Source organism: Meles meles, chromosome 10 (assembly GCF_922984935.1).
Source record: "Meles meles chromosome 10, mMelMel3.1 paternal haplotype, whole genome shotgun sequence".
NCBI lineage: Eukaryota > Metazoa > Chordata > Mammalia > Carnivora > Mustelidae > Meles > Meles meles.
The window spans coordinates 58,365,304-58,509,482 of record NC_060075.1 but is presented as its reverse complement, the minus strand read 5'-3'; the positions used below and the strand labels follow the sequence as shown (position 1 = coordinate 58,509,482).

General features: G+C 37.0%; 1 protein-coding gene across 1 annotated transcript; it reads left to right on the top strand.

The window, feature by feature from the left end:
- The first annotated feature begins 48,083 nt into the window (after positions 1–48,083).
- Positions 48,084–98,421, top strand: AHR (aryl hydrocarbon receptor). Its single transcript, XM_046021042.1, has 11 exons — positions 48,084–48,216; positions 58,994–59,181; positions 75,939–76,042; positions 78,935–79,024; positions 81,309–81,432; positions 82,147–82,277; positions 84,129–84,331; positions 85,075–85,184; positions 85,820–85,961; positions 92,422–93,661; positions 95,944–98,421. The coding sequence occupies exons 1-11, from the start codon at positions 48,152–48,154 to the stop codon at positions 96,085–96,087; spliced, it is 2,541 nt and encodes an 846-aa protein (XP_045876998.1). The 5' UTR covers positions 48,084–48,151; the 3' UTR covers positions 96,088–98,421.
- Positions 98,422–144,179: the final 45,758 nt, after the last annotated feature.

Genomic DNA, 144,179 nt, shown 5'->3' with positions numbered 1-144,179 from the left:
CAGGCTCCCTGCAAAGCAGAGGGCCCAATGCGGGGCTCAATCCCAGGCCCCTGGGATCATGACCAGAGCCGAAGGCAGAGGCTTCAACCCACTGAGCCACCCAGGCGCCCCAAAAAGGATTTCATTTTTAAAAGTGGATTCTAGATAAGAAGTAATAGCCATCATCTGGCAAATAATAAAGCCCTGATATTGAAATACTAAGAGTTCTAAGGAAAGAGATGTGTAAGAATTTTTACTGAAAGTTCTATGTTTGGATCTACTGTTATTCTTTTATGAGAAAAACAGAAACTTCTTTGATTCTTAATTAGTAAATATTATAGAATATTAACTTAAACAGGTTTTTTTATTTCCACTTATATAAAACATTTTGCTCACTTAAATTATAGTCAAGGGTTGACCGAAGATCAAAATTCAAATAAATAAAGTTTTTGTCGTCATTTCGTCCAAATCAGAGTAGTTGATCTTCTTTTTCTTCAGGGGGAATTTTCAGAGTGAGAGCAAATTATCTTAAGCACAATCACATCCTCTTATCATAGTAAAATTTGCCTTACTTTGAGGAGAGAGGTTGCTGTGGTATCTCAGGAAATTTCTAAGTGTGAATTAAAAAGTCTTAACTTCCAGGGCACCTGGGTGGCTCAGTGGGTTAAGCCTCTGCCTTCGGCTCAGGTCGTGATCTCAGGGTCCTGGGATTGAGCCCCACATCGGGCTCTCTGCTCAGTGGGGAGCCTGCTTCCTCCTCTCTCTATGCCTGCCTCTCTGCTTACTCATGATCTCTCTCTGTCAAATAAATAAATCTTAAAAAAAAAAAAAAGTCTTAACTTCCTTAATTTAAATAATCCTCATATTTTTCCATTGTCAACTTATTAATAGAGGTTTTATTTTTCAAAAATGGCTTTCTAATTAAAATGTTAGCCCATCTGATCTTCCCTTCATTTGCTCATTTTATAATAGATATTAAAAAAAAAAACCCACCATGGAAGATAAAGTGTGGAAAAGCCTAAATTTCCTTTCCTGGAGTAACGAAATTGGGTTTACGTATGGAAAGCAGTTCAATTACTTTGGTTAAAAAATGGTAAAAAATGGTAAAAAAAAGTCTCCCCAGGAAGAGAGTGCTGTGTCAGTTCAAAAGGTGGTACAGTTGATGAATGTCATCTATGCAAGCAGGTATCACAGGAAAGATGGATGTGGTCATAACAGCTCATTCCGTGCTCTTTGTGCATGCAGATTGTCCTTTGACTGTTGTTGTGTTGTTATTGGTGGTGCCTGTAGCTCCTTGTAACCTGCTCCTGGAAATGCTCACTGACCCCAGTCTTGGCTCTTTTCCTACGGCTGCCTGCCAGCTGGTATGTAGGCTGCGGTGGGTACTCGCTTCGGCAGCACATATACTAAAATATGTAGGCTGCGGTGGTTTCTCGGTTATCTACATTTCTCTCACAAGGTCACCCCGGAGCATCAGAAACGTGTATTTTTTTTCCTATCTCCGTACTTAACGACTATTCAGTGAACAACTGTCTGGACAGCCTGTTCACATGCAATTATTACTTGTAGGCACTTCATCAAAAGTGGTGAAGTAGTTAACTTTCTTTCATTGATAAATCTATCTTCTCAGCAAGTAAATCATGGAATAGACCAATTAATAATGACAAGCCATTCGCTCTCATAACTTTAAAATCATTCAGTTAACTCTTTTGTTCTATGTTCTTTTTGGATTTAAGTTATTATCCGTGGGAAATTCCCTGAGTGACCAAACTCACTCAGAGTTGCTAGAATCCAGGCAAATTTAGGTTGTATCTTTCTTCCCCCTCCTTTTTTTTTCTTATTTTATTTTGGAATAGATCATAAATAATTTAATTTTGTTCCATTTATATGGTTCCATCTACATTTTTGGAGATACATCACCATCAATCCTAAAAGAAGAGCTAGTTTTAATTGCGTGTGCTAACTGCTTCATACGTACTCTTTCATGGCAACTCCGTGAGGAATGAACGCTATATTACTAGTCTTATGTTTGCTAATAGGCATGAAGAGGCTAATAAACTACCCAATGTCATGTAAATATTAAGTAGTAAAACCAGGCCTTGAATCTACTTGTCTAACCCCAAGCCTCCTTTCTCTCTCTCTGATTCTCTCTCTCTATATATAAAATGAACTTGATATCTGCTAGCAACTCTTCTAATGCTCTATATATATTAACTGATTTAATCTTCATAATAACTTTTAAAATACATAGATAAGAAAACTGAAGGCCTAGGGTGGTTAACTTGCTCATGTCAACACAACTGGAAGGTAGACAAACTAGAAGCCTAAGCATTTAGTTGCAGAATCTGTGTTCTTAACCTCTATGCTATATTCTCTTTCATCTGCAAAAAAATGCTCACAGCAAAAAAAAAAAAAAAAGCAATTTCTAATAATAAAAACATATCTCTATGAGGATAGACTTGCAGAAATAGAATATGTTATTTTTCATAATGTATCTTTATTTTCTACCTCTATTGCCAATATTGTTTTAATCATCAATTTATCAAGTGGTAAAACCCATAAATATTTGTATTCGACATATGTTTCAGATTCATTCCAGTTAATCATGATTCATGTTTTTCTAGTCCTTCCATTTATATTGGCTTATTAATTTTAAAAAGGAACCAAGTAAAAAGAGGGGAGATATTTAGGTATGAGAATGGAATTAAGGTAGATGGTAACTTCAGTTTGGGGAAGGATAAAGAAATTTGTTAGGAACATAAGGAGGAGTTAAAATACCCTGGCCCTATCCAGGGTCACTTCTATAGTATGAGATGCTAATTGATTAAAACAAGTCCCTGATGGCCAAAGAGTTACTCTGAACACAGTCCTCATAAAGCCACAATTAATAGTGTCTCATAATAGTAGGATCAATAATGAACTTGTCATTGTTATTGTGCAGTAGAAAGAAACATCCTAGTTTCACTCAACTGTGCCTCTTTGATTCATGCTTGTCATCTCCTCCATTCTATAAACTCTGTCATTTCAGACACTGGGCCTGCTTTAAATCACTAGTGTATACCCATCATCAGTGAGTGCTCAATGTTGAGCACAGAGAAGGCTCTCAGTAAGTACTGAAGGAGTGAAAGAATGAATGCAGATATAATAATGACTGAAGTTCAAGTGTCCATAAGCCTGAATTCAACCCCTGTATACCAGACACAAAGCTGATGGCACCAAGCATAAGTCCATCTCACCAGATAATGGGTCAATGATGCCAGGAGGCTCTTCCCTTGATGGAATGGCTGAATCATGACTGAAACAAAAACTGACCAGAGCTGGTCGGGGCTGGGGACATTCGTCCCTGTTTACTCCTTCATTCAAACTAAAATAGTTACTGTCCCTTAGCAGATTTGACCCAGTAAATGGCTCCTTCCTTCTTAATTCCATCTCTTTGCTTTGTATCCAGGACCCTGTTCTCAGTTTTCCTATCGCGTTAGCCATTTGTTTGTAGATTGCTTGGCTGATTCCTTCACTTCTTAGCCTCTCATATTTTCATTTTTAAAAATAGTGTTTGTCTTTAGAAGAGCAGACTTGTAAATTTTTTATCAGATCCAGTTTGTCAGTGTTCTTTTAGGGAATACGCTTGTAGTGTCTCACCTAAGAAATCTTTGCCTAATGTGAGATCACACACATTTTCTTCATTATTGTCCTCAGGATATTTGTAGTTTCAATTTAGCAGTTAGGTCTGTGGTGTCTTTTGAGTTAACTTTTGTTTACGGGAATCTAAGCTCATTTTTATATATGGATGTCCATTTATTCCAGGACTGTCTGTTGAGAAGTTGGTCTTTTCTTTACTATATTACGTTTGAATCTTTGTCACAAATCAGTTATCGAAGAGAATGAAAGAACAAGCTCCCAACAGAGAGAAAATATTTGAAAAATCACATATTTGAAAAGGACTCACCCCAGAATAAAAAAAGGAACTCTCAAAATACCACAGTAAGAAAACAACCCTATTAAAAACATGGTTTTAAAAAAAAAGCCCTAAACTACCAGATGCTTCAGCAGAGAGAGTACTTGGAAGGCAAAGAAATACATGAAAAAAAAAAAGTTCAACATCATTAACCATTGGAGAAATGCAAATTAAAACCATAGTGAGTTACTACTGGACACAGGTTAAAATGGCTAAAATAAAAATTACTAATAATATTAAATGCTGTGAGGATGTGGAATAACCCATACATTGCTGGTAGGAATGCAAAAATGAAAATAAGAATTTTGCAACCCTGTTAAATGTTCTTATCTTAATTTCTTATGACAACAGATGTATCATTTTTCAAAACAACTTTAACTTCGTAGCATGTACTGCCTTATTTGCAGTATTAGGCTACAAAGATAATCTATTTTAAATAGGAAGATATAGCACATAGCAAGATCTATTTAAAAAACAATGTCATATTTTAGATGTGATATAAGATAGAATAAGCAGAGATATTAAGGAAAAGAATGAGATTGATTAATTTTTCTTCGTGCCTTACTGGAATTATTTGAGAATGAGTAGTTCTTTAGAACTAGCAGGACAAACGAGATCCTCCTCACTGCCAAACTCTGAGCTTCTCAAGTTCAAAAGGACTATTCGGCTATTGCCTAGAGCCATTTTCCTCTTACAGCACATGAGTGGTTCATTTTCTCTTTCACAGTGTTATGCCCTTTAGCGAATTCTGAATAAAACTGCTACACTTGTTTGGTGAGAATTTTTTCAACATTCCTTGTTGAACATATTCACTGTTCACACCCAGATCATAGTAAGTTCAGAGTCTAAAGGCAGCTTCCAAAACGCAAATGCAAAAGAAAATGAAAATGTAATAATGAAAGAGACCTTAACATTAATGTGCCAGTTGGCCTTGAACTGTTTATTAATCTGACCTTCCCTTTCCAGTGCCAGCTCAGGATCTGTAAAAAGACATTTAAGAGGAAGATTCTGAAAAATTCACTTGTTTCATGGGCCAAGGGTCAACTCATAGTTTAAAACTTATACTTGAGAACTTACAGAATTAAGTAATGTTTTTCACACATCAAAATATCTGTTTTGGATGTTTTGGTGTGCTGTTCACATTCTGGTAAACATTTGCCTAATATGTAAAGAAAAGGGTTGACGAAACATAAAATAGTCATGACCCAAGCAGCACCATGAGGATAAATAATCAATATTCACCACTTTGCCCGATTCTATTTGGTGCTGTTTCTATGAAACAAAATAACTTCCAGACATAAGGTTCTGCTACTTAAAATTCAGGCATAAAAACATTTTCCTGAGACTGATTCATATCTAAACTTTCCACCAATGTCCACATGTCAGTGCCCGACCATGACTTCAGTTTATTGTCAACACACAGATAGGAAAACTCTTGCATAGACCATATTTATTGAATTATTTCCTATCATAGTCTCATTGAAATGCAAAATGCTTACTGCTTAGAAAAACATATAAATCAATTACCCTAATCTGGAACTTGCAGGCAGGATATCAAATAAAAATTTAAAGGTCTTATTTTATCTGGATATGAAGTCGAGTGCTGAGAAATATGAGTTTATCAAGGACATGTTTAATTTATTATAGAAACAATACATGCTCGTGACAAAAAAATTCATTTTTTTTTTTTATGTATAAGTAACTTCTGTTGACTTTCTCATCTTTAGCTCATTTATAGTAACTTCTAACTCCTGACTTGGGGTGTAAGGTAGGAAAGAAGATGTGAGAAAAGAGAAGGGGAGTTCAGATTTGAAAAGTTTGAGTGTGAGGGGCTTGGGGACTTTAATTGGAGTGCCTCAGGGAGGACTCGAGCCTGTGGATATGGTGATATTGGGGATATGGTGGTATTGGGGAGAAACCCAGGCTAAAAATGCAGATCTGTATCAAAAGCATATTGGTGCTACAAGAAGCTACAGAAATGGGGAGAGAAAACCCATTATGTGTAAGTATAAAGAGGTGAGGAAAGCAACCTTGGGTGCACCAAATTTTATGGGATGGAGAGGAAGGGAAGGAAGGAAGGAAGGCAGGCAGGCAGGCAGGCAGGCAGGCAGGACTGCCAAAGGAGGGAAGAGTTCAAAGAGGAATGATTTGCCCATAGTTTCATCAGGTGATGCTGAGACATAGGATAAGATAAGCATCTTAAAGTCTTCATTTATTTTACAAATTAAGAGATCAGGGCTGAGGTGGGCTGGTAGATTTCAGCAGCATGGTGTGACTGGGCAATGAGTAATAGGAGCCAGTCTTTCACTTGGCCTTACGATGTAGAGAAGGAAATACCATAATCACAAGGGGTAAAGTGCAAGTGGAAGATATTTTTTTTCCTTTGAAAGAACAGAGAGCTCTAAGCTTATTCCCTTAGAGTCAAAGGTAAGGGAGAAATGATATTGCAGATTCTACTTTATGTGTCCTGGGAAACAAGTTAGGCTTCCTTTAAGAAAGTTTCTCTAGATAGTGTAGGAGGAGTCAGACCAAAGGAAGGCATAAAAGACCAATCTACAGTCCCTTCCAAAGAAAGTGGTGTGAACTTACTGGAAAAAGGAAAATTCTAACAGAGTCCTACTTTGGAAAGGCAAAGCTTGGAAATATTCCCCTCAGAGCTTCTTTGCCAGTATAGAGAAGCATCCTGGTGTGGCAGCCCTAGAAAACCTAAGAACAGGCAGAAACTCCACAAAGTAAAATTTACGAACAGCTGAGCTTCTCCTGACTCAAGGTATTATTTCTTCCCCAACTTTTACCACCACCATCACCAAAGAACAAAAAACAAACAAACAAACAAACCTTTCATCTGATCTTATATTTTTATGAGACAGTTTTCAACTGGACTTAGGCTCAACACATCATCTTTCCCAAAAAATCCTAAAAAAAACAAATTTAAAGCTACTTTAAAGTAGACACCCATTTAAAAAAATAGTCCTGACTCAGGTAATTTGTATACCTGTATATGGCACACTATTTGATAGTATCCATGTTACAAATAAAAATTTGTCTCAAAAATAATTTTTCCTTTGAGCAACTGTAATGTAAACATAATGTTTAAAAGACTATTTTATTTGGGGGTGCCTGGGTGCTCAGTGGGATAAGGCCTCTGCCTTTGGCTCAGGTCATGATCCCGGAGTCCTGGGATTGAGTGCTACATCAGGCTCTCTGCTCCACGGGGAGCCTGCTTCCTCCTCTCTCTCTGCCTGCCTCTCTGTCTACTTGTGGTCTCTCTCTGTCAAATAATAAAATCTTAAAAAAAAAATAAAAGACTTTTATTTTATCTTATAGTACATCTTCAGTTTCTTGCATTACCGATGGATGTCTTCTAAATTAGTTAATTTTCCGATGCTTAGCTACATTGTAAATGCCCAAATTTATAATATGGTTCTTGAGACTGCTTGTATTCCAATAACTAAAATCTAACAGGAATAGAAGTCATTAAGATAACAGATAGAATGTGTCAGATACATAAATGTTTGTTGTGGCTTTCGTTTTTAAAAGCAGAAAGAGTTGAGCTCTCTTCTTCAGGAGTGGTGCACATTCAGAATAACCTTCTGACTTATAAGATGCTGTAAGAAATGTTCTTTTGTTTTCAAATGTTTTTGTTACAATCATTCATTTTTTTTCACACTGGCAGAGAATGGTAAAACAGGATAGGATGTGCTGATCTCTTGCTCATCAGGCCAGTTTTAAAAGTGAAGGTCCCAGGAAATGGAAGGCTTAACCCTCATAAGAGATGCTGGCTTTCTCCATGTGAGCCAATCCTCATCACAAAGATAACGTGTTCCTGATGATTAAAGAAATTGCATGGATTTTTCTGTGCTTGGAATGACCTGGAACTGTAAATAGAACCATGAGGATGGTATGTCCGTAGCACAACAAAAACATCTACCCTAGTCTTTTCTCATGGCAATAGGAATGTTTATTCAGTGCTTCTTAGTGGGGTAACTTCTCTCTGATCATCTAGATAAGCTTTTTTTTTTTTAACTTTCATTTTCTAAATTGTGGTAAAATACATATAACACAGAATTGGCCATTTCAACCATTTTTATATGTACAATTCAGTCTCATTAAGTACATTTATATTCTTGTACAACCATCACCATCATGCATCTCTAGAACTTTTTTATCTTCCCAAACTGAAACTGTGTACCCATTAAACAAAAACTCCCATTCTCCAAGACCATGACAACCACCCTTTTACTTTCTATCTCTATGAATTTGACTCCAAGTACCTTATATATGTAGAGTCAGACAATATCCATCCTTTTGTGACTGGTTTATTTCACTTAGTATAATATCTTCAAAGTTCAACAGTGTTACATGATGTGTCAGAAGTCCTCCCATTTTAAGTTTGAATGATATTCCGTTATATGTATATGCCACAAATAATGTGCTCCTTATAACTATAGATAAATGGACTTAATACCTAAAGACAGTATTAAAAACTGAGACTTGGGGTGCCTAGGTGCCTCAGTTGGTTAAGTGTCTACCTTCAGCTCAGATCAGGAGCATATGGTCTGGCAATCTAGCACTGCCTGTGGTTCAGAGCTCAGTGGGGAGTTTGCTTAAAGGTTCTCGCCCTCTGCCCCTCCCCAGGCTCATGCGTGTGCCCAGGTGCATATGCTCGCTCTCAAATAAATAAATAAATTAAATCTTTTAAAAAACAAACTGAGGGGTGCCTGGGTGGCTCATTGTGTTAAGCCTCTGCCTTCAGCTCAGGTCATGGTCTCAGGGTCCTGGGATGGAGCCCCGCATGGGGTTATCTGCTCAGCAGGGAGCCTGCTTCCCCCTTTCTCTCTGCCTGCCTCTCTGCCTACTTGTGATTTCTCTGTGTCAAATAAATAAATAAAATCTTTAAAAAAAAATAAAAAACAAACTGAAAATTGAATTGTTGAGTTGTGTGAAACAATTTGAAGGTACCAAGTCCTAAAACTTAGTCCTAAATAATATATAAATATATACAAATATATTTATATATAAATATATAAATAAGTCCTAAAACTTATTTAACTTAGATAAAAATGCTAACTTAATTTCTAACAAAATTGGAACTTTCTTTAGCTTGGATTAATTATTAGGAGAGACAGAATGATAATGAGTTTAAACTTTATAACGTACACGATCATTCAGATCATTTTAGTCTTTTCTATAAATGCTTTAAAATGAGAAACGGCGCTGATGGCTACAAGCGTCGTGAACAGCACTGTGTGCTGCTAAATGGTACACTTCATAGTGAACAATTACATATTAATTTTAACGCATTAAAGAAAAATGCTATAATGATGGAAACTTTCTTTAACTTTGTACTGGGATTGTATTTTTCCTATAAATATACATGTGTTGGTAGACTGTGTTGATATATGTGTACTACAATTAAAAGGATTATTTTAATATTAATTATTATTCATAAAAGCAAAGAGGCAGGACACGAGCTTTGTAGGAATGCCATTGTACATGTGATTCTCTCTGCTTAGAGCACTTCTCAAGGTCTGCCCATCGGCAGAATCCAACTCATTAACTGACCGTTTTCTTATAGAAGCATTCCCTGTTGTGTAAGAATAATAGGTTCCCCTTTTTGGTACCTCTATATAGCATTAAGTTCTGCCTCATTCACCTTGCTAAACTTGAAGTTCTTTGAGGCCAGGATCATCCTTTCTTCCTCTTTGTATTTATCAGTCATATACTACATGCCCAGTCAATGCTGGTTCTGTTGAAACTCTTTGAGTTGAATTAACTAAAACTGATGTTCTTGTTCATTGGATTTTGCAAGCCATTGTTTCACTGTAGTTTTTTCCCAAAGGCTTCTTCCATTTGAAAGAAAGAAAGTGGACATAGAAACTTAAAATTGGCCCTGGCTACTTTCCTGAGGTCCTATGAGACTTGAGCAGAAACACGTATTTGTCGGCACATTGTCTTTAAGGAGCACACATTTATTGCTTTACTTTGAAATCAGTTGCTAGCCACTTGTTTTGTTTCTTTCTGTTTTAAAACAAAAATGTTTCTTGACTTCTCTGCTATGCCTCCTTGGTCTACTCATTATAACCAGAGCAGTTTAGTTTTCTAATAACTACCTGTGGTGTATAAAGCATTGCCCGATATCCTGTTGATGACAGTCACTATTGTTGGAAGACTGAGATATAGTCAGTATAGATCAATCATACACACATGAACTCATTTAAAGACAATGGTGAAACAATGATCCAATACAAAATTATAGATGATAGAAGAAATTGGTCATAGCACAATTATTTTTAAAATACTTTCTTCCATGCTATATATGAAACTATTTCCTATCGAACAAAACATCAAACAGAATGAATAAATATGTGGTCCTCAAATATGAGCCTTGAGAAGTGGTTGAGTTCAAAGACCTGCAGGTAAAGACAGGTGAAACAAGACATCCTGGGTGGCATAGGAAAGACATAGAAGGTCAATGTCATGGGAGCCAAGAAAGAAGATTCTTATTTGAATACTGGACAAGAATAATCTAGGCCTCCAGGAAAAGATTAGAAAGCTCTGAGAAGTAAGTAATCACAAGGTGGTTGTTATGGAGTTGTAAATTTACTCACATCCTCAGATTTGAAAAGAAATCATAGCCGCCTTCTCATCTGAAGACCATATCGGATGGTCTCCATCATATGCACCCATGAGGTAGGAAGAACTACAAGATAAAGAAACAGTTTAGTCTCATCCCCAAACTAAATCCACTGTAATAGGAATCTCTGGTAAGATGAACGGTATCTTAGATCAGGCTCTCTTCTGAGCTTTTCCTCACAGGGTTTCTGCACTTTGGGAGTGGGTGGGTTTTTTTGACCATTGTAGAGGCTGTGGGAAGGGGTCGCCTCTGGAACCTCTCAGGCGTCTGATGTGTGATGGCTGGTTTGGTTTGCTGCCTCAGCCAAGTGACAATGAAGGGCTCCTCGAGCATCTGTGGAGTGTTCAGGCATCTGCTGTGGAAGTGTGAGCTAGTGGAACTTGGGCCTGAACACCCTGGATTGGGTTAGGCCGCAGTCATCTTCCTGTCTACTCAGCCCCACTGTAATCTTCATAGGCACTTGATTACTCAGCTGAGCCTTGACTCTGGAGCTCCCTGGCTCGGTCCCCAGCCTAACTCTCACCTTACTTGCACATGTCCTCCTCGTGGAACACAGGCACTGGAGATCCTATCTGTGACACAGAAGAAGCTGATGTAAGAGGAACTCACCTCACCTCTCTGCCACCAAGTTCACCTGCTACATCTGGCCCAGATTAATGAGAGACTTTGGGAGCATCTCCTCTCATGTCACACAATTTTCCTAGTGAGACTTGAACCTGGAAAGGGGACAGGTAGCCATGTGTGTCTCTACCTACCTCTACCTGCCCCTCCTCTTCTCTTCCCATCAACCCTTGGGACCACAGGGGTAAGATTCTCTTTCTTCCTCTTTCTTTCTGGCTAGAAACTTTTTATTTCAAAACTATATGATCCATCTGGCTAGGCCAGGTTCTAGAAATTTTAAAGGAAGAAATGAAATTCTAGAAACTTTAAAGGGAGAAATGAAGGAATTTAGAAAATCCTCCCTGAGGCAGCTCTCATAATCTCCCTCAAGTTCCTAAGTCTGTCTAAGAAAACAACAATTTCGCAGGGAAATGCAAAGATATAAGCATATTACATTTCTTAAAATATTATATTTGTTATCTTTACTCTCCTATGACACTATTCTTTCTCTAACAGGAGAATACTTAGATGATACTTCTGTGTTCTATGAAATTTTCCTGAAGAAAAAACTGAAGTTTTTTCATTTCTAAACTTCTAATGCCTTCACTCTCTCTCTTTTTTTTTTTTTTTGAAGAATTTATTTTTAAAGCAGTTTTAGCTGTACATAAAAACTGAAAGGGAGATCCAGAAATTTTCCAAATATTCCCTGCTCCCACACAGGCATGGTCTCCCCCATTATCAGCATCACTCACCAGAATGGTAGTTTTCTACCAAGAATGAACCTCACCTGACACATCACAGTTCCAAAAGTCCATAACTTACTTTAGGATTCAGTCTTGGTGTTGTACATTCTAAGGGTTTGACAAATGTATTATGACCTGTATTACCATTATAATATTAAGGAGAATTTCCAATGCTCTAAAATGATTTCTTAAAAAGTATTTTTACCATGTTTATGTATATTTTTTATTTCTTGGTAACTATTGTTACATTTCCCAGTTTCCTAATGTTCTAAAACCACAATGTTTACATTTACTTATTAATTCATATTAATTTTTGCATCTCAAAGATAAAACCTAATTGAGTTTGTGTAAGTTCTGAACCAAATGCACCAGCACTATCATCTACCCTACCTCTTCTAAGAACACTACTGGGTGTTCAAAGTGTTCAAAGAACACTGCCAACTTCAAAAAGATTCTTTTTATTTTCCTGATGGTGTTTGATTATGCTGACATGTTGACTTTTCCAGTGTGAGACAGACTCCATGAATGTGTAGAGAAATGTATGTTTCATTTTTCTGAGCTTTTAGTAGAGTTGGTAGCTCTATTCTAGTTGTTTTTAAACACTGAACTATAGATGTATTTTTGACAAAAAAATTTAAATTTGAGGTTATACACTGCAAGCTTCAAAGGAAGTGAACCAAAAATTCAAGGGTGTGATTTAATCATTGAAAAAGTGGTAGACACTATTTTGACCACAAGTACCAGTCATATCAGTGGGAAAGGACTAGAAGGGTACAGACATAAACTCATTTTCATTTCTGTGCATCTTTCTTGAGTATTTTATCAGATTGCCATGTATAGCAACTTGCCATTCTGTGGTTACTCACTTCTAAGACTGTAAATGTCGAGAAATGCCAGACTATCACCTTGGACTTTAAAAAAGTGTGATTGTTTTGTGTGTATGTGGTTTCATACCCAAGTGAGTCATTCTACCAAGAACTTTGAGAATATCAGTCTAGTCTAGACATTTCACCCTTAATGACTGATACACCAGTGTTGTCATAAGATTATGTATCCTTACAAAGAGGATGTAGGTGTAAAATGATTCTGTGTAAATCCAAATATTATATTCTTAAGCCCACAAAATCTTGACTAGTCATTTCTTCTGCTAAATCTTTCCATCCCCACCATTTCCATTTATTATCACTTGTATCAACAACTGTTCATCAGGAAACCTCATATCTGTAGAATAATCTCTTCCTGTCCTATTTGTATTTCCAGTCTGCCTAAGTAGCTTCAGTAAAAATCTATTAAATGAATGAATCCTGACTTACAGGAAAGCCCATTGCAAAATATGCACCTCTAATGCTCTTATCCAACTCTTTGTCTTCTCAGTCTCTTCCCTAAGGATTTCTTAACAGCATCTAGAAATTCTTCACTGATTTTCAGTGTTCTCCTATTCTACCAACTAGCAGGTATGACTATAGCTATGAATGATCATATAAATATTAGTGTTAACAGATTTTTTTGTTTTATAGGAAAATCAAGTTTAATTGCAAGATATTACTTGGGAAAGTATCTTTGGGAATATCAATCACTTTAGCATGAATAAATCTGTTTGGGGGGATCATAACAATTAAAATGGAAGTTTGGAAAATTGGATGTGAATTTTATCACATACATTCCTTTGGGTCCCAATCTTTAAAAGGTTTTAAAATCAACTGGTAAATATACTGTGAATCCTGTAAGCTTCTTATGAGATATTTTGATAAGCATAATATAAAAGGTATAGTGAAAATAGAACCTACCAAAAATTACTTGTATGTATTTTTTCTTTATTGAGAAAAGGGATAATTCTTCCTGGTATAAAAATATAAAAAAGAATATTCTTTTAGTATTACCAAGGGTGGCATCCTTAAGAAGGATAAATATGAGAAGTTCCTATTTGCCTAGGGAGGAGCATGAGAGTATCTTCTGGGTTTTGAGAATTGAAAAGAAAACTACCCAGTGCTTTGGCTGGACCCCAATCAGAGCTACTATTCTGACGATAGGTCCCTTATCAGTTGTTAAATTATAAATATTTCTGTACTTGTTGGTATATAGCTTCCTCCCTGATTTATTTGCCCTCTTCCCTTCCAGAAACAGCAGTCCTCCTTATAACCAAACCAATACCTCATAAATGATCTCCAGGATCCTTCTTGGCTATTAGGGTCTGCTTCAGTCCTGATTCACCTGAGTTCATACAGCATCACCTGCCAGGTTCTTTTGAGTTTAGGCCTGTGAGACATGATGCCCTGGAGTCCCCTTTATGGAAAGCCTGAGTGAGGGGCCGGCAGGACCCACGATAACAGGCAGAGCAGAGGACCAAGTACCAGTCACTCTGCCCAGACCCATTCTTTTTTTTTTTTTTTAAAGATTTTATTTATTTATTTGACAGAGAGAGATCACAAGTAGGCAGAGAGGCAGGCAGAGAGAGTGAGAGGGAAGCAGGTTCCCTGCTGAGCAGAGAGCCCGATGCGGGGCTCGATCCCAGTACCCTGAGATCATGACCTGAGCCGAAGGCAGCGGCTTAAACCACTGAGCCACCCAGGCGCCCCTGCCCAGACCCATTCTTAAGGTACAGCTTCACCTCTCACAACTCAGGTGCTCCACTAGAGGGATTCCATTACCTTATTATTTAGCCATAACTTCCATCATGCTCCAGCTCCCTGCCCCCAGAAAGCAGCCCCTTGTGCCCATGGCATTAATCTACCACATACAAATCCCATGGTTTATGCTCTATTTTTCACATTCATGAAGCAACAGGGAATAGAAAAGTCTTCAACCTGAATGTTTGTGCTGACTTTAGGAAATGTTTCACTGTGCATAATGCTAGGGAGAGATCTGCCCCACAGAAGAGTAAGCAGTGCTGATAACTTGGCCCACAATTTGCTAATGCCAACGTTTACTGTCCCACCAGAGTATCTCTTGAGCAGACAAGGTATTGAGACAGGAACAAGCTCATCTGGACTGCCCCAGGAGACACACAAAAGTACCAGAAACTGTGGACAATTAAGGCACATTATTTTTTTTTTTCCTAAACTATACTTAAGTAAAATACTGAAAAATAAATAAACATGCTCTCATTTGGGAGAGCATTTTACCCTCTCCTCTTTAACATTCTCTCAACTTGTCTTCTGATTAATTGTCTCAAGAACATATTGCCTTTTCTTTGTGGGGTTTTTTTTGGGGGGGGGGGGGTCCAGTTTTCACTAACATTATATATGTCTTCCTAATTCTTTTTAAGCTAGCTCCTTGTCTTTAACCAACCATAGTAGATGGAACAGTGACCTCTCAAAATGTCCTAGTCCTAATTTCTAGAAGTTATGAATATATGTTACAAAGCAGAAGGGAATTAAGTTTGCAGTTGGGATTAAGGTCACTTCTCAGCAATTTTGAAATGGGGAGACTATTTTGGATTATTTGGGTGGGCACAGTCTCCTAGTCCTTAGCAGAGAACCTTTCTAGCTGTAAGTCAGAAAGGGAAAAATGATGAAAGAAGTGCCAGAAAGATCATACCTCTGAAGAGTTCAATCTGCCATTGCTAGCTTTAATGATGGAGGAGAAGGCCGCGAACCAACGAATGGGAGCAGCCTCTAGAAGCTCCACCAGTGAATGCAGCCCTGTTGATGCCTTGATTTTTAGCCAGTGAAACCTGTGCTGCACTTTTAACCTATAGTACTATAAGACAATACTTTTATATTGTTTACATTATTGAAGTTGTGGAAATTTGATATAGAAGCAGTAGAAAATTAGTACACCAACACTCCCCACACACCCCCCCCAACACACCAAAAAAACAAAACTAAACAAAAGAAGTTCATGATAATGACACAACTCTCTTGGGCCACATTCTCTGGAGCCAAGAAAGTAGAAAACTCCCCCGCAATTTCCTTCCAGTTTGACAGACTTTTGCTTAGTTATTGGACTCTGTCTGGGCTTTCACTGACAAATTTTCTGAAGTGACTGAAAAAACGCAGGGTGAGGCATGCTTTGGCACACACCAGAAACATAGGAGACCCTTGGATGCTCTACAAGTCATAGGGTGAAAGCCAAACTTCTTGAAAGATAAATTCACACTCTCTGTCCCAGTTTCTATTTTCAACATCTGTCAGTTGGGATTTGTCCCAGTCATTAGTGAAATTCATCTGAGGCCTTCTTAGAAGTGAGGTGAGCTCAGTCTACAGAGGAGTCTAGGCCTGATGCATATCTGAGTGAGGCTATGTTTAGAAGCCACAGTTTGTTTGTTTCTTTAAGATTTTATTTATTTATTTAATAGAGATCACAAGTAGGCAGAGAAGCAGGCAGAGAGAGAGATGAGGAAGAAGGCTCCCTGCTGAGCAGAGAACCTGATGTGGGGCTCGATCCCAGGACCCTGGGATCATGACCCAAACCGAAGGCAGGGGCCTTAACCCACTGAGCCACCCAGGGGCCCCTAGAAGTTACAATTATAAAGTATACATATTTCTCTCCTATCATCTCTGATCCCTTTTGTTCAATATTACAGTGTAGTCTCAGGTGTAGAGAATCAGAAGACCAGTCTGGACACCTTCACAGAAAGCCAAAAGGAGAGTACCATATAAGATCCGAGTGATGGTAGCTATGACCAGTGAAGTCCAATTTCACTAGGAGAAAGGTCAGAGTGGGAGAGATGAAAGATCCATTTTTTAGCACATATAAATATATCCGTAAGGGTCGGAGGAATACTTGGGACTAAGGTATCAGGGTTGGAGGGCTAATTTCCCACATTTAACCAGTGGAGATTTAAGTAACTCTAATTCAGATATTTAAAGAAAATCTAGTGGAAAACCCAAAAGACTCCACTCCAAATCTGCTAGAACTTGTACAGGAATTCAGTAAAGTGTCAGGATATAAAATCAATGCACAGAAATCAGTTGCATTTCTATACACCAACAGCAAGACAGAAGAAAGAGAAATTAAGGAGTCAATCCCATTTACAATTGCTCCCAAAACCATAAGATACCTAGAAATAAATCTAACCAAAGAGGCAAAGAATCTGTATTCAGAAAACTATAAAGTACTCATGAAAGAAATTGAGGAAGACACAAAGAAATGGAAAAATGTTCCATGCTCATGCATTGGAGGAACAAATATTGTGAAAATGTCTATGCTACCTAAAGCAATCTACACATTTAATGCAATCCCTATCAAAATACCACCCATTTTTTTCAAAGAAATGGAACAAATAATCCTAAAATTTATATGGAACCAGAAAAGACCTTGTATAGTCAAACGGATGTTGAAAAAGAAAGCCAAAGTTGGTGGCATCACAATTCCAGACTTCAAGCTCTACTACAAAGCTTTCATCATCAAGACAGTATGGTACTGGCACAAAAACAGACACATAGATCAATGGAACAGAATAGAGAGCCCAGAAATAGACCCTCAACTCTATGGTCAACTAATCTTCGACAAAGCAGGAAAGAATGTCCAATGGAAAAAAGACAGTCTCTTCAACAAATGGTGTTGGGAAAATTGGACAGCTACATGCACAGGAATGAAACTGGGCCATTTCCTTACATCACACACAAAAATATACTCAAAATGGATGAAGAACCTCAATGTTAGAAAGGAATCCATCAAAATCCTTGAGAAGAACAGAGGCAACAACCTGTTCGACCTCAGCCACAGCAACTTCTTCCTAGAAACATCGCCAAAGACAAGGGAAGCAAGGGCAAAAATGATCTATTGGGACTTCATCAAGATCAAAAGCTTTTGCACAGCAAAGGAAACAGTCAACAAAACCAAAAGACAACTGACAGAATGGGAGAAGATATTTGCAAATGACATATCCGACAAAGTGTCAGTATCCAAAAATCTATAAAGGATGTATCAAACTCAACAACCAAAGAACAAATAATCCAATCAAGAAATGGGCAGAGGACATGAACAGACATTTCTGCAAAGAAGACATCCAGGTGGCCAATAGAGACATGAAAAAGTACTCCACATCACTCGGCATCAGGGAAATACAAATCAAAACCACAACGAGATACCACCTCACACCAGTCAGAACGGCTAAAATTAATGAGACAGGAAATGACAGATGCTGGCAAGGATGTGGAGAAAAGGGAACCCTCCTACCCTGTTGGTGGGAATGCAAGCTGGTGCAGAGACTCTGGAAAATAGCATGGAGGTTCCTCAAAAAATTGAAAATAGAACTACCCTATGACCCAGCAATTGCACTACTGGGTATTTACCCTAAAGATACAAATGTAGTGACCTGAAGGGGCACATGCATCCGAATGGTTATAGCAGCAATGTCCACAATAGCCAAACTATGGAAAGAACCTAGATGTCCATCAACAGATGAATGGATAAAGAAGAGGTGGTATATATACACAATGGAATACTATGCAGTCATCAGAAGAAATGAAATCTTGCCATTTGTAACGATGTGGATGGAACTAGAGGGTATTATGCTGAGCGAAATAAGTCAATCAGAGAAAGACATTGGTCATATGGTCTATCTGATATGAAGAATTTGAGAGGCAACATGGGGGGTATGGGGGTAGGGGAGGAAAAAATGAAACAAGATGGGATCAGGAGGGAGACATAAGAGACTCTTAATCTCACAAAACAACCTGAGGGTTGCTGGGGGGAGAGGGATAGGGAAAGGGTGGTGGGGTTATGGACATTGGGAGGGTATGTGCTATGGTGAGTGCTGTGAAGTGTGTAAACCTGGCGATTCACAGACCTGTACCCCTGGGGCTAATAATACATTATATGTTAATAAAAATTAAAAATTAAAAAAAAGAAAATCTAAATTTATATTGTGGTCCACAATGTAGTAAGGTGTAGACATTGGTTATATTGTTGGAGACACAGAGGGTTACTGTGCCTAGTACAGCATACATCCTTATTACAAACACTGGAATGGAATCTGTGTGTGTTTGTTTAGAGACACAGCATGCACATGAGCAGGGGTGGAGTGGGGGTGTGGGGAGGGGCAGAGGGAGAGAGAGAATCTTAAGCAGGCTCTACTCCCAGCACAGAGCCCGATGCAGGGCTCAAGCTCATGACTTTGAGATCATGACTTGAGCCGAAATCAAGAGTTGGACACTTTACCAACTGAGCCACCCAGGTACCCTGGCATGTATTGTTTGGAATGTTGTCCTGATAGGGATAGAGGACATCAAATGGATGTGGATTCTCAAACATCAATTGTGCTTTGAAGGAACCCATACTGGGATGAGTCTGAAATGAAAGAAATCAAACCTAAGGGCGAGTTTCATCCCTGACCCGGTATACAGAGAGCTCAGGAGATTGTTAGGAAGAAGAACATGAAGAATGCATTCTTACTAAAGCTTGCTGACCTAGTGAATTACTTGAAATCATTAGGTAGATGCTAACAATATAAAGTGGTCTATAAATCCCCTACCTGTACAGTAAATATTTTGAAAGATTAATTTTTTTTTAGATACTGGAAAGTGTGTACTATGACATGCAGCCTGAACCTAGGCCTGATAACATCCCTAAATCCAAAGTTAGGTATGTGTCCTCTTACAGAAATCATGTGTAAAATCCTTACTCTCCTTTTCAGTACCCCTGTCTCCGAGCTGGTCACGGCCTCCTTGATCTCTTTTCCTGGACCTCCTCTTTTCCTAAACACAGATCTGACCTTGTCTTTCCTTTGCTCAAAAGCCTTCAATTAACTCCCAGTACATAAAAAATAACACTTAACTTCTTAGGATTGAGATGTAAACTCCTCTAATGGGGGTTCCTACCTAGCTTTCAGGCATTATCTCCTGCAATAATGCTTCCCTGCTGCTTCACCCCCAATACATCTAGTCCAACTGTAAGTGTCCACACATTTCTTATATCTAACTGCTTCCATAGATGTAGAAAGAGCCTGATATTGGAAAGATTCAGGTCTCAACCCATCACTCACTAATGTCTTTGATTTGGGACAGGTCCCTTTGCCTTTCTTTTCCTTGACAGCATCATCTGTAAGATAGGAAACTATGACGGATGCTCACTTTCCAGGGCGACTGTCAGGGTCAAATGAGAATGATGGTGAAAGCACATTTTAAGCTGTACATTGGCATCTGGATGAAAGTTATAAATAGGTCCATTCTTTCCTGTTAGATACGCAGCTCCTATAGATAGTAACCCCAACTTCATTTTGATATCTCCAAAATATCTCAGTGATAGACTTTCAGCAAATGTGTTTTGAGCTAAAACACTGCACATTTGAGTTTCAAACATTTATAATATGTATCCTTAAAAGTTTATGCAATATAGGGATGGGGGGCTGTAGAATTCTCCCACTCTTCCAAGTAAATCTGAAAGTCAGAAGCCTACAGAGGAGAAAATCTATTTTAATAATATATATACTATATATTATAGTATACTATATATATTATATAGTATATATCAGATACATAATATATACTTGGTTTTCAAAATTTAATTATGTCAAAGAAATTAACATCACGGGGCGCCTGGGTGGCTCAGTGGGTTAAAGCCTCTGCCTTCAGCTCAGGTCATGATCCCAGTGTCCTGGGAACGAGCCCCACATTGGGCTCTCTGCTCCGTGGGGAGCCTGCTTCTTCCTCTCTCTCTGCCTGCCTCTCTACCTAGTTGTGATTTCTCTCTGTCAAATAAAATATTAAAAAAAAAAAAGAAATTAACATCACAATGGCAAGTTTTATTACTCCAATTTTTCTGATATTATGGCTGATAGTAATACTATTTACAAGAATCCTAGCGACATCTGGGTGGCTGAGTCGGTTAAGTGTCTACCTTTAGGTCCTAGGATTGAGCCCAAATTGGCTCAGCAGGAAGTCTGCTTCTCCCTCTCCCTTTGTCCCTCCCCCCTGTTTGTGGTCTCTCTCTCTCTCTCTCTCTCAAATAAAATCTTAAAAAAAAAAAAAAAAGAGTCCTGGGAGCCACATGATAGGCAAAAGATATAAAAAGTTGAGGACCACTTTGTAGAAACGTTCATACCTTTCAGCAGTCATCAGCTCTAAAAGGCAATGAAGTTTTCAAGAGACATTTTTTAAGTCAAACGGGTAATATTGAATAAGATTGAAGAGATAAGGAAGAAAAAGAAAAAAGGAAGAAAGAAAGAGAGAAGCTCCCTGTGTTCATTCTTCATTATGTCTTGTCATCTTGTGTTATGGATACCCTTTTTCTCTTTAAGTGTAACAGTGTCCAAGAAGGAAAAGAATCAAAAAACACGAATTTGAAAGCTAAATGGTTTTTTGTTTTGTTTTTATAGAATATCAACTCCAAACTCCTTCTTTTACAGGTGAAGAAACTGAGATATGAAGATACAGGAGGAGTTTAGTGGTTTAAAATCTGATTGTAGTACATTAACTGTTTGCTGAAGGATTTGACAGTTATCCACAAATTTATCTTCCCTTTAGAAAAGCTGACCCTGCTGCTGCCGGGTTCTTATAATGGTATCTTTATTTCCTGCGGAGTCTCTCCATTGTGACAGGAAGTGCTTTTCCTAAAGCTATGAATAATAGCCTCTCCCCTTTGTCAGGCCCTGCAGTACAAAGCAGGAACAATACCCTGGTGCCGTCCCAGAGTTAATGAGCCTCCCAAGGCTACTAATTTACTTTGAGGGAGTAGCTTAGAATTCAGGAAGATTAGATTCGTCTTTATTATATCAGTGCCCTTTCATTTTGTTAACCTAATGCCCCTAACATTTCCCACCATTATACTTCTTTCCTTCCTTTTATATCCAGAGCCCTGACAGGAGGAGTGTGTGCGTACCATCTCTGTTTACCTCTCAACCCTTCATTTGTTTTTTGTTTTTTTGTTTTTTGTTTTTTTTTTTGGTTGCTTTCCATAAACCCATAAATATTCTGTGCTTCTGGAACTTTGCTTCTGGACAAATTCAGATGTCCTTTCTTAATCTTCTCCCTTTTGATTCCTTTGTCATTTTAAACAAGTTGGACTATTGTCTGTCTTAAAACTCTTTCAACACTTGAATTCCATAATCCTAAAACAACAAACTTCCTGATCACCCCTGACCACCCCTCTAATTACATTTCACCCTTAGGTCCCTTTTCTCTGGGTAATCCTGAGGCTCACTGGTTTTCCCACTCTCCTAAGAGTCCTAAGGACTCTTGGACTGCTAAGACCAATTTACCCAGTGGATGGCCTCATGATCATGTCCATGCGATGACCCTCAAATCTCGGTACTAACGAGCATTCTAATCTCATGATTCCAGCTGTTCTTCTCTTAGATGGTGCCATATCCTAATTTAATATATCTAAAACCAAACTCATCATTCACCTAGCCAAATTGTAGCTCTTTCCAATATACCATTAAAAAAAAAAACAACTAAAAGAGTCTCAGCTTTTGCACTTCAAAAATAGTTATTTTTGCTCCTACTTTAAAAACATATTTGAAGAATTATGAAGTTGCTGTGATTTTTTTTTTTTATTGTTTCTTCTTTGTGACTGTTTTCAGTTCTTTCCTGCTGTCATCATCTGAATCCATCCGTCCATCTCCTCACCATCACCCCCTGGTGAATCTTCTTCCAGACAAACTGACTTTTAAATTGTCTGTACAAAAGAACTCTCAGCATCAGTTTTCACTGAATTATATGTATTAAGTGTTCCTCAGTACATTAAATAGTTCTGCTTGATAGAACCACTAATCTTCACCTGCCTTTAACCTGGTTTCTCTCTAGTTTAAACACCATGCACTTAACTTCTATCTTACAAAAAGGGTGGGATCCGTACAGCAGAAATCAATCTATGGTTTGTTCTTATTTGGTTTGGGAGCAACTACGTGGGGAATAGAGAAAGTGGAGAAATACACACCCCCATAATGATAATTTATTTAATAATGTTCTGATGTTGAGGTCATCCTCCATTTTAAGAACTTTTTCTTTCTTTTTTTTTAAATTGTGCAATTTTTAAAATTTCTTTTCTTTTTTTTAAGATTTTATTTATTTATTTAACAGACAGAGATCACAAGTAAGCAGAGAGGCGGCAGGGAGGGGGGTGGGGAAGCAGGCTCCCCGCTGAGCAGAGAGCCCGAAGTGGGGCTTGATCCCAGGACCCTGAGATCATGACCCGAGCTGAAGGCAGAGGCTTAATCCACTGAGCCACCCAGGCGCCCCTTCTTATTTCTTTTCAGCATAACAGAATTCATTGTTTTTGCATCACACCCAATGCTCCAGGCAATACGTGCCCTCTTTAATACCCACCACCTGGCTCCCCCAACCTCCCACCCCCTGCCCCTTCAAAACCCTCAGATTGTTTTTCAGAGTCCATAGTCTCTCATGGTTCACCTCCCCTTCCAATTTCCCTCAACTCCCATCTCCTCTCCATCTCCCTATGTCCTCCATGTTATTTGTTATGTTCCACAAATAAGTGAAACCATAGGATACTTGACTCTCTCTGCTTGACTTATTTCGCTTAGCATAATCTCTTCCAGTCCCATCCATGGTGCTACAAAAGTTGGGTATTCATCCTTTCTGATGGAGGCATAATACTCCATTGTGTATATGGACCACATCTTCCTTATCCATTCATCCGTTGAAGGACATCTTGGTTCTTTCCACAGTTTGGTGACCGTGGCCATTGCTGCTATAACCATTGGGGTACAGATGGCCCTTCTTTTCACTACATCTGTGTCTTTGGGGTAAATACCCAGTAGTGCAATTGCAGGGTCATAGGGAAGCTCTATTTTTAATTTCTTAAGGAATCTCCACACTGTTCTCCAAAGTGGCTGCACCAACTTGCATTCCCACCAACAGTGTAAGAGGGTTCCCCTTTCTCCACATCCTTTCCAACACACGTTGTTTACTGTCTTGTTAATTTTGGCCATTCTAACTGGTGTAAGGTGGTATCTCAATGTGGTTTTAATTTGAATCTCCCTGATGGCTAGTGATGATGAACATTTTTTCATGTGTCTGATAACCATTTGTATGTCTTCGTTGGAGAAGTGTCTGTTCATATCTTCTGCCCATTTTTTGATATGATTATCTGTTTTGTGTGTGTTGAGTTTGAGAAGTTTTAAGAACTTTTTCATCCATAATCTCTTGTTCTATCATTTTGAGATTATACCAGTTACTTCCCTTCATGCTATACAGCGTCCAAGAGCATAAACTTGGAGACTTTGCTTAGCAAGACCAGTTTCTGTGTCTTATATATGTATCATTCTGTGGATTTTCCAGCGGCAGTCTTTTTTTAAAAGCCAGTGTGAGGGGCGCCTGTGACTCAGTCACTTAAATGTCTGCCTTCAGCTCAGATCATGATCCCAGGGTCCTGGGATTGAGCCCCACATTGGGCTCCCCCTTCAGCAGAGAGCCTGCTTCTCCCTCTCCCTCTGCCTGCTGCTCGCCCCACTTGTGCTCTCTGTCAAACAAATAAATAAATTTTGAAGAAAACAAAAAATAAAAGTCAAGTGTAGGAAACCGTCACAGGGAATAGGCATCTACATGGTAACCCTTGAAGAATGTTAGTAATCTATGATTTGTCTCTATAATTTTTAAGTCCTGAAGTTTCATAAGTTTGTTGGTTGATCAACTGCGGTGACATTCATTTGACAAAAATTGAGCCACTACTACTGGGCTTCTGATACTTTGGTTCTGAGAATAAAATGATGAGTTTGATAGACCAGACTCTGCCTTCATGGAGGGGGAAAGACAGATCTATACAGGCAGTTATGAAGAAATTTGAGGAGTATCATGATGAGGGAAGTACAGAGCTCTGTGAAAGCAGGTGGTATTAATTTTACCACCTCAGCTCTGCTACCTGTTGGCAGTGAGATCAAAATAAAGTTAAGCTCTCAAAGGCTTATTTCCTCATAGGTAAAATTGTGGCCAAAAATAACAGCTGCTTCACAGATTTGTTATGAGGATTAATTTTTTTTAAAGTACTTAGTACAGTGTTTGGCACCTACTAAGCACCCAATAAATGTTAACTGCCATAATAAAATAACATTAATTTTATGTTACAACACTGTTTTACTGTGTTCACTTTTATTTCAACAACTTAAAATTCTTTATTTTCCCCCCTCAATTTTCGGCAGCCATATTTTTCATTTCTGACTCAAAGTTTCTAAAGCTTCTGTTTGACCATTTAGTCAATTTCTCAGGCCATTCTTTTATTCAAAAGTATTTATTGGGTGCCCAGTCTGAACCAGACTGTGTGCCAGACACTGGTAACAACATACTGAGCACAACAAGCAAGATCCTTTCCTTGAGGGAGCTTACAGTCTGCTCCTCAGCCAGATTGATGACAAACACATCATCCCTTGAAGAAGTAAGGATGGCAACCTGTCTCAGTCTCAGTAGGTACATAAGTACATTTAAGGATAAAAGTTAATGGTCTTTGAGCAGAAAAAACAAAACTAAACAAATTTAAGCTATGAAATTAGAACAAACTAGTCCCAGTATCATGGAAATGGTGCTTCCTTCCAGAGTTCTAGAAGGAAGAACTTATTTTATTCTAAAATAAGCCAAGATTAATGTTGAAACCAAGAATATTATGTTTCCAATAATGTTCTGTTTCCTTGCACTATGAGATAGCTGGCAAAAACACCATTTATTACAGTTTAGAAACGGACTACAGTATACAAATAATGAAAATTTAAATATGGTCATTTTCTTTAGAATGTGACCTATGCTAACTGCTCTGTTAACCTTAGAAATGCACATTCTATTTCAATCTAAGGTGTAGTGTACAGCGTACATGTTTGGCCAGTGAGCAAACGAGGCAACACAAGGGATATACTGCTTTGTTATTTAATTTGTTTCGAGGCCCTAGAAGTACTAAAAGATGTGAGTACAGGAATCCGTCTTATTTGGGAGACCTGGATCAGTACCTTAAGTCCTCAACGCCTTGTTTCTTCCTTAGTGAAGTGGAGCTAATAATAACCTCAAATGGTTAGAACGTGGCACGTACTGAGAACCCAACAACACTGTGATGACACGTCAGCTATAGGATTTGGCTCAGTTCAAAGAAAAATGAATTATTTGAGGCCATTTAGGGTAGGATTTCGGGTGCCCAGCTTTCCTGGTTTGCCAGGGATGTAGTTTCCTCTGACACAGGACTTTCAGCGCTAATGGGACAGTCGCAGGCTAAAAGGGACAGTTGGGTATACTAGTCTGAATTCACATATGCAAATAGTAGTGTGTGGCGGACCATCGCGTTTCCACGACACCGTTACCCCCGCAGGAGGAGTGACTAATCCTGGTTTCTATAAGCTAAACTGCATAGACCGGTGATGGAGCCGTAAGGAATCAAGGCTGGTGATAAATCTGAGTTGGGGCCTCAGAGGTTCTTGAATTTTAGTTCTTGAATTTTGATTGGTTAACTGTGCTTCGGGGTTTTCTGGGTCCCACATGTGGCAGAAAGCCAGGGAGTAAGGAATGATTCTCAAGTGCACCTGACCTGGTTACCAGGGAGAACTGCTTTTAAGTCTGGTTAAGTATGTGACCTTCTGATTCTACTTCCTAAAAGGGGTTTGAAAGGTCAGAATTTAGCATCTGTGCTTTAACAGTTGCTTAAGTAACAGTTCCTGCAGCTGAGGAGCGTCGAAATGGAGACGGAGACCACAGGCCTGATCCCTAGGCATGCGCTCAGAGCCCCAGCCCCATAGTAGGGAAATGAAGAAAAATGCTAAAAATAGTGCCTGAATTCTGGCATTCTCCTTTTTTTTTCCTTTTTTTTTTCTTTTTCTTCCAATGGAAGGTCTCCATATTATCTAAACACCCTGCTCATCGTGTAAACCTGGAGGGTCTTAATACGATATCTGGCATTTGTTAGGTTCTCAACAACAACCAAAAATTGTCGAATTGAATTTTCATTAAGGCTGGGGAGATTTTTTTTTTTAGTATTCTATTTTTTTTCTCCCTTCAAGTCAGTACTTATTGTCAATTTATAAAGAATTGGAAAGTTCCAGAGTTGGTTGTCATACTGATGAGTTTTCAGGTTGGCATTATTTGCTCTAATATCACTTAGGAGCCCTTAACAAAAAATTTGGGACATGACGTTGCCGATTTCCTGAGCTCATGCTTCACTGTAAACCCAGTTACTGCCAATTGTTATAATGTTGATATGGAAAAGGCAGCTACTGTGTTTAGCAACTATTGCGCAGTCATTCTCCAGCTGTCTAGGAGTACAATCCATAGTCTTAAATAGGTATATCTGTTGTCAGTTTTATGAGCTTCAGGTTGTATGAGTCATCTGTTGGTTTTGAGTATAGTAAGTGGTGTGGGCAAATGTTTTCCTCAAAACATATATTTTTTTAAACACACAATTACTGATTCATTTTTGTTCCACACATACAGAATTCATAGACAATTTTGTACTTTAACTATATGATCCACCACATTATTATATTTTCATTTTGTGTCTCAGAGTCTGAGACTACTGGAGATGTAGAGGGACCTGTTTGCCCTAAATTCTGACCTGGTTACCTCCTTGCATGTGTTTTATGGAAACCTCCAATGGAGGATGAGAAAGCCTCTCACTGTTGGAGAAATGAATTCAGTCTATTTCCCTCAAGTCGAGACAATGAATAACCAGATTAATATATGTACAATCAACCTAATGGATGTGAGGTAGTTTCACTCTAAGCACAGATAAACTAACTTGAAATAATTACAGAAAACAAAGGAGAGAGGAGAAATGGTGTATTAAGAGATCTCGCACTAGGAAATGTATATGAAAAGACATACACCTTGGTTCTGAGCTTCCCACTTTACAACTGGGGAAACAAAGAAACACGATGATTACTTCACTTTAATCATTTGCAACAATGACTCTCAAATTAGTGCTCCCTGAGGAAGGTTAAACACAAGTAGTCAGGGCCTTGGCCTTTCAACTGTGAGTCAATCAGAGCAGCACTGCGTTCATCTGTTTTCCATATTGGGCTAAGGCACAGGTTTTAGATTGACTACAGTCTGTAACTTTTTCTCTTTTTTAAATTAGATGTGATAAATAACTCATATAACTGGAGGAGTCATATTGTTCAAAAGGAGATTTCTTTTTTCTGGTTCAGAATTCTGGGAGTAATTTTCAAGCTATAGACTATGAAAAAAATATTAGTTCTTTAGAAAAATACAGAGGCGTATAAAACATGTTTATTTCTAAAATTGTTTCCCAGTAGAAGTCCAAAGCATAACAATTAAAGTGTGGTCCCATAAGATGATTCCAAATGGGACTGGAATGATGGGTTATAGGTATGTGGTTTCAGTGATCAACAGTATCTTATAGACTTAGAGGAATAATTGTAATACAGTTTTATTTTATATTATTTTTTATTAGTTTGAAGGTTTGTTCTCTTAATGTATTTATTTTTGAAAAGGTAGTGTATGATACAAACTCCACCATCTTCAAAAGGCATATGGAAACTAAGACTCTCTGCCCACACTGTCCTTTAGCCTCTCTTGACACAGCCATCTTACCTGTTACTCATGTTCCTTTTTAGAAGCATGAGAGGAAACATTGGATGCATTTCTACTTAGGGGATAGGATGCATGCATGAATAAAGTAACATATGATGAGTGCTAGGTGAGTGATTCAAAATAAGTGCTTTAATAGTTGAACAGGAAGAGAGAAACAATTTGACTGGTTTGCCTAGGGAAGTCTACACTGGGGAAGTGATATTTAAGAGGACTCATAGTGTGAAAAAGTTGTTGGACTTTTAGGGAATTGTTTAAAATTTTAAATTCTTTCCTCCTTGTGTTCAGAACTAATTGAGAATGAAGACATAGGAGACAGACAAAGAAATATCAGAATGTCAGTTATGTGCTTGTTAAATCCTTAGAGAACATGGTTGTACATCTCTGGCAAAACAGCTTGCCAACTCAGTTTCCTCCAATTCTCTTCCCTAGTTTGGTTTTGGGACACCCCAAGATGCTCAACTTTGAGTATATAAAATAGACTGTCCCAGACATGCTTCCTCTCATTGGTCCAGGGCAGAGAGTAAGGAAAAAAGGGTGGGGTTTCCTAGTACTTTGCCTCTGGAGGAACATGGGTCAATAGACATGATGCCATCATGTAACTTATTTTCCATCTTTCACTAAGAGAAAGAAGCAGAGTATATCATGTGATTTTACTCATATGTGGAATTTAAGAAACAAAACAGAGGAGCATAGGGGAAGGGAGAGAAAAATAAGACAATATCAGAGAGGGAGATAAACCATAAGAGACTCTTAATCATAGGAAACAAACTGAGGGCTGCTGGAGGGGAGTGGGTGGGAAGGATGGGGTAATTGGCTGATGGACATTAAAGAGGGCACAGGAATGTAATGAGAACTGTGTGTTAGATAGACTGATGACCACTGAACTCTACCTCTGAAACTATTAATACATTATATGTTAATTAATCAAATTTAAATAAAAAATTTTAAAAGCAAGAAGCCAGGAGTATTGCTCAGATAGACAGTGCTCGTTCTTCATGGGAACAGTAGATGGGGAAAAAAGTTGCTGTATACAAACACACACACACACACACACACACACACACAATGAAGGAAATGTGCAGAACTCACTCAAAAAGACAGAATTTCTCCCAAGTGAAAAGCAGAAAGAGTAAGACATTACTATAATCTAACTGGTATTTATCCAAGGGGAAAAAAATGAATCTAGAGGAAGTATTTGGTCAAAGAGGGACACAGAGATAAAAATTTGCTACTTTGTGCTATGTTTCCAGAATCAAGAAGTGGTGGGGTGGGGAAAGAGAGAAAGAGAGAGAGAGAAGGAGGGGAAGAAATGTGTTGGTAATTGGTTAACAGCTCTGGGGACAGGAGAGCTCTAATATGTAATGCTTGCTGATTTCTACGATATAAATACACCTGCTGTGGCTGATTTCAACCTATAGATGTGACATAACTAAATATGAAATTGGGAAGTGGTATATAACCAGCTCACACAGGTTGGTCCAAGGCAGTCCTAGTGCACCCCTGGAGGAGGAAATACTGAAGTGTGAAGTCCTGAGCACTTCAGTAATGAGAAAGATGTTCTTGGCAATAGGGTGGGCATGGTGCACCTCCATATAGGTCATCATTTCCAAAATATGTTCTAGTAAAACCCAAATGTTTATAGAAGACCACTTGTTAGTCACCCTGGACAGTCAGCCTTAAATCAGCCAGAGCGGCTCCATTTTTCTCTCTCTTATGTTTTGTCTAAAAACGTTCTAAGAACCACAGGTTCTTATTTTTGTTGTTGTTTTACATTTTAAGAACCTTCCTAGAATGTAGTGCTCATTGTGCAATTTTTTTAAAAGATTGTATTTATTTTTTTGACAGGCAGAGATCACAAGTAGGCATAGTGGTAGGCAGACAGAGAGGGGGAAGCAGACCCCCTGCTGAGCAGGGAGCCCGATGCTGGGGTCGATCCCAAGACCCTGGGATCATGACATGAGCCGAAGTCAGAGGCTTTGATGCACTGAGCCACCCAGGCACTCCTCATTGTGCAATTTAAAAAAAACAAAAAACTGTTTGTTCATCATCCCGAGTTCAGGTTTGGTAGAGCTGGCATCTCTACCCCACAAAGCTGAGTTTGCAACTGGCAGACTGTCCAAGTGTATATGAATGAATAAAGCATGGAAGTATTGCCCAAAAAAGGAGGAAAAATTGTAATACTTGGGGCAAGCCCAGAAGCTGCCCCGCTTCCCCAGACTGTGTTTACAGCATTCCTGCATGGTAGAAGGTAGCCCTTCCTGGAAAGGATATTTACTTCTAAATACCTCAGAGCTGCTGGAGTTGCTATATGGGTTAAGTATGAACCCAGGTGAGCCAAAGCCTGACATGGGCCCTTGAGAAAGACAGAGAGAACCAGGGGCCCAGTCTCAGGCCACCCTGAGGGTCTCCGGTAGGAAGAGGAACCTGTATGTTTACCCAATCCTGTCTCTCCAGTGCACTATCCATCTACTTTGCCATGGAAGACCCCAGGACTTGAAAGCAGCCCCTGCCCAGGCTCCCTCAGACTGTGTTGGTTGCTCACACACAACCCCGTGGTCTATACTAAGGCACAGCATGCAGTCTTCAATCTTCTGAATTCCCTTCCCGCCATCCTCCTGTTCATTTTGCAGAGTAAAATGACATGCATGGTGTTTTGGTAGGAGTGGGAGCGTGAAGGGGTTGATTCGGAGGACTCTGAGGGACTGTCACTGAATTTTCCTATTCAATGTGACCAAGCCCCACCCAGAAAGGGAATTGAGGACTAGTATCAGAAGACATCATTCTTGAACATATTGTAGGGTGAATTGATGCCTCCTTCCACCGCACACACACACACACAAAAACCCCATACATTTCCCATGCTGAATTTGTGCAACCTTGCCAAAACCATGTGCACCACTAGGAGCCTGACACTATGACCATGGCCTCAACCAGGGCAGAGCCAAAACCTTACCTGGCCCCTCTGCATCCCAGAACATCAAATGCTTTGCTGGAGTCCAAAGACAAAGCCAACTCCAAACAGCTCTAGGACTCCCCTAAGGACCAGGGCTCTACTGTGGTGCTCATTCACTCCTAGGAGCTAGGATTTCACTAGCCATTCCCAACTGTGTACAGTCTGTATAGAAGGCATTCTCTCTGAAAATACTGTTGGTGGATCATCCAGCCAAATTTATATCTCTAAAATATTTAGCTTTTTCTATGTGCTATGAACTGAAATAACATGCTCAACTGATAAATAAGTTCTTTTGAACATTAAAAAATTAATTTTTGATAAAGAATTTTTTGCTTATAATGGAGAATTTAACAGGGAAAAATAATCATTGAAGACAGGATGCAATTATTTTATTTATATAAATTATTTATTCTTGGGGATCTAAAAAACTGTGAAGCAATGACAGATTTGCTGGTTCTTCATAGTTAAAAATCAAATGGTGACCTGTGATGGTGAATGCAAAGTAAAGTCAGTCTTTAAATCTTTGTCTAGGTTGACTAGTTAGCTTCTTAGTATATCTCTTCTGCAAAACATGGTAGCTATAGTCTAATGACCCCAAGTATGTGTCTCTGGCATATTCCTCTTTCCTTAGCCTTCAGAAACATTTTCCAATGGCTTATCAGATATCTGTGCTTTTATGTCCAGCCTGCAGTTTTTACTCGGGATGTCCAACACCAAATCCAGCTGCCTCCCAACATACACTCTTTAATTCCCTCTCTCATTGATGGTATCACTATCTACCCAATGACTAAAAGGGAAATATGAAAATTATCCTATAAAACTTATCCCTCCACATCTGTCAAGTATCAAGTACTATTTACCTATGAAATATTTGTCAAATCCATCCTGTTCTTTCCTTTCTCATGCCTTTAGGTAAGGCATTTACCTTACCTAAAAAAAAAAAAAAAAAAAAAAAAAGACTAATTGGACTTCATTAAAATTAAAAGCTTTGTGCACCAAAAGTCACTATCAGGAAAAAAAGATAACCCACAGAGTACAAGAGAATATTTGCAACTCATATACCTGATAAAAGTCTAGAAGTCACAATATATAACTCTTACAACACAACAAAATAACCTAATTAAAAATTGGGAAAGGATTTGAATAGATATTTCTCCAAAGAAGAAAGACAATGCCCAATAAACACATGAAAAGATACACAAGATCATTAGTAGAGAAATTAAAATCAAAAACCGTAATCAAGTGGCTACTAAAATAGCTATCATAAAAAGAAGAGGGAGAACAAATGTGACATGGATACAGTGGAAGCCTCAGACCTTGCTGATGACAATGTAACATGGTGCAGCCACTTGGGAAACACTTTGGCAGTTCCTCAAAAAGTTGACTGTAAAGTTGCCATATGTCCCAGCAATTGTACTTCTAAATGTATACCCATGAGACATGAAAACATATGTCCACACAAAAACTTGGACATGAATGCTCATCGTAGCATTATTCAAAATAGCCAAAAAGTGGAAACAATCCAATTGTCCATCAACTATGAACGGGTAGACAAAATGTAATCTATCAACACGGCAATATGTCTTTCAGCCATAAAAAAGAAAGAAATACAGATACATTCTCCGCATGGCTAAAACTTGAAAACATTATGGGAAGTAAAAATAGCTAATCCAAAAGACCATATATTGTATGATTTCATTGATACGAAATGTCCAGAACAGACAAAGCACTAGCGATGGAAAATAAATTAGTGGTTTTCTAAGAGCTGGTAGGAGGGGACTAGAAAGTGACAATGAATGACTACAGGTTTTTGGCTGGGGGGGAAGTGATGAAAATGTCCTAGAATTAGATAATATTGATGGTTTCATAACCTCATGGATACACTGAAAAACACGCAGTTGTACACTTTTAAAATGGTGAACTTTATGGTGTGTGAATTTTATTTCTTTTTTTAGAAAGAACCTGTTTCATAGGGTTGTTGTAAGGTTAAGTGAAAGAAAGTATATAAAATGCACAGGGCCTATATTTGATAAACATTAATTTTCATTTTTTAAAAGGACTGAATGGAAAAGATAGACATTATGCATTTTTGAGAATTGAAAATTTACATAAATAATATGCAATTTATGTAAGCTGTATGGGAAGTAAATGCAAATGTATTAAAACTTTGTCAAAATACTTGTTACAGCTTACATATCAAAAGACAATGCATCATTTTATCTACATTATACTGACTAGTGCACTTTGTGCTAATGTGAATTCACCGAGGTGTTTGTGCTTCTTATAAATATTACCACAATAACTAGGATAAGTCATTAGCCTCGGGATAGACACAGCACCGCATCCAACAACTGAGTGAACCAATTACTGAACTGCCATTGTAATTAGTATTTTCATTGCTACCTGAATATCTACACAACAGATACTTAAAAAAATACAATGTCATCACGATTATGTCAGAGTTTCATATAATCATTAACAGAACCACTATCTGGGAACAAAAAACATTTGAAATTATTAGAACTAAAGTAAGTCAGCCTATAATCTTTACCTGGGTGTAATATGTAGTGGTGAGCATTTAATTTTACACAGTAGCATTTCACATTGTGAAAGTGACCTTATGTCATGAGAAGCATATGCAACTAATTGCTTATGGTTCTATCTTCCTGAAAGTTGTGCATGCTGCATTAAATGTTTAATGTGTCTTTGACCAAAAAATAATGCAATATTAATTTTGTTTTGATGATAAGCTGACTTCATACAAAAAATAGATAAATAACCTAGCCAAGTACAATGGTTTTAGGAAATCCTTGCTCCCTGGGTTGTTAGGTCTCTAAAGAACTTCTTTCATAAGAATGTCATTTCAAAGAACCTTCTCTAAATTCACCGAAATTTAATGACAAAGAAACAGAATAAATGTTATTTAATTTATTGAGCCAGATTCTGAAAGTGAATGCCAAACATTAAAATTCAGAGAAGACCACAGTCAGGAAGTGATTCACAGTTTTAAGTGAATTAAGAATGAAAAACAAACAAACAAACAACCAAAAACAAGCACATCTAATTTCCTGAAAGAATGTGTTTCTTCTGAGCTCTGAGTTGATCTTTAGTTATCCTGTTACAGGCAGTTCACAACACTGGCAAAAGAAAGGGAAAAAAGGAGGAAAGATAGGAGAAAGGGAGAGAGAAAAAGAAGGCAGGAGAGGGAGGGAAAGAGAGAGAGAGAAATGAAAGTAAAAGGGAAAAATAGAAGAACTAAGAAAAAGAAAGAAAAGTCATAGGAAGAAAAACTACAGGAAAGAAACAGAGGTTTTGCCTAAAACAAAACGAAACAATAAAACAGCATTACAGTGTGACTGTTATTTTCCAAATTAATGGCTAATGTCTGTTGGTACAGTTTTCTAGTATATAATAAAACTTAGAAGAAATGACTATAATCTCACTAAGACCAAATTCATCATGTCATACAGATGTGTCATAGGCTAAATGCGTAGTACCTAACTTCATTATTCTCTAAATGATTTACATATCTAAAAATCAACAAAGCCAATTAAGTTTCATGATCCATGAAACTACAGTAGACATCTGAATAAGTCTTTTTTGTTTGGAATTCAAAATCCCTAAAATGGAATAACTATGGTTTAGAGTGTCCTGTTGGTTCCCCACCCAATTCCCCAACCACTGCCCCCAGCTGCACCCATCCCCCAAATGCTCTGAGTGTTGGCTGACCAGGCTCACTGATTTCCCTTTTTCCTTAACATTTCCTTCTGTTCTATGGAAGTCACTGAATTCTGCATCTAGGGGGTTATCCCTCCTTCCCTTTTCCTTAACCCAAGCCAGACCTCTTGCCTCAAGGTGGGACCAACTCTGGATGCAGTTCATGCCCCAGAGTTGCCCAGAGGAGCAAAGCTAAAGCTGGGCTCCCGGTGTTCAGTGTGCCTACTTAGCTCCTTCTCCTACCATATCCTACCTCCCACATTCCCTTTTCCTGAGAACACTCCCTCTGCAAAAGCTCTTTGGAAATGTGAGCTGAAACAGAAGGGAAAGAATTTTCCCTTGCAAACATTTTGGAAATAATAATAATTTATGAAACATTATTTTAAAAATGTATTATTCCCAGAATGTTCTTTTGGTTTGAGGTAATTTCGTTAAGTTTTAAGAAATGACCTGGAATCATATGAAATCTGAATCAGAAATAAATATACCAGCAGAAAAATTTCCTTAAGTACTTTTTCCTGTATCTTAAACCTTCACATGCCAAGCAAGAATTTCTTTCTTTCCCAGCCTTTAGACCTTGGCCCAGGTTTCCCCTGCCTTCCTCAAGCCCTCTTTGCTGGAATAATGCCTACTCTTCAGGGCTTAGCTTGTCATTTCAGAGTGCCTGAAGTTAGATGTCCTTTTCATGTGCTTTCAGAGTACGTTGTACTTACCTTAATCTTCAAGCTCATCACACTCCGTGGTGATAGTCTGTTCACTCTGTTCGCCCTGCCTGCCCAGGACATTTTCTGAAAGTAAGGCAAGGACCATGTCTTATTCTTTATGCTAACCCCATTGCTCAGCACGTTGCAGATACTTCAATATTTGTTGAATGAATGCATACTTTATAACTATTGAATGAATATTATACTGTCCTATTAATGAAATGATCTAGTTTCAGCCTATAAACTATCTCATAGATTATCTTGAATTACAAGTAATATACCAAACTTGTCACTGACATCGGAGATAAGAGGCACTCTAGGGGAGAAAACTTGCAACTGATTACGCCCAGATAAAAAATCATGAATGCAATTTTTAGAATGTTTAATGTCAATAAAATGTCCAGGGTAGAGGCACCTGGGTGGCTCAGTCGGTTAACCATTGGACTCTTGGTTTCAGCTCGTCACAATCTCATGGTCATGGGATCGAGCCCCATGTTGGACTCCCCACACGAAGTGTGGAGTCTGCTTCAGATTCTCTCTCCCTCTGCTCCTCCCCTGCTCTCTCTCTTTCTCTCAAATAAATTAATAAAATCTTTAAAAATAACATCCAGGCTATGTTATAGTAAGTGTATAAATTCAACTCGATTAAGTACATACTGATTAAGCACTTAATATTTCACCACCACACCCTTCAGTCATGTGGAAAATACAGAGTATTAACAACAAAAATCATAAATAATACAAGATAAAGTTAATGTGAAGAACACATGGCACAAGCCAGTACTTTGTGAAATTAATGGGTTCAGATTGAGTAAATGGAGAGTAGGTTTTCCAACTAAATGCAATGCTGAGGAGAGAAGTCTTAATTTGTCATATTTAGGGAATCATAAGAAAATTGGTCTGATTGAAGTGGAGGGCATGTGTTAGGGAATGCGGGAGATACAATTAGATAAGAAAGTAAAGTTAGATTAGTTGATGAGGTTTCTTAGGATGGCTATTTAAAATTGATTTGACAGAAAGGAAAAACTATAGGTTCTTGAGAAGGGATGTGGAATATGTATTCAGACCAAACTATTTTCAGAAGAAAGTTCATGGTAGTATTTAAGATGAAATGGGGGTTTCTTAGATAAATATAAAAAGGGGAACTAATTAAGGTTAGAACTGGCTATTAAAGAAATGATAGATTTAATCTCGAATATAGAGTTAGTTGGTGGAAATAAATAAGCTTAAAAGGGGTTATATGTGAAAATAAATAAGCTTTTGCTCACAGAGCACTAGAAAATTCAATCTAGTTTATTCTGTCCAATATTTAAAATTATGTAAGAAAGTAATGAGTACTCAGTGTCATTCTCTTGTTCTTCGAATTCACCTATTGAGAACTAGAAGGTCTTTATCACAATGAGGTCCAAATGAATTTAGGTCCTGAGGGACCAAGGTCAGTAGAATAAGACCAATGTAATAAGACTCTGTCTGTATATATCATGAGATATATATGATGTACATACTCTAAGAAAGTCTCAAGGGGGGAAAAAAAGTGAATGGAATAAGTCCTTTATGAAGAGGTAAAATTTAAAAACCAAAAACAAAAACAAACCCTCATTGCAAGTCTAAAGGGTACAGAAAAAGACACCAATAGAAACGGAGACAAGAATTAGGGACCAGGCTGAAACTGGAGAGGAGTGAAGCCAAGTCAGGAAATTGATTTGGAGAGAACTGATGCCTTAATGGTGGTTAGGCATACGAATGGGTTTAAAGGTAAAATATGTCTTGGCGCCACATTCACAACAGCGAATGCTTCCCCAAAAAAATGCTGAAAAAGATTTTATTTGTATTTTATTTTATTCCTTTAGAAAGTATGAGAACACAGTGCAAAATTCTTTCTTATCTGTACAAAATCTTGACAGACTTGGGATGAGATCTATCAATAATTTCCAATTATGGAATTAGCCATAGTGCTTCTAATTATTACCATCAGAAAAATGTAACATTAACAGGAAAATATAAAATTGAAGTGAAAACTATTCATTTCAGTTATAAGAAAGGCATCATTCAAACTCAGAGACATTCTTAGGAATTAGAGATTTCTCCTATCTAGTTATCTAAGTACACAATTGATTTTTTCTGTGTTATTTGCCAAACAAGACCGATATGTCACAAAATATGTTTAGACCAGTATTATCTGAGTAAAATTAATGACAGGAAAATACGATGAGACAATGTTAAGAGCTGTTGGTCATATCATGTCTACCCATCTTTTAAAAAAGAGGAAATAGTATAGAATATACTTAGGTGGTACAGTTTGGTCTTTTCAACCACCCACACAATATGAATGAAATTTGTTGACATGTGTATTAACTAGGGTTCAGTTCAGGAAACAGAATAAGGTCGAGGTTCTTTAAGTAGACAGAAATTTACTCGAGGGAATGAAAAGCTTACAAAGTAATTGGAAAGGCTAGAGTTAGAGGCTCTAGGCTGGGCATTGAGGAACATTTCCAGAATTTAGTAGCAGAACGACTACTCCTTCTTCAGTCAAAAAGGTGAAGAATCCAGATGTCACCACAGAATTTATTGAGTTCAGAGACACAGTACTGTAGCTACCAGTAAGGAATCAAGAAACCACCAGTGCGTGGCCACCGCAATAACCTCTCAAATCCCACAAAACAAGAACTAGGATGCTGGAAACTATCATGCAAAAATCATGTCTTCACAATCTCGCTTATTGGCAGAAAACAACACAGCAGCAGGAAGATGACCTCCACTTGACTTCTGCCTTTCAAATCTCAACAAGTGCATCTAATTGGCTGAACCTAATTTGCATCTGCAGCTTCAATTGCACGGGAATCTGGGGACTCCGAAGTGCAGAAATGCACACTATAAAGTGGAGCAGAGTTGCCAGTTGGCCCCATCCACAATACTGTGATTCAAAGACTTTAGAAATTTCTCATCCAAGGTCACAGAACTAGCGAGTGTTAGAGCAACAAACTTGAATTCAAAGATTCTGGCGACTTGCCCAGTGCTCTTTCCACTACATCAGTCTACAGCACTGATTACTCTCTGAAGACATTTGCCAAAGGAGACATATTTTCAAATCTTGTGCTAATTATATTTTTCACTGAAGCATTAATTCAGGCATCTGTGAATACTGTTACCTTTTAGTCTTATGTCAAATCTCTTTCTTCTTCCAGACTCAGACTTAATCTTATTTTACAGTACTTACAGTTAAACCAACACTGCAAGGGTTTAATACCTTTGAGTATTTTTCTCAGCAGGCTTGCTGCTTAATCCATTTAATGTCAGACCAACACAGACCTTCTTATTAAAATGGGAGAAAGGACATTATTAGAAACTACATCAGTGGTTTTCTTTCTGCGGGGTAAAACCCACCAGTATGGCAATATTTGTACCTTATCTTTATTTTAATTTGTGTTTTCTGCTGACCATATAAGAAAAACGTTTAAAAGGAAAAGATCTGAGATATCAAATCCTCTTGAATTTTAATCATACATAAAAGAAAAATGAAAATCCTCTTAAAGAAATCTTCCTAAGCTTGTACTTCAATATTAAAATTAAAAATAGAGAACATGTAAATAAAACATTTAGAATAAGTGGAAAATTTATAATGCATCAGTAATATCTCAGTTGTATCAATTAAATTGTAACTTTCATGCCAAAAGTTTTTTAAAGGAACTTTGGGAACATATTTTTATTTACACATTTAATGATCTAAGTACAGAAATTTCTTACCTATACATTAAAAGAATATAAATTGCTAGATATAGGTCTGTTTAGAACTAACAACACAACGTTAAAATGAAAAGAAGGGGTTAAATTCATGTTACTATGTACAAAATTCAGTTCTTGCAAAGTTAACGTGTAACTCAGAAATATTCAAGGAAAACTAAAAAGTCAAAGTTTTCATTTTATATCTTTTGTCTACTTTCTGTCTACAGTGAAAGTTCTTTATCAGGATTCAGATTACCGTTTTTACTAATATAGGCGTATGTTGACTTTATTTTTTTGGTGATGGCAGTGGTGGTGATTTGTTTCAAAGAATTGTGTGAAATCTGCGCGCTCATGAAATCTTAGTTTAAGCAATATGGAAAAACACAACATCTAATAAATATTTGAAAATCCTGGTTTCTGAAGATAAGGATTGTTTGCATTACAAAATAATCTAGTTGGCATTTCTTTAAATACTGACCAATTCCAAAATAATTGTTTGAGATCCACGCTCTTTTTTAGAAACACATTTGCTTTCTGTGATTCTTTTTTTGTTGATTTAGATAATCAGAAAGGATTCAACCCAAAGCAGGGACTAAAGGAATTGAAGAGATCTGTTCAAAACTGGGAATGAACTGAAACCTTCCAATCCGTTTCCATCAGGACTCCTTACCTCTTGTAAAGGCATATGCGAAATCCATCTATGTTCAGACAGGAAAGAAACTCAACTAAAGTTTTACAAGGGAAATTCTTTCCCCCTGCCTTAAAAGGGAAGGGTGGAGAGCCTGCTATTATAGGAGACTCTCCACCCTTAGCCATAGCCCCTTGATTCATTATGTAACCAGATCTCCTTTATCATTGTCAACTTACCAGTCAGGTGATGGCAGATTTTTACTGTGCTTGGTGTAAGGTTTGACTGAGAAGGGTAGTCCTAAGACCTTACTTATCATTCTTGTTCTGCTAGCATTAATGTGAAAAGATTTAGCTTGGTGTTCAAGCTAACGTTTTTCCCCAAAGATTTTTTTAAAACCTATTACTTTAGCATATAAGACTTATAGATATAAATCATGACTATCGATGCTTTATAAAGTCATATTCAGGGAGTATATGCAAGACAATTGATTAAAAAATTTCCAATTTATAGCATAAGAACAAGTAAAACAATATTTGTGAGGTATTAGAAATTTAGAATAGACTAGGATTAGGATAGAAATGAAATTATTAGCATTTTAGTATGTATAATTAACAAATACAGTAAAATGATTTGTAGTTAGCATAAACCAGCTAAATTCTTGGAATGCACAACTAATAACATATATTCCTCAGGCCACAGATGCTAAAATGGGGATCTTAGTCTTCAAGGTTTGTTCTCACACTGAAGTGTGGAAATTTCATGTGAGTCTTTTTTCACTTATCTTCCATCTGTTTCCTGGACTATCAAGGGTTAGAACAAGATCTAAAGCTTTATCTTAGAAAGAGCTGAGTGATTCATATATCAGTCTTGGCTTCATCTCTCGCTGAAACTATTATTAGGCTTCAAATAATTATTTTGTTTCTGAATTCTAAACTTGAAGGTAAAAGGTTGTTTTTGTCCTTTGTCTTTTTATTGTGAAAATTTTCAACATATGGGAAAATTGAAAGAATAATACCACAAATAACTATATACCCTTCACAGCTGTATATGTGTATGTATAAATGTGTGTATCTGTGTATATGTGTGTGTGTGTGTGTAGTTTTCTTTCTTTCTTCTTCTTCTTCTTCTTTTTTTTTTGATAGACCATTCTTGAATAAGTTACAGACATAGGATATTTTACACTTAAATGTTACAGCATGCATTTCCTGAGAATAAGGATTTTCTCTTACATACAATACAACTATTATCCCCCCAAATCTTGATACCCACACCACAACCTACACCATGAAACCAAAATCTGTGTAAAGAAACTCTAAACATTAGTATTTTTTAAAGTTTCCAGGTAATTACGAGAACCACTGCCTACAGATGAGTAAATCCAAGTTAAATATTTTCCAGAAAGAAAACACTGTTTTTTTCTTTTTAATTATGCATAAGAATGAGCTAGTCTTTCAAGTTCAGCAGGTCTAAATTATAGATTTATTGTACCATCAGAATGGTACAATAATTTATATTTCCTTAAGTTTTTCTTAGCATGTTTAATATAAGTTTTAAAATATCTCTTAAAAATAATAAATAAAAATATCTCTTTAATATAATGTATTTGATCTTCATTTTAATTTCTTTTATATGATCACGTAAAATGCATAAAATACATATCATTATAGGAATCCAAAATATATTTATCTGTAAAGTTAAATGGCTTTAAACAAAAATGTTTATACATTTGTATGTTATTTAACAAATATTTAATAAATCAGATACAAATCTTAGCATATGAAATATAAAACTTCTTCTTAACCTATCCTGTAGTCAAATTTCACATTTATAAAGTTCCAACAAGCAAAAGTCAAAATCTAAATGGAATGTTTGTTAAAAATAAAAATATAGAATACATGTCAATGTTTTAAGAATGTTCTTTTATATGCCAAAACTCTTAATGTTTCTTGCAATAAAACATTGTCCCTAAGTAAATAAAAATAATTTTTACTCATAACAAATTATTCCTACATTTTACCGTAGTTTTCTTGTTGGTGTTAAGATTAGTAGTGGCCCAAAATGTATTTCAAAAATTCTTTAATACCTGTTAATTACTTTTTGTTTTTGGCTTCTACCTATGACATTGTTGTGGAATAACCAAGCAAGGAAAGAAGGCATAAAACATTTAGAAATAGCCATTACATATTTATATCTGCTCTCTGGTGTTAGAATCAAAACACTTGATATATATACTGATTATTTTTAGAAATGAATCAACTGGCTCACAGTGACTTAAATATTTTTTATTGAAATAGAAGTCATAAGACTTGCATACTAGGCTATGATAAGGAGGACATAACTTTATCTCTCTGGGCCTGAGATTTCTCCTCTCTTAAATGAAGGGTTTAGTTCTGTTACAGATTCCCAGACTTTCCCAGTTCATGGTATTCTTAGTGTGTCAGTAATTTTTTCACAGCATCACAGGGTAAAAGAAATACCTTACAATTCCATTTATTAAGCAGTTATGTCCAAACTTATTATGTATGTCTATCCTAACCTCTTAGTAGCTATTTAAAAAAATAATGCACATACTTTTTAAAATTTTTATTTCATTCTTTTTAAAAAATTTATTTTATCTTTTTTTCAGTGTTCCAAAATTCATTGTTTATGCACCTCACCCAGTGCTCCATGCAATATGTGCCCTCCTTAATTTTATTTCATTCTTAATGAGATGTGCACATCTATCAGACATGTTACATATTCTTAAACCTTGGAATTGGGCTGGTAACCACTACCCTCATTTCTTATTTCACAGTCATTTTCTTGAGGTCCTTGTGTTTTATAACTATAACTTACAAAAACCCAGCATCACAAAGATATGATGTCATTGAATGAAAGAAGTACTGAACTACATGGGTACTAGGAGCTTGCATGGTGTCCAACCGATGTCATTGTGTTGGCAAAATGAAATGGATGAATACATGTACTGTGACAGAATAGGGTTAGCATTCAATTTAGTTATTTTCCTTTATTCTAAAACAGCTATTTATAATACCATTCCTAAAACTTTGTTTTCTTATAATATTTAGCAGGAAAAAGGAACTCATAGACCTATAGCTGCACCTGAAACCTCAGAAAGTAATCTCACATAAACTAAGTAAAAGGCTAATGTCACTTTGGATGAAGCAGTAAAATATTCATAAACTCTTCCAGGCAAATTATTTATTATAAGAAAGAAATCATGTTATTTCATAAAAATTGCTCACAGGAAATTTTAAAATCTGACTGATGGCCACAAACCACACTTTGAGAAATATGTTCAACAGTGATCATGTTAGAGGTAGAAAGTGATAGTTACTAGAAAATGGCAACTCTTTTTTTTTAATTGATTTATACTACAAAGACTGATTTCATTGACGTACTAAGCATAAATTGTCAAAGAAGTGAATGGTGTTACTATTAAAGTGAAATAAATTCTGATAATCTTATTCTTATGATATATTTTACAAAGAGCAGTTACTAAACTAAGACTGTAATATGTATAGCATCACAGAATTTCTGCATAATGAAAATAGCCCTGAAGTCAAGCAGAAAATTACGGTATGGAAGTAGGACAAAATAAGAGAGAGAATGATTATGCCAAGCAACTAACAACTTTTAAAAGGGTAGACATTTTGTAAAAACACTAAGTTAATATCAGTTCATGGGAGTTAGTATATTTCATTTATCTCTTTTCTAAAAGAAGTTTTAAGCTACACAATAAATAAATTAAGTTTCAATATACATTTTTACCCCTGAAGTTCTTATGCTAGGAGGAAATTATTTATTTACACTTTATACATTTTAGATAGAATGGTGATGGACAGGAATACAGGGATGAAGGAAAAAAAGAGAAGGTAAATAGAGACATCAAAGTTCCCTTTATGCACTGTCATCTTTAGTTCCCTCCTTTGCCTTAAACTGAAAGTTAGCTATCACTGAGGCTATCATCTTCAGAATGGTGCCTAATTGTTTTCTTTCATCACACATCCAGGATATAGGGTTGATGTCCACCTCGTTCCCTGTTGCCATTTTCCAAATTACTTTTACTTCCCAGACTTGTAAAATTAAAACAAAAACCATCAATCACAAAACACACCTGGTTTGTTTGTAGATCTTGCTAGAATACCAGCCTCATCCATCTCCTTTATCTTTCTGATCAAAAATTACCAGTCTACTACATTTCACCCACTGTCTTCCTTTCCCCCAGCTTCTGTGGAGTAGTGCTCCTCAAACTTTACGTACACTTAAATTACCTGAAAGATCTTGTTCAATTCAGATTCTGACTCAGTAAGGACAGCTAGAGAGTCTGCCTTTCTTATAACTCCCTAACAAGCTGTGGACCACTATGAAGAGTAAAGCACTAGAGGAGCTATTTCCACTATTGCCTAATCTTCTATATACTCCTAATTCCCCTATTCTGCTGTGGCACTCATTTCTTCCTGTCTTTACTATTTTTAAAATCCTTCACTGCTCCTCATTTTTCTTACACAGTCAATCTCAATCTCTCGTCTCTCAATTGCTTGAGTATCTCCCATTAATACACACACACACACACTTAACCCTTTACTCCCATCTTAGGTCTCTCCCTTTCAGAGCCAAACTAAAAAAAAAAAAAAAAAGTCTGTGTTTTCTTTTGCCCTTTTTCATCACAAATCCAATTCTGTGTCCACCAACATAATGCTCACTACTAACATAATGTTCACTAAAGTCATCAATGACTCCATACTGAGAAGCCAACAGACATTTCGGTTCTCATCTCATCTCATGTGAACCTATCAACATCATTCAATACTGTGAACCATTCATGACATTTTTCCACTTTGTTCTCCATGACATGGTGATCTGCTTATTTTCCTGTTACCATTCTAATGACTCTTTCATTTGGTTTTTTAGGTCCATCATCTTCTATTTAGCTATAAGATATTAAATAGAAATTCTTTAGAGACTAGTCCTTCTTTCCTAGCATATATTTGTATCCTAAAACCTTCATAAATGCAAATAACTTCTAAATTTATGTCTCCAGCTTAAATGACTGTTTTGAGTTACAAACTTGTGTATTCTATGGCCTACCTGACATCTTCCCTTAGATGTCTCAAAGGTAACTCAAACATGAGAGATCCATGCTAAATTAATAATTTCCCCAAAATACATGCCACCTAACATAGCCACATACATAGTCCAGAAAACTATTAAGTTTTTGATACATCCTCTTCCCTCACTGTCGTATGTCCACTCTATCCTCCAAGACCTCCCAAATATCTATGGAATCTATTCAATTTTCTTCATCTCCACCATCTTCTACCCTAGTAATAATAACTGTCATCTCTGGGGTAGTCTACAGCAAATGGTTTCTTAAGGAGTATTACTTCCATCCATGCCACTCTGCTCCTCCCTCTTTAATCTATTCTATGCCCTGTAGATATGATGATACTTTTTAAACACAAATTTCAGCATTGATGCCCTGATCTTTTCTTAGTCCCTCGCACCTGCCAAGCTCCTTCCGACTAAAGGGATGTTGCTTGTACTGTTTCATTAGCTTGGAATGCTCTTGCCCTATTTTCTCCTAGGTAACCCTTAACCCTGTTTCTCCTTTAGGCCTCAACTCAATTACCATTTTTTTGGGAAAGCCTATCTTTGCCTTAATGAATAGGTCAAATTCCCTAAAAGATTACAATATTACAATATTCCTGGAGAGCATGGTACATTTCTGTGTTTTTGTTTTTTGGGGTTTTTTTTTTTAAGATTTTATTTATTTATTTGACAGAGAGAGAGATCACAAGTAGGCAGAGAGGCAAGCAGAGAGAGTGGGGGAAGCAGACTCCCTGCTGGGCAGAGAGCCCAATGCAGGGCTCAATCCCAGGCCCCCGAGATCATTACCTGAGCTGAAGGCAGAGGCTTTACCCACTGAGCCACCCAGGTGCCCCAACATTTCTGTTTTTGTTCACCATTATCTCCCCAGTACTAGCACAATAACTGACACAAATTTGTTACCCTCAAAATAGCTCTTGATGAATTAAAGTGTGGAGAGCTTAATATCAGTTTAAGCATCCCAAATAGTATGCCATTTGAGTTGGGCACTGTATTTCTGTAATTATTGAAGAATAAAGTGGAGGGAGATGAATTAGGGATATTGCAAAGAATAAAATGTAATAGCATTTGCTGTAATAATCAGAACTGGAAGGGAAGTTGGAGATATTTTGTAGGTGACCTACAAAATGGCAGAGCCAATGATAAAGCAGTTTCAGCTAAACCAAATGATAAATCCAGTTTATTGATGCACCGAATTTGAGGTTACAAACTCACCAGGTGGAAAAGCCTTGAGGACATATCAAACTGTAGGAATGGATATGGTGGGAGGCATCATCTAGACATCTTAGTCTGGATATCCTTCTGTTCCTGACATGTAAACATATTTCTCTCTTTGTGTTCACTATCCTGGTTATCAGCACAGAAAGAGTTAGAAATCTTGGAGATACTTGAAATGGATGGCTCCTCCTATTTCCTTATCCCTTTCTATCGTCATCTATTTGTTCTTTCTTCTTTCTGTCCTACTGCCACTTCCCATCATCATCTATTTGTTCTTTCTTCTTTCTGGCCTACTGCCACTTCCCTGGACTTTGACCTGGACTGTTTCAACAACTCTCTTACTACTCCCCCTGCATCCAGGCTTGCTCTCCTGTAATTGAGTTTGCACGTTCCTCCCAGAGTGACTTTCCGAGACACCACACGGTCACTTCCTGCTGAGTATCTTTAAAAGGCTTCCATTGATTACAGGACAAAATCTAGAGTCTTCATTAAGGCTTTGTGATTTGGTCCTAGAATTCCTGAACTTCACTTCCAGCTCCTCTCTCCAATCTACCAGATTACTTATTATCTCCAAATGCGGCGTGATTCCCTTCTTCCTTGCCTCCTTCCCATCCCACTGAAATCTGACTGTAACAAAGTTATTCTAGCTGGGGAAAAGATATTATATTGTCTAGCATGGGGACAAAACAAAACAAAAGGTCAGGGAAACTCTTAGCCTTCAAGTTCAACTCGTATGTGGCCTCCTGAATGAAGTCTTCCCCTCTAGGAAAATATTTAGAGTCCCACTGGTTATCTGCCAACTCACGCTAATTCTTAGCCAAAAGTTTGCTGAGTCACTCTCACGTAGGTGAAGTTAAGCTCACTATTTGGTATGTCCGTACTCTAGCTACAAAGAGTTTGGCCACTACATAATCTGTTGTCACACCTCTTTTCTGGACTGCAAGTGTTTCCACAGAATCCACCCCTTGACCTCAAGAAGATGGCAACTGGGAGGGAGGGCGGGGGCGCGTCGTTACGTCTTCCGTCATCACACGCAGGGAGGGTGGGGCCCTCAAGGGAATGGAATAGAGGGGCGGGGCCAATGGGATGGGGCGGGGCTACGATATGCTGGGCGGAGCCCGAGAGGGGTCGGGGGCGCGTCTGCTATTCAGCCGGCGTGTGCCGCGGCGAGAGGCGCCGCAGGGAGAGTCCACTCGACGCTCGGTCCCGCGAACGTGACCAGGACCAGAGACAGCCGAGTAGCCGAGCGGAAGCTGGTGGTACCGGAGTGCGGCCGGAGTCCGAGTTCTGCAGGCGGGAAGCACCCGGGATAGGGGAAGCCCCAGGAGCAGCGCGGCGGCGCCTCCCTTACCCAAGGGGCCGCGGCGACGGTCACGGGGCGCGGCGCCACAGCGCGCGACCCAGGCCAGGATTCCAAACAGGCGGGCCAGGCTCCTCCTCCACCCGGGCCGCCTCACCTGCAGACAGCGCAGCGCCGCCTCCTCCCTTGCCGACGGCACCTGCGCCGCTTCGCTCACGGGTCTCCGCCCCTCGCCCCTCCGCTCCAGACCCGGTAACGCACCTGGCCGCGCGGGGCTGCTGGAGCCCCGGTTCGGGGCGCGCGGCGTCTGAGCCACCAGCTGGGGAGGACGCAGGTGGAGCGGGCGTGACTTCGTGGAAGCCGGCGCCGGCTGCTGCAGTCGTCCGGGTTGCTGCCGGATCCCGGGCACCGGGCAGTCTCGCCCGCTCCCGGGGAGGAGCCGCCGCCGGCTGGGCACCATGAACAGTAGCAGCGCCCACATCACCTACGCCAGTCGCAAGCGGCGGAAGCCGGTGCAGAAAACGTGAGTGTCCGGAGCGCGTCCCCTGTGCGGGTGCGGGGTGGGGGGGCGGGAGCTACCCCGCCCCCAAGTCCTCGCCGTCTAGAGATTAGGTTCATTCCCGATACAGTCTGTGGAATCGAGATTTGGAGGCCAGTGGAGAGACCCAGGCCTTGGGTTTTTCCATTTTTAATTACTGCATTTAAAAAATTGCGCCCCCCCACCCCGTCCCCGACGCTCACGCACCCTCTCCCACCCTCATCCTTCTGCACCCCTGTTCTCTTTTCTGTGTTCCTAATTTGTTGACGGGTCTAGACTGCCCTATGGGGCTGGTGGATTAGTTAACATAAAACCGCCTTGAAATCCCCTTCTACTTTTAATATCCTCATGGGTTAGGTTAAAGTACGGTTATTATTCCCATTCCTTGGTAGGGCCAGATGTTTTAAAGAGCTAAACACGTGCCGTCTGTAAGAAAGGCTCTGAGTTCCTGTGAAGATATTTTTCGGTCCCTGCAACTGGCTTTCTGCTGCGCTTCTATTTACTTATTTGGCAGTAATTTTGTAGCGCTCAACGTGATCTATCGGTAAAATGTATAGCGGTGATAGCAGGGATGAGTGAGTGTGGTGGACAGGATATAGTGGGGGATTTGTATGTTCAGCCACCCTTTGGGGGGAACTTCCTTACATTTTGAGGTGATTTTAGGGTGTGTGAATTGAAAGATTTTGGAGCTGGAATTATTGAAACAGACGTTTGCATTCCTAGCATCTTTCTTTAATGACCTTTTCCTCCTGCTTCAAAGTTTTGTCAATTCTTATAGAGCTAGTAGAAACAGATATTTTGTTTGTTTTGGTGAGATATTTGGGTAAGATGGTAAACACTTTAAGATAACGTTTCAGAAACAAAATCTGTGCTTGACACAGATTGACTTCTGGGAGTTGGCTGTATTCATGTGTTTATTATTAATGATGATCTTTGAGTTATTTAACATTTTTCAAATTTTCATAAACCATTTTAAGAACACAAACGTTTACTCAGCACAAATCAGAAGTGTGCATTTTGCTTAAAACTTAATTTAGGTCATTAATCCAGCTCAGAAAAATAACAGTTTAAAATTTTGATTTGGAACCAGTAACTGGATTTTTCATTATTTTCATTATGTGTCATTATTCTGGAGTTTTCATTTCCTTTTAGAATTTCAGTTATCATCATTCTTCAGATTTAGGGTTGGCATTAACAGAGGATACTAACCTATAAATATACTGATTAAAATTTGGAAGTCTTATCCTGCAGTGGGGCTGACATTAGGAATACTGCCTAGTCAGCAGTTTTGTGTCTTGGCAGTTCTTTGACATGCATTTTGTGGAGTGGTTTCTTATATAAAAATGTATTCGCCTAACTTAACCTGGTCCTTGATGGTTATTTAAAATTGAGAGGTATCCCAAATGCCTGTTCTATGTATTTATTAATACAGTAGTACACTTAGCATAATATAGAATAGAGACATTATGGGTTTTACGCGTATGGTTAGAAAACTTGAACGTCTCCGTGGTGAATTTTTAGGTTTCAGTCATTGTTGTAACAAAGTATCTAGATGACTTAGTATTGTATTCATTATAAAGTTTAACAACTTTGGCTTTAATTAACATTTTATTAAAGATCTTCCCTTTAAATATATTACATTTTTCATTTGTGTAAGATGTACCTTTCATTATTTTATCTTAACATTTAATAGACTTCCTAAAACCTTTTAATATATTGGTATTTAATAATCTCTCATAATACAGTGTAATTAAAGCATTTTCCACATTCACCTTCATTTTATTTTAGTTAGTATGATGTTTATCAGATCTTTGTTGAGACCATGCATTGCTTCTAGTCATATAAATACCTCAAAATGTCACTACATTGCTTCCTAAGAAAAGTCTACTACTGGCATTTACAGAATCAGGTGAAATTGATTATAACTTTTTACCTGAATGAAAAGAAGGCAGTTAATCAAAGTTCATTTTAGGAATGTAGCCATTAAACCCAATATTAAATTTAATATGAATTTTTAGTTACTAGTTTTTAGCTAACGAGGTCTAAAATAGGCCAGCATTGTCAGAAAAATAGATCCAGTCTGAGCTGAAAATGCTATTGAGATCTATATAACTTTAATCCCTTAAGTGAGAGTCATTTTATTTTAATGAAAAAGTGTGCTATTATAATTATAGGACTGTTACTTAGACAGTCATTTTAATATACAGTTCCATAAAACTGTGGAATCAAGTAGGTGGTAACTTTAACCTGAAGCTCTTCCAGTCCATCTTCAGTTGAATTTATCAAACAAGATAAACTCCCTCTAGTGGCAAATCTCCCATTGAAAATTATCTAATTGGTAGAAAATACAACTTCTATGTGTTCAGTTTAATCCCACTAAAGTATCTTGTATATACTAAATGCTCAGTAAATGTTTCCTTTCTTTTTGGAGTAATTAAATTAGGAAATTAAAGCATATGAACCAACCTTGCACCAGACTCATGTTCCTAAAAAAATTTTCAAAAGATACCCTTAGCAATGGATTCTTTTGTAACTTTCCTTAAAGTGTTGCTCTATATGTAATAATCCTGCTAGGAAGGCAGTTTTTTTTTTTTTTTAACTTAAATTTTTTCCTGTTTTATTTTCTTTGGAGATGAAAGTATTTTCATTTGCTTACTTTGCTTAGTTAACTTTCTTAATTTGTCTCATCAAAATAGGTTAAAAGTGCACTATTGAGATAAACAATCTTTTTTCTTAATAATAACTTTATATATTTTTATAGTTTTAAAAATTTTATTACTACAGAGAAAGTTTTAGTGAAACTTCAATTTACCATATTTCTAGAAAGGTATTATTGATCGTTGGTAAATAATAGGTGTTAAGTAAATACTATCTATGCTTAAAAATGATAATCACAGTCAAGGTGGTCAAAATAGCCATCATGAAATGTCAGAACTGGTAATAACTTCTTAGTCTTAGATGATCCTTTTTCCTTTATTAACATAATAATGTTATATAATACAAAAGAATGGTCTGTCCTGCAGTATTTGCTAAATTGCTCTTCTATTTAAGTCCAATGAGCCTCATTTATATAATACTTAGTAGAATAAAATTATGTATTGTTTTAGTAAAAATGTTTTATATAAATGTACTATGATACCATTCTAAATAGCTTTTAAAATAAAAAGATAAGTCTTTTGAATTACATAATTATTGTTTCACCATCATTTTTCTCTCAGATGGTTTAACTTAGTTTGTACATAGTGACTGTAGAGACTCTTACATACTGGAACTGTGAAATGAGTAAGTGAAAGTGTTAGTTATCAGCATTTGTGGAAAATAAATGGCAAATAGAGGGAAAAATGAGAAATAAATTGAAGGAGCTTTAGGTCTAAGTTAGAGAATGAGGTCTAGTTTCCTTGCTTTTGTAGATCTGAGCAAGTGACTGACCAATAGAGCAGGACAGTCAGCACCTACACTGCCACTTTCACAACTAAACTTAACAGAACAAAAGCTTGTTATAAACTGTAAAGGTTGTTAATGATATAAATGAAACGGAAATGTAAAGTCTATTCTTTAAACAGTTTCAGCCTACGTTATCACAGAACAATCAGTTCTCCTGTAAGAGGCAGTATATGATTATGTTCTCAGTTATGGTTAGGCTGAAAGGTGCTACTCCACTGACAAATAAACTTACATAGCACGTGCTTTAGCATTGTATGTAATTAGGACAAGTACTTAGAAATCAATACCATGCAAATCTCTAACAATAGTACATTTCTACTTCCACACTTTCTTTGAAAATGGGTTTTTTTGCACAGTGGTTTAATTATCAAAAAGCTACTGTTTGTTAGGATTTACTGTGATATTTGTGTGCATGGTGCTTTATATACATTTTATTTTAAAATGGTAGTATGAAAGGTATTATTATTTGTTTTATAGATGGAAATCTGAGGTTCAGATTCGGCATTGTCAGGTAGTAAATGAAAAAACCTGAGTTCGAATATCAGATTTTAGGTTTTATGGCTCCAAAGCTTATGTTATTACCAACTTCACAGTATTGCTCATGTGAATAAGTTTAGTGATACATAGGGCACACCTGTATGTTAGGGATTTCCTGAATGTCCACTGTTTCTCCCTATGTACTTAGTGTTCTGAAATAAAGACTTACCATTTCCCAGACTTTTGTTTAACTCCACACTTGTACTCATGCTCTTTCCTTTTAGTCTTTTCCTACAATCTTCTTAATTTACTACCTCCCTCCCTCCCTTTAAAATACTGTTTTCAGTGGCTGCAGAGTATTCCATCATGTGAATATTCCATAACTTAACTGTTTTTCTTTTGGGATTAAATTCTGTTATTTCCAGCCTTTTAATACTTTAGTATTTCAGAGAATACTCCTGAGATACATGAGTTTCAGGCAAATCTTAGTTGTTTCCTTAGGAAAAATTCCTGTAAGTGGAATTTGGAAGTTCAAAGTTTTATATGTATACTTTCAAGGTGGAGCCAAATGTGCTTTGAAACATAGTGTCAAATTACTCTACAGAAAATTTATTCTTATTGTTTATATGTGAGAGTGTCTGTGCCCTTGCATTTTTTCTTTAAAATGTGGTTTGCAAATTTCATAGGCAAAAAGACAGGCGGGATAGGTAATTGAACTTAAATGTTGGGAATGTAAATGTGTATGTGTGTGGTATGTTGTAGTCATAGTAGTTAGTATAAGTGGAGATTTTTCTTCTTGAAGTATCCTTTACATATTGCTTCGCTTTGTCTTAAATTTTGCAGTTGTTTGTTGGCTTTCCCCCCTTTTTTTGATTGAATTTTTTTTGGCAGTGTATTCCTATTAACACATGCACGGTTAAGAAAGTCAGTAAATTAAAAAAAAAGAGTAAATTGTGTATAATGCTTTTTTCTTTTTAGCATATCAGGTATTATCTGTTGATCTTTTATTGTGATAGTAATTAATTAGTGTTCTTTCATTTCTCCTTTGCCCTCATCTTTCTTCACCCTCCCAATATAACTTTATCACTATTTTAGATTAAATAACTTTGATGCTTCATTATTTTTAACTGTAAATATTGTTTACTGCTGAGCTAAGTAATATGCCATGATTACAGTTTCCTTCCTCCTGTTCTATGTTATCATTGATTTTGTTTCTACCTATTTTTCATCTTCTTATTAATATCTGGGTTTAGTTCTCTGTTAGGTTTATTGTTTCTGTCTCATGTTTTCCTTGTCTGGCATGACTTGTTTGAAGAGAAGGGTCTTTGTAGAGGGCTATATGCTCTGCAGTCATGAAGCCAGAAGTGAGTTACCTGTCTTTTAACATCTGATTTACATGTCACATCTTCATGAAACTTGCCCTCATTACTCTACCTGCTCTTACTTTTCTCAACTCTTAGGCATCACTTTTGTGGCAACTGGATTTTTGTATGATACATTGTGTTTGATTTTGCCTTATTACAATGCATATCCTCCTAGTATAAAAGATAAATTCTTTAAGGTTAGGTCAGTCTTTTATTTGTCCTTGTGGCAACAAGAGCTTCCTAGTATCATGCACATGGGTATTTGAGCATTGTTTACTAATTTGACGACTGACCTTAGGTATGGTAGATATATTTTATGTGTGTGCCAATGGAAATTTTTTTTAAGTATATTAACATAAGAAGAGGTAAAAGGGCAATATTTTCAGTTACTTTTCCAAAGTTACTGAAATTTTGGGAGTAACTGTGATTTCTAGGGCATATTTCATCGTCTGGTTTTCACCTATAAAGTCCTAGAGACTATAAAGTATTTGTACCTTATTGCCTCTTGCCTCAGAAGAAAGGACTTATCACAGCTATAGAGTGACAGCAAGAGAGTGACTGAAGAAATCTGACTCATTAAAAGTGGCTCTCAGCTAGAATTCTCTGAAGTTTTTATAGATGTTTTTCTCCCCATCTAGGGAAGTAAAATATTCATCTGTATTCAGCCTGCCAATGAAATTTTACTTCACTTGTGTTAAAGATGACTTCTCCAACATTACATTAATCATATAATTTAAGACTTCACACATTCAACATTTACATTCAGAGATAAATAAGTGCACACTGAAGCCATGGGGTGGAAATGATCAATGAATGACTTCAGTATAGTCACTAAAGTACAGAGATTTACTGAAGAATATTTCAGTTGGCTGTTGACTTGAGTGAAGAGCAGTACCATATTACATGGAGAGAAGCGGGTGCCCAAGTTCTGGAAAATATGAATGAGAGACACTGAAAGTGAAGACAAACAATTTATTAGTATGTGGAATAAAACATTTGGGAGTAGATTAAATCACTGAGAGGAAAATGCTGATAGAGCAGACTCAGTACTGCAGTAGGTAATCTCTATTAGAAAATGTTGCTTTAATCTCAAAGGATTACTGAAACTATATCTTTGCATGTCATTTGAGATTTTATGATAAATGTATAAAAACAAACATTTACAGTTAAGGTAATTTTTATGACTAAACTGGGTTAGAATTTTAACTTTGCTTTCAGCACTGGGCACTAGAGATGCCCTTAAGACATTCCACACTGGGATATGAAAAAGGCTTTAAAGATGGCGCTCAAACTGGCATTGGATGTGCTGTTGGGCTTGTTAACAGCAGTACTAACAACACGCAGGGCTTTAAAACAGAAGCAAGGCAGGCAGTCAGCTAGAGTCTTGATTTCACAACAGTTCTGATTTGCAGGTTGGGACAAGGTTTCTGAGGTAAAGTTTAAAAAAACAATAAATAGCTCCTTTGCTATATCAGCATCAGTGGTCTCTATTTCAAGAGATATCTACTTCAGATCTTTCAAATCTAATCTTACAGGGATGTTTGTTTATATTTCAAATGTGGCTTTTTATTTAAATAGATGCTTGGCAGTATATTTTGGCATAGATTTAAAGGCAGTAACAAAAGTAAAAATACTAGTGTAACCAAAGTCAAGTGTAATGGATGTAAGTTTACTCCATATTTATTATATGCATCTTTAAAATGTATAGTTAAGGATGAAATAGTTTCACAAAATTGTTCTGAATATTTCTTACAAAATCAGTGAAAAAGCTTGTCGTGTCTGTTACATTAGCTTTTACAACAGTGGATTTGAAATGCCATGCCCACTGGATACTTCTCAGCTCTGACCTTACTTCATTTTTCTGTACATTTGATTTTGTTGTGTAACTTTTAAAATATTCTGCCCTGGATCTTTTCCCATCTTCTTATAATTCATCCTCTGTTGTCTTTGCCTGTGCCTCATCCTCAACCTTATACCTAAATTTGGTATCATTGAGGTCTGTCCTCAAGTCTCTTTCTCTTTGGTGTACCATCCCTTAGGAATATATAGTTATTACCTCAAGCTACAAATTTCAGTAATTAGCAACCTCTCCCTCATTCAGTGTTTTCCTCTTCCATACTTTCTGTGCCCCATCAGCAAATGTTTGTGTCTTGTTGTATAGCAAACTTCGTGGTGAGCACAAAGTGCTATGTTTAAACATCTCATGCCAGGCCTTACTATGTGTACTGTCACTGCCTTTGGTGAGGCTCTGATTACTTTTTTCTGGATGCTTCTGATCAGCAGACATTAATTGAAAGTTCACTCTATGTCAAGTACTGTGCTGAGCAACAGAGATACAAAAATGATAAAAGCTACATAGTAATAAGAACAACAAACAAGTATATGTAACACCGGTTATGTAACTTGGGAAATTTGATCGCATATGCTAAACCTTCCATAATGTGCATAATAGCACACCGGAGCTGTGGGCAGTTTGACATCTTGCAAAGAAGTGTTTTGCCCTAGCTCAGGGTTGAAGTCTGCTGGGAGCCAGCACGAGATAGGCAGCAGTACCACGTGGAGGAATATCTTGAGTGCTCTTTTTCTTCTCTGTGTCCTATCAGTTTGTCTTGCCTCGAGGTTTGTGTTACTGTCTTCTCCCTGATGTTTTATAATCATTGCTGGAAGGCTACCAGGAGTGGAGTGCAAGATTTCGGTTTCAGCTTATTGGAAATGCTATCTGTACAGGATATTCCTTAATGGAATGGCTGTATAAGACATTTGCATCTGATGCTTAAGGTACAGAAGTAGTACAGGAGGGATACGTTGTGAGTAGGGCAGGGAGAACTTCACAAAAGTGATGGAATTGAGCAGGGCTTTGAAGCTGATGGAAGAGAACAGGATTCTGGAGAGTAGCATGTATGAAGCACCAAAGTATATATTGGTAACAAAGTAATTTCTTCCCTCTGGCATATAATGGACAGGAAAGGATTTGGTTGGGGGAATGAGGCCAGACAACAGTTAAGGACCATAAAAGATCCAGAAGCCTTTTTTTTTTTTTTTTTTTTTTTTGCTGGGCTAAGGAACATGAACTGTGCAGAGCCACTGATAGGTTTGAATCGAGGAGTGACATGGATTTGTATTTCAGAAAGCGGTGCTAGCTTCGGTGAGAGCTGCCCTGCATTTTGTCCTCTCCATAGCCAGAGTCAGGTTAGTAAAATACAAGACTGGTCATGTAAATCCCAGCTGAAAGACGAGTCCTAGATACAAGTCTAACTTTATACCATTTCTGGGAGGAAATTTGCTGTTTGCTCTGTCTTCAACATTTTTTCATCAGACACCCACAGGGCTCACTCTTTGGCCATAGCTATGTCAGTGCTGCAGCAGAACACCAGAAACCCTTCCCGGCTCTCAAAACCAGCACCCTTGTCACTCCTTAATTCCTTCTCTTGCTTATTATTTTTCTTCTTAACACTTACCAGCCCCCAAAGTCTTATGTTTCTTCATTCATTTATTTATTTGTGTCTTCCACTGAAACGTAAGCTTCATGAGAACAGGAACTTTATTATGCATTGTTCACGGCTGAGTCCTCTGTGATTGGCCCATGGTAGGCCGTCACTGTTGCAAGAATGTGGCCTAACTAGCTTCCCCCTCTCCTCTCTCTTGCTCCTGGGCTTCACACTCCACACAGGGGACTTAACACAGTTCATCGTTTCTCAGTCCTGCCTCCTCCTGAAAACTCCTTCATTTTTAAAGGCCCATCTCAGATATCACCTTGTTTATAAAAATCTTTTTTCAAACCTTTGCTCACATACTTTGCTCCTATCATAATTTTTGAATATGTAGGAGAATGTCTTCCTAGACTACCCAGGACATGATAAGTACAAGGAAATATTTGTATTAACAAGTGATTAATCAGTACAGAATTACTCAGTGAGGTCGGCATGCGTTATAGGTGACATTTGGAATTCAGTTGAAATTAATCAAAGAAGTGTAAGATAACTTGAATTTGAGTATAAATGTTGTATGATTAGGGGAAAACATCTAGAGAAATAGTCACCAATTTCTGTTAAGTATGCAGTTATACAAACAGTCTGGAGAAAGTACCTCATTTATTTTGTATTTATGCCATATACTTTATCAATTTATTAACTCTTATTTTTGTAGAAATAACATAAACTGTAATAAAAATAGAAACAGACAAGTTCTAGAAATTTTTCGTTAGGGACAATATTAAAACATTTAAATTTTATATTGACTTGTTTATTTTTATATAAAGTATTCACCACATATGACATTGAAAACAAAGTATCTAGAAATATTTGTGATTAAATCAAATTAATAGCACTATATTCAAGCCAGTTTCTATTTTTAAGATACTATAACTTGAATTGTTGAAAATGTTTTTGCTTTCTCAATAAAAACTGGGGTGGGGGAGTCTTTGTTGTAAGAATACCCTACATAAGTTTTTATTTTCCTGGCAAACGGAAAGGTACAGAAGCATGATCTACTTTGCTTTATAATATCTTCTCTCTATTTCAGTATGGATGTCTGATGATCTGTAAATTCATTTTAAATAGTGGATATCTGCTGTGAAAACCTGGCTAAGGCCTTTGTGTGAAGTTACCCAGTTTCTCATTTCTAAGCTCAAGTTCTACTGCTAACCATAAATATCTTTTCTCTCTTATGAAAATCATGCTAACTGTTGGAGTTTCATCGAATTTTCTAATTGAGATATTAACTATGAAAGCTAATATCTATTTGGAATTATTGAGCGGTCCTAAAAGCAAAATTTGCCAGTAATCACAATTAACATCTGATATCTGTTGATCAATGAGTATAATTAACCAAAGTCAATTTTTTTTTTTTAATGTTGGAGAACCCCATTAGATGCTGGACGACCATCTGGAGGTACCAGAGGGCTTTGAATACTTGTTACTGACAGGATGAAAGTGTTAAATAGAGGAAGTTGAGGGTGATAAAGATAAGCTTTTTATTTAGGGTAGCTCTTATCTATCTACATCGTAAATTGTTCCAAGATGCTTCTTGTAGAAGATAGCAAAAGAAGCATAATTTTCACATAATTTATTACAGATTTCTTTTTTTCTTTCCATAACAATGGCAATTTTTAATTTTTTTGGTTTTTTTAATTTTTAATGGCATAAAATGGATTTGAAGAAAAATCCACTAGGATTTATTATTGGGAATCATGATACCACAAACGTATGAAGTAGAGGAAGTATGAGGTACATAAGTTGTACTCAGCCTTTTCTTAAGATGGGTACATAAGCTTTTAATAAAACATTATGAAGAATTTTACCTACTCCCTTGTTTTTCTTAATTAAGATACGAAAGGAATATTTTGAAAGGATTTATGTTAACTTGAAGTAGATTTTAGGTGTTTGTTTTATTAGAGAAATATTTAGGAGCTATAATACAACAGAAATTTTTGCTCTATCTAGTTTAAAGTATTTTGTGGTATTTTGTTTGTTTTTCAGTGTCAAGCCAATCCCAGCTGAAGGAATCAAGTCAAATCCTTCCAAGCGACATAGAGACCGACTTAACACAGAGTTGGACCGTTTGGCCAGTCTGCTGCCTTTTCCCCAAGATGTTATTAATAAGCTGGACAAACTTTCAGTTCTTAGGCTTAGTGTCAGTTACCTAAGAGCCAAGAGCTTCTTTGATGGTAAGAAGTTTTGTTTATTAATGTATGGTAAAATTTAAGTAACAAAGCCAAACTTTTAGTATTTCTAAAAATAAGTGTTCCAGATTCATTCATCAAAAAGATGCTGCCACTTAAATGACATGTGGTGTCATCCTTTGAAAATCATATGTTTGAATGTTATGCCCCTATTAATTCATCAGACTCCAATTCTCTTTCTTCCAATTCAAATTTTGAAAGTTTCTCTCTCTCCTTTTTTTTAATGGACCAAAACACATATACTATGACATATTTTTGCTGATTTCCTTCAATGTTTTGTGTAAATATTTCATTCTTTAAAGAATTTTTAAAATTTAAAATTTTAAAATTATGTACACTTCTACTTTATGTTAACTGTGTAATTTACTCCAGAAAATGCCCTTAAATTTTTTTTTCCACCAGAAAGAATATGTTATTATAGGAGTCAGTAGAATTGGATTTCACTCTCCATTGTGCCAATGACAAACTATTCAATTTTAATCAACCCACTTAGTTTCCCTATACCTCATTTTACTCAGCCCTGAAGTTAGTGATTTGAGCTAGGTGGTAACCTTTTAACTATATATTATTTCATAGTATTTTAAATGGAAGTTTTTGTTTGAAGATAATGTTTCAGTGTATCTTCTCGTGTAAAATAATTCCTCAGTTTCTCCTTTTATCTGTTTATAAGTAAGACATAGGTTTTTTTTTTTTTTCTTTTTTTTCAGGAAGTGTTCAGTCTTTTAAATATATCATGTTATTTTACAAACAGCAGTAAAGAATTAATGGTGGAAATCTCAGTGGCCTGTCAGGGCTTCTCAAACTTTAACGTGCTTAAAAATCACATAGGGATCTTGTTAAAATGAAAGTTCTAATTCTGTAGGTAATTTCTGGTGGTAGCCAGAAATTTTGCATTTCTAACAAGCTCTCAGATGCTGCGGCTACTGCTGCCCTAGACACATTTACAGATGCTTGAATTTATAATTTGTGTTTAGAATATTGCAAAACAGTTATTTCCCTTTAGGTTTATATTTAAATGGTTTGAGTGCTTTAGTCTGGACATTTTTTTTTCTTTGCTTGCGGTGTATGTTCTTTATCTTGGATGAAAGCCATGTTGTTTAACAGTTGTGGTTTGGGCAATATACATTTATACGAGGATGACCCTTTCAGGGAAGATTATGCGGTTCAGGGCTTATAGTGACACTTAAATTTTTTCTGACCTATCAAGTCTTTGTGTTTTCCGTTTTCATCTACACCAGATCCTTCATCTTGGAGATGGATGTGGTATTCAGTGATGTGCGTGTGTATGTTTATCAACTAAATAGTCATTTTGTGATAGCACTAGGACTAGAACCCTGGTTTCTAGATGCCCTGTGTTGTTTTTCCGAACCATATGACAGTTACTTCTCTTTTCTAGGAATCATTTATATAGTGCAGTCCTGAAGACTTTCCCCGATCTGTGGCTCTCAAAGTGCCGTCCCCAAAAAGCAGCAGTAGTGTCACCTGGGAACTGTTAGAAATGCCAGGTCTTGGGTACTACCCTAGACCAGCAGAGTCAAACTCCGGTCGAGTGGTGGGGTTAGATGCATGTGGCAGTTTGGGAGCCCCTATTGAGACTGTAACCTCAAAGCCACTCCTGGCTTTGTGGAATGCTATCCTAACCCTCAGCGTTTGTTCACGTGCGGTGCTCATGGCTTGATCTTTGGGTGGAGGGGTTCCGTGACATGTAGGATGTGGTCCCTTACTTAGAGATTTTACGGCCTAGAAGCCAGAGAGATGTTATTCCTTGACTCTGGTAAAGATGAATTGATGTTAGTCATTTGCCTTTTTCTTTTTCTGCTCCTCTGTAATGGGAAATCAAACAATAATATGTTAAAAAGTGAAAAAAAAAAGTATTTTTTGTGCTCTGTTTAAAAGTGATGGATCAGGATTGAAGCAGCTTAGCGAGTAGCCAGCTGCCATTTAAGTATTAAAATCATTACTGTTTTCTAGGCAGTGTGTATGTGTATATGTGTGCGCGCGCATGTGCTAATTAAGATAATATATGCATATTTAATGTATAAATTTATATATACATATGCATATATATGTGTGTATATTTTTTTCATGGTTAGACATGTCTGTCCTGTTCAGTACCTCAAGTAAAGGACATTTTAAGCCTACCTTATAAAGACTGCAATAACTTAGCAGGGCTCGTTATGGAGTTCTTAGGTGTTAAAAATTATTTTCTTAACTTTTCATTAATAAGTTTATTTTTTATTCTGGTTCAGTGTATTTAACAGAAGGATCTTATTACCCTATTTGTGTCATTCCTTCATCAATTATATTACCTTTAATTTTAGGTCCTTTGCATTACTGATATTTTAACTTCATTATATATGAGAATAACGCGGAAAGCCTATTAAAACTTAGCAGATTCTAGGGCATGTTCCTCTTATGCTGATTCTTTGTGCTTCCTATGTAGAACCAGGGAATCTGTATTTTTCGTATGCATCCTAGGTGAATCTGAGACACTGATTTAACTTGGCTTTGATTATGTCTGAATTACTTAAATTTTTTTTTCTTTGCCTTCAGAAAGACAAACTGAAATGTATAAAATTTTGGGAAGACTGTAAATGTGTTTGCTTAGGTTTCAGTGGAGTGCATACCCTAAGTAGTTTCTTAGGTTGTTCAGTACAGGTACAGAATTAAGTGGAAGGTGAGGGAAATAATCAGTAGAAAACATCCCATAGTCTTCTCCAGACCTCCATGATCTAGGAAGGCAGTGCGGTAGTTTGAAAGGACAAAGAATAAATTTTTCAAGATAATTCCTAAGACCTGAACATATACTAAGTGGTGCAAATAAGGAGACTTGAAGCATGTTGACTGATGAGGATTTTTATGTGTAGTTAAAGCCAGTCTCCCGCTATTAGGGAAACAGTATAGCGAAGTGAAGGGAAGCTCTAAGTGAATAACAGGATGCAAACAGGGGGTGTGTGAATTCCTGCGGAAAGAACAATATAAACGAGTAATCATACAATCTTGTTAGAAAGGAAACTCAAGTTTTACTGTAACAATAGATATTTTTCCAAGAAAATACATCTATTTATTGCGAGTTTAAATAATCCAGGTTGGGTGGATCTTCTTAAACTCTGGAGCTGTGACCTTACTGCTCCGACCGTCTGAAAAGAGCACTTCTAGTTTAAGTACAATAATATCTATCCATTTCTAATTAATCAAAAGATTGTGAAATATAACTTTGAAGTACTTGAACAGGATTTAGTTATTTTTCAGTTATGGTAAAGTAAGAAGCAATTTCTTCGTAATATTAATTGCACTTTATTCTAAACGGTACGGGTGCTGAATTCACAAAAAAAGAAAAAGAGGGAGAAAAAGATTTCTGTTCTCTAATAGTTCTAATAGTGTCTCAGCAACTGTGACAAATAGAGTACGGGAAACCCTTTAGAAATGTACCTATTCAATATTATTAATTCAGTACTTAGGTAGCATTTTCAAGGGAAGTAAGAAGATCTGAAGTTTTGTTAGATACTGGTTTTGGTTTGAGCTGAAGAACTAATTGAGAAAATCTTCAGATGTTTAATCCTTGAAAACTCTTGAACTGTATATCTTCTAGATAATGAAGAGACTCGTCAGGAAATTATTTTTTACTTCATACTCTGTTTATGCTGCAGATGAGCTAATCATTATAAAATTTTTCATTTTTATATTATCATGCTGTGGTTTTTCTGGTGTACTTAAAAGTACTGCACCTGTTTCACTAAATATAATGGAAACTCCTTGGGAATATTATGTATCCTGTATCTTAAGCACTTAGAGCAATGTCTGACCCATGGTAGGTGGTCAGTAAATATTTATTATCTCAGTTTCACTAACTTACATCTGAAAGACAATGTAAAATGCAAAAATTGAAATTCTAGATTATGTACTTAAAAATACAGGTCTGGAACTTACTGTAAGACGTTAATATTTTGCTCTTTCAGATAATCTGTTAGTAGCCAATTATAGTTATTCATTCCATCAGTTATTTTAGTCTCTATAAATAAACAGATGTGAGAAATATTTTATGGAATTATAGCAGTAGAATTTTGTACATGGCCTCCGATTGGCTGGCTCGTACAGTGAAACGTGTATAAGGATTTAAGGATGCAAATGTGAAAGCTACATACATCTTTTTAGGACAAATTAGTATCAACTGTTACTGTTCTCAAATCAGGCCCTTTGCATTCGTTAGCTATCTCTTTGCTCCTTTGCCTTCTCTTTACGGGTATTATCTTGTTCGTGGTTCACTGGTTGTTTTCTTCTTCGTTGGATGCTCCTTTTGTACCTCCCAGCAGTCTGGCAATCTTGGTACTTTTAAAATTTTTGTCAGCATAGATGGAATGTACAAATAGATTCAGTTTTTTAAAAAAAAAATCACTCCCTTTGTAAATTTGATAGGTTAAAAATTCCAGAATAAGGTAATACTTTATTATTAGTTTCTGCACAGTGGACACATGTAGACATGTTTTAAGGATTAATAACCTCAATATATTAATAAGGAGAGACTAATTAAAATAGCAAAAGCTGTTTAAGTTCTATTCAGTTTCCACAGTAACAATACTCTTCTATATTACCTACTTTTTTCCCGGAAGACTTCTCGAAATTATGTATCTTCGAGGTTTCTCCGTAGCATCTTTAGTGTTTTTTTAGAAAATAAATACCCCAAATCCAAAATTGATGTTTTCTGATGTTGTTAATTAAACATGGTAAAGGGCCATTTTTGCCTCTCAAGACGGATTAAGTCAGTGCAGACCTGAAGACAGTTAAATGACCAAATGGAGCTGTGATCTGACAAGTCAGTGTGGACTTAGGTCCTGGAAATACGGGCTGAAATCCTAAAATCTTTAACTTTATTTTCAGTCTTTTTCACCAAATTCTAGAATGTTAAGATTAAACCTTGCTTTGTTATAAAAAGAAAAGTGGAGCCTTAAACTCACAAAATAGGTTTTGTTTTTGGTTTGGGGTTGGTTTTGTTTGTTTGTTTTGCACAAAATGAGTATTAAACTCAAATACCATGTTACCTCTGAGAGGGAAGATATCTAATAAGTTTAAATAGCTTAATGACTATGATCAATAATAGTTTATTGGGGAGACTAGGATTTGGATGGTTATAGTCCAGCCTCTGAAATTGGTTGATATGAAGGGAAAGGCTTGTTTCCTCCCGTATTGTGTCTCTTAGTGCGAGGTCAAACAGCGGACATTGGGCTTGTTGACCAATCGGAATCAGTATGGTAATCTTTTATTCTTAGAAAGAGCAGTTGCAGCACATAAAAAAATTTGGGTTAGATTTCATTATCACTTTTTAAAACATGCATCATTATGTGTTTGTGTTTAAATTATTTTACCTTTGGACAACATCCCCAAAATTAAAAACATGGGTATGGTTAATTCATATCTCTGCTGAGACCCAAGTATCTAAGGAGGTAGAAAAGGCAGAAAAGTTTTCTTTTAGTGAGGCAATAGTAGGGATCAGTGGCATGAAATATTTGTTATTTCAGTAAAATATTCATAGTACATATCACACCACTAAAATTTAATTGTTAGCTGTGAGGTTTTTTACTTCCTCCATTATATCTAAGTCATGGATTATTCTCTGTGGCATCTTTAGAACTGAGGTCTATAAATTTAATCTGTGGTAAGGAAACTTAGAAACAAGAAAGAGATAATTTTGTCTAGGTTTTAGGAAGCCTGACAGAAGTGAGTTTGGGGATCTGAGTTTCTAATTCCCAGCTCCTGCCTTTATAGGAACAGTTAGTTTCTGGTTAGTTTAAGAACTAGGTGACAGAGGAGAACAACATCCAATTCTTGAATCATTACACATACTTAAAACAACCATCATTTTATAAAGTGTAGTAATATTTACATATTGGAATGTCCTAAATTCACAAAGTCAAAAAATGCCCTGAGAGGGGTTGATGACAACAGGTAACTTACATGATGTGATGAGCTAACATTTATTCAATCTCATTGTTTACCAGGGATCTTTGTTGACTTTATTTTAAATTTAAAAATTATCTGTGCTCTTTTCTTCATCTTCCTTTTTTTAGTTATTTAACAGTTCTTTCCAGTTCATTAGGTTTTCAAAAGAGAGCTATTGTGTTTATTCATCTTCAGCTTGTGTGTTTCTCTGGATTTCAATCCCATTTTGCTGTCTGTGTAATCCAGAACACTATCTTGAGAAACATACATGTGAAAAATGAGTTTGAACAAGCAGAGAAATGAATTATATAAAAAGCACTTGTGAAGGTTGAAGCTTTTTAAAGTTTGGTGGTTTTATATGTATGCTTTTCATTCATGGGATTTGTATGCTACTTTTATCTGCATTGCTCTACTTTTAAGTCACTGTATACCAAATAGTTTACAAAAATTTTGGTATCAAAGTATTACAGCTAATATGATTTCTTAATTCTAGAAATATCTGTGGTGGTTTGCCTAAAAGATGAGCACATTCAAAATCATCATATAGTATTGAGTTTCTTTTATCTCTGGTATTATCTACTTTTTTATAATTGAGCCTTTTCCCCCCTAGAATTCATATTCTAAAGCATGTAACTAATTACAACATTCATGATAGCTTCCATAATTAAATCTATAAAATTTATAAATTCTTTTAAATTTTAATGCATGGCCTTTATTCTCAAATCTATGCAAATTGAAACATGGTTGAATAAAAAGAATAGTAGAATATTCTTATTGAGTCTAGTTGAAGTAGTATTTAAATCCTGGCTCTTACATTTAATAATATGATCTTTTTGGATAAGGAATTTAATTTCTCTCTTCTTCAAATATTCTAACTTGTAAGATTCATTAGGTTCTATGAATTTTTTAAAATTTATTCTAGAGAGAGCATGAGCAGGGGTGGAGGGGCAGAGGGAGTGGGAGAGAGAGAATCTCAAGTAGGCCATGTGCTCAACACAGAGCTGGGATGCTGTGGGGTTGATCTCATGACCCTGAGATCATGACCTGAGCTGAAATCAAGAGTCAGATGCTAAACCAACTGAGCCACCCAGGTGCCCCAGATTCTATGAATAAATTTAGTATTTTATGATATTTTATATAGGATATATTTATCATTGAGTATTCATTTGCTTTGACAAGTATTTTCAAAAAACAGGTAGTTAATTTGTTTGACTTTTTTGTGTGTGGCTTTGTGATCTGGTTAATAGAAATCTACAACATCTTCCCGTTACAGTGTTTTAGAAACTGTATTCATATAGAGCACAAAATTGATCACTTTAGAGCCTGTGATGAAATGCAGTTATGTTACCCCTAATCATTTTATGTAGTAGTCATGTTTATGTCTTTTTTTTTTTTAAGATTTTATTTATTTACTTGACAGAAAGAGATCACAAGTAGGCAGAGAGGCAGGCAGAGAGAGAGAGGGAAGCAGGCCCCCCGCTGAGCAGAGAGCCCGATGCGGGACTCGATCCCAGGACCCTGAGATCATGACCCGAGCCGAAGGCAGCGGCCCAACCCACTGAGCCACCCAGGTGCCCTTATGTCTTATTTTTAAATTAGGCTCTTATACGGCTTTTCTACTTTTTGATCAACCATTTTAAATCAGTAACTGAAATTCATTTATTCATAGCTGGAGATTTAGATTTTGGAGTCATTGTAATATAGTGGGAATAATACTCTAAATTATAAAATTGAATAAAATATTCCAGAGGAGAGCAAATAGAATAACAGGAAAAATATCAGAAATGAGATATTTTAAGTATGAGCAGAGGTTGAGGAAAGCAAATCTGTGTGTATATAGAATATAAAACTGTGCTGAGGTGATAGTTTGCATAAAGGTGCCTTCATTTGGTGTTTCAAGTTCTTACATTAGGGGTCAAAAGAAAATTGCACTTGAAAGTATAAACTAAAATTAAATTAAAGTCCATACAAAAAAATCATAGTACTACAGGAGTAGTATTATGGTCCTTGATTGTCCATAGAAGCCAGAAAACCATTTAAGTATTTGCGGCGGGAGGCTGAGAAAGGAAACAAGCAGTCACATCAAATCAATTTAGCCTAAAATTATGTTGGATTATTCTGGTTTCTTCTAGCCTCAAATTTTCTCATATTAGGTGGGGGTGCCTTTTATGGTCAGTTTTACAGATATTCTTTTGTCAGCTGGATTGTTGGTAGTCCCTGGTGTCATATGTCTTGGTCTGTATGTTACGGAGGCAGCATTCTTTCTCTTTAATTTAGCATGGTGGAGGGAGATTGTCATAGAACAAAAGCACTGACAAGCAGGAGACGTGGAGGCTAATGCTGTGGCCTTAGAGATGACCTTTAACCTCACTGTTGCCCAGGGTCTTCATCTCATCAGCATGGACAGTAAGAATGCTTGTGTGCCCCATGCTTTAAGTTTGTGGTGGATTTATCCTAAAAAATGAAATGTGTGAAATCAGTTTTATAATTAAAATTGTTATATAAATTGTAATTATTTCTTGCGGAATACTGATATTTTACTTGTTTTAATGGATAATTTTGTGGTCATTGTGGAATATGCTTAGAGGCCTTTCAGACCTGGTCACCATATCATCTGACAATTTCTTGAATTAATTTTGTATTTTGACTTAGAGATGGAAATTTGCTAATAAACTTTTTAGCCTTTTAGCATAATATGTAATAACTTATTCCCCCATATTGTTTCCTTTTTCAGAAGTGGCACACACTTAAATCTAGACAATTTATTTAGGGAGAGGTGACATGGCTTGCTTTGGTGAGGCTATAAACGCTGGGCATAGTGCCTACTTGCTGTATTTGTATACATACAGAATTCTAATTCTTTGTGTCAGTCTTATATTTTGTGCTTCTGTTTTGATCTTTGTAAAATTGGCATTGAGTTATTTCCTGAAGACATTCATATTAATAAGAGCACTCTTTAAGTAGAGGAATAATAATTTTAGAAATTAATAAAGCAATGAGATCTGTAACATTTTTGAGTTACTTCCAAAACTGTGAATTTCCAAGATCATGAATTTCTGAAGTCACTGGTTCTTAAAATATGGCACCTGGTCCTCAGCATCATTTGGGAACTTCTTAGCAATGCAAACCATAAAACCCCACCCTAAACCTCCTAAATCAGAAATTTTATTTATTTATGTTTTTTATTTTATTGTGTTATATTAGTCACCATACAGTACTTCATTAGTTTTTGATGTAGTGTTCCATGATTCATTGTTTGTGTATAACACCCAGTGCTCCATGCAATACGTGTCCTCCTTAATACCCACCACTGGGCTAACCCATCCCCCTACCCCCATCCCCTCTAAAACCTTCAGTTTGTTTCCTGGAGTCCACAAGTCCACAGTCTCTCATGGTTAGCCTCCCCTTTGATTCCACCCCCCTCCTTCATTTTTCCCTTCCTGCTCCTAATGTCCTCCATGCTATTCCTTATGTTCCACAAATAAGTGAAACCATATGATAATTGTCTAGGTAAAGCAGAAATTTTAGAGTGAAGTGCAGCAATGTGTTTTAATAGCCATAGCCTTCCTGTTGATTCTAATGTCTGGAATTTTGAGAGTCACTGCTCTACTTGATTAAAGTCTGCTGCAGAATGCAGTTTGAATTCCACTCTCGTATATGTGGAAAGCTCAGTGCAACGCCTTCCCCACTGAAAAGGTAAACTAACTGCTCTTGTTGGTTCTGTTAATTCAGTGACCTAACACAGTTGCATAGGATTGTATATAACGAAATGTGAAAGTGGGAAAATGTTAAACGTCTTTTGAAGTTGGTTTCCACTTAATTGAGAGCTGGAATAGGTGTAACTTTTAAGGACTTACTCAGCTTTAAGATGATGTTTTTTTAGATTTGCTAAAAAGACCGTAAACTACGGTTATGCAACCTACATTCAATCATAAAGATAGAAACAAACATTTGCATTTTTAAAAACCTGAATTTAGTTTCATTCTGCCTTGGTGATTAGAAATTTCTAGGTAGGAAAACAAAACAAAACAAAACTCTAGTATCATCAGAAACTATTGTATAAACTGTGTAGACCTAATCTTTGTGTTTCAGAAAACTTAGGCTATGGTGTAGTCTTCTTTAGTTTCAGACTCTTCCTTCTTCCCCTCAAAAGAACACTATATTTACAAGCAAAAACTTTGTGTTGAAATGAAATATCTCTCTCTTACCCCAAAGCACATAGATGAACCTCTCCTTAGGTACACTTAATATATTATTTGTAAATATTAGTTCATCCTGGACAAAGCTAGGACTGTTTTCTTTATTTTTGAGAAATATTGTATTACTTAACTCTTTCTAATTTATAGAAGTTTATGTGGTTGAATTTTATAGTGATAGCTTTGCTTTCTTTTATGTTTCTATCACTGAGGGAATGGAATTTAACTTTTTCTGCCAGAAGTAATAAAGGAGATGATAAATATTATTATAAAATAAATTTAATTTGTATCAACACAAAGAGATTTAAAAGTCTTATGCTTTTTCCTGGCACAAGATATTTACCATGTCATCTTTCTGTTTAATTGAAAACTATAGTAACATTCAAAATATAGTTTACCACATGCCAGTATTTCTCCCTTATGAATTTCTCTGTTGAACGATTCAGAGCATGTTTTTCAAAGAGGAAATAGTTGGCTTGTAGGGAGAAGTGGAAATCCAAGCTTAGATGTATAAGGAAGGAAAATGCCATATAGGAAATGGATATGGTTAAATACTTGTGGGAAAAAGACTTTAATCAGTCGGTAAAATGACCATTTGATAATGCTCTGATAATATTTACATTCTAGATTCCTTCATCAGTTAGATCAAATTCTTGTATAGTTGCTTCACTGATCTCTCAAAGAGGAAATAGTTGAAATATTTCAGTGCTTTATTATCTTAATATTCCACAGGCTGTCTAAAGTCAGACCTTCATATTTTGGAAGGTATAGTGTTCTTGCAGATGGGGAGGATTTTATCAAATGTCTGTTTGTTATAGCAAATGCTTCTCAAGTAGCAGAATTGGCTGTGACTTATTTTCAGATACTACATTTTGTTCCTATCAAATGTGAATTTAATTCTAGTGATGTAATGTTTAAAGTGTCCTGTGCAATTTGATTATGCATATAATTTTTATAATAACTTACAATTGTGAAGTACTTTCAAATCTATGTTGTATAGTCATCATAGCAGTCCTAATAGATTCTCATTTTTAGTGTCTCTTAATGTTTTTTTAGTGTTTTTTAAATTATTTTTATTAACATATAATGTATTATTTGCCCCAGGGGTACAGGTCTGTGAATCATCAGGCTTACACATTTCACAGCACTCACCATAGCACACACCCTACCCAGTGTCCATAACCCAACCACCCTTCCCTACCTCCTTACCCCCAGCAGCTCTCAGTTTGTTTCCTGAGATTAAGAGTCTCTTATGGTATGTCTCCCTCCAGAGCCCATCTTGTTTCATTTTTTCCTTCCCTACCCCCCACAACCCCCTACTCTGCCCCTCAAATTCCTCATATCAGGGAGACCATAAGATAATTGTCTCTCTGTGATTGACTTATTTCGCTCAGCATAATACCCTCTAGTTCCAACCATGTCATTGCAAACAGCAAGATTTCATTTCTTTTGATGGCTGCATAGTATTCCATTGCATATATATACCACATCTTCTTTATCCATTCATCTGTTGATGGACATCTAGGTTCTTTCCATAGTTTAGCTGTTGTGGACACTGCTGCTATAAACGTTCAGGTGCACATGCCCCTTGGGATCACTACGTATGTATCTTTAGGGTAAATACCCAGTAGTGCAGTTCTGGGTCATCGAGTACCTCTAGTTTCAGCTTTTTGATGAACCTCCATGCTGTTTTCCAGAGTGACTACACCAGCTTGTATTCCCACCAACAGTGTAGGAGGGTTCCCCTTTCCACATCCTCACCAATGTCTGTCGTTTCTTGACTTGTTAACTTTAGCCACTCTGACTGGTGTGTGGTGGTATCTCATTGTGGTTTTGATTTGTATTTCCCTGCCGAGTGATGCGGAGTACTTTTTCATGTGTCTGTTGGCCATCTGGAGGTCTTCTTTGTGGAACTGTCTGTTCATGCCTTCTGCCCATTTCTTGATTAGATTATTTGTTCTTTGGGTGTTGAGTTTGATATGTTCTTTATAGATTTTAGATACTAGCCCTTTATCTGCTATGTCATTTGTGAATATCTTCTCCCATTCTGTCGGTTGTCTTTTGGTTTTGTTGACTGTTTCCTTTGCTGCACAAAAGCTTTTGATCTTGATGAAGTCTTGATGAAGTCATTTTTGCCCTTGCTTCCCTTACCTGTGGTGATGTTTCTAGGAAGAGGTTGCTATGGCTGAGGTGGAAGAAGTTGCTGCCTGTGGATTTTGGTGGATTCTTTTCTCACATTGAGGTTCTTCATCCACTTTGAGTCTATTTTTGTGTGTGTGATGTAAGGAAATGGCCCAGTTTCATTCCTGTGCATGTAGCTGTCCAATTTTCCCAACACCATTTGTTGAAGAGACTGTCTTTTTTCCATTGGACATTCTTTCCTGCTTTGTCGAAGATTAGTTGACCATAGAGTTGAGGGTCTATTTCTGGGCTCTCTATTCTGTTCCATTGATCTATGTGTCTGTTTTTGTGCCAGTACCATGCTGTCTTGATGACAGACTTTGAAGTCTGGCATTGTGATGCCACCAACTTTGGCTTTCTTTTTCAACATCCATTTGGCTATTCAAGGTTTTTTCTGGTTCCATATAAATTTTAGGATTATTTGTTCCATTTCTTTGAAAAAAAAAATGGTATTTTGATAGGGATTGCATTAAATGTGTGGGCTGCTTTAGGTAGCATAGGCATTTTCACAATATTTGTTCTTCCAATCCATGAGCATGGAAATTTTTTCCATTTCTTTGTGTCTTCCTCAATTTCTTTCATGGGTACTTTATAGTTTTCTGAGCACAGGTTCTTTGCCTCTTTGGTTAGGTTTATTCCTAGGTATCTTATGGTTTGGGGTACAGTTGTAAATGGGATTGACTCCTTAATTTCTCTTTCTTCTGTCTTGCTGTTGGTGTATAGAAATGCAACTGATTTCTGAGCTTTAATTTTATATCCTAGTGTCAGCTTTTCTTCAAGATTTGAGGGTATATCAACTCAGCATATAGCCCATTATCTCTATTCTGGGCTGTAAATTGTGGTTTCCGGCATTACTTAGGTACTGTACTTCTTATTTTAGCTCTAACGAGAATTTGGTATCATTGTCCTCACATTTAGATGGAGACACTACAGGTCACAGGTGGTTGGCATAGGGAAGAGGTCCAGCATTTGGTTAATAACTGCGTGAACATGTAGGGTCAGGCTACCTGGGTTTAATCAAGGCTCTGTTACTTCAAATTCTGTGACCTGGAGACAGTTTCGTAACTCAAGTCTCAGTTTCACTGAAAGGACAAAATAATACCAGTCTCATAAGGTATTATTATAAAGATTAATGAGATCTAATATATGGAAACTTGTTGGCATACAGTATGTGCCCAGTAAGTATCACATATTATTACTAAAGAAATTATTTAAAGTCACTTAGATGGTAGGAAGGATACTGGTGACAGTACCTCACGTCATCTTACTCTTCCTTTCTAATCAAGACAAGAAATGTATACATGAAAGTGACTAGTATTAAGGTAGTTTTAACAATTTTAAGAAGGTCAAGAAATAGAGGAAAAACTTCAAGGAAGGGCAAAAATTGCACAGTTTGGGTCAAGAGACCCCAACATAAAATAAGATTCCTTAGAAGTCACATTAGTATATTTTTAAGATGAGAATGCAAAGGGAATTCATCTTTCCTGGACTCATCTTTGCACAGTATTTACCTAAACCCTTTACTAATTATTAACCTTAAGCATAAGAACAACAGAAATATTTTTAGAAGAGCTCCGTAGTGATCCTTCCTGAGTGTGCAGTTGTCACTTTTCCTACTTAACGTATTAAATATTTAACCTCCCAACATTTACACCTGTAAGCACTGTTGTTTGAAAAGTTTGTTCTCTTTATTTTTTCATTCTAGTTCCTGTGATACTTTAATTAAACCCTATTGTGCTACTTAATGTTTCTGACTTTCTTTTCTAGTTCTTTAATTCCTAACTTACATTCCCAACTAAAGGCAGAGTCTGTCTGATGTCTGAGTATGTTGGCCAACATCACCAATACAAGGCCAGAAACAAATCGTAAATTACTCTGAAATGAATGGTCTTAGTGGTCCTGTAACTCTAGTTAGAACTGACATCAATTCTATTAACTAAAAATTAATTTTAAAAGATTCCTAATTTTAAATTTTAAAATTTGATACTAGTAACATCTATCCATTTTTACAATTACTTTGCTGCTTTTTGCAATGTGAGGGTTTGGGTTTTGTTGTTTTCTTTTTAATGATAAATCTTACTGGTATTTGCTATAACTCTTAAATGTTGCCTCATACTGGAGCTTTTGGAAAAGTAACAGTGTAGTTAACCCTGACATTGTAAAGTTTTAATGGATTCAGTGAAATTTGCCCATTAGAGAGCAAGCAGCAGCAGAACAGGAAGGGAGAAAAGCTCTTTTTCTCTTCTTTTCAGTGAGAAATATTAAGCATTTCCTTTGGTCTTGATTAACTGTTAGATCAATTTATGTACTTCAAACTATTTTTTTGGCCTAAGGAAATATGTTCTCTGGCCTTTTGAAATTGTTACATTCAGAGGCCAAGCTTTTGGCCTCTTCTTTAAAAGCGGTGTGTTTCAGGTTCTGCAAAGGCAAGAACTTGGCATGAGATTACAGTGTGACACATGCACTGATTTACCAGAAAATAGACTTCAGCATGAACATGTGTTATATGTGAGGCTTTGCTCAAACTGAGAGAAAATCTGGTTATTAGTAAATCTCGTTTTTCACTGAGCCAGATTATCTTTGGTACAATAAAAATCTAATGAAATAAGTCTTGAATGTCAAAGTCCATTTCGTTTAATGATTTCTCTTATTTAAATAGTGAAGGTTAATAAATAGATAAGAAAACTGGAAATATATTGTAATTGTATTGAAAAAGTTATACTTTATAACAAGATAGTCTACAGGATGGGAAACACTGCTAATAATTAAAGTCACCGTTTATTGAACTACTGCTGAACTGCTGTATGCCAGGAACTTCACATATATTCTCATTATTCTTCACAATAACCCGGCAAGATGGTTTTTTGCTGTTTGTTTTCAGTTACCAGTTCAAATATTGGGACATAGGCTCAGAGAGCCTACATGTTTAGTAGGTTGCAGAACTAAGATTCAAACTTAATTCTGTCATTTACCAATACTAAATGAAATGACATTTGAGAGTGCTTAGGAAAGTTCTAAGTAAGTACACTATGGCTGTTATTACTCTTCAGAGATGTTGCCTCCTAGACTAGACACACACAAGCAGGTACACACATCCACACACACGTGCAATGAAGAAGAGAGATGGGAGGGGAGGAGAGAAAGCCTTACAACCTGCTACCTCCAGAGGCATCCCGCCATGACATCAAACTTTCCCTTACATACACAACCCACAAGCAGTTAGAAGATAATAATGAAGAAGAAACCACTTTAGAAGTTGGAATGTGTAGGAATAATCATAAAAATTAACATTCAAATCTGTTTTGAAAACAACTTTAAAATACTCTGGTGGGACAAAAAAATGCAGATTTGAACAGAAGGAAACACATATGTGTTCTTGGATAGAATGATTCAAAAATCATAAATATGTTAATTCTCCCTGAGTTGCAGCCATCAAAGGAAATGAAATCTTACTATTTGCAATGACATGGATGGAACCAGAGGGTTATGTTAAGTGAAATATGTCAATTGAAGAAAAACAATTATCATATGATCTCGTTGTTATGTGAAATTTAAGAAACAAAACAGGATCATAGGGGAAGAGAGGAAAAAATAAAACAAGACAGAAGTAGAGAAGGAGACAAAACATAAGAGACTTTTAATCATAGGAAACAAACTGAGGGTTGCTGGAGGGAAGGGGGTAACTGGGTGATGGACATTAGGAGGGGACATGATACAGTGAGCACTGGATATTATGTAAGACTGATGAATCAGAGACCTGTAACCCTGACACCAGTAATTATATACATAAATAAATATAAAAACAAAACAAAAACAAAAAATCCACCTTAAAAGAAAAAGTGATACCAACACTTTGGAAAAAAAATTCTTCATGAGTTCATTTATAAATTTAACAAGCTTCTAGTAACAATACTAACTGCTTTGTACTCTAAAGCTAGACAGGAGGATTCTAAACTTAAAGGAAATATATTTCATAATAAGGCTGATGGTTGATTCTTTCTCCTCATCACTGCAAGTTCACTGTTTAGATCTATATACAGATACTTAAATCTTTTTTACAGTTTATGTTCTGAGGAACCTTATTCTCATAAGTAAAGGAGTAGGAGTGAGAAGAGCTTTTATAATGCCACCATGCAGTTCTTTAAAACCCTTAAGTTATATGCCAGAAATCATAATGAACTCATTACCAATGATTTTTAATAAATTATTTTATTATTTTTAATAAATTATTTGTAATTATTTTTAGCAATCTGTCCACTGATTTGGAAACCACTCATTGACAAAAGATTATTTACTTAGTACTAACGGGCAACAATATTTTAGATTGTGTCTTCGTGAGGCATATAGAGATTTTCCATGATAGTCCTTTGAAATCAGTTATTTGGGAAAGTACTTACTATTATCATTGCTTTTCCCTTTTCTCCATAGTTGCATTACAGTCCTCCCCAGCCAACAAAAATGAAGTCCAGGAAAACTGCCGAACAAAATTCAGAGAAGGCCTGCATTTGCAAGAAGGAGAATTCTTACTTCAGGTAAATTCTGGTAAATAGAGTTTCTCATAATAAAGACATGGTAAATGAAAGATTAATGAATCAGTCTTTTAGTTACTCCAGTTTATTTAGAACTCACCCAGTGTTTCATGTCACTTTTATCCTAACTGCAGTAATGGTGTAATGCTAGTATATGAAAAATGAAAAAATGTAATTGTATCAAATAGATTAGAAGTCTACTTAGTAATTTCCCTGTTGTATTTCTTTAACTATCAAGACCTCCTAGATTATTTTAAAGGTTCTCATTTAAGACATTGAATTTATATATGCTTTTTCAGGAATAAAGCTTTATTAAAACAGTTAATTGTATTTATTTAATAGTTCAAAATTGTTCTTAACCTGAATTTTATTTTTCAGTGCATTTCGTAACTGTATTATGTATAATACAGTATTACGTAACTGTATAACTCTTAGCTATGGGGTCTGTCTTATCACATGCTAAAGATTTTCTCAGTAACTAGAAGCCCTAATTTTTGCTTTAGAACTCAGAATATTTTAATTTTTTTAATTTTTAAAAATATATTTTAATTTTTTATGCTCTATTTCTTGAAACTAATATGATGCTTGATTCTGAACTAAAATTCTCAGGTATTTTCTTTGTTGAAAAAAAGATAAGAATGGAGATATGTGCTGTGATATATGCTATTACTGTTATGTGATCATTTTTGGTTCCACCCAGTGAATGGGGTGAAGAACCCAATTTGCCATCATGACAAAAATAGCCATAACTTGTAGTAACTCCATTGATGCATTCTGAAAATGCTTATGTGTAACCCAACAATTTGTAACATTTTTTTATTATTTTTGTAATCGTGAAAATTAACTCTTGTCCTCATTAGGTTAAACAAATTAAATATATTCAAGCATGAGTCTTCTTTCTATCCCTGGCTGATGACTTTTAAGCATATAATAGCTTGAATCATAAAGACTCTTTATTCAGGTCATAGGAAAACATTTTTATAATAGCTGCTTTATGTGATTAAACACACACCTTGCCTTATAAAGTAATAAGGAAGTCCTTTATTTCAAGTGAAAATAAACAAATATGGAATGCTTAACATTTGGTAAAGCTGTTTAAATTATGGGCCAATGATTTTTTTCCCTCCTAGAATATTTAGGCAAATTATAAACATATTCTATGTCAAGGACAGAGAATAAAAATAATGCTAATGCAAGACTAGTGTCTTTTTTAATTATCTAAAAATTGGAAACATTTAGGTATTTAAAATAAATGCATCTGTTATGAATTATATTGGTTATCACTTGTAAATAGATTTCCGATAGGAAGCATCGCATATTATGTGATTTGCTAGGACCATGGTTGGCTGGATCTCTTCTGGAAGAGATGATCAAAAACACTGTAGACATATGAAAATGGCATATTTCATTGCATGCAGTTGCTGAAATGACTTCTAACTTCATACTTTCAACACGTGATTATCAACTGAGTATCCCTGATACTTAGAGAATGTTTCTAGAGATACAGTATACCACTTGCATTAAACTTTAAATGACATATCATTTCCTTTAGTTTTAACAGAGGAGGTACATGAAGAAAATGTTAGAGTTTTATTAAGAACTTTAAATATTTTAAAGCTTAGCTTAAATTTATTGCTATTATATAAAGAATAAAAATGAAAATAAAAAGACTTTTGTATCTTTCCATTATCCATTATTTATTTTAGTCATTTTCATTTATTTAACCATGTTCTGCCCAGTGCTGTTTACTGCTGTACCTAGCAGAATCCACAGCTTCATTTTTGAGTTAACAGCAGCTGAAACTGTAAATAACACTATCAGTTGCAGTTTATTTCTCTTATATTAAATAGTAAGTGAGCCTCATCATGACATTCAGCTAAGTAGGGCAGATCATTTTGACTAAGACTAAAGAATGATGATCTCTTTAATATGTAATGACCATATTCTTTCTGTTCATTTACTAATAATTCAATATAAGTAATAACCTTGTTCCATATGGTATTTAAGATCATTTGAGATATACATAAAATTGGTATATGTATATTCTTTTTAAAGGCTTTTTGGTTAATTTCTGACAATTAACATTTATCTAAAAGTGTGCAGTATTGTACCTTAAATTATCTTTGTGCTTTCTGGCATGATGAGCTTATAGGAAAGTACTAAATTCATTTGACTATTTGAACAAGAATCACACTTTACAAAATAAAATGCAGGGACGCCTGGGTGGCTCAGTCGTTAAGCATCTGCCTTCCGCTCAGGTTATGATCCCAGGGCCCTGGGATGGAGCCCCGCATCGGGCTCCCTGCTTTGTGGGAGGCCTGCTTCTCCTTCTCCCACTCCCCCTGCTTGTGTTCCCTGTCTTGCTCTCTCTCTGTCAAATAGATAAATAAAATTTAAAATTAATAATAAAATAAAATGCATACAATCGGTGGATACTCTTCTCTACAAAGAAGATATTTTCAGAAGGAAAAAATACAAAAATGGGTGTAACTGTTACTGCCAACTGAAATTTAAGACAATTTCATTGTGAAGGTGTTAATTAATAAACACTTGAGTTTCCGGTGGGTGCTACCACCAATCATCCTGGGGGGACTCCCCAAGTACTACATTTATAACTGCTGAAAATCCAGGGCTGGAGGAAAAAGAAACCAATTTTTTATTGAAGTTACTGTAATTGAGCATGAAGTTGAGCTGTAAGCTTTTCCTTATCTAAATCAAAAGGTATGAATAGATTCCTCTCATTCCACAGTCTGTGTTTATGAGATGTAATCATTTTAACCATTTCAAAGAGAAGAGTTTAGCAGTAAGAATAATAGCCTTAACTGAAGTCAGTATTTATGAGTGACAATATTGTTATTTAGTCACATCACTAATTTTACATTTTTTTCCTTGTAGGCTCTCAGTGGCTTTGTGCTGGTTGTAACCACAGATGCTTTGGTCTTCTATGCTTCTTCTACCATACAAGATTACTTAGGGTTTCAGCAGGTAAGCATATTTTTCTCAAGCCATGTGAAAAAAATTTCTTCCAGAAAATTAACTCTCCCTTTTATGTATCATATGTTTTATAGATATAAATGATAATTTGGATATATGAAATATCAATTAAAATATGCTGTAGAATAAAATTATATATTTGTAGCTGATAATTTTTATATTATTAATAATTTTCTTAAATATTTATAAGATTCATGGATATTGTGTTTCATATATATAAGAAACTTTCATGTTAGGGGCAGGTAGGCTCTGGATGGGCGGGGCAGGGAGGAAGACTGGCAGACAAGAGAATATTTGCTGTCACACTGGTTATGGATACCAGAGGGCATGTGGCATCAATGAAATGAGTGAGGTCATATGTAAAGGTGCAGGTAAAAATATCATGGCTCATATCTTTCATTCTGACTTAAGCTGATGAGGGACGCTTTCCTGAAGGAAATGGTATTTAAGCTCACCTAAAGAAAGCATAAGATTCAGACGGGTAGACAGTTGTAAAGGGAACAACAGGAAAGAAAGGATGTAAGTACTGTAAACAGTAGACACCTTGAAGAGATGAACGTGTTTGGTTTGTTTAATGTTATTGAATAAATGGTGCATATATGGAGTGGTAAGGTATGTGTCATATTTAAAGGACAAGAACATCTAATCTGAGAACAGTTTTTTTAAGTACACCTGAATGCTAGCTATTCTTATGTATCAGTTATTTCTTAGATTCTAACGTGTGTAAGACTTACTTGAAGAACTTCATATAAAACTCTAAAATCTTTGGGCCTCCCTTCCAGATATTCTGATTTGGTAGGTCAGACAAGGTATTTCTGACAAGCTCACAGGTCATGCCAAAGCTGCTGGTTTAAATAGCAGTGTCTGCTCTGATGATATAGTCTGATGTTTATAAACTGTGTGATATACACAGTAGAAACCTCCAAGAGTTTTTGTTAAGGGAAGGTGTGTGCTGCAGTCTGTGTTTTAGATGAGGACTCTGGCAATTGGGTAATGGGTGGCATCGAGATGGTTTAATGCTAAATTAAGTTCATGGGGAGATTTGAGTCTAAATGGCTAAACTAGGTAAATAGTGGAACCTGGCCTGCTACAAAGCCTGACTTCCTGAGAGGCAAGAGGTGGAGGAGGGATTCTGAGCTTGTCAAGGCATAATCCATCACTCTTCTGGAGTCTACCAGAAGTAAAAATTTAATATAAAGAAAATCATTAGAGGACAGTTAAAGAAATGCATAATACTTCTAAGCTTCAGAGAAGTGTAAGATGACTGGATTTTCAGACAAGGTTTTGTGAAAGAAATAGGATTTAGAAGAAGTTAAAAATAGAGCTGCCCTACAACCCAGCAATTGCACTACTGGGTATTTACCCCAAAGATACAAATGTGATCCGAAAGGCCACATGCACCCCAACGTTTATAGCAGCAATGTCCACAGTAGCCAAATGGTGGAAAGAGCCCAGATGTCCACTGACAGATGAATAGATAAAGAAGATGTGGTATATATATATACATACATACATATATATACACAAAGGAATAGTACTCAGCCATCAGAAAGGATGAATACTTAGATTTACATTGACATGGTTGGAACCGAAGCATATCATGCTGTGGGAAATAAGTCAATCAGAGAAAGACATTTTATCATATGTTTTACTCATACATGGAACATAAGAAACAGTGCAAAGGATCATAAGGGAAGGGAGGAAAAACTGAATGGGAAGTCATCAGAGAGGGAGACAAACCATGAGAAACTCTCTTAATCATAGGGAACAAACAGGGTTGCTGGAGGGGAGGTGGGTGGGGGGATGGGGTAACTGGATGATGAACATTAAGGAGGGCACATGGTGTGATGAGCACTGGGTGTTGTATGCATGTGATAAATTATTAAACTCTACATCTGAAACTAATGATGTACTCTATGTTAATTGAATTTAAATTTTAAAAATAGATATTTTTTAATATATATATTTTATCAATAAATGGATAAAAAATGAGAAGTTAATGTGTTGCAAGTAAGGAAAAAGGAGGTGACCTACTTGACTGAAAAGCATTCAGGTAGGGAAGTGATAGCAGATAACTTTTGGCTGACCAGTCACAGTGCTCCCCTCTCTCTGGCTGTTCCTGTCAGGATGTCTGGAGAGCTTTGTGACCATTTGATGTGCGTTCCTCACCACCGACAAGCACCCAATAATCTAGCTACATTTTGAAATTAATTTAGTAAGCTACATTGTTTTAATCAGTACTTTAAAAAAGTTTCCTGGTATCTTTTTTCTTTAGTCTGATGTCATACATCAGAGCGTATATGAACTTATTCACACTGAAGACCGAGGTGAGTTTCAGCGTCAGCTACACTGGACATTAAACCCTTCACCGTGTACAGACTCTGGACAAAGAATTGATGGTAAGAATGCAAAGGAAAGTGCAGTGATTTTAAAAGATACATTTATTTTTTTTTTAGAGATAGTGTGCCAGTTGGGGGAGAGGCAGAGGGGGAGAGAGAGAGAGTAGACTCCCTGCTGAGCATAGAGCTGGACACAAGGCTTGATCTCACACCCTGAGACCACGACCTGAGCCGAAATCAAGAGCCAGACACTTAACAGGACTGAGTCATGCAGGCGCCCCTCTCAGTAATATATTTTATAAAAATCACTTACACTATTGAGAGAGATTGGAAGAAATGTATAAGGTTGATACTCAGGTATGTATGAATTGTTCTTTCTGTAAAATGGACCAAATACAAAAGCCAACTAGAGTGTGCAAGTATACAAAAACCTTTCTCAGTGCAGTGCTCTTACTTTAATTTTTTATTGAAGTATAACTACCACACATACAATGCTTTTAGAAGTCTCTGAAAGTCTTAAGATAAAAGGCATTGGAAAATATGGATATTGCTGACAATAGAAATAAAAACAAAACTGAATAAAGTTCTATGCAGTAAAAGTGATACTCCATACATTTTGGTTTCTTTTCATTGGCTACTCTTCTGAAAATTCATGATTATTCGTTTTTGTATTCAGAATAGAATCCGGTTTAGAAATTAACACAGATCAGCTATCCAAACACTTGATTATACAGCAAAATGACACATAAATTTATGTTGGTATTATTTCTATAGAGGCTAATGGCCTGCCACAAACAGTAGGCTGTTATACCCCAGACCAGCTTCCTCCAGAAAACTCTTCCTTTATGGAAAGGAGCTTCGTGTGCCGACTAAGATGTCTGCTGGACAATTCATCTGGTTTTCTGGTAAGGTACAAAATCTTACGATACTGGCAATTACTATTAAGTTTCCAAAAGCAAAAAAGGAAACTGAAACCATTTTCTTTGGTTAGATTTGAGTTTGGTTTTTAAAACTCCTTTATAAAATAATTTCATGATGGGGGCGCCTGGGTGGCTCAGTGGGTTAAAGCCTCTGCCTTTCGCTCAGGTCATGATCCCAGGGTCCTGGGATCGAGCCCCGCATCGGGCTCTCTGCTTGGCAGGGAGCCTTCTTCCTCCTCTCTCTCTCTCTGCCTGCCTCTCTCCCTACTTGTGATCTCTATCTGTCAAATAAATAAATAAAATCTTTAAAAAAAAGAAAAAAAAAAGATTAAAATAATTTCATGATGGAAGGCAACTTAGATTATTTTTTTCAGATTTCTAGTATCTTCCGTATCTCAAAATCTCAATCTTTTGGGATGTAGTAAAAAAGACTAAGTGAAATAATGTAGAACCTTGTCTTTTGCCTATTTTTAAGACTTTTTATTGTATAAGACCGAGAAGTCTGTAGCCCTTTTTAGCAGCAGGTGCTTACTCTCTTTGGATTTAGTCCTTGCCAGACAGAAAAATTACCATGGCCTTCTCTACACAGGTGCAGTACCTAGCATCTAGAAAAATGGTTTTCTATTCGTGATTGCAGGATCGCCATACGGTGTAGCTGCTGGCGTGCAGCCTGAACCAAGTCATCAGGGAGCCTCTGCAGCAGGATGCTCGCAGTGGGAGTGGTCTTTGTCTTTAAGACAGTGCTCTCCGCTGGGTACAGGAGAAGACAACAGCAAGCGTGATGCATATTACTTTTGTGAATTATCAGGAATTTGAGATCTATAGTAAAATCTTAAACATTAGCAAACAGTCATTTTGATGATGTGTTTATTTCTGAAGATAATTTGGCTGACCCAAAGGTACAGTTGTGCTTGGAGATAGTTTTCCTAGATCAGTTAATAGATTGTTCTCAGATGGAATTTGTAGCATTGGGTCTTGTCTTCTTTGTGTTGCTATCGTATACTGAGGTCAGAATCATCCCTTAGCCTGGTTAATACACTTTTAAGCAACTAAATGGATCATGTTCCCATTTAAATTATTTTTGTTTCCTTTGTCTTCTAAAAGTGCCCTTTACTGTCAATAGAGTTCTGGTTTCTTGGCGTGATTTTTTTGTTATTCATTGTAGTTTTTTAACAAAATTACCTTTTTATCTCTACATAAAAGTTTGCCATGCGTTATGAAATAGTGAGCTCTGGACTATAGTTTATCTGACTTTGAAAATTAATGTGTACTTGATGACTTTATCACCATTCATTCATTGAACAACGTACTGAATGCCAAGTGTATGCGGACTATGCTAAGTGTAAAGGGCAGGGCAGTCGTGAGCTCAGAAAATGACACAGGTGATTTTGTTATGGCAGTTCCCTTGTCGGCCCTTTTAGGATAGTGTTCGGACTACCTTTGGGGATAGTTATAATGGGCTTCGTGTGGAAAAAGTCATTTATGACAGCCGTTTAGTCAACCTCAGGAACTTCTACAGAATCACCAAGAATACTGGAAATGGCCATGATTGGACCTTTTGAAATGAACAGTTTTTTTTTTTTGTTTTTTTTTTTAAAGATTTTATTTATTTATTTGACAGAGAGAGATCATAAGTAGGCAGAGAGGCAGGCAGAGAGAGTGAGAGGGAAGCAGGCTCCCTGCCAAGCAGAGACCCCGATGTGGGACTCGATCCCAGGACCCTGAGACCATGACCTGAGCCGAAGGCAGCGGCTTAAACCACTGAGCCACCCAGGCGCCCCTGAAATGAACAGTTTTAACGTGTTCATTGTAACAAACTGGTTTTGGTTTTTTAAGGCAATGAATTTCCAAGGGAGGTTAAAGTATCTTCATGGACAGAACAAGAAAGGGAAAGACGGATCGATACTTCCCCCGCAGCTGGCTTTGTTCGCAATAGCGACTCCCCTTCAGCCGCCGTCCATCCTTGAGATCCGGACCAAAAATTTCATCTTTAGAACCAAACACAAACTAGACTTTACGCCTACTGCTTGTGATGCCAAGTAAGTAGAACTCTTGCAGTTGCATTTCACTAAATGTATATTTTGTTGCAGTAAATCTCTCTTAGCATGTATGATGTAGAGTGTAGCTTATAATGTTTGTTTGTTATTATGTGAGCTGTTCTGTCTTACTCTCTCAGTATAGGGTTTTAAAGTAATTTCATCAAGCTCACAGATCATCTTATAATTTTTTACAATACTTGTCACAATTTCTGTATCATAGAGATGATTTGCTTATATTGGTAAGATTCAGTATCCTCATGACTGTTATTGTTGGTTTGTTTTATATTTTTAAAACATACAAACTTTTTAAAAATATATAAACTTTATTTGATTTTTAGCCCTAGAAGTTTAGTAACTTCCAGAAGTTACTATGAAGTGGACTGTGATAGTAGCCTTCATATCATATCAAAAATGTATCATTGTTTTTCTTCTAATACGGGATTACAGACAAGTTCTAAAAATTTTGCCCCTCAAAATGGAGTATAAGCGTTGTCCATCTTTATTAAAGATTTTGTTTTATCTACGTAATCTGTTCTGTTAGATTCATCTTTGACCGTGCTAATTTTCATTTTCTTTATTCAAAAGAAAATCATCTAAAACTGAAATTAGCAGCCATAAACAAAAGAAAGTAGTTACATGAATGAGATTGACTGCTTATACCTGCTAATGTAAAATTCTGAATGTCAAGGAAAACATAGTGCAGAAAATTGCATATAACCAATTTCTTCTATTTTTTTAAACAGAGGAAAACTTGTTTTAGGCTATACTGAAGCAGAGTTGTGCATGAGAGGGTCAGGATACCAATTTGTTCATGCTGCTGATATGCTTTATTGCGCTGAGTACCACATACGGAGTAAGTTGTATTTCCTTAAAAACGTGCCTGAAGACCAGCATACGTTCTTGTACATACTTCAGAGTATTGCATACAGTGTTTCAGGCAACTATTTGAATAAACTTATACTCAGTGTCATACCATTATGATTAATCTGAATTACACTTGTTATTAACTGCTGTACACCTGCCACACAAGAATATATAGTAGCTTAACTACTATGAAAATGACCATTTTATCCAATGTTTTTCTGCATTTTAATAGTATTACTAATTTATAAATCTGCTAGTATATATTAGTATTTTATTACACAGTTTTAAAGCATCAATGACAGAAATGTTCCCTTTTTAAAATGAAAATAATTTTTATCTTTTTATTTTCCCCAAACTGGATACTCTCTCTAGTTTCATGTATTAGCAGAATTTTCTAACCTAATCATCCCTTTAACCTACTGAATAATAAATTTAGTCTGAAATAGAAAAAACAGTTCTTCAGAACTGTTTCCATGCATTTTAATATGTTGTGTTTAAAAGTTGTCAAGACATTTATCATCTTTGGTGATAAATGAAATATATTCAAAAATATGTTAGAGAGGCTTTGTTTCAGAGATTTTCTTTAATATGTTGATTTGGAGTTTGATAATTTTTGTATTTTAGTGATTAAGACTGGAGAGAGTGGCATGATAGTATTCAGGCTTCTTACCAAAGATAATCGATGGGCCTGGGTTCAGTCTAATGCACGCTTAGTGTATAAAAATGGAAGACCGGATTATATCATTGCAACTCAGAGACCTCTAACGTAAGTATGCAGACAGAATGTTTCACATCTTCATTTTATTTTTAATAACACTTTGGTTTATAAATCCTCTTACATGTAAACTTCCAAATAAATTCTATGAGCATTTTCTAGCAAGTGAAAACTGAAAAGATAATCTGTATAGAAAAAAGGCATAATGAAGGACATTGTCAAGATAAAAATGACAAACTTTATATATAGAATTATAGAAATGAACAATGAAAACTCCAGGGTTTTACTCTAGTCTATGAAAGAATGACAAAAAGCTAGTGCCAGGTGAAAAATAAAGAATGCTGTGTCTACTATATGCTTTCTAAGCAAACAGTAGTTTCTAAGTTTCTTACATATTCTGTAAATGAGTGTTTTGTCAAATACCATACTGCAAATATTTTCTCCATTCTAGAGAGCTGATATTTGTATTTGCCTTGAGGTAAGTATCAACATTGATAAATTTTTTGAAAAGGCCATCTTTTCCCTGCTATACTGTATTTTAATTAGGGGATTCTGTCTGTGGTTCTGCTTCTGGGTTCCAGGAGTCTAGTAGTCTTTTTTCAAACCAACAGCACATGGTTTTCATTGCTCTGTCTTTATAATAAATCTTGATCTCTCAGTGTATGCTCTCCATCATGTTTGTTGAGGATTTTTTATTGTTCTCCTTCAGATTGTCCTCTCTGTTCTTTACCCTTTTTATTTCCATATATATTTTAGAAATCAGTTGTCACTTTTCACCAGAGTATCTGTTGAGATTTTGAATGGAATTACATTAAAACTATAGCTTATTTTGGGAGAGTTAACAGCTTGATAATATTTTTCCAACCTGTGAAGGTGGTGAATGTATGTATGTATATAGGCATATGGGCACATGAGTATGTACCTATCTTTGTTTCAGTAATGGGTTATATTTTTCCTACCTGAGTCTTACATATTTTTCTTAATTTTACTTCTAGATATTTGGTCTCGTGATAGTATTCAAATGCTCTATGTGTATAACAATTCCTAATTGTTGATTTTTTTAAATATTGGCTTGTATTCAGTGACCTTCGTAAAATCCACTTTTTCTCCTAATATGTCTGGATTATTCCAGATTTTCTAACACATACCATGTATGTAATTTTTTTCTTTTTAATCTTCAGACATTCATTATTTCTTAAAATTCCTTTATTGCACTGGTTAGGCCCTTAGTAAAATGTAAAAGAAATAATGATACCAGGTTTCATTTTTGTCTTCTTCCAAGCCTAAGAGAGAAACCCTTTAATATTTTACTGTTGAGGATGATGTGTGTGGCCATGTTTTCTTTTGCTATTTATACATACATATATTTTTTTAATTTAAAAGTTTTCCTTCTCTCAAGTTTACTAATATTATCATCATGAAAGAGTATTGAATTTTGTCAAATACTTCCTCTGGATTCATTGTCATGTCATGATTTTTCTCTTTTGTACTCTGTTTTCTTTTTACTTAAGACCTATAGTGATTAGGAAACATTTCCTGATACTAGAAATTTGTGCTTTCTCTCTCAGTATTGCTAGAAGGCCACTGTTTTTTGTCTTCTCAAGGATCCAAATTTGTTGATTTTTCCTATTTTATGTTTGTTTTTTTACTTCATTTAGGTCTTCTTATTTCCTTCTTTCTCCTCTCTTTGGATCTAATTTGCTAATTTTCCAACCTTTTCTTTAAGGTATTGATTTCCCTTTAAGTTACAACTTGAACTATAGTCTTAATGTTTTGATAGGTCTTGTTTTTTCTATTCATGATTTGTTTAGAAATATGGAGTGGTATGTACTTTATACGTTGGGGATTTTCTAGTCTTTTTGTTACTGAATTTTAGGCGAATTTCACTGAAGTTAGAAAACATTCTCTGATTTCATTTCCTTGAACTCTGTGGTAGCTTATTTATGATCTAACATATGGTCATTGTTGGTAAAAATCCCATGTGCTTTCATTAAGAATATTTGTTCTATTCCATGTATGGTGTTCTTCATATATCAGTGGTCTAGTTTGTGCTGTTCATATTTTTATTATTTGAGTTTTGTATTTGCTTGTTCTGTTAGTTATTAGTTATTAAGAAGTTATTTGTTGCGTTTTCTCATTACTAACTAGGCAGGACGTCTTTTTATATCTTTCTGGGGCATTTCCTTCCATGAATTTTCAGTTCCAAGCATTTGCCTGTTTTCTACTAGGTGGTTTGACTCTCTCTTGGATGTCATTGGAGCTGTTTACTTAATAATATGGATATTAAATTGTATATATTTATATACACACTATAGTATAAATATATGAAATTATAAATATGTCATATTTTCTCCATGCCTTGAACTTGGTTTATGAATTCTTTTGCCATGCAAGATTTTTAATTTTTAGGTCAGTTACATCGCTATTTTCCTTTAGAGAGTCCACTAAGTTTTTTACTTAGATATGACTCTGCCCACTCAGATTTCTAAAAATTTAAGTATAATTAACATGCAATGTTAGTTTCAGGTGTGCAACATAGTGATTCAACAATCTTATATATTGTGCAATGCTCACTGTAAGTGTACTTACGACCTGACAGCATATAAGGTTATTACAGTATTATTGGCTCTATTCCCCATGTTGTACTTTTCATCCCCATGATTTATTATACCTGGGAGTTTATACCTCTTAATCCCATTCATCTGTTTCACCCATCCTCCTACCTCGTTCCTTCTGACAACCAGTTTATTCTCTGTATTTGAGACTGTATGTGTTTGTATGTGTTAATTTTGTTTTCTAGACTCCACATAAGTGAAATCATGCATTTGTCTTTCTCTGACTTATTTCGCTTAACATAATACCCTCTAGGTCCACCCATGTTTTCACAAATGATAAGAGTTCATTCTTTTTTAAGGCCGAGCACTATACTGTATCTTCTGTGTCCTTTCATGTAGTGATGCACACTAGGTTGCTTCCATAATTCAGTTATTATAAATAATCCTGCAGCAAACATAGGGTTGCATTTATCTTTTCGAATTAGTGTTTTCATTTTCTTTCGGTAAATACCCAGCAGTGGAATTACTGAATTGTATGGTATTTCTGTTTTTAATTTTTTGAGGAACCTCCACACTGTTTTCCACAGTGGCTGTACCAATTTACAGTCCCATCTACAGTACACAAGGGTTCCCTTTTCTCCACATCCTCAACACTTGTTACTTCTGGTATTGCTGATCTTAGCCATTCTGACAGATGTGAAGTGATATGGTATGGTAGTTTTGATTTGCATCTCCCTGATGATGTTATGTTGATAATCTTTTCATGTGTCTGTTAGCCATCTGTAGGTTTTCCTTAGAAAAATGTCTCTTTACCTCCTCTTTTTAATCAGATTGTTTTTGATGCTGAGTCGCACGAATTCTTTGTATATTTTGGATATTAACCCCTTATTGGATATATCATTTGCAGGTATTGACTCAAATTCAGTAGGCTGCCTTTTTCTTTTGTTGGTGGTTTTCTTCACTGTGCACAAGTTTTGTTTTGTTTTGGTATAGTCCAAATTGTTCATTTTTGCATTTGTTTTCTAATTTCTTGTACTAATCTCTTACAATCATAGGTATTTCTGTACTGTCTGCTGTGTATTTCTGACTTTTTTTTTTCTTGTTCCTGGCTAAAGGCTTATCAATTTTATCTTTTCAGAAAACCAGCTCTTGGTTTCATTAATCCTTTTTATTATTTTTATAATCTCTCTTTCATATGTATTCTCTGATCTTTATTAATTTCCTTTCTTCTACTAACTTGGGTTCCATCTGTTCTTTTTCTAGTTGCTTTAAGTGAAAGGTTTTCTTGAGATAGGCCTATATCGGCATAAACTTCTTAGAACTACTTTTGCTAAGTCCCACCATTGTGTTTCCATTTTCATTTGTCTGTGGATTATTTACTTTTTCCTTTTGTTTTCTTGGTTGACCCACTAGTTGTTTAATAAAATGGAGTTTAGCCTCCATGTGTGATTTTTCTAGTTTTTTCACTTATAACTGATTTCTAGATTCATAAAAAAAATGCTTGATTTCTGTCTTAAATTTATTAAGTCTTCCTTTGTGATCTAACATGAACTTGGAGAAAGTTTCATGTGTGTATTTTGCTTCTTTTGGATGGAATGCTGTGTGTATATAAGAAGTCCATCTGGTCTAAGGTATCATACAAAGCCAGAGTTTCCTCATTGATTTTCTGATGATCTAGCCACTGATATAAGTACAGTGCTAAAGCCCCACTATTTTATTACTGACAATTTTTCCTTTTAAGTCTATTAATATTTACTTTATATATTTTAGTGCTCTTATGCTAGGTATGTAGATGATTACAATTATTGTATCTTTGGATTGATCCCTTTATCATTATGTAATGCCCTTATGTCTTGCTCTAGTCTTTGTTTTAAAATCTATTTTGTCTGATAAGTATTGTTACCCATCCCCCCTTTTTTCCCTTTCATTTGCATGGAGTATTTTTTTTTCCATCCCTTCACTTTTTTTTTTTCATTTTTTTTAATATATTTATTTTTTTCAGCGTAACAGTGTTCATTGTTTTTGCACAACACCCAGTGTTCCATGCAGTACATGCCCTCCCTATTACCCACTACCTGGTTCCCCCGCCCCTTCAAAACCCTCAGGTTGTTTTTCAGAGTCCATAGTCTCTTATGGTTCACCTCCCCTTCCAATTTTTTTTTTTTTTATAAACATATAATGTATTTTTATCCCCAGGGGTACAGGTCTGTGAATCACCAGGTTTACATCCCTTCACTTTTAATCTGACTTTGTGTTTGGTCTGAAGCTAATCTCTTGTAGGCAGCATATTGAAGGATTTTTTTTTTAATCCCTTCAGTCACCAATCTTTTGAGTGGAGCATTTAGGCCATTCTGTTATCAATAGGGATGTACTTCCATTTGTTCATTTTTTTTCTTATTGTTTCTGTAGTTGTTCCCTCTTATTTTCTTGCTCTCTTCCCTTGTGATTGATACTTTCTTTAGTGTTATGCTTGGATTCCTTTCTCTTTTTGTGTGTGTACGTATCTAGTACACATTTTTAGTTTGTGAGGACCTTCAGATTCACATATAACTTCTCAAGTATATACCAGTCTATATGAAGTTTGAACATGTCATATAAGCACTGTTTTTCCTACCCCTCCCATTCTTCCATCTTTTGCAGTTCCCTAATTTTATAGATAATTGATTTTACCACTTTTGTCTTTTAACAATCATAAGGTTAAATCAATAATTTACAAATGATTGATTGATCAACCTCTACTATAGGTTTCTCAGTGAAATTTTTTCCTTGCAAAATTTTCTTCTGGTTATGCTTCATTCTTTTTTGCTTAAAGCACTCCCTTTAACGTTTCTTGTAAGGCTTGCTTAGTCATGATGAATTCTCTAACTTTTGTTTGGGAAATTCTTCCTCTCTCCTTCAATTCTGAGTGATAACCTTGTTGGGTATTCTTGCTTATAGGTTTTTTTTTCTTTTCAACATTTTGAATATCTCATGATGCTCCCTTCTGGCCTGCAAAATTGGTGCTGAAAAAGCAGCTGACAGCCTTTATGGGGTTTCCTTTGTATATAAGTAGCTGCTACTACTCTTGCTGCTTTTAACTTTGAAAGGGCTTGGTGTGGAGCTCCTTGTTTTTGAGACTCTCCTTGATACCTGTTTCCTTCCCCAGCTTAAGGAATTTTTCAGCTATTATTTCTTCACGTATGTTCTCTGCCCCTTTCCTCTCTCTCTTCTACTGGTATCCCTATACTGTGAACATTCGTGTGCTTGATGTGGTCACAGAAGGCCCTTAACTCATCCTCTTTTTCTTTTTGCTGTTCGACTTGGATGCTTTCCATTGCCCTGTCTTCCAGGCCAGTGATCTATTCTTTTGCATCTCCTACTATGTTGCTGATCTCGCTTATTTTTCATTTTAGTTATTGTATTCAACTCTTACGTCTTGGTGAACTTCTCACTGAGTTTGTCCATTCTCCCAATTACACAGAAGTCTTTATCAGACTATTTACTTTGTTACTGCTTTTGCCCTACTCTAGGTAAAACAGCTCCTCTCCCAATCATGAAGGAGTAACCTGTAGGAACCTCTCCTGTGTAGATTGCATGGCTCCGGCACCTTTCACGGAGTGACTGCTGCTGTAGTGGGGCAGAATCCTGAATTGCTCTGCACAGGGGTGGTTAATTCTTAGTTTATTTTTATATTTGGATCTTTATTCCACTCAATTTATTTTTGCTGCAGGATGTCAGGGATGAACACTTGAGTGTGGAAATAATGACTGTACTAAGTTTTGGGGCAAATTCTCATTCACTTCAATTTGTCTAAAAAGTTTTATAGCACTGGTCATTAGGAAAAATGTATGTCAATATTAAGTTCATGCTCCCTACTATCAAACTCAATTAGAGTGGATTTTGCTTACTGTTTTTCTTTTAAATTTTTTATGTTAACTCTTCCTAATATATACCAATTTCTTTATACCCAATTTTAGAGAGGAAGAAGGAACAGAACATTTACGAAAGCGAAATACAAAGTTGCCTTTTATGTTTACTACTGGAGAAGCTGTGTTATATGAGATAACCAGCCCTTTCCCTTCTATGATGAATCCCTTACCAATAAGGACTAAAAATGGTACAAGTGGTGGAGATTCTGCTACCAAATCAACTCTCAGTAAGGACTCTCTCAATCCCAGTTCCCTCCTGGCTGCCATCATGCAACAGGATGAGTCCATCTATCTCTATCCTGCCTCAAGTAGCACACCGTTCGAACAAAATCTTTTTAATGAACCTGTGAATGAATGCAGTAATTGGCAAGACACTGTCACACCAATGGGAAGTGATAGTATCCTGAAGCATGAGGAAATAGGTCATCCTCAAGAAATAAACCCAACACTCTGTGGAGGTCAGTCAGGGCTCTTTCCAGACAACAGAAATAGTGACTTGTACAGCATTATGAAACAGCTAGGCATTGATTTTGAAGATATCAAACACATGCAACAGAATGAGGAATTTTTCAGAAGTGACTTGTCAGTTGAGGATGACTTTAGAGATATTGACATAACGGATGAAATCCTGACATATGTCCAAGATTCTTTAAGTAAACCTACCTTCGGGTGCTCGGATTACCAGCAGCAGCAGTCCGGGGCACTGAACTCGAGCTGTATGGTGCAAGAGCACCTGCGGCTGGAACAGCAGCAGCAGCTTCAGCCCCACCAAAGCCACAGAGCAGTGGAGCAGCAGCAACTCTGTCAGAAAATGAAGCACATGCAAGTGAACGGCATGTTTGCCCAGTGGAGCTCTAACCCGCCCGTGCCTTTGAGTTGTCCTCAGCAAGACCTACAACAGTATAATGTCTTTCCGGACTTAACTGGGACCAGTCAAGAAATTCCCTACAAACCTGAGATCGATCCTGGGCCATACACACAGAACTTGATTCCCTGTCATCAGTCTGTGTTACCACAGCATTCCAAGGCGACACAGTTAGACTTCCCCATAGGGAATTTTGACCCATCCCCATACCCTACTACTAATTTAGAAGATCTTGTCACATGTTTACAAGTTCCTGAAAACCAAACACATGGACTAAATCCAGAGTCAACCATAGTAAGTCCTCGGTCCTGTTATGCCGGGGCCATGTCCCTGTACCAGTGCCAGCCAGAACCGCAGCCCAGCCACGGGGCTCATATGCCCTACAACCCAGCAATGCCGGCTCCACAGGCATTTTTAAACAAGGTAAGGGTTTTAGCAGACTCTGAATAAACCCTTTCTGGGATTCTTCTCACATTAGAAATACACATGAATTATAAGCTTTTTATGTCTGTGACTACTTTTTTATAAGCCAGGACTTTTCCAGTATTGCTATGTTACTAATACTAATAGATTTTTTTTTTAACCTGAATTATAAAGGAGAAACAAGTCAAGGGCTAAGGCAACATGAATATGTCATAAGTTACCAGGTGAAGTTAGTGAAAAGCTTTTTGTTTAGGATCCTTGGGTTTCTCTCCTTTTTATGTCCTTTAAAAATTCAGAATTCAAAAATATATTTGCATTTTTTAAAGTAATTTCTTTAGGGGCACTTGGGTGACTCCAGCTCAGTTACATACTCGACTGACTGAGCCACCCAGACACCCCTGTATTTTTTTTTAAGTGTCATTAAACTCTACCGGCAACCACACTTTAAAAGTAATCACTTTAAAAAAAAAAAAGTTAACAATGATGATAGCTGCTCTCTATGGCTCCCTGGGAATGTAGGTTTACATTCATGCTTTTCCGTTAGAAAATACTTAGTTCATTTTAAAGTTTAAGTAGGCTTCTGAAGAAAATCCTGATCCAAATTAAGTTCACTGGTCTCTATTTACTATGTATTAAAGTTATAGATTAGCAACTAAGATTCAAGTTCATATTTGTAATCATTTTTTTATGACATCTTTCAGACATTTGGTCTGTAGATGAGCTTTGTAGTAGGAAAGAGCAGTGGAAGTTTTTCCTCTGATACATGTCCAGTATATCCTTCTTCCCAACATCCTTCAATTATCTCAAAATTTAGTTTTCGGTTATAGTCTACCTCACAACCTTGCTGTGATGTGGCATAGGTGGGTAACTTGAGTAAACTGTTGACAAGCTGATCATTGAGTTTAATTTTTAATCATAGTTTAAAATTTCATTACCACAGGTTCTTCATTTTCTCCCTCCACTTTGTATTACTCCTGGGTGGCTCAGTGGGTTAAAGCCTCTGCCTTCAGCTCAGGTCATGATCCCAGGGTCCTGGGATTTGAGCCCCGCATCAGGCTCTCTGCTCGGCAGGGAGCCTGCTTCTGCCTCTCTACCTACTTGTGATCTCTGTTAAATAAATAAAATCTTTAAAAAAAAAAATACTTCTTGATGAATAGTAAGGTAATAGGAAATCTCTGGACCTGTATATTCCCCAGAGAAGTTTTAAACTTCCATATGTGGTTCACATTATGTTTCTATTGGACAGCACTTCTTATGACAACATATTTAAAGAGAATTGCTGACTTGCATCATGTTATGATTGATAAGAGTCATTTATTCAAAGCTTACCATTCTCTGAACAGTAGTGCCTTCCATTTGAAGACACCACATGGCTACCATTCATTGAAGACCTAGATTATGTGACTTTTACTATATATTTAATATATGTTCTGGAGAACATTTTAAGTCTAATGTTAACATCAAGTCTAACATTACGTAGGCTTTATTTGAAGCAACTGAAGGTACGATTTCAACCTATTTGAAAGTTTCCACAACTTTCATGATATACTAAAATACAAAGGTTCTAGAATACAAAGGTTCTAGAATCTATAAAGTCCTACTGAACTCTTACCCCCACCAGCCCAAGAACATTACAGACTAATTAGACTAATTTTATTGTAAGAGGATGAGAGCGGGAACTTTATTTGGTAACTTAATCTGTAATTAGGACCATTTTAATAGTACTTGTTAAAAGCATATAACAAAAAATTGGTTTCAGAAATCCTACCCCTTTCTATAATATTTTAGGAATATTAAGACACCTCCATCAGAACTGACCTCTTAACGGGAAAGTCCTAGTTCCTTAATTTTGAATGCAGTTCATTCATTGGTAACCAGAACTTGACTGTGATGAAAGCTGGGTAAAGCAAACCTATTTATAACAGAAAAATATAACTGTGAGTCATAGCTGGTATTCTCTGATCCGTCAGTTCCTATCCAAACCAAAGGCAGTATGTTCATCAAATACTCTTCTAATGTATGGAATGCCACATCTGAGCTGAGACCAGTGTATCACACATCTGTACCATCTAATGGAGAAGCCAAAGGTTATAAATGTAACACCTAGTATGGGCTCAGTCAGTCTTCACGGAATGACTTAAAATGTAGCAATGCTAAAGAATTTGAAGTTTAACAGTATGCAAGGCAATTATTTTAAAAATGCATTTCAGTGTACCATTTAGTGACTTAAGATGCTTGAAAGATCTAGTCTAATTGATTGCATTGCTATTTTTGTTTTGCAGTTTCAGAATGGAGTTTTAAGTGAAACCTACCCAGCTGAATTAAGTAATATGAACAACACTCAGACTCCCACACATCTTCAGCCCCTTCATCACCCATCACAAGCCAGACCTTTCCCTGATTTGACATCCAGTGGATTCCTGTAATTGCAAGTCCATTTTAAGCACCCTGGTTTTTAGATGAGTTTGCAGAAGATTACAGAATAATAAAACTGTCAGTGTTGGTCATCAGCAGTTTACATGGAGACATTGTGTGCTGTTCATGCTCTTTTTCCAAATCAACCTTCAATGTTTTTAAGAGTTAAAAAAAATTATTAAAAATACATATCCTATAGTCATTAAAATAGAAAGTGTGCTGCCACAGAGGCTGAGATTCCATCTCTATGTCACATGATTCGGAGTACCAGAGAATATACAGAACTTACTTAGGGGAACTGTAGGACACTTTTTTTTTTAAAGTATTTCATTTTTTTCTTCTGAAAATTTCCAAGTTTTCAACTTCTAAGTTGTCAATACACCAAATACAAAATTAAACTCTAGCTTCAGCTTGTATCTCAGATATTAAAGTGGTTTGGTGCTCTTATAAAAGATAACCTCAGTGCTTCCCTCCTTCATTGTTAATGTAAGTGCCTCACAATTTTTTATACCTGTAACACTGTAGGATGTACATTTGATAGAAAATATACTTTTTTAAATAACATTCTGCACACAAATATTATTTGTATTTCTTAAATTCAGTCATTTTTATTCAAGCGTGTTTTAACTGCACTACTTACCCACTTTCTTCAGGAAAAGGGCAAATAGTGATTAAAAAGGTATTTATTCTATAATCTACTTACTTCCAGACTCTAAATGTTGCTCTGTGCCTTATGTTGAAAAATTTTGGAAGTCAAATGTGTTTCCGAATTATAAACATTAAGACCGCAGCACTAAAATTTCAACAGTGTTTTCAGGAGAAAGAGAGATACTACCGTTTACCTTTACTAAAATCTCCATGATCGTTGAATGTTGCAATGTGGAAAATCTGCTTGAATGCAACAGTGTTTATTAACTTGCAATGAGGTGAAGTAGCTTTATTTCTAGCTCTTTAATCCCCATTTCAATGTGTATAAATTCTTTAAAAGCTATTTTAGATCTAGAATGAGCTTTAAAGTATAGTATATTGACTTTATAAATTTCACTTCTTAGTACAGTGGAAACTGTTTTTCTCATATTTGAGGAGTGTTAAGATTGAATATAGCAATGTTTGATGCAAAGTATTGTTATGAGTGAAATGAATGGTGCATTTATAGTTTATAATGAACAAAATTATTTGTAAAATATTTTCAGGCATTCATTTAAAAAGTCTATACCATATATATGCACCTAATTTGGGTCTTACATGTTTTATCAGTGTGTCTTTTTAAGAAATCATATAATGAATTTTACTTCGGTATTAAGACAACCATGCAGTTGTCTAAACTTCAAACATGTTGTTTACATGATATAATGACCTTTATTATCAGTAAGGCAAATTAATCACCTGACTAACTTTACCGTCCTCAGGTAATTTTTTTAAAATACCCTTTTATTTAAATGTGACACCTGAAGGGCAGACACAGATTGCATGTATAATATAAAAACATTATGGAATCTCAAGCTGAGATGTAGTATTAAAATATAATATTTTTTGTTTTTAGTAAATTAATGTATATAAAAGTGGCTTCAGATGAAATATGTCAGTTCTATGCATTTTCAGTCAAAATTTTCAATCTGTAGAATCAATTTAAATGTTAAAAAAAACAAATTATCTAAAACATTTCATAATTTGTTTTCAGCATGAGGTATCATTAAAGATTTAGACCAGGGTCTGCATTAATATTCCATTTTTTTTTACATTTAAGCTTTTCATTAAGAGTCTTCATGTAACCATTTTTGTTAGTCTTTTCCACATGTTATTGGTTGAATTATTTAGCAGAAAAATAGGCTTATTTTAAATTGTGAATAGAATAACAGTTATGCACTTAAACGGTTATAAAATTTAAAGCAATAGTGTATATTTTTATCATATAAAATGACTAAAATGTATCTAATAAAATCACATTAAACCAAGTACACTTTTGTCTATATCGCTAAGTGCCAAACAAAGGATGTTCTGTGTGTACCCGCTCTAACAAGGGATTCGTTTCTACATGATGTGCACTTCGGAGGATATGGATGTGTCTAACTTGAACTTCTCCTATACCAGATTGTTCTTACAGTATCTCAACATTTGCCAGTGTTCCAGTGTATTAGGAAGCTTTCAATCATTACTATGCACCAACTCATGTTTCTCAGTATTACCAAATTCTGTGTAGATGTTTTCATAGTTTTTCTCTTTTCTTCAAAATGTTACTGCTTACCTATGTCATGCATACGTTTTTGTTTAAAATATGATTTATAACATCCTTATTAAACAAAATTGTATACAATAATATATGGTAATAAAATAATCACTAAGTATACATAGTATGTTTTAATGTAAATTCTTTCTGGTCCATATAGAGGAAATGAGCATATTTAGTTAGAGTATCATAACTATGTTAGCTGAAGGCAATCTACAATATTTAAGGATACATTAAACAATAATTTATGAACTTATTAGGTTCTGCCCCTGGATATTTTAGCCTTCACCTGAATTTATATTTTTTATAAATCACTCTTCAAATAACTTCATAGATTAAAGTGCTTCTGAAATAGAATGTTCTTTTAAATCTTGTATTAGTGTTGTGGATATAGTGATATATCTCAAATTTTAAAATTCCATTTTCATATTTTAAGAATATTTGACAGATTTTTTTTTTAAACATTTATTTGACAGAGACAGATCACAAGTAGATAGAGAGGCAGGCAGAGAGAGAGAGAGAGGGAAGCAGGCTCCCTGCTGAGCAGAGAGCCCTATGTGGGACTTGATCCCAGGACCCCGAGATCATGACCTGAGCCGAAGGCAGCAGCTTAACCCACTGAGCCACCCAGGTGCCCTATTTGACAGATATTTAAAACAACTTGTCATGTGCTTAGATTAGAGTAAGTATGGCTCAAGCTTATATCCTCTAACAGACACAAATGATACAGTAAGACTTGGCATTAAATTCCTGACTGTTAAAAACATTCGCCCAGGGGCACCTGGGTGGCTCAGTGGTTTAAGCCGCTGCCTTTGGCTCAGGTCATGATCTCGGGGTCCTGGGATCGAGTCTCGCATCGGGCTCTCTGCTCGGCAGGGAGCCTGCTTCCCTCTCACTCTCTCTGCCTGCCTCTCTGCCTACTTGTGATCTCTCTCTGTCAAATAAATAAAATCTTTAAAAAAAAAAAATCTTCTATAAAAAAAAAAAAAAACATTCGCCCAAGAATTCTGCAGTTAGAATTACTTGAAGAAAAAAGCATGAGAAAATGAAGTTTTCATTCTAACATTTTTTTACATTAGTCTTATGTTCAGCCTTTATAATTATTAGTTCATGTATCAAGATGTTGACAAAAATGCCTAACAAGTTAGTACCATACTTAATTGTGAACATTTTAGAAAGACTGAGTCTTTTACCTAAGGGTGACATAAAATAATGACTTTTAACCATCTGACTTGATAGCATCCAGTACAAATCCGGATAATCAGATTTCTGATCTTTGCTTTCACTCACATGGCTTCTATTAGCAGGAATGACTTCAGCTTGCCCCCTTTCACCAAGCCCACCACACACTGACCCGGCAGTGTTACCTACTCACAGGACTGGGTAGATACCTCACTGGTTCTTCCCCCAGTGCCTGCAGACGACCTTGCTGGCAGTTTTACTAATAAAATTGCAATCACCAAAACCCCTCACACATCCCCAGGGTGCCTGTAACTTCAGCTCAACCCTCTCACTGTCTTTGATCTCTGAGGCTCATCTCCGGTGTGTGAGGAGAGGCTCCCCTAACTCCAAGATGAAGGCCCTTCCTTTCCAAGCCTTGTGCACAGAGCATCTACATTTCCCCGTCCAGTCTTGGCTCCCCCCTCTCTGTATAAACTTCTCTGGGTGCAGGTTCTCCCTCCATCCTGGAAATAACTCACTTGACCCTGCCACGTTTTCTTACTAAATTGTTTTCCTCTTTTCTCTAAAACAATTTTTGATCTCCTGAAATTTGGTTTTATTTTCCACCCTTCTGTTACACTGCTTTGTGTAAATTCAGCTCATTCCCTCCTTGCTGTAAGCTGATTTGCTGTGGCCCAGCAGCCAAATTGAACCCTCCGTGAACTTTTTTCCTCCCTTAGTTTCCATGATACTAATTCTGCAACCTCCTATCACTCCTTCTCTCTCTCTTGTGAGCCACTCTTCCCCCTTCCCATCTGGCAACAGGCTTAGATCTGACCGTTTGTGATTTTGTTTCTCTCTATACTGTACGTTTGGAAACACATGTATTCTGCAACTCCTGCCTTTATGAATTGCTTCAAAATCTGTTATTCCACCTCTAAAAAGGGGTGAGATAAAGACACCGCATAACTGACTGACATTTGTGGAACACCCTTTTCCTCTGAAAATGTAGCAAAAGCTAAGCACACAGACCCTGGAATCACATTCCTGGCTTTCCCCACGTATGATACGAATTGCTGGGAAGGTTTGTTACTCTCTGAGTCAGAGTTTCTACAAAACAAGGGTAATGGTTAATACCTGCCTCCCTGAATTGTTAGAGGATTTAATCAATAATTCGTGTAAAAATATTGAGTTCTCAATGGCCAAAACTGGAACAATTTGACCAACAAATAATAGCATTAGATTAAAACCTAAAGAATAAATATCCATGAGTCCATAATCATGTATATAAGTGATTAAATAAATAAGTGAGCAAGAAGGGGTAATTCTTCCTCATGAAGAAGCCAGAATATTTGTAGATACTATACTTTCCAATCAATGGAGATTAATACCTCCTCCTCCTGGGCAGGGGCTAAACGCAAGAACTTGCTTCCCAAGAACAGAGTAGAAAAAGGGGGTGACAGAATGAGTTTACTTTATAGGAATCTGGCAAGCACTGCTCTAACTTACTGATAGAGGTTGGCATCACCAATGGTTGAGTCCTTGTAGCCTCTCTAAAGGTTGCTATGACACACACACTTCTGCTCTGTGATAGAGTGGGATTATGTGTTTCTGGAGCTAATTGTGAGAGAATATCAGACAGAGCACGAACTGAGAGACATTCCACAAAATCTCCATGGAGTATTCTTTAAAATGTGAAGGTCAATGAAAGCAGAGATAGAGACACTATCACAGACCAGAGGAGACGAAGCAGGCATGGTGACCAAATACGGCATGGTGTCTGGGACTGCATCCTGCCACAGCAAAAGGACACAGCTGCAAACAAGTTTGGGTCCAACTGCACAAAGAAGGCAACAACCACAGAAATCCCAATAAAGTTTCACAGTGGTACACGACTATGCACTAATCTCCTAGTTTCACCCACGTCCCATAACTGTGGGAGACATTAGTGTTAGAGGAACCTGAATGAAGGGCATACAGGAATTCCAGATTTTTGCATCTCTAATGTAAATCTAAAATTACTCCAAAATAGTTGATCTAAAAATCATTTTCCTATTTAAAATAAACCACATGGTTTGTTGATTGCCACATAGTAAGTCCTCAATAAATAACTACCTGCCATTCCTCTTTCCCTGTGATAGTTAAACAATCTCTTCTAGGTCAGAGGTAAATCTTGCCCATGACACCAATCCTCATTCTGTTTCACTGATGATTTGATGACTATCTTGGTTTGGAGTCTCCAGTGTTTCTTTCTACTTTTACCTCCTGACATCATCCTTACCAATGATCCTTCTAGCCTTATTCCTGAAACTCCTAAACATCAACTACAATAGTCCACTTTTCCATGCCAGGCGAGGACAGCCACAAATCAGACTTGCAACATTTGTGAATGCCTTATCTCCATGAACTTGAAATTTGTTTTTATTTTTTATTTTTTTTAAAGATTTTATTTATTTATTTGACAGAGAGAGAGATCACAAGTAGGCAGAGAGAGGGGGGAAGCAGGCTCTCTGCTCAGCAGGGATGCTGAGGCAGATGTGGGGCTCCATCCCAGGACCCCGAGACCATGACCTGAGCCAAAGGCAGCGGCTTAGTCCACTGAGGCACCCAGGTACCCCGAAATTTCCATTTTTAATACTATCTTCTCTCCTTTCCCAATCCTGTCTTCTTCGATTACCTGGCCCTTCTGTCTCCAGTGATCTCTGGTCCCCAGAGGGCACATTATTCTTTTTCAGTCCATCAGCCTGGACCTCGCTATCAGGAGTTCAGCAATACTGCCGCTTGTCTCCTGGAATTGCTCACTTCCTTATTGGTAATGGCCACTCCAATCCATAGCCCTCGACAGAATACCTTCTTTTCCTTGTAAGCTGGAAAAAGTGACAAAACTGAGGTAATTGGCCTCACCACAAACTTTAACCATGCTATGACAGACTGACAGTTACCAACATTAATAGCATTTCCCCTGTCGTCTTAGTCAGAGAACCCCAGATTTATTCTGATCACACTGAGGGAAAGTGACTACATTTTCCAGCCTCCTTCATAGGGAGGTTAGCTAGTGTGAGTTTTGGCCAAATACAAGAAAGCAACATGTGTGTGATACTTCTAGAAAATCTGCTTAAAGAGACCTAATGTGGCAGCAAGGAACCTCCATTGCTTTTTTCCTTTCCTCTGCTAGCAGGGGCATGGCATGTGACGAAGACAAGAGCAAGCAGCTCTCTCGAACTGGGGAAAGAGAAGTGGGAAACTAGAAAGGTAAAGCAAAACTAGGATGAGCCAGGGCTCCTCAAGGTCTGGAGCCACAAAACCACCCCCTGTCTGCCTACCTCTGGACTCCCTCCCTCCTTTTCTCTCCCTCTCTCTCTCTTCCTTTCTTCCCCTTCCTTTCTAGAGAGCACATGTGCTTGGGAAGGGGGAGTGGAGCAGAGGGACAGAGAGAGAGAGAAAGAATCTTAAGCAAGCTCCACGCTGAGTGTAGACATGGGGCTCAATCTCACAACCCTGAGACCATGACCTGAGCAGAAATTAAGAGTTGGACATTCAACTGACTGAGCCACCCAGGTGCCCCCAGACGTCTTTTACAATAAAAGATAACTAGACTTCTAGCACAGTTAACTCATCTTTCTAATATCTATCCCACCCCCCACTCAATGGCATCCTCATTTTCTCTCTCTCGTTACCATGACAATATCTCTAAATTGACTGAAAATAGTCTGATTCAAATTTCAGTTTTCCACTCTTTGACTTTTACATTTCTTTCAACCATCCACTCAGATTTCCCTTATTCCATTTCCTCACATCTTCAGGGCACTGGCTTCTGCAGCATACAAGCATAACCCATTCTCTCCTAAGAAAAAGAAATCGAACTGCTCTCATTCTCTTGTTTTGTGTTATTTTATGTCTGAATAGAACACGTAGCTCAGACTCGTTTGCTTTACTTCATCACGGACCTCTTATGAAATCTTCACACTCCAAATTTCATGATTCCCAATTTATGTGTACAAATGTGCCATGGAGTCGCAAAGTTTATCATCCTCAATACTTTCTTTCCTTGGGTTCTCTAAGCTTGTACTTGATTTCCTTGACTTCTGCTGACTCTTGGTCCTGTTCTTCCACCTTCTGTAATTCTACAGACCTCTCTTCTGAGTCCCTGCCCCAGATTTTCCGTGGTATGTTTTGTATAATAGATAGTATAGTCTTAAATACCTACCAGTACATTCAACTGTCTGAATGAACCATTTTTCCTCCTAAGTCTGGTGATTCTCCATCATTTTTGTGTACACCTCCACCTGTATGCTTCTAGTAGCCTAAACCCAAATCCTTATCTCTTTCCTGCTCCATTCCCACAGTAGTCAGTTCCACTGGGCCATGGAATCTTTTGCTTCTGTACTTAAAAGATTTTAGACACTTGACTGAAATCTTAGTTAGGAGCTCAGCTAGAATGGTGGGCTGACCCACAGCAAGAAAACACAGACTAGGGGAGAAAAATATTCTACATGAGATAGGAAAGGAGTATATGGGAGTTACAGAGATTGAGAGAAGTTTTAAAATTAAAAACATGTTTGTAACAAGCAAGGATTTAGCAATAGTTAGAGAGGGGGAGCAAGGAATCATTCATTCAACAAACATTTAGCTAACCAGTGTTATAGGGAACAGGTCTAGGTTGAAGATAAAGCATCCAGTTAGAATAGTTTCTCTGACTCCCTCCTGGTGGAACCCGTCTGTATCCCTAATATATGGTCCAGGTACTTAAGGACTTGCTGTCTCCGATTTCAAAAGAACCAGAAATCGTGTATTTTATTATCCATGGGCCATCTTGCATCAGTATCATTTGGGGAGTGCTCCATGCTCAAAGTCCTGAGAATCTTATTGTTAATAAGTATCTGTGATGATTCATATATATATTAAAATGTGAAAAAACAACAACATAGTCTTATGATGGAATTATTAGAGTATGGAGGCTGCCATAGGCTACATGGTCTTTGAGATCCTGATTGACCCTCTGACTCTCACCTGAGGAGCAAAATCACTTCATTAGGTGTATTGCCCTTCCCTCCTAATATGTGATCTTTAGGATATCAACACTTTCTTGGATAGAATTTAAGTCTGCCCAATTAGCTTTCCTGTGCTGTTAGGCTTAAACTTTGAAAACTCCACATGAGGGGTGCCTGGGTGGCTCAGTGGGTTAAAGCCTCTGCCTTCGGCTCAGGTCATGATCTCAGGGTCCTGGGATCGAGCCCCACATCGGGCTCTCTGCTCGGCAGGGAGCCTGCTTCCTCCTCTCTCTCTGCCTGCCTCTCTGCCTGCTTGTGATCTCTGTCAAATAAATGGATAAAATCTTAAAAAAAAAAAAAAAAGAAAGAAAAAGAAAACTCCACATGAGGCAGAACCAGTTTTGACTTGCTTCCCCCCACCTCCAAAGCCACCACCACCATCTTGGACAGGATCCATAGCCCCTAATGATCAGTTTCTGACAGTATGCCCCCTACCTCCAGCAAAATTTTTCAGCAGGGGGAAAGACAGAATTCTATTTATGGTGTCTGATGTACAGAGTCCTACATGAAACAGCTGACATTTCAAGACCAACTAGAACTGTGAAGGAACATAAATTCACATACAGAAGAATTAATAAGAATCAGCTATTAAGACATTAGAAGACAAAAGAAAGCTCTGTGATATGACTGCCTACTTCAAATAGCTGACATACTAACATGGGAGGAAAACACATTTTTGTTGTTTATGGTATAAAAGTTAATTGAGGATCAATGATAAGAGTTATAAGTTAATAGATTTTACCTTGATATAAAAAAGACTATTATTGAAAAATGCCTGGGAGCAAGCACATGGGTGGCTCAGTCAGTTAAGTATCTGACTCTTGATTTTGGCTCAGGTTATCATCTCAGGGTCATGAGCTCAAGCCCCACTTTGGGCTCCCTACTGGGCTTGGAGCCTGTTTAAGATTCTCTTCTCTCCCTCTCCCTTTGCCCCACCCCCGCCACCCCTTGGCAGAAGGAAAAAGAGAAGAAAAAAAGTAAAGGAAAGGAAAAGGAAAAAGAGAAATAAGAAAAAGAAAAGAATGGATGGATGGATGGATGGATGGGAGAAATGTATGGAGATAAAATTGATGGGTTTGAAATTGAATGATCTTCCCTGTCGCTAAAAATGACAATTTCAAATTTATGCTGAGAAATAATTCAAAATTCTGATGTCATATAAGCTATCACTACTAAAATTCCTTCTGAGACTCTGATTCCTTAATTTTTATGATGGATATGATCTTTGAGAGGATGTATTTCATGGCATCTGTTTTACATCTGAAAAGAACAAAGGCCCAGAGACTATCCTGTACAAATTTCATAGTTGGTGATAAAATGACCTCATGTATCTTGAATTCTGATCCAGTATTCTTTCCCTGACACAAGAAGTTGGCTTTATTTCTACTTAGGAAAATCAAAATTCTCAGGGTACCGGGTGGCTCGGTTGCTAAGCATCAGCCTTTGGCTCAGGTCCTGATCCCAGGTCCTGGGATCAAGCTCCAAATCGGGCTTCCTGTTCAGTGGGAAGCCTGCTTCTCCCTCTCCCACTCCACTTGCTTATATTCCCTTTCTTGCTGTCTCTCTGTCAAATAAATAAATAAAGTATTTTTTCAAAAATCAAAATTCTCAAAAACATTTTTAACTTTGATACATAAGATTTTTTGTTTTCTTTCATTGAGAATTTAGTTTCAGGTAATACTGGATATCCCAATGTTTGAAGAGTGTCTATAAATTCATTCTCAACTCCATTTTCCCAAGATGCTGTATCTTGAAAATGTTTTAAACTCTTTATTGACATTTTAGGATATTAAAATCTAATTTGGGGACTTTGGCATAAAGATTTATAACTACAAATGAAATCTGTGCTGTAGGATTAGGCTACCATAATTAGAAGTTACCATCAATTCTAAGTGAGTTCTATTTTTGTGGGTATGAATTTCTGTTGCCTTTGAAGCCACTTCCCCTCCTCCTTATTGCATCTCCTAATATGTAAAAAATCTAGACTAGCTACCTTTGAATACTGACTGAGTCACTGTATTTAGAAGAAGGAAGCTTTACATTATTGTCATGAACTGTGAGGGGGCTGAGATTTAACCCTACATGAAAACTAACAAGTGAGCCCACCACAGCTTTATCAAGGCTAGCAGAAAGACCTAGGACACCTGCATCAAAGGCCAAGGGCAGTTTACTTCTTACAACAATAGCAGCCCTTCTGTCTAGAGCAGCAAACCTCCTCACAGGCACTTACAGGAGAAGAACCCTGAATGGAAGGACTCCAAATCATCTTCAGTAGTGGTACAAACACCTTACCATTTGCTCAGAAGGGAGACACTACCTGTATCTTCTAAGGCTGGTCACTATTCAAACATCTTGAAAAGACCGTTCAGAACAAAAGCAGTCAGTGCCTTCTTCAAGATGTGCAGAAACACTAGAGACCCACAGAAACTCATTTCCATCACTTATGATTGGTTCCACTAGCACTTTCAAGAACAGTGCCTTCCTTGCTTGACAGCCTCCCCATTCTTAACTGCAGAGACAACTGTGTTTTGAGTTGGAGAACACAATAAACCAGAAATATTCTCCATCCTCAAAAAATATTATTCTAAAGTTCCATGGAAATTGTTCTGAAACCTTGACTTTAACACTCCATCCCAAGTCCCTGTGTCAAGCCAATATGCCAGGGTACATTAAGTTTCAACTGTGTAGATGTATGATATGAGGGTATTATTTCAATTTTCTGTGCCTTTGCTCCCTTCTCTGTTAAAAAAAAAAAGTTAATACAATGAATGAGTTTACCTTATAGGATCCTTAGCAGAACCATTGAATTAATATATGTAAAGTGCTTGGCATATTCACTGGCATGTGATAATAAGTGTTAAAAAATTGTTAGCTCTTATTTTTATTAGTAAATAATCTTATTATTATATTTGGAATCTGTATGAGCTATGGTAAAGTCCAAACTAGTATAATAAAGAAACCAAAAATGCATTATGTCAAAAAGACATGTTTATCAGAGAAAATCCTGAAAGCAACTCAGGAAAAGAGGTCTGTAACATACAATGGTAGAAATATTAGATTGGCAGCAGACCTATCCACAGAAACCTGGCAGGCCCGAAAGGACTGGATGATATATTCAGAACACTAAATGAGAAAAATATGCGGCCAAGAATCATATCTGGCTAGGCTGTCATTGAAAATAGAAGGAGAGAGAAAAGGCTTCCAGGACAAACAAAAACTGAAAAAATTTGCAGACATCAAACCGGCTCTAACAGGAAATACTGAAAGGGGTCCAAGCAAAGAGAGAGTCTAAAAGTATTAGAACAGAAAGGAACAGAGACAATATACAGTAATAGTCACCTTACAAGCAATACAATGACACTAAATTCATATCTTTCAATAGTTACTCTGAATGCAAATGGGCTAAATGACCCAATCAAAAGACACGGCATATGTCTAAAGACACAGAATGGATAAAAAAACAAGACCCATCAATATGCTGTCTACAAGAAATTCATTTTAGACCCAAAGACACCTCCAGATTTAAAGTGAGGGGGTGGAAAACAATTTACCATGCTAATGGACATCAAAAGAAAGCTGGGGTGAAAATCCTTACATAAAACAAATTAGATTCTAAGCCAAAGACTATAATAAGAGATGAGGAAGGACACTATATCATACTTAAAGGGTCTGTCCAACAAGAAGATCTAATAATTTTAAATATCTATGCCCCTAACATGGAGCAGCCAATTATATAAACCAATTAATAACAAAATCAAAGAACTACATCAACAATACAATAGTAATAGGGGACTTTAACATCCCCCTCACTAAAATGGACAGATCATCTAAGCAAAGATCAACAAGGAAATAAAGGCTTTAAATGACACATTGAGCCAGATGGACATCACAGATATATTCAGAACATTCTATTCCAAAGCAACAGAATACACATTCTTCTCTAGTGCACATGGAACACAGAATACATCACATCCTGGGTGCAAATCAGGTCTCAACTTGTACCACAAGATTGGGATCATTCCCTGCACATTTTCAGACCACAATGTTTTGAAACTAGAACTCAACCACAAGAGGAAAGTTGGAAAGAGCTTAAATACATGGAAGCTAAAGAGCATCCTACTAAAGAATGAATGGGTCAATCAGGAAATTAAAGAAGAATTAAAAAGATTCATGGAAGCAAATGAAAATGAAAGCACAACTGTTCAGAATCTGTGGGACATAGCAAAGGCAGCCCTGAGAGGAAAATATATAGCAATACAAGCCTTTCTCAAGAAACAAGAAAGGTCTCAAGTACACAACATAACCCTATACCTAAAGGAACTGAAGAAAGAACAGCAAAGAAAGCCTAAACCCAGCAGGAGAAGAGAAATAATAAAGATCAGAGCAGAAATCAAGGAAATAGAAACCAAAAGAACAGTAGAACCAATCAATGAAACTAGGAGCTGGTTCTTTGAAAGAATTAGTAAGATTGATAAACCCCTGGCCAGACTTATCAAAAAGACAAGAAAAAGGACCCAAATTAATAAAATCATGAAGGAAAGAGGAGAGATCACAACCAACACCAAAGACATACAAACAATTATAAGAACATATTATGAACAACTATACACCAGCAAATTTGACAATCTGGAAGAAATGGATGCACTCCTAGAGACATGTAAATTACGAAAATTGAACCAAGAAGAAATAGAAAACCTTAACAGCCCATAACCAGTAAGGAGATTGAAGCAGTCATCAAAAATCTCCCAACAAACGAGAGCCCAGGGTCAGATGGCTTCCCAGGGAATTCTACCAAATATTTAAACAAGAATTAATTAATACCTGTTCTCCTGAAACTGTTCCAAAAAATAGAAATGGAAAAGTTTCAAACACATATTTTTTTCATGTTGCATAGTATGGCCATTTCACATATTCTTTTTTTTTATTAACATATAATATATTATTTCAAACACATTTTATGAGGCCAGCATTACTTTGATCCCAAAACTAGACAAAGACCCCATCAAAAAGGAGAATCACAGACAAATATCCTTGATGAACACAGATGCAAAAATTCTCATGAAAATACTAGCCAACAGGATGCAACAATACATTAAAAGGATTATTTACCATGACCAAGTGGGATTTATTCCTGGGCTGCAAGGTTGGTTCAACATTCACAAATCAATCAATGTGATACAATACATTAATAAAAGTAAGAACAAAACCATATGATACTCTCAATAGATGCTGAAAATCATTTGACAAAGTACAACTTCCTTTCTTGATCAAAACTCTTCACAGTGTAGGGATAGAGGGAATAGAATTCAGTATCTTCAAAGTCATCTATGAAAAACCCACAGCGAGTATCATCCTCAAAGGGAAAAAACTGAGAGCTTTTCCCCAAAGGTCAGGAACATGGCAGGGCTGTCCACTATCACCACTGCTATTCAACATAGTACTAGAAGTTCTAGCCTCAGATATCAGACAACAAAAAGAAGTAAAAGACATCTGAATCAGCAAAGAAGTCAAACTTTCACTATATACAGATGATATATTTTGGTGGAAAACCCAAAAGACTCTACTCCAAAACTGCTAAAACTCATATAGGAATTCAGTAAAGTGTCAGGACATAAAATCCATGCACAGAAATCAGTTGCATTTCTATACACCAACAGCAAGACAGAAGAAAGAGAAATTAAGGAGTCAATCCCATTTACAATTGCACCCCAAACCATAAGATACCTAGGAATAAACCCAACCAAAGAGGCAAAGAACTTGTACTCAGAAGACTATAAAGTACTCATGAAAGAAATTGAGGAAGACACAAAGAAATGGAAAAAATTTCCATGCTCATGGATTGGAAGAACAAATATTGTGAAAATGTCTATGCTACCTAAAGCAATCTACACATTTAATGCAATCCCTATCAAAATACCATTTTTTTTCAAAGAAATAGAACAAATAATCCTAAAATTTATTATATGGAATCAGGAAAGACCCCAAATAGCTAGAGGAATGTTGAAAAAGAAAACCAAAGTTGGTGGCATCACAATTTCAGACTTCAAGCTCTACTACAAAGCTGTAAATCATCAAAACAGTACAAAAACAGACACATAGATCAATGGAACAGTACAGAGAACCCAGAAATAGACCCTCAACTCTATGGCCAACTAATCTTCGACAAAGCAGAAAGGAATGTCCGATGGAAAAAAGACAGTTTCTTCAATAAACGGTGTTGGGAAAATTGGACAGCTACATGCAGAGGAATGAAACTGGACCATTTCCTTACACCACACACAAAAGTAGACTCACAGTGGATGAAAGACCTCAACGTGAGAAAAGAATCCATCAAAATCCTTGAGGAGAACACAGGCAGCAACCTCTTTGGCCTCAGCCACAGCAACCTCTTCCCAGAAACATCGCCAAAGACAAGGGAATCAAGGGCAAAAATGAACTATTGGGACATTATCAAGATCAAGAGCTTTCGCACAGCAAAGGAAACAGTCAACAAAACCAAAAGACAACTGACAGAATGGGAGAAGATATTTGCAAATGATATATCAGACAAAGGGTTAGTACCCAAAATCTATAAAGACCTTATGAAACATACAACGAACAAATAATCCAACCATGAGAGACTATGGACTCTGAGAAATAAATTGAGGGTTTTAGAGGGGAGGGGGCTGGGGGTTTAGGTGAGCCTAGTGGTGGGTATTAAGGAGGGCATGTATTGCTTGGAGCACTGGGTGTGGTGCATAAACAATGAATCTTGGAACACTGGAAAAAATAAAATTACCAAAAAAAAGTAAAAAATGGACAGAAGACATGAATAGACAGTTCTGCAAAGAAGACATCCAGATGGCCAACAGACATATGAAAAAGTGCTCAACATCACTTGGTATCAGGGAAATACAAATCAAAACCACAATGAGATACCACCTCACACCAGTCAGAATGGCTAAAATTAACAAGTCAGGAAATGACAGATGTTGGCGAAGATGTGGAGAAAGGGGAATCCTCCTACACTGTTGGTGGGAATGCAAGCTGGTGCAGACACTCTGGAAAACAGTATGGAGGGTCCTCAAAAAGTTGAAAATAGAGCTACCCTACAACCCAGCAATCGCATTACTGGATATTTACCTTAAGGATACAAATGTAGTGAACTGAAGGGGCACATGCACCCGAATGTTCATAGCAGCAATGTCCACAATAGCCAAACTATGGAAAGAACCTAGATGTCCATCAACAGATGAATGGATAAAGAAGAAGTGGTGTGTGTGTGTATATATATATATATATATATATATATATATATATATATATATATATATATATATATAATGGAATACTATGCAGCCATCAAAAATCCTGAAATCTTGCCATTTGCAATGACGTGGATAAAACTAGAGGGTATTATGCTAAGTGAAATAAATCAATCAGAGAAAAACAATTATCATATGATCTCCCTGATATGAGGAATTTGAGAGGCAGTGTAGAGGGTTGTGAGGGGTAGGGAGGGAAAAAATGAAATGAGATGGGACCGGGAAAGGAGACAAACCCCAAGAGACTCTTAAATCTCAGGACACAAACTGAGGATTGTTTGGGAGTAAGGGGAGGGATAGGGTGGCTGGGTTATGGACATTGGGGAGGGTATGTGCTATGGTAAGTGCTGTGAATTGTGTAAGCCTGATGATTTACAGACCTGTACCCCTGGGGCAAATATACATTATATGTTAATTTAAAAATAGATGTTTGTCTAGTATAAGTAAGTAGGCTTTGCTCCACAAAGACAACCAGATGGGTGGGGCAACCCTTCCATCCTCAGTATGCTTTAGGCAGTGCGTTTTCCAACCAGAAAAAAAAGGAAAAGAAGGAACTTGCCCAGGGCAAGGAACTTTGAGAAAATAACTCAGAAATTACACACATCACTTCTGCCCACATTCTATACCCATAAACTTAGTCATGTGGTCGCACCTGGTTGCAACCACACGTCCAGCTACAGTTCTGTTTCGATGAAAAAAGAACAGATTTTGGTGGACATAAACTATTCATTAAAAAAATAAATAGCACTCTCTTTTCCATTTACATTTTGAAGCTATTGAGAAATAAGAAAAAAAAATATCAGCAGAGAAAAAATTGTCATCATAAAGCACAAGACTCAAGCAGAAATCACCTACTCTATTCCCCAGTCATTGAATAGACCTTAGAACAGACTATTCTGGGATACTTTGAGTCGGCAAAGCCAGCCGCTTTTCCATGTCACTGCCTTTTACAGTCCAGAAAGAGGGGGGGAAAAGGCAAACAATCAAATCTCTCATGCCCAGCACCACTGACAGATTTATTTCCCTTATTTGAAGAAGGCGGACAGTGCCTGTCACCCACTTGGCCTTTCTGCTATGGAGAAAATCAAGAGATGAGGCAAGATAAAATGTTGGCAAATGAAACAGGACCATTGACAGCAGATAGACTGGCGTGACATAGAAATAGTGCCTTGGGGCACCTGGGTGGCTCAGTGGGTTAAAGCCTCTACCTTCAGCTCGGGTCATGATCCCAGGGTCCTGGGATCGAGGCCCGCATCGGGCTCTCTGCTCAGCAGAGGTCCTGCTTCCTCCTCTCTCTCTGCCTGCCTCTCTGCCTACTTGTGATCTCTGTCAAATAAATAAATAAAATCTTTAAAAAAAAAAATCAGAAGAAGAAGTAGTGCCTTAGATCAAGTGATGATAACTATGAATAAGGGCTTCAATCCTATCTGCCTCTCCAGAAGCTACGACATTTTCTTCATGGTCATTCTCTTTGATACTGCTAATGTAAAATTACTTGCAATGTCCATGAAATTGTTTGGTTTGGGCCCCTCTAAGATTGCCAGTCATGGTTGTCTTGCATATTCTAGTCTTTCCTATCACAGATTATCTGTTCTCTTTACTGGACCAGAATAAACTAAAAGAGGGCACAGTGGGAAGATTTGAGAGCTGCTGTGTGGAGACATGAGAAATATTCCTATAAAGAGGGTGTGGCTGTGGGGAGGTCCTAAGTCTTGTCTTCTGTTGGTGGGGTTTTACTGAAACTTGAGTCATTATGGCCCATCTTCACAGGCTGATGAGAAAACTCCGGTGACACAGAGAGATGAGGAAACTGACAGAAAGAGGCAAGGCTGCCTGACTCAGGTCCCACAGGCAGTAATGGATCCAGAATCCAGGCTTTGCACTTTTGAATTAAGAGTACTTTCAAAGAGGAAAATTTTCTAACAGCCATTTGAAGATGTTCATATTCAAATCCTCAGACTAGATGTCCAAGGTAACTTCCCAGATGTTATTAAGTTCAGGACCTGGGAATAGGAAGGCTATCTTTGATTATCTTGGTGTACCCAGTGTAATCATGAGTCCTTATAAGAGGAAGGCGGGAATGTCAGTGTCAGAGAAAGAGATGTGATGACAGAAGCAGAGGTGAATGAGAGAGAGAGAGAGAGAAAGACAAATTTGAGGAAACTCTGCTGCTTGCCTTGAAGATGGAGGTCCACAGGCCAAGGAAGCTTCTGGAGGCAAGAGAAGGCAAGGAAACCAATTCTTCCCTAGGGCCCTCAGATGGAAGGCAGCTCTATTGACATTTTGATTTTAGGACTTCTGGCCTCCTGTACTGCAATACATTTGTGCTGTTTTAAGTCAATAGAAAACTAATACAGTGGTTATCAATTTTTAGAAGGCAAGGGAGGTATTGGGGAAAAAAAATTTACTCCTCCATTGTAATCACACTTAGAGGAGAAAAGAAAAGCTGTTCTCCATATCTCTCCTTGGCCTTTCGGGTGTGTGGGGTGGGGAGGTAAGATCAGGAAGATCTGGCAGTGCTCCCCATCCTTCCTCTCCACCCTCACATACATCTGGGCCTACAAAAGGACCTCCACTTTACGAGGATGATAGTGGTGCCTGATGGGCTCCAGTCTTGCCTTGGCATTGCAAAGAAATGTGCAAGAACACAGCCAACTCACAGTTTCATTACAGCTTTGGCTTTACCAGATGTTTCGCTCATGTCAGAAGCCAGGAAATACATTGCTTACAGCCCCACATGTGTTTCTGAAGAAGGGTCCTGATAAATGTGTCTGGTCTTTCCAAATACCCCTAAAAGTTGGCCTAATTCCTAGGAGAAAAAATGGGCTTCACTTTAGTAAGTTACATATTACACAAGTAGTGTCAGATAGATGTCCGTAAGCGTTTTGTTCTGCATTTAAAATTAACAAAACTATTTGGAGCATGCTTTTTACAGCTATGTATCTAAAGTGCTTATGTGTGAAAAAAAATTTTTTTACCTATACCCGAAGTTATCAAGTAGTACGGTCTAAAAAGAACATCAAAAGAGAGTAAGTGGCAAGAAGCATGTGTTCAAGAAATGGAATTTTTTAAAGCCATCTAAAACTGTCACTAAACCTATTCTCTTTCTGAACACGGCGCAGCCTATGTTTGTTCAATGCTTTATTTGCATAGCAATTTCACATTCATGTTCAGAACTGATTCTGCCTACTACAGTGTGAGTTGAGTTTTTATGGCAAAGAAAGAACCTAAAAAGTAGCCACACAGCTACTAACTGAAGGCTTCAAAGACTCTGCTCAAGACATCTGTCTTCCAACTCCCAACTTTGACTTTTTTCCAAGTTCAAACTTGGAAAAAAAAAATATTTCAGGGTGGCCTCTGATAGGATACAGCAAGAGTTGAATCACGAGTTTGATGACATGAACCAAGCTGCTACAAGTTCCCTTGAAGGTCGGGTGCTAAACTGGGTTAGTTCTCAGAAAGGAAGGATTACTATTTTGGAACCTATTAAGGAATTACTACTGAGGAATTATTATTCCTATTGTTGGGGAAACTGAGGCTACAATCGGCGATAGTTAATGCTTGGTCTACCTCAAGTGCCCCTAATTTGTCTAGCAAGTAACACTAGATTTAAGAATTATTTGACCATTTAACTGACCCATCATTCAGGAGGTTTCTCACATTTGTCCAAATGAGATATGAACTACGATGTTTCCCACTGAACATTCTTATCAGCTAAGATGTTCAAGTTGACAGAATTTAATCCTTCCTGGAAAATTACTGTGTGCCTTTGCACAAAGGCTCTTTACAAACTTTATTCTTATATTCATGTATGTATCAAGGTCTTTAACTGCAAATGGGACACTGAAAATATGAGATCATTTCAGTCTAAAACAAAAGTATGAGAACGTTTAGATCATAGACGCTCACGCCTTCCTTGAATTCACCAACAGCATTTAAACATTCATTTAAAAATCAACTTACCAAACAGATTTAATAGTATAGAAAGGAACTCTGACTTCTGTTTTCCATGTTCTAGATATAAAATATACAATTTTTCACTAGACTTTTGCTGTTTGGAGGAAGCCATACTTCCATCTTACACTTGTTTGAAGTAGATTTACCAGAATCCCATTCTGGCTGTAGGTATGCAAGAGCTTGGAGTTAACGGTCATTGTTTCATTTCCTAGATTGTTCTTCACAAGGACATTTTTAAAGCTATTTGAATCTTAAGAGCACACTGAGTCAATGTCTTCTGCAACTATGAAATGTTTTTCAACGTGTGTTTTATAGAATATTAGTCACACAAGATGCTAACATGTGGATTTGATGATCAAGTAAGTTTGGGAAACATTAGGCCAAGAAAAGTTAATCAGATTCCTTGATTACAAGCCTCTAATGTCTTACTGTGCATCATAATTATCTAAGAGATGGAACTGGTGTGTAATATTTTCCAAACTTACTTGACACTGGGATCATTTTCAGAACTCATCACATCATGCTAATTATTCCAAGGAAAATAGTTTGGGGAAAATCAGAGCTATGGCAAAATTTCCCAGGTTCTTCCCTTGGGTTGTTCCTATGGTTCAGATTCCTTATTTTATAGGTAAGATTAGCATACCTATGACATGCTCATTTACATTAAACTTAGCTGCCATTTCTCTGCCCAAGTACACGAGATTCCCCAATCCAGCTTTTCACTACACGGAAGAGCTGAATGTTACTTTCACACTCCAAGTACTCACTGTATGGTCTCTTATCTATCTCACATATGAACATATTCTACATTTTTCTTTTGGTCAAGAATGACCATCAAAAAAAAAAACAAAAAACCTCTTTGTAGTTTAGCCCTATTATTTTGACCATCTGCTGAGAGAGTTTTGCTGAGTTTTCTTTTGGTGTTTTTGATCTTAGTTTGTGTTGAGGGGTGCTAGGAAAAGCAATTTTCAGAAATATATTATGGCATTTACTGCAGGGGATGTATTTAAGTCCCTTAGAAAGGATCCATATGCTTTCTTTGGTGTTAAAACTAGGAACAGCATGTTTTCTCCTCATCAAACTGTAATTGACTCTCTTTTTATTTTGAACACCAAGAAGCTTAAAACCAAATCAGGGAACAACTAGAGCGATGATTTATACCTTCATAGCCTGCACATTTGTGTTACATTTTTACCTCTCCCTAACCTGGATTAACCTCTTACTCTGATTTGTGTTTTTACTGCTGTTGTTTTGCATTTATTTTTCTTTTCATGCTATACTACTTTATGTATTCTTAATCAAATTAATTTTTACTTGTTGTAATGACTTCTCTTAAAAAGAATGTAAAAAAAGAAAAATGATTCTGGTTCTGACCATGATTACTACACGCTATGGTACCAGATAAAACTGATGCTGGGAGATCAGTTAACATGCACGATTCTATTTGGAATAAAATGTCAATGATGTTCATGACAGCTGATTTTTTTTCCTGGTTTTATAATGGTGCCAGTGTACACATTAGAGGATTCAAATTCTTTCATTTTCCTTAATTGCTTCAGTTAGAAACCCATGAGTGTCTAAAAGTTTGATAGTTATGAATGGGGAGGTCAATCAAAGCTGGCAGGAAGCTCCTGAATTCCCCTCCTCCCACAGACACATCAAATCTACAGTAGGGAGCAATTACCTATAAAAGACATCTAGAAATAAATAAGCAACTACTACACATCAGGCAAATGAGAAAATGCCAACATCAAAATGGGTAGGAAAGGCTGAGATACACTTTCACCATAAGCCCCAACCCTAACACAGCACCACATATTTGGGAGGGAACTTCCAATCCCTAGCGTCTCCCTGAGAAGCACAGGGTTTGGAGCCAACACTTAGTACTTAAATTTTAAGACTCCCAACTGAGGGGCAGGCCCCCAAAATATCTAAAAACCAACAATTATTGTGTCCATAAGCCAATAGCAAACAAAGGAGCAGCTGTTAACAGTGTGTAAGGATTTTCTGTAGCGCTATCCGCCTTGATAGGATTCAGTGTAGAGAGAGCAGGCAAAATTGCCCCTCTCCTAGTCTTACTGAAATGGTCCATCTACAAACTTTGAAAGCTGCTGCCTAAGAGTCAGACTTCTAATTTAGCACACATATAGAAGCTGGCTGCAATCACCCCTAAAGATCAGGGAAACTGACAGACACCTCTCCCAGCACTTGTAGCCTACTCCAAGTCAACAGTATCTCCCTAGAAGGAGCTTGTACATATGGCTGTACCCCAGCTTCTACCTAAGGAATGAGTCCCTAGAATACCTGCTGTATTAGCTAATGAGGCTTCCATTTACAAGTCCAATAAGGCAGTCAAGTCATGATCACCTTCCTGTGGCTGTACACCTGACGCCAGAGTAGAGACAACAGGATAAAACACCTATCTCCAGGTTTTTCCCTGAAAGAGACTTAACTACATACATTTTCAGTTGCTGCCTGAGGTTACAGCTTCCATTTAATCTACATCTTGGCACTGAAGTAAATCCTTTCCTTTTGGACATTGATGGGCCTTGGCACACCTTCAACTACTGGGGATTCACGAAGAACAAAAAAAAAACAGCTTGGACAATCAGAAAGGTTTAAAGAAAACCAGGCGCTCAGGCCATGCTGACAGATTAGGTTCATCTCCTACTTGAGACCATGCTGTTGAGACCTGGAAGGTGGCTGTTTTACCTAATGCACAGAAACCCAACAGGGAGTCTAGCAAAATAAACAAAAGTATGTTTCAAAAAAAGAACAAGATCCATCTCCACAGATTTTTAATGAAATAAATGTGGGTAATTTACTTGATGGAAACTTCAAAATAATAGTCATAAAGATGTTCACCAAGATCAGAAGAGCAAACATGAACAAAGGATTTCAACAAAGCAACAGAAAATATTAAAAAGTACCAAATGGAGAAGTGCCTGGGTGGCTCAGTGGGTTAAGCTTCTGCCTTCAACCCAACTCATGATCTCAGGGTCCTGGGATCGAGTCTGGCATTGGGCTCTCTGCCTGTCTCTCTGCCTACTTGTGATCCCTGTGTCAAATAAATAAATACTTAGAAAAAAAAGTACCAAATGGAAATGGTAGAGCTGAAGAATATAATAAATGAACTGAAAATTGCAATAGAGGGGTTCAAAAGTGGACTAGATCAAGTGAAAGAAAGGCTCAGTATACTTTAAGACAGAGCAGTGGAATTCATCCACAGTAACAAAAAGAAAAATCAGTGAGGAACAGTGAAGATGGCTGATGGTACCTACAGAACATAATCCAGTGGATCAACATCACATGACAGAGGCTCTACAAAAAATAGAGAGATAAAGAGGCAACAAGCTTATTCAAAGAAGTAGCGACCAAAAACTTTCCTAATCGGAGGGAAAAAACAGACATGCAGATCCAGGAACCATATAGAGTTCCAAGTAAGAAGATTCTAAAGAGACCTACACCAGGACACATTATAATTAAATTATCAAAAGTTAAGGACAAGGAAATAATCTTAAAAGCAGCAGTAAAAAGGCCACTTTTTACATGCAAGGGAACCCTCATAAGACTAGCAGGAGATATTTCAGCAGAAACTTTGCAGGCCAGAAAAGAATGAGAAGACATATTCAAAATGCTGAAAGGAAAAGTAATGCCAACATGAATACTCTACCATGCAAAGCTGTCCTTCAGAAGAGAAAGAGTCTCCCAAACAAATAAAATCTGAGGTATTCGCATCCACTAGACAGGCCTTAAAAGAAAGGTTAAAGAGGGCTCTTCAAGCTGAAGCAAAGGGATGCCAGCTAGTAAGAGGAAAAAAAATGATAATATAAAACTCTCTGATAAATGTAAATATATAATTAAATTCAGAATACTCTAATGTTATAAAGGTGGTGGGTAAATCATTTATAATGCTCATATAAAATTTAAAAAACTAAAAATAACCATAACTATAATCATTTGTTAATGGATAAATTATGCATAAATTATGACATCAAAACATAAAACATACAAAGGGAGAGTTAAGATGCAGAGCCTTTGTATACACTCAAAGTTAAGTTGTTATCAACTTAAAATAGACTACTATAAACATAAGATGTTACATGTAAGTCTTATAACCACAAAGCAAAAACTTAGAGTAAATATGCAAGATAAAGGAATCTAAGTGTACCACTATAAAAAATTATCAAATTAGAAAGCAAGAGAGCAAGAGAGGAAGAAAGGAATCATCTATAAAACAACTAGAAAACAGTTAAAAAAAATGCCAAACATAAGTCTACTTATCAATAATTACTTCAAATATAAATGAATTAAAATTCTCCAATTACAAGACACAGAGTGGCAGAATGGATATAAAAATAAGGCCCAACTCTATGCTGTCTACAAGAGACAAACTTTAGCTTTAAGGACACACATAAGCTGAAACTAAAGGAAAAAATAAGATAAAGCACACAAATAGAAGCCAAAAGAAAGTGGGGGTAGCTATATGTAACATCAGACAAAAAAGGCGTTAAGCCAAACATTGCAACAAGAGTCAAAAAAGATCATTATACAATGATAATGTGGTCCATTCATCTGAAGGATATACGTTATTAAAGACTTAGGCACTCAGCATAGGAAAACCTAAATACATAAAGCAAATATTAATAGATCTGAAGGGAGAAATATACAGTAATGCAATAACAATGGGGGACTTCAATATCTTACTTTCAACAGTAGATAGATCATCCAGATAGAAAATAAATATTGGGACACCTGAGTTGCTTGATTTTGGCTTAGATCATGATCTCAGGGTCCTTGGATCAAGAACCACATGAGGCTCCATGCTCAGCGGGGAGTCTGCTTGAGAATTCTCTCCTGATTCTCTTCCTCCCTCAGCTCACTCTCCCTCTCTCTCTCTAAAACAAAGAAGTAAAAGCAAGCAAGCAAGCAAGAAAGAACCTCAAGCTACAAATTAGAACAGTTAGATCTGACAGATATTTATAGAAAATTCCATTCAAATTCTTGTCAAATGTACAAATGTCAAATGACACATTCTTGTCAAATGTACACAGAACACTCTCGAGGACATATTGTATGTGAGGACATTAAATAAGTCTTAATAAATTTAAGGAGATTGAAATATATCAAGTATTTTTTCCTTTTTTTAAGATTTTATTTATTTATTTGTCAGAGAGAAAGTAAGAGAGAGCATAAGCAGGGGGAGCAGCAGGCAGAGGGAGAAGCAGGCTCCCTGCTGAGCAAGGAGCCCAACTTGGGGCTTAATCCTAGAACCCCCAGATCATAACCTGAGCCAAAGCTAGATGCCCAATTGGTTGAGCCAAGCAGGTGTCCCTCAAGCATTTTTTTTTCTAATCACAATATTAAGAAACTAGAAATCAATTAAAATAAGAAAACTGAAGGGGCATGTGGGTAGCTCAGTTGAGCATCTGACTCCTGGTTTTGGCTCAGGTCATGATCTTAGGGTCGTGCGGTTGAGTCCTCTGTCAGACTCCACACTCAGCACAGAATCTGCAGGAGACTCATTCCCTCTCCCTCTCTCTCCCCCTCTGCCCTTCACCTTGCTCACACACTCACTCTCTCTCTCTCTCTCAAATAGAATCTTTAAAAAAAAATTTAAAAATTAAAGACGTAAACTCAAAAATTTTCAAGTATATAGAAATTAAACAATAGGCTCCTGAAAACCAATGGTTCAAAGAAGAAATCAAAGTGCACTGAAAAATACCTTGAGACAAATTAAAATGGAGACACTGCATACCAAATTTATGCAGTGCAACAAAAGCAATTCTAAGAAAGCTCATAGCAATAAACATCTACAGTACAAAACAAGAAAGATCTCAAATAAACAACCTAATTTTACAGCTCAAGGAACTAGAAAAAGAAGAACAAACTCAGCGCAAACTTACAGAGGGAAAGAAATAACAATGATCAGACTGGAAATAAATAAAATAGAGACTAAAAAGACAATAGAAAAGATCAATGAAACTAAGAGCTGGGTTTTGAAAAGATAAACAAAATAGACAAATCTTTAGCCAGACTCAAGAAAAAGAGAGGTGGATTCAGGTAAATACCATGAGAAATGAAAGAGGAGACACTGCAACTGATACTACAGAAAAAAATTTTTAAAAGCTTTTAAGAGACTACTATGAAAAATTATATGCCCCAAAATTAGACAACCTAGAAAAAACGGATAAATTCCTAGATTCCTAGGTCCCAAAGACTCTAAATACCTAGATTGAATCAGTAATTAAAAACTTTCCAACAAATAAAAATCCAGGACCAGATGGCTTCACTGGTGAATTCTACCCAATATGCAAATAAAAATTACTATCAAATCTTCTCAAACTCTTCCAAAGGAAAAAAAAGAAGAAAGAAAGAAAATTTCCATACTCATCTTATGAGGATAACAATATCCTGATTCTCAAGCCAGATAAGAACACTCTAAGAAAAGAATATTGCAAGCCAATATCCCTGAAGAACATATAGGCAAAAAATCCTCAATAAAATATTAGCAAAATGAATTCAATGATACATTAAAAGGATCATATGCCATGATCAAGTAGCATTTATTCCGGAAATGCAAAGACAATTTAACATTCATAAGTCAGTATCAAACATCACATTAATAAAGCAAAGGACAAAAATCGTATCATTTCAATAGATGCAGAAAAAGTATTTTAAAAAATACAACATTCTTTCATGGTAAAATCATTCAACAGTCTGTGTATAAACAGAACATATCTCAACATAATGAAGGCCATATATGACAAGCGCACAACCAACATTATACTCAATGGTGAAAAGCTAAAACTTTTCCTATAAGATCAGGAACAAGGCAAGGATGCCTACCCTTCGAACTTTTATTCAATGTAGCACTGGGAAATCCTAGACAGAGCATTCAGACAAGAATAATAAGTTAAAACCCATCCAAGTTAGAAAATCTAAAGTAAAATTTGCAGATGACAAGATATTTCATTATAGAAAACCATAAAGATTCCACCCAAAAATTGTTAGAATAAATGAACTGAGTAAAGTTGCAGGATACAAAAATCAGTTGCATTCTATGTACTAATAATGAACCATCAAAAAAAGAAATTAAGAAAAAGTAACATTATTAATTGCATTAAAAAATTAAATGTTGAATAATAATTTTAATCAAAGGGGTGAAAGATCTAAATAATGAAAACTATAAGATATTGACAAAAGAAATTAAATATGACATAAATGTAGAGATATATGTTCATGGATTAAAAGAATATTTTTAAATGTCTATACCACCCAATATATTCTACAGATTTAATGCAACCCCTTCAAAATTCAAAGGGCATTTTTCAAAGAAATAGAACAAAAAACCCCCAAAATATGTATGGAAACACATGAGATATTTGAAGAGCCAAGAAATCTTAAGAAAAACAAAACATGTTCGCTGATTTCAAACTACATCACAAAGCTATAGTCATCAAAACAGTATGGCATTGGTTAAAAAAACAGAAAATACATTCAATGGACCAGAATAGTGAGCCCAGAAATAAACCCACGCATAAATGGTCAACTAGTATCTAGGAAAGGATAGTGTATTCAATAAATGGTTCTGGGACAACTGTATATCCACATTTAAATGAATGAAACTGGACCTGTATCCTACACTACACATAAAAATCAACTAAAAGTGGATTAGAGATGAAAAAGACCTGAAACCTTAAAACTCCTGAAAGAAAATAGGGAGTAAGCTCCTCAACTTTGGTCTTGACAATGATTTTTTGGGGTTTAACACCAAAAATAAAGGCAACAAGAATTCAGATGTCTATCAACAGATGAATGGATAAAGAAGACATGGTGTGTATCTACAATGGAATATTACTCAGCCATCAAAAAGGATGAAATCTTACCATCTACATCAGTGTGGATGGAAGTAGAGGGTGTTATGCTGAGTGAAATAAGTCAATCAGAGAAATATAATTATTATATGGTTTCAGTCATATGTGAAATTTAAGAAACAAAACAGAGGAGCATAGGGGAAGGGAGGGAAAATAAAATAAGATAAAAAGAGAGAGGGAGGCAAACCATAAGAGTCTTAACTATAGGAAACAAACTGAGGTTTGCCAGAGGGGAAGTGGGTGGGGAGGATGGGGTAACTGGGTGATGGACATTAAGGAGGACACGTGATGTAACAAGCACTGGGAGTTATATGCAAATGATGAATTACTGAACTCCACATCTAAAAGTAATGATACACTATATGTTAACTAATTGAATTTAAATAAAATAGTTCAAAAAAGAAAGAAAGAAAGCAAAGGCAACAAAAGCAAAAATAAATAAGTGGGACTATTTTACACTAAAAACCTGCTTCTCTGCAAAGGAAACAATCAGCAAAATGTAAGGACAACCTACAGAATGGGAGAAAGTATTTGCAAACCCCATATCCAGTAAGGACTTAATATCCAAAACACATAACTCAATATCAAAAAAAGCAAATAACCCAAATAAAAAATGGAAAAGGACCTGATACACAATTTTCCAAAGAATATATATAGCTGGTCAATATGTAGATGTAAAGGTGTTCAACATCACTAATCATCAGGGAAATGCAAATCAAAAGCATAATGAGATACTACCTTGTACCTGTTATGATGCTTATTATCAAAAAGACAACTGAAAACAAATACAGACAAGAATATAGAAAAAAGGGAACCTTTACATATTGTGGTAACAGAAATGTGTACAGCCAGTATGGAAAAGTATGGAGGGTCCTCAAGAAATTATAACTAGAAATATCATATAACCCCAAAATCCCACTTCTGGTTATATATTCTGAAGCTATGAAACCTTACCTTCAAGAGGTATCTGTACTCCCTTGTTCACTGCAGAATAGATCACTATAGCTAATGTATCAGAGCAATCTGTTGAAGGATGAATGGATCAAGCAAATGTGTCATATAAATATAATGGAATATTATTCACTTTTGAAAAAGAAGGAAATCCTGTTATTGGCAACAACATGGATGACCTGAAGAGCATTATGCTGAGGGTAGAAAAAAGCCAGACAGAGAAGGACAAATACTGCATTGTGTTTAATTAAAAAAAAAAGTCAAACTCAAAAATAAAAAAGTAGAAAAGTGGTTGTCAGGGGTGGGAGTGTCTGAAAAAAGGGGAGAGACTGATAAAAGGGTTAAACTTTCAGTGATAAGATAAATAAGGTCTGAGGATCTAATGTATGACATGTTGACTAGCGCTGATCATAGTATATTCTATAATTGAGATTTGCTAAGAAAGTAGAATTTAAATGCTCTCATCAAAAAAAGGGGGATTAGGGTAAATGCATGAGATCATGGATGTGTTAATTAACTCAATATGGGCAATCCTTTCAAAATCTATACATCTATCAAATTCTAACATTAAGTACTTTAAATAGCTTATAATTTTATTGGTAAATTACATCTCAATAAACCTGGACAAAAAGAGGTAAGTTATCAGTGGTAGAAGCTGACTTTATGAGGCTAGCTCAGAGTTTCCCCAACAGTTTAAAAGAAGTTCCCCTTTTATCTTGATGTGGAGCAAGTTTTCTCACTTATGGCATTACTGACATTTGGGGACAGATATTTCTTCCTTGTGGGGATAGTTGGTCTGTGCAGTGAGATGCTTAGAGGCATCCCTGACCTCTCCTTCATAGAGGCCAATAACACCACCCACCTCCAAATAGGACAGCCAAAGATTCCTCCAGCTAAATCCAAATGCCTTCTGGGATTGCCCTTAAAACCACTAATAGAAGGAGGAGCATTTCAGAAAAGCACACTGTTGGATATGGCCCAGGAAATGGAATTAAACAGTAGAATTGTGTGGGAGGTCCAACCTAAATCTTGTATCTGTCTCTTTTCCAGCTGCCCCCATGAAATTAGTAAAGAGATCTTTGCTCTGTCTATCCTGGCTAGAACAGATCACCTGACACAGAGAGTGAGTTCAAAGGGAGAAAATTATTCATATAGAGACTAAAAAGAGAGGCTGTGATGCAGTGAATTACATATAATAATAAAACAGTAGGATTAGTAATATAATCAAAATTGTTCATCTTCATTATTTGCTTTAGCTTACAAAACACATGCCCAACAAAGGCCAAATATTAATCACGTTTGTAAAAGTTTTACCTGCTATTGCAAAACGTTCAAGATACAGGAATGCATAAAACACAAAGTAAAATTATCATCTCCTCCAACCACTCTTCTAAGATAGAATTCTTTGTATTCATAAGCAGTCATTTCCATGTATTGCACATGTGTGTATGTGTGAAGCATTTTCACTTAATGCATTGTCAACTGCATGATTGTACGTATAATTCAATTTTTCCTTTCTAGGAATTTGGGTAGTGATTTATTGTATGCATATGCCACAAGTTATCCAATCTGTCCCCTATTAGTGGGAATTTAAGTTTGTAATTTTTCCCATTTTACTGACAATGTGGAAATAATCATCTTTATGTGTACATTTCTGTACGCTTTTGGAGATATTGCTGTTTGATAAATTCTTAGTATTGAAATAACAGCATCAGAGGTATGCAGACTTAAAATATTGAAAGATAATTGCCAAATTGCTCTCAAAGATTGTAGCAGTGCAAATCCTACTGCAGTGTTTAAAAATGAATCAAGCACTAATAACTATTCTCTGTAATTTTTACCATTATGATAGAAGACAGACTGGGATGTATTTTTTTTCCTCCATACCACATGGTACATATTTTTAAAATATGTAAAAACAAAAAAAAATAAAACAAAAACAGCCTCAGAGATGGAGAGTTATTTGCCTGAATTTATAGGGATAGTAAGTACAGAGCCTAATAGTTGGATAGTTGGGTTCCCCGATTCAAGCTTTCTTCCTCCTTTAGATTTCCAAGCCAAGCTGAGCACCTGAAACACCCACAGAACTTTGAAAAAAAAAATACAGATTTTCTCCCCCAGGGATGGATCTATGTTTTCTAAATTTCCTGGTTGACTCAGAAGAACAGCTGTTTCTCTGCTCACCTGTGGGAGAGTAGTCTGAAATCAACATTCTAAGAGAGCAGATGGCCCTACCGGGAACTTAACCTCCATTTGTCTTTTCTGCATGTGCCCTGCTCACAGAGGGGCATGATGAGACTATTACTGAGCCACATTAGCAAGGAATGAAAGATAAATGTTCCTCTTGGAGAAAGCTGAATGCATCCAGGCTGCCAGGCCAGCCAGAATGTGTGTGAACAGAACCCGATATGAGCACCAGCTCCAAGGCTACTGTTGCCACCAACCCAGATGCCAGCCTGCATCTCCCACCTCACCACCTGCCACAGAAGCAAGACACAAGCCCTCTGCATTCTTCAGTGATCCGGGGATAGGAAATAATACTTGATTTGAACTCATCTAGTGGTGGCAGCCAAGCTCAGTTCTCATTTGATTTGGGAAGTGAAGAAATGGGCCATTACCTCCATCTCCAGATCACAGTGCAGCTTGTACCTGGCTACCAGCACAACGAACTTCTGGGTTTTTTAGTATGAACTGGTTTATAGTAAAGATAAATTTTTCTGCTTTAAGTAATTCCTCTTTCCCAGAGAAAAACTAACTTTAAGGGTCCCCACCCCCCAGCACATCACAGGAATAGAGATGTGGTATGTCCATGATTTGGCTCATGGCTGTGATCTTGCCTGAACTGTGCATACAAAAAAGCAAAAGACCATCTCCCCAAATTACTCTTCAGAGATAGCTCTGAAAAGAGGCTGAACTGCAGAAATTGTTCATCTTTGTAAGTTGTGCCGATAGATCTTTCTACACCTGTACCCAGCCTTTCTGTCTTCAAATGACACTGGCTTGAGGAAGGAAGGTGGGCCACTTCTGCTTTGGAACTCAAGTCAGGGGGACAAGGATAAAGTAGGCATTGCAGGAGAGCCCCAGAGCCTGCTTGGACAGACAAGGGTGGTACTTGGGAATCGGTTAATTTATCCATGGTGTTCATGCAACCAAGGAGGCAAAGAATTGATGAAGAGTCAGCCTAGTGCCAAGAGGCACACCCCCTTCAGTAGGCTCAGTTTCAAGGTTGGAGGTAGACTATTTTGCATAAGAATTTAGTGACTATTAATTAACAGTGCATTTATGGCTAGAAGCTCTCTTTTTCTCAAGCTTACATTCACCAGGACAACTCCATTATAAATTATGTTTTCACTGGAGAACATACGTTTCCTACAATGTCAGAAGTGGAAAAGAATTTACAGATTCTCTCATCCTCCCTCTTTCTTCTTACAAATGAGAACACTGAAGCTTAAAAGATAAACCAACTGGGCTAATACAAGATAACCAGTCATAAACAAATGCCTACGTAAGTCAGTAAGAGTAAAATCCACTTTACTCACAGTCACAAAAATTAGGGCTTCATTAGCATAGAATGAAGATGGCCTGGCGGTGCTTCTTGATCTTTAACGTGCACAGCAATAACTCCCTACTCCTAGACCTTTAATTCGGTAGGTCCGGGCTGGGCCAGAGATTCTGCATTTGTAACAATCTCCCAGGCGGCACCCAAGTTGCTGGCCTACACTTCTCAATGTCAGGTGTTTACAGGCAACACCCTGGCCTGGTGTGTGTGAAAGGGAGTCTCTAGCAGGAAAGTATGCAATATTTTCCATTGAGGATTAGTCTTTCCTGATATGCTAAAGAGCTCCCATTAGAGAATTCTTTGGCTATTGTTAAGGTGAATGAAATTTCTTGTAAAGTGCTCCTTTAAGAAAAAAAGTAAAACTAAGAGGATAGATCGTTTAAATGTCTTCTCTCTGTGTAAATGCATGAACTAGACTCCCATGTGTCCTTGGCAGAGGAGCGTTCTCATAATTAAGGCAGTTCACATCTACATCTCCCACTCGTCTGAGCTTTGCTTCCTCTTGAGTCAAAAATCAACATTGCAAAACTGCAGCCCGGCAGCTGGCAAAATGCTCCCAGGAAATACAAGTGTTGGCTTTCTCTCGTAACAAGTTCCCTTCCCTGAGCCACGGCATTCTCTCTGACCAGCATTCATTCATGGGTTTCTCAACCTCAGCACTGTTGACATTCTGGGACACGTCATTTGTTGTGGGGAGATGTTTTATGCATTGTAGGATGTTTGGCAACATCTCTCGGCTCTAGTCATGTCTTGGGTAAGGTATTTAGTATTGTAGCCTGGATGGCTTAAACACAACACATTTATTTCTCACAGTTCAGGAGGCCAGAAGATCATGACCAGGGTGCCAACAAGGTTGAGCTTTTGGTAAAGGTCGTCTTCCTGGCTTAGAGACTACTGTCTTCTCACTATATCCTCACATGACAAAGAGTAAAAGCTAGCTCTGTTTCTCTTCCTATTCCGTTATAGGAGTTTCATGAGGTAATTATACCTCCCAAAGGACCTATCTCCAAGCACCATCAATCAAATGTGAATGAGTAAGGTATGTGAACATATGAATCCTGACAGGACACACTTAATCAGTCCATGGCAACCCACTGGATGTCTATGGCACCGTACCACCAGTTGTGACCACCATAAATGTCTTCAGATGGTAAAAGGGGAGGCAAAATCACCCCCCAGTTAAAAACCACTGCCTGAAAAACTAGTAATTCCATGTTGGAAAAGACAACTAACTTGAAACATAGAGTTACATAATTTTAGATGGGAAAGGAGTCTTGGAGCTCTTCTGTATTTTGGGGTCACACACTGACTTTAGGTTATGAAGACCATTACTACAATTAGGCACAATCCTTTCTGCTCAAACAGTGAATTAAGGTACTCCATTTTTCAATGGCACAAACCTCAGTTAAGTACAATCACAGATTCCTTATCTGCGTCTTTGCTGCTATGCAGATGTGTGGGAAGAAATCAATAGTTTTCCCCACTGTCACCAGTACCAGCTTAGAAAAGGGGAGACGAGAGTTAGGGGGAGGCTCCACCAGGTGTCCACAGCAGGGACCACACTGCTGGGTTGTGAAGCATCTTCAGTCGTGTGTCCAGTGCGCATGCACAAACATCACTTCAGGATAAATTCCCCATCCCCGCTCTGAGCTTCTTAGCCATCTAGCCAGCTAAATTCCAGAGCAGTTTGTATTTGCTTTCAGTGACAGTAGGTCAGCTTACCACATGCTCCCCGTGATTTTGAGAGAGGCTTTCTCACCGCAATATTAGCGAAAAATGTTCTTACTAATACCCTATGGACAAAATGGAAGGAGAAAGCACATGGCAGAGCGAGGACAATTTATCAGGTCTTTGCCTTTTGGCGAATGCTCAACAATGGTTTACAAAAGTGACCACTTGTTAGGAGATTTGCTTTCTCACTGTTAAAAGACCTCTGAGGTAAAACACATATTAAGTACTTAAAAACTCGTTTCATGTTCATAGATTCTCTAACATTATTAAAACGTGATGGCCTAGAAGCATGACAATGTCGACCCACGTTATTTATGGTAGCTAATATTAATAGCTTGAGGCCCTGGCACGGAGCCAGAACAGAGGGGCCCTTTTCCCCCTTCTCCTCTACTGGACAAAGCGGGACCGCCTGTCTCTCTGAGCTCTGCGCTAGGGATGACATCCATCGCCTCCCACCATGTACCGTCTGCCGCCCCACAGCTGCCACCGCCTCCATTCACACACAGCTAATATTTCCTGTACACCTACCATGTGCCAGACACTGACTCAGGCACTTCTCCACAATTTATCTTAATTTTTGTAACATATCTGAGCACCACTGCAGCGTATAAGGAAGAGCATCGAGGTTGATAATGTCAAACCTATTTAAGAGTTCTTTGTGCTCAAAAAAATATTAATTATTTTCACTTTCCAGTTTTTGATCTTACTCATTTATCATTCCCCCCCTTCCTTGATATCTTTATACAATAAACGTACTCCCCAACATTTAGAAGCAACTAACAGTTTTCGAAGTTGACTCACTTTTGAGATGTTCTAGGACGGCTCAACATTTATGACACATGAGGTAAATTGGCCCCTGATAAACACGCTGGGGGAAAGGACTAGCACCTTTTATCTTATTTTTAATTTTGAATCTTTCGTTAGGTTTGTTACATAGCAGCAGACAACCAGAAGACTCCTTACAGATGGCTAACAATGTAACCGAACAGTGAAGGAAACTTTTTGTCTAACCCGGGAATTGTGACTAATGCCATCAAGCTGGAAAAGTGAGGTCTTACAAGTTTCAGTCTAAAGAGTGCTGCCAAAAATCGGGGCAGGTTAAGCAGTCACTGAACAGATCATTCCTTAGTGAGCACAATCCCAGGGTATCTAAAGACAAGACTGAGATGTGGGGAGGAGAGAGAGAAAGGCTGTGATGAATACTTTGTAGCAAGTAGCTTTTGCCCTGCCTCTGCCCCTCCCCATGGGTCCTCCCAAGTGGAGGCAAGCCTGGTGAAGCAGGTTCTAAGACAGTCACTCCTGATATTAGCAATGCCTACTAAAAAGGAGACTTAAGACTGAAACTTCCCTTGTATTACTAGCTCACTCACTCTTCTATATTTTGGTGGCAGGGGAGGGGGATTGAAGAGAGGAGGATTAGGTCACATCCTTCAACAACAGCCCAGAAGAGGGGGATAAGGACACTTATTTTGCCAAGTGTCATTTACCGCTAAGAATAAAGAAGTGTTTGCTTCATCACCATAGGTCCTCAACCTAGAGTGATCCTAAACCACACTTGATGCCAAGCGCCTCCCCCAGACAACCTGAAATCAGGATGTCTAGGGGTGAAGCCAAAAAAGTATTTTTAAAAACCACTCAAGTGATTCTATATGCCATCAGGCTTGGTTATCATTGCAAGCAAAAGCAGCTCAGAGCAGCTGTCCAAGGGCTAGACTCAATGGTGTAGACTAAAAATATTTGATAAAGTCAATCACAGTTTTATGCTCAGAGGGAATCTGGCATCCTGGCACAGGCCTTCTGCTTGCTAGTCCTACAACCTTGGCCTCTAAGGCTCCAACTTTTGTCTTCAAAATGGCATTAGTGATACCATCTGCCCTCTGATTGCTGTGAAGAAAAAGATAATCCACACAAGCCATGCACTGTTCCTGGTCATGTTTAAGGGCTCCAGAATGAGCTGCTATTGGTACAAATTGATCTTGGAAATTTACACTGAAATGATGCCATGTATAAAGTTCTTTTGGGTTTTTCGAGCCCTGTATAAATGAATTTATTTCAGCTGTATTGCAGTATCCAAACAGCCATACCAGTTTGACCTATTGTTCATCGGATTTTCTCCATTTCAGAAAAAGCTGTGCTTTGTCTGAGCAGCTTTACTTTAGTTTGGATACTATGAATCTTGCTGTCAATTTCTCTCTTTGCTTTAGCAGTTAGAAAACTAATGTGACCCATATCTCAGAACTAAATAAAACTGGCTTTATGATTGCCTCACTTTTTTCCCTTCCTTGAAATCTGAGCTTTGACCTTATACTTTTAGCTAACATCCATGTACATTTTACACATATAACATTTTACACACTTCTACAACATCTGTTTTTGTAAGTTGACTCAAGTGCTTCGTGCAGTGAAACCAGATTAAGTTAATTACATTAGAAGCACTTTTCTATGATGAGAGCCAGACTAATATGTTAATTGCTTAACTGAAAAATGCAGTAAAATGCAAGAAGTCATGGAAACCTGATGTGTGTGTGTGTGTGTGTGTGTGTGTGTGTGTGTATATATGCACACATACACATACATATATATCTTGGGCTTTTTTTTTTAATGTAAAACATATACATTGCATCTTCCAATTGATCTTTTGGTATGGAGCCAAGCTCTTGTCTTTAGACATAGAAATGTACTTTCTCAAAAAGAGAATTACATCTATTATGTCAGTTAGCTATGAGACCCATACTTTTTAAAAATTTGAGAGAGAGAAAGCAAGGAGGTGGGAGGGGTAAAGAGAGTCTTAAGCAGACTCCTCACTGAGCAGGGAGCCCAAAGCAGAGCTTGATCTCAGAACCCTGAGATCACAACCTGAACGGAAACCAACAATTGGAAGCTTAATCGACTAAGCCCTCCAGGCACCCCTAGACACATTTTTTAATGGAATGAGAACTTGGAGACACCTGAAAAGAGAGCAGAGAGCAGAATCTCTCTAGAAATGTTACTGTTTTCCTCCCTGATTACTAACAACTCACTTGCCCACTCTCAAGTATTTTTTTAAATTATTTTTAAGAAGATTTTATTTATTTATTTGACAGACAGAGATCACAAGTAGGCAGAGAGGCAGGCAGAGAGAGAGGAGGAAGCAGCGTCCCTGTTGGAACAGAGAGCCTGATGAGGGACTTGATCCCAGGACCCTGAGAGCATGACCTGAGTCAAAGGCAGAGGCTTAACTCACTAGGCCACCCAGGGGCCCCTTTAATTATCTTTTTTAAAGATTTTATTAATTTGAGAGAGACAGAGTGTGAGTAGGGGGAGTGGCAGAGAGAGAAGGACAAGCAGAATCTGCACTGAGCACAGAGCCCCCACCCCCTAACCCCCACAGCAGCTCAATCCTAAAAGACCAAGACCATAACCTGAGCCAAAAACCTGTGCCAAGAGTCCAACGCGTAACCAACTGAGCCACCCAGGTGCCCCTAGAGTATTTTTTTAATGACTCCCTTTCTTAAAGCATTTTAAAAGGTGTTTGTTTGTTTTTTAAGATTTTATTTATTTGAGAGAGAGAGAGAAAGAGGGAGAGAGCTCGCCAGAGAAAACAAGTTAGAGCGCAGGAGCAGGAGGCCAGAGGAAGGACAAGCAGACTCTCCACTGAGCAAGGAGCCTGCCACTCATGCAGCTTGATCCCAGGACCCCAGGATCATGGCCTGAGCTGAAGGCAGACCCTTAACTGACTAAGCCACCCAGACACCTGAGCACTTTAAAAGTTTTAACCAAATTTTTATATGCCCAGGAAATGTCTTCCTTATTATGTTGATTTTGTCTGTAACATTTGTAATTACAGGTTTAGGACAAATAAAACCAACCTCAGCCAAGACACAACACAACTGGTGGAAACAAGTCCATGAGGCCTATTAACTCTGAGTGATCTGTGTTCTAGAGCTTCGGTCTGTAAGTTTTAGATGCAATGAAGGGTCTTGTATAAATTGTTGACATAGAGAAATAGTTAAATGAATAGGCTCATATAAAATATACAGCTTTTTTTGGCAATGAAAACATTCAGAAATATGTAAATACATGCCCATGTTGAGGAACATGAGTAAGCTATCACACATTTGTGGGTATAGATGTCTACATGTGTGTGGATGCACCTGGATTTCCCCATGGAATATCATTTCCTTCTCTCCCCCTCATGGCATTGTTCTTGCAAGGATGTGGCAATACCTTTCATTTGGTTGCCATTTCCAGAATTGATGTAACTTTAGTTTTTATATATTTTTTCTATTTACCATATAGTTTAGAAGGTGTTTTCAGCTGGTATTTGCTGTTTGTTTTTTTTTTTTTTAATATTCCTGGGACCAATTTAGATTTTTGCCAAAGTAAAAAAATATTATAACAAGACAGCCTTGGTAGAGCACATTCTTTCTCGTCATGGCTCTATTTAAATTTCTTGATCATTATGCCTCAAATTATAAAATAAATAATGCTCCACTTAGGGGAGTCTCTTCATAAAATAATGGATCTCCTTCAACTAGCAGGTAGATGTAACATTGACTGAATGAAGTTTTGAACATGGACTAATGAAGTTTTCATTTAGGAATGAAAACTGCTAAATATCAAGAATTAAAGTTCTAATTCTTTCACGGGCAAGCATTACATGTAGCAACATGTCACCCAAGACTTTCTAGGACTCTCACAGAACAGGAGTTCTATGGGAGGGTGGGAGAACTGATCTTGGTGACAGGACTGTGAATTCAAGTGAACTCACAATGAAAATTTTACTTAAATGAAAAGCATTTAAAGCTAAAGATTCTATCTAATGGCCATTAAGTCAATGAAGTTACATCTGTAGAAATGTATAACATCTAAGGTTTAAAATATCATGGAATTTAGACCAAGAATAGGCACCTACAGGACCATGTAATACCAACTGTCAAGTCAAAAAAGGTAATTTGAAAAAAAGTTACCCAAGGATACCAAATATTGAAGCACTCTCGTAGTCTCTCTACCAAACATGAGCACATATACTCTCTAATCCCTATCTATATCCACCACTTCCTATATTAATGATTAACATGACAAATGGAAAAGGAAATTAGTGGAAATAAACCATATTTTATCATTATTAACCATTATTTAGCATACTTAATCATATTAAGTTCAATCACAAAGTCCCTCAGCTCCAACCATGTGGTGACACCAAGGACTCAAGTGTTCTGAGAACAACTGGGCAGTTTGTCTAACTGTTTTGCTCTTTTTGAATCATGTACCTCTTAGTTTAGAGGTTTTACGATAAGTCCTAAGATTTATCCCAAAACACCTTCTTCCAATGCTGCATTCAAAATGCTAATATTCCATAGGTAGTATATTTCTATTAATAATGTCTATTAATTATAAGTCAATACATATACCCCCCAAACACTTTAAACATGGGGAGAAATGTGAAGGGTTTAGGCAAGCTACATACAAAATAGCCAAGAATTTTAGTTTTCTTTTCCAGAGACAAGAGGATTAATATTAATGGTTAATGTTAAATATTCAAATTAAGGCAGAGTTGATCATTATTCACAGAAGCAGTATCAACCAGATGAATTATTAACATTATTTGGATCAGAGCCTAATAAGTCAGTCACGGACTTAAGAGTTAAAATGACCTGATCTTAAATCTTCAAATTTTAAGGCACAGAAACACCTTAAGAGCATTAGACAAGCACTATTCTACTCCCTCCCACCAGGAAATGCACTGAAGGATCCAATGAGGTACAGATTTAAGTATTTTTGTTGCTGCTGTAGTTTTATGAATAGAGAACAAGCTATACTTTACTACTATTTGGGTCACTGTTGGACATTGATATCATGGCTCTTAATGCAGTTGTGAAGTCACAAGGCATGGACGGCATGTGATGTTCCCAGGGATGGGAGGGCTCTCCACAGCCCAAATGCATCCTGAGTCATTCAGTGCCTTTTAGAATTTAGAGACATACTGCAAGTTACCTATCGACGTCTTTGTTACAATATTCTAGATGTCAGAATAGTCTGTCTTGATTTTACAAATACACTTCATTGCTTTTATTTATATTATAATGATTTTATCTACATTTTCCCCCTGTTCCTTAAAAAAATCTGAAGGGACACATTAAGATAGTTCTAAAAAAGGAGTGTAGTTTCTTATTTTATTGAAAGGTTCCAAAAATATGTTGACAACTTGTAGTTTAAAATTGTGTATTTGAGGGGTGCCTGGGTGGCTCAGTGGGTTAAAGTCTCTGCTTTCATGGTCCCAGGGTCCGGGGATCAAGCCCCGCATCAGGCTCTCTGCTCAGCGGGGAGCCTGCTTCCTTTCCTCTCTCTCTGCCTGCCTCTCCACCTACCTGTGATCTCTGTCTGTCAAAATAAATAAAATCTTTAAAAAAAAAATTGTGTATTTGAACTTTATCAGCTTTTGAAATAAACGTATCTTGTTTGAGTTTGAGATTCTCCTCTGTGTCTTTAAACATGTTCTTAAAAGTCCTCATTATAAGAAAAAGATTGTAACTATGCATGATGTTGGATGCTAAATAGACTTACTGTGATCATCTCACAATATATGCAAATAGTGAATCAATGGGCACCTGGGTGGCTCAGTTGGCTAAGCAACTGCCTTTGGCTCAGGTCATGATCCTGGAGTCCAAGGATTGAGTCCCACACTGAGCTCCCAGCTCCATGGGGAGTCTGCTTCCCCCTCTGACCTTCTCAAGCTCTCTCTCACTGACTCTCTCTCAAATAAATAAATAAAATCTTAAAAACAATACAAAAAACAAATACTGAATCAAAGTTGTACACAGACTTACACCATGTCAATCATGTTCCAACTGAAGGAAAAAAACATCACTGTACCTCCTCCCCAGGAAGGCCCAAACAACTTTGCAAAGGGCAGACAATCTCATCATATTCAGAGTCTTTAAAGGAAAAACCAATTTAGCATGTGTGTTTAAAATACTTCAATTTTAAGACAAGCCTGAAAAGAGACCTTTGTAACTGCTGCAACAATAGGTCAGTAACACACAACTTCAGGTTGTCCTAGAGGGGGCTTTTCCACTCTTGAGATTTAAAAAGTGAGCCTGCTCACAGACATATTCTGTGTATTTATTAATTTACTTAAAAGAATGTTGTCTACATGTTTTGGTACAGCTAGACTATCAAAAGATTGAATGTGGTCAGTCCTTCCATGCAGGCTACAACTGTCCAGAGCTGCTCTGCTGAGTGAAGTCACTGATGGAAGGTTTTCAGTTGGGGGCGGGGGGGACAACCAAAAATCACCCACAGGATTGTCTGTTTCACTAGATACAAACAATAATCACCAATTCATCAGCGATTTCACATCCAGGGCAGAATCTACAATAATAAACCCACATTACATGTTTAATTTATTCCGTTTTCTACTTTATTTTGTTCATGTTTTCCAACTATTTTGATTAATTCTTTTAAGTTTTTCGGATAAATAACTTAGAGTTGTTTTTTGAATAGTGACTTTTCCCTGGCATGTTTTTTGAATAGTGACTTTTCCCTGGCAGCCTTTGTAAAATTAGAACCAAAACAGCAACTTGTTTAATGATGCTATGATTTATGAAATTTCCACTCCTCGAAGAGTCATGCCCTCTGAAGGGCAAATCTTTGCCCTTTATAATAAATTAGCAGCAATGACCCTTTTTGGTACTACAAAATCATAGTTAATACTTTGTCTCTTCTATTATGCAAGATGTTAGTCTGATGTATTTTATTTTTTTTTTTTTTACTAACTTGATTTACATGTAATCCAAGCTAACAGTTTTCTTTATTACTGTCCTACCAAGACTTTGGGAGGTCTTTGGTCTTACACAAAAAAGTACACAGGTCTGTTTAATCAACTGCTTTAAACTGTAAACTCATAATATGTTCACAGAAGTCAAAACACTTTAAACAACAGATGCATCTAAAGAAAACTCAGTGGACAGACATGTTTAATATAAATGTTCTTACAACCCTGCAATTTTAAAGTTCCTTCTAAGTGAGCCCCTTATGACTAAGTCTATCTTGCTTTTCATTAAAAGGCAAAGACTGATATAACATCAGAGGATCAGATAAATCCTAAAAATCCTTTAGGCAGAGCCAAACTAAAGGAAAATTTGCAGTAAGCAATTCTCCCCCACCACACACAACCCCATATTCCCCCCAAACAGCCATCTCTCCTTCTTCCTTATCCCCAAAGGTGTACTTAATCTGAATCCCACACACACTTCAGTTTAATTTGGGGTAATACTGCTCATAAAACTTTGCCCTGTAGAGGTCAAGGCCTCTTCTTTCTTTTGCCAAAAAAAGTTTGCAATTGTTGACTTTACATTATTTGCAAAGAAATAGCTTCTTTGTCCATAGACCTTCTGCATCTTTAGTAAATTAACCAGCTGTGTGGTTCTAATCACAATTCTCTCTGCTGCCATAGCAAACAACCAATGTTTGGAGATTAAGTCAAACTGATTTAAATAAAAAGAAACTGAGAGTGACTCTATATTGTGATTTCAAATGTATATCTTCCCTTGGATTATTTATTAACCTCTTCTTATCAGAAAATGGACCAAAGACCAAAGTGCTTATTTCACTAGGAAGAAATGTCATGATTCAGTGAGTTGCTCCCCTACACAATCAATAGAAAGCAGATGTCCTCTTTTCCCATCCTGGCAGCTGGTGCTGTATGTGAGATCATGTGTAGCATGTCCACATCTCAATGCGGATTCGTGTTTTTAGAAGTCATGTTTGAAGGACTGTTGCCCCACTTCTCTTTGATTTTAACACTAGGTAAGTGGGATGCTTTTCATTTAGCCTAACTTCGAGCCAAAATAAATTTGCCCCCGTCTCTGCCAGGCCATCAGGAGGGTCTCGATTTAGTTTCTTCAGTAAATGTGCAACTTTAAATTATCAGTAGGCTTCCATAGAATATCTTACCTTGGTTAAATGAATTACTTCCCGAAGAAAACAGCAGGCCAAGATAAGAATGATCTATAAAATTGTCTGTTCTAATCATACAGTTGACAAAGCCTGTCCTACTTGTTTTTCAGATCAACCTTCCCTTTGTGACTTTAAGTAGTCATGTTGGAAAACTGCCACCTAATACACAGAGATGAAAGTGGTATTTTATTATGTTACCTTTTATTACTTATTAAAAATTAATCCATGTTAATTATAGATAAATAATATTACAGGTAAGTAAAGACAATAAAATAAAAACAAATCTATAACCCACCAGTAGGAATGAAACATTATTAGTTAACCTTCTGAAACATGTGTTTCTAGGTAACAGAAGCTGATTCTGTCCCATGGCCTTTGCACTGCTGTTTTTTTCTGTTTAGAATGTTCTTCCCCAGGTGGACATGAGCCCGACGCATTCAGGTTTCTATTCAAATGTCCCCTCCATAGCAAGGCCTCCCCCGTCACTGGTCTAGACAAAGTAGCCCTTCCCCAGCCTTCCAGTCACTATCACATCACCCTTTTCTACCTTTTCCATAGTCTTTAACAGTAGCCCCAAATTTGTGGTTGTATTATGTTTCTCCACATTTTTCTATCAGCTGTTACCTTTGGAGCCTAGAATCAGTGTCAGGCACATTTTTGTTTTTCAGGAAAGAATTTGTTGTGTGTTCACTGGGACCAACCATACCCTAAACATTTTTGTATGTCAGAAAGTGTTTTCCCGGATTATTATGTGATGGTTATATCCAGTAGCCATGTGTTTCTAGGTATATGCATGTCATAAATTATTTTTAGTCATTCTGAAGTTGCAGGACATTTTGATCTTATCCAATTTTTCACTCTGTTTGTCATTCAGTGATAAGCGTCTGGAGAGCTACACTGGTGGGCACATCTAGCATTATCTCCTTAGGGAAAATTCCTAGAAGTAGGATGGTTATATTAAAGAGTATGGTTGTTCTAAAGCCTCTGGCAATATGTGTTAGATTATGCTACAGAAATATGCAACCAATCAAGATTCCTGCTAATGACAGAGGAAAGTGCTCATTTATTATACCCTTGCCAATCTCTGAGTATTGTCATTTAAAAATCCTTGCTGGTGCTATTTTTAATGTAAAAATGGACTTACAGTTACAAATATTTCATGTGCATGTTTGTATCAAGCCAGCATTGAGGGAAAGTGATCAGCCATAAGCGTCACTATTGTTCTGGGGCCTTCATTATGACACACATTGAACTGAATACCTTCCCACTGTCAACTGTCCTCTTCTTGGTTTTATACATCTCTGTTAGTTGCAAAACTAGAAGATGAATTTAACTGTCTCCAAATGGGCTGCTTTAATCTGCAAATATTAGTCCACACATTTAAGTCCAGTCATGTTCTGAATACCGATCTCATTTTTGTTTACATCTAGAAATAATACAAGAAGAAATCATCTGAATCTAGAAATAAAATTTGTTTGGCTATGGTGTTTGGAAATTATTGCTCAATATCTGAAACTTTTCAGTAAGAAGTGCAGAAACACTAATATCATCTGAAAATTACAAGTGTTTAATGAGACTATTAAGTCTATTTCCTGACAGACCTGAGCAGAAACAGAATGGGATAGATTAGGTGAGTTCTTCTCATGTATCCAATGTTGCTTAGTAATTCATGGACTTGGGGGTGGTGGGGAAGCACTTAAAAGAGTAAGTTGAGCTCTGACTCAGTGTAGAAGATCATACATGGGGACATCAAGAAGCAGCACGATTTAATCTTGAACCCAAACATGGTGTTAACTACTAAAAATAATTTTCTAACGAGAACACTGAGTGATCTCAAAGCAGGATACAACAGGCGGAATTTCTAGGTCTTAAAGAGAACAAGAACAATAGAGTGGGCCACTCTGGCAAAGGTGGACCCAAAACATGAAGTGGGTAGAGAAATCAGCATTCCGGTCAAAAAGACGAGTGGAAGGACAAAGGGGTTTCTTGACCAAAGTTGGAAGTATGGGTAGGAGTATTGGTTCATGAGATGGACGACAGAGCACCACGTAGGGGTGCACACGGAGAAGACTGGGGAAGTTGGATGCAGGCAGACCCCACGGGAGGTTGGCTGCTCACGTGAGTGAGTTCACAAAGAAGCTTATTCCTTGTGCATTATCAAAGGGGGCAGTACTATTGTTTTATGGTTTAATATCTTTAGGTAGAAGATGCTACTGCAGCCAGAGTTAAAATTCATCTATCCTTCTCTAGATAAAGAAAACGAAACAGACTCAAGTGCCTTCAGAAATAGTCCTGCCTATCTAGACTGTCCACCATGGATTCCAGGCAGCCTTTTCAATTTTAACCCTTCAAGGACCTTATGTTTCAACCAATCCCGGTGACCGTCAGCAATTGTCTCTTTCTCATTCCTGTCTTTGCCTTCACTGTTTTCTCTGAAAAGTGTAGATCTTTGCAAGTACTCAAACCCACTTCAGCCAGGCCTTAGCCAAAGGCTACCCTATTAGAGATCTCCTCCATCTTTGCTGGCTCAGTACCCTACTTTCCTTGTCCTAGTATTAACTTCTGCCCTAAATGATGGCTACTTCTATTCTTCACCAGTCCTCGGTTGAATTCTTAACTGCATGAGGGCAGATATCGTGCTCTTTCTTCTTAAATCAAATGTTTCAATAGTTTCCCCTTTTGTTAAAAAACACACAATCATTATACAATGTTAAAAATATAAAGTCAAAGATTTCTTATTGCTCTACCAACTAAAAGAAATCTATTTACATTGCTTGAGGTTTACTTCAGCCTTTGTTTCCAGGAATTTTTATCATGACCTTGCTAAATATAAACTTTTATATATTTTAAGGTCACTAATAGCTAATATCTGTTAAGTGCTTGCAAGGAGCCAAGTACTGTTTTAAGTTTATTCATGTCTTAAAGGTCTTCACAAGAACCATATGAGGTACTCAGCATTTTTCTCCCCCTTGTTGAAGAAAATGACCCAGAGAAGTTATGTCACTTTGCCTAAGGACAAACAAATAAGGGGGGGGGGGGTTGTTGAAAAAGGCAAGCTGCAGATAACTGCTTTCTAAAACACTCACTGAATTTTTTTTTAACTTTCATTGGTTAATTTCATGGGTAAATATTATTGTGGGTAAATAGTTTGAATGAACAGTTCCATAACAGAATAAAATATGCCTGTTGGAATCACTACACACTAAGTCTGTGTTTGACAGTTTAGTTCTCTATTTCAGTTATTTCCAGAAATACACAAGTTTGTTTATAAGTTTAAACTTTTGATTTTTCCATTGTGATGACTTCTACACCTTTCAAATTTATGAGTCCTTGTTTCTTCAGTTATTAAATCTTTGTATTTCTTTAAGTATATACAGTTTTTTAAACATTTGTTATTCTACCTCTAATCAATTTATCAATTGCATAGTATAATTGAGAAAAGACCATCATTTAAGAAAAATGTATTTTCTCTCTAAATACTTAACCAGTTGACACGATGAGCTCAGAGTCATACGCGTGCATTGTGGGAGCTTACAAGCCTTATGGAATCTAGCCTTCACATAAGCTTATTATTTTTGGTGCCGGACTTCTGTTTTATGCCATTGGCTGTGATTTGATGAAACAAACTGAAGTCACTAATACTGAGATTTACTGGTGCTGGAGCAAGGTCTTATTGATTATCCTACCTTTGGCTTTGCCTTTAGAGAAAATGGAGCATTACTTTTCTTTCAAAACATGAAATAAGGCATGCCTGGGTGGCTCAGTGGGTTAAAGCCTCTGCCTTTGGCTCAGATCATGATCCCAGGGTCCTGGGATCAAGCCCCTCATCGGGTTCTCTGGTCGGCGGGGAGCCTGCTTCCCCCTCTCTCTCTCTGCCTGCTTCTCTGCCTACTTGTGATCTCTGTCTGTCAAATAAATAAATAAAATCTTTAAAAAATATATAATAAGATACCTGAAAACTATTTTTATATTTTTTAAGGAAAAAAATATGTGATGCAATGGATGGGAGTTTTGTCCTTATTCTTTGAGTTTCCTTTTATTATCTCATGCTGCAGCAAATAGATGTTCAGGTTACAGCACAGTTCGGGCACGTTGGCTTCAACATTATGCCAAACCAGGACAAACTTTTGCAAAATAAAAGCCACATGGCTAATACTGAAATGTCGACTTCAGAATTTTAAATAATATTTAGGGTAAAGTTTAATAATACTCTATTTGCAGTACACAAGAATTTTAAAGCCAGTTTTGTGTTTAGTTCAAATGTGAGCACTATAAACATGTACGGAATAGATGCGATTTTTACTAGTATGGCATATTTTTATTAAGTGTGACTATAAAGCAATAGATCACGCTTAAATACCTTGAGATATGATAGCATCATTTTATAGTAAGTATTTTGAAGGTACAATATTCCCTTGCATGTAAGTTCTAAAATCTTTGTTATTTTATACAAATATCATATCACATATCCGAAAGAAACTTCTGATAATTTTAGCTCTTAATTATTCCCACTAGTTCTCCAAATATTTTACCCACATTCTTTTATTGTAAGAAGCCATGCAAGGCAAAATATTTTGCCCACAGTGGATTCATAATTCTAGGTAAGTCAATGAAGGAAAAAAACCCATTCCTCTTCAAAAACAAAAAACCTAAGATGGTTTAAGTCTGAAATTGAAATGCTACATATACTCAGAAGAACAGAGGAGAAAATAGATTTCTTGTAACTCAATAAGGTTAGAATTTTATGTTAGAATTTCATGTTAGACAAAATTAAATCAGAATTTTCTATTAGAGACCTAGACAGAGCTGATTATTTTAATAATGAAGAACGGTGGGGCGCCTGGGTGGCTCAGTGGGTTAAAGCCTCTGCCTTCGGCTCAGGTCAGGGATCGAGCCCCACATTGGGCTCTCTGCTCAGCAGGAAGCCTGCTTCCTCCTCTCTCTCTCTGCCTGCCTCTCTGCCTACTTGTGATCTCTGTCTGTCAAATAAATAAATAATTAAAAAAAATAATAATGAAGAACGGTGTAAATAATTATGAAAACACTCCGACATAGAATACATTCCCAGAGGTACACATAAAACACCCACATAAATACATAAAGACTTTGTACTTAGAAAGACAATGGATGAAAGATCAACTTAGTTCTGACATTTGTTGAACGATTTCCAATCAGAAAACTTTTTTCTAAAAAGTGCTCTCTGACAGCAAAAAAAATTCTATCAGCAATTTGTTGACAAGACTTTTCATTTGAAATATAGGTACCAAAATTGATTCTTTTAGTGCAGAGTCTGACTCATTCTCCCTGTGGGTACCCGCTTTCGGTATTTCTAAGACATTTGCTTC

What these genes read in the sequence shown, in the direction of transcription:
- AHR (XM_046021042.1), top strand. Translation starts at nt 48,152, where the DNA reads ATGAACAGTAGCAGCGCCCACATCACCTACGCCAGTCGCAAGCGGCGG. An exon ending in AGCCAAGAGCTTCTTTGATG is followed by an intron (nt 59,182 to 75,938) that starts GTAAGAAGTTTT and finishes TTTTCTCCATAG; the next exon opens with TTGCATTACAGTCCTCCCCA. An exon ending in CGCTGAGTACCACATACGGA is followed by an intron (nt 85,185 to 85,819) that starts GTAAGTTGTATT and finishes TTTGTATTTTAG; the next exon opens with TGATTAAGACTGGAGAGAGT.